At 41.0% G+C, this 144179-nt stretch overlaps 1 long non-coding RNA gene across 1 annotated transcript; it reads left to right on the top strand.

The window, feature by feature from the left end:
- Positions 1-64208: 64208 nt before the first annotated feature.
- On the top strand, positions 64209-129746 carry LOC139183065 (uncharacterized). The gene is made up of 3 exons (XR_011566531.1): positions 64209-75538; positions 99296-99506; positions 128756-129746. It is a non-coding gene; the product is annotated as an uncharacterized lncRNA (long non-coding RNA).
- The last annotated feature ends 14433 nt before the right edge of the window (positions 129747-144179 follow it).

The following is a 144179-nucleotide window of genomic DNA, read 5'->3' as shown; positions in this document are numbered from 1 at the left end:
AGAAGCATTTCTTCCTATAGGAGCGTTTCTTCTTAGCAGGTTGGGAGCGTTGTATCTGCACAGAGTTCCAATGTGACCCTGGCTTGGTGGCTGTGAACTGCATTTGGAAGCACCAGTCACCCCAATCCACTGCCATACAAGCTTCCAGCAGAGCAGCCCCACGTGATAGATCTTTTCTTTTTGTGAAAAAGTCAGAGAGCAAGAAGTAAATCAAAGCTTCGAGCCTTGCCTGCTAGGCTGTCCCTGCGTACGGAGCTCAAAGGTGATGCTGCTCGCTCTCACCCCCTCACTAACAAAAGACTCCCTAATCCTGATTCCCTTACACAAAAAACGTGTAAAACCAGCCTGGGGACTGGAAATAAAATGAATACTGCAGGAGCAGCTGGCACATTAATACCCCCCAAAACACTAGCTGGCACCTCACCCTGAAACCCAATCATTCTGTCTCGGTAGGGACTGGGGAGGGGTTTAGTTTTGCTATAATACAATGAAGTATATTTTTAACAAATAAACACAATTTTGGCAGAGTAAAGACTCTGATGCTGGGAAAGATTGAGGGCAGGAGGAAAAGGGGATGACAGAGGATGAGATGGCTGGATGGCATCACTGACTCGATGGACGTGAGTTTGAGTGAACTCCAGGAGTTGGTGATGGACAGGGAGGCCTGGCGTGCTGCGCTTCATGGGGTCGCAAAGAGTCGGACACGACTGAGCGACTGGACTGAACTGAACTGAGGCATCATTAGCTGGTAGATGCTTTATACGTTTGCTGTAACTCTCTGTACTCCTTCCATCCTCAGTACCACTCCGCCTCCACACACACCCAGAAGAAATAGCTGAGGAAAGAAGTAATTGCCCACAAATGTGGTAAATCAGAAAAGAATGGCTGTGCCCCAACTTTACAATCAAATATTACTTCCCCTTCTGATGAGCCACTGCCTGAACAACCCTCAGTAATTTTATTTTCATTTCCTGAAGGCTTGAATCTTGCCTTATAGCTAGCAAGTTTTGTATTTGGTCACCATTTTCTGAGCTCTGTCTCTTGTCAGCTTTGCATTTTCTCAAAGTAAACCCAGCCCAAACTTCTGGGAAATCTAAGTACCGCGTCTTCAAGGTGGGTTGGATAAAGAGTTGTGTTTAGAGAGCTATGTAGTTTTCTTTGCATTAGCGTCAATGTCTGCTGATTCTTTGGGCCAGAGGATGAACAAGGTTGAGGAACACAGCTTTTGCTCGTTCCTCAGCCACATCCCATGCTGGGAATTCACAGCTGCTGTGTGGTGGCTTGGGGGAGATTTATTGGGAAAGAGTAAGTTTTAGTTAATTCCAACTGCTCAGCAGAGTCACATGTGGCTCTCACCCAAGAGTCCAGACCCTCTCTTTAAGGGAGGGATAACCGTGAGGGAAAAGTGAGAGGAAAATGCCGAAAGCAGGCAAAAAGAGTGATGGAAGAGAAATAACATTCACTTGGGATTCAGGCTGCAAACAGGGAAAATTGTAGAGAAAGAAACCCTTCTCTTTTTCTGAATGCTGCTCCCAGCTCCCCATGGCTCCAAGCCTCTTGTAATTGAGGTCTGAATTGGAGAGCTTCCTAAGGCTGCTGAGTGTGATCACACTTAATTTCAAGTAGCAAAGTCCATTTCAACCCATATTCTCACACTGACAGGGTGAATCTGAATAATAGCTGTATTGAGGCTGGTTTTTGAATGACTTGCGTGGCCAATATGAATGTTACTTTTTTAGAAGAGAATGTGTTTAATAGTTCAGAAACATCGTTTTGCTGACTCCAGAATCATCTCAGGAATTCCGTCCAGTACAGCTCTTTGAAGCGCTAGTTCAAAACAATGATTGTCTCCCAGTGCTCCCTCCAAGGTCTAGCTCAAATCTGTCTCTACTGGGATGTTTCACCCTGGCCCAGCCTGTCCATGTCTGTCTTCTTTTCAGTTCCCCGATACCTTCTCAGAGGCTAACTTGATTATCTTTATCGTCCTAGCATCTGACCAATCCTTCTCTGCGTTTTGTTGGTTCTGTCTCCTCTTTCAGATCTCTGCACTGGAGCAATTTCCCAAGGCTTGGTTTCTGGCTATGTTACCGGATGCTCATGCCCAATGAAGCCTGACTCTCCAGGGGCCCAGGATGGCAGAGAAGTTCCAGGTTTCATGTCAAGACAGAGACAGAACAGCTTCTAGAGGAAAACAAGAGGCCATCTCCTCTCAGACTTACGTACAAGCTTCTCAGTGGACTTGTCAGATCTAATTGCCTAAATTTGTGTCCCATGCACATTCCTAACAACAATAATGGCCACTATTGGCTTCAGCTAATGGGGATCCACCTTCTGGATATGGGTACAAGTTAATGAAGCTTACAGCTGAGAGGATGTGGGATGATAAGGGAACCGATTAGAATTCAGTTAGGAAGGTCAAGGTGGGGAATAGTGGTTGGGAACCCACTGTGTCAACTACACTGCTTTTCTTCATTGTTCTTGGAGACTCACAGACTCAAGATTTTTCCAGGCAAGAATACTGGAGTAGGGAGCCATTCCCTTCTCAGGGAACCTGTACTCATAAGTATATTGATCAAGGCATTAGTTATCTATTGTTGCATAACAACTTGCCTCAAAAAACTTAATGGCTGAAAATAATATATATCTCACAATTCTGTGGGCCAATAAACTGGGTGTGGCTTAGCTGGTGATTTTGGCTCGAGATTTTTTTAGTGAGGTTTCCCTCCAATTGGTGGCTGGGACTGAAGTTTCATCTGAAGTCTCAGCTGGGATGAAGGATCTATTTGCAGGCTCACTCGTGGGTGTTGGCAGATCTGAGTCCCATGCCACATGTGCCTCTGCACATGAGAGAGTACACCCAAGAGGAAAGCCACGCTTTTAAATACCCTAATTCCAGAAGTGACATTCTGTCATTCCCAATTCATTAGAAGTGAACCAGTAAGCCCATACTCAAAAAGAGGAGATAATATTGATACAAGGGCACGAATAGCAGTGGGCAGGATTCACTGGTGGCCATCTTTGAGCATACCTACCATAGTCGAAGGGGTCTCGCTGGTGGCTTAGTGGTAAAGAACCCACCTGCCAATGCAGGAGATGCAGGTTTGATCCCTGGGTCGGGAAGATCCTCTGAAGAAAGAAATGGCAACTTACTCCAGTATTCTTGCCTGGGAAATCCTACGAACAGAGGACCGGCAGGCTACAGTCCACGGGGACACGACTTAGTGGCTAAACAACAACCTTAGTCAAGGACTCCTGGTAGACAGGAAGTTAGCTCAAATTGTTTTAAGAAAATAGGAAATTTGTGGGAAGAAAATAGAAATATCCTATAAAAACTGAAAAAAGAGGTACAGAAACAAAGGGTCTCAGGAACTGCATATAGTACATCAACCATCCCTTCCCTAACATTTTCTTTACATTAGTTCTAGAACATGGCAGCCTGCTCATTTTTTCTTCTACTCCTCGAGATGGTCATTCTCAGGTTTCTTTACTAATTTTTCACTTTTCCTGATTTTTAAATGTTGAAGTGCCTCAGGGATTAGGTTTCAAACCACTTCTCTGCTCTGTCTAAACCAGTGGTCTCCAAACATTTTGGCATCAGGGATTGAATTCATGGAAGACAATTTTTCCATGGACCAGAGGTGGAGTGGAGGGATAGTTTGGGGATGATTCAAGAGCATTAAATTTACTGTGTACTTTATTTCTAATCTAATGCTGCTACTGATCTGACAGGGGGTAATTGTCTGTGGCCCAGAGGTTGTGGACCCCTGATTTAAAGCCACTCCTTTGGAAATGTCATGTAACCTCATGTTTTAAATGGCATTTTTACATTAAATAATCTCTTCATTATTAAGATAATGCTAGGTGCTATAACAAATTCAGGCTAATGCAGCCTGGTAGACATCTATTCCTAATGGACAGAAAGTCCAGAGTGGGTGTTCTTTATCAGTTGACAGCTCTCCTCAGGGTGGTGATTTAGGTTCCTTCTTTTTTTTTTTTTAATATATTAAAAAAATTTTTTATTTTTATTTTTTTTAGGCTCCTTCTACTGTGTGGCTCTGCTGTCTTTAACTTACAGCTTTTAAAGTTGTCATATTTGTTAGTAACAGGCTAGAAAAAAGAAGAAAGAGTATGAAGGCTCTGGCACAATAGATTCTCATGGACCAGGCCTGGAATTGTATCTATCATTTATATTTGTATGCATGGCTAGAATTGTCATCTGGTTAGATTAGGTTAAATTGCAGAGGTGGCTGCAAAGGTGAATCCAGATCTGAACCCAGGAAGAAAAACAGATAGGTTTGCAGATGAGTCTGTAACCACGCTCATAAGTTTTTATCTTTTTGCCTGTGGCCACAAACTTTCTTTTAACTCCTACTCAACTTATGTACGTGTCGAATTGCCATCAGCCTGGGTAACATCCTACACACTCTATGACTAGAAAGGAAAAATAATTTATCTTTTGGACTTTCAGTTTCAAAACCTTGGGGGAAGACTCTTCCTGGCCCTGGTGGGTTGCCTGACTACAGTTTCCTATGGCCAGGGAAATGGGCTGTACCGATTGATCTTGCCCTCTCTGTGGCTAAGACCGAAACCAAATGAATTGGAGGGGTCACTGGAAGCATTTCTTTGAGCCATGCAGATGCCACAATTTGTGCCTTCCTTACAAAGTAACTGGTGATAGCAAGCTGGTAGAAGTTGAGGTACATATTGCTAAAGCACAGACTTTAATTCATTAAGTTCATTGGTCTTGTGTGACATCATGTAGCAAACAAGTGTGTGTGCTAAGTTGCTTCAGTCACGTCCAGCTCTTTGCGACCCTATGCACTATAGCCTGCCAGCTTCCTCTGCCCATGGGGTTTTCCCAGCAAGGATACTGGAGTGGGTTGCTGTGCCCTGTAACATTAATTAAATTAATAATTAACTAATTAACTCAGTGTTCATTAAGGCCCTGCTGTATACAAGACCCTGTTTGAGATGCATAGAGTACTCTTAGTGGTGTGGAATAGAGTAGGCACTCAGAAACTACACCTGAATCAGTCATGTTCTTGTGACTTGGAGATTCTTTTCCTCCAGGCAGGAAACTGTCCTGTTTGACTTCTCCTGCGCACCAGGACTCAGTCTGATCAGTGCTGTCACTGGAATCTTTGAGGGGTTTCTATTGGTGGTTCTTAGATTCTACTCCTGGGAGGAGCCACAAAACCTAAGATTTCTGTCAGTGTGGCAGTTGAAAGGTCATGTGTTTCCTGATTCTTTATCAATGAAGATTGCTGAGGAGAATCTTATTTCAAGCCTATTTCCTCCAAGAGTGATGAATAAGCTGCACTTATTTATAAATGTTTGAAGCAGTATCTCCTGTGTCTCAATTTTGCCACCTTCTCCGGCAAAAGGTGATTTGGGATGTGCTGGTAGGTTAGGGCTCTATATCGCAGGCAAGCTGATTGCAAATTGACCCTCCCCCTCGCCCCACTAAGAAGCATTTCAGCTGCAGGACTGAACTGATCAGATGAAGCGCGTTCTCCTTTCCAATGATGCCTTAAACGTGGCTGTCACAGTGGGGTCTCCAGACCAACAGGATCAGCAGCATCACCTGTAGACTTATTAGAAATGCAGATTCTTGGGTCCTGCCTCATGCTTGCTGCATCAGAAGCTCTGGGATTGAGGTTCAGCAGATTGTTTCAACAAGTCTCTCTGTTCCTTCATCCCCTCACCAGATGACAAAATGTCAGCGAAAGTTTTAGAACCACTGACTTCAGGTTCTGTTCTACAGAAGAGATTTTTCTGATAATGGACAAAATTCCACAGAAGTGATTTTTTTTTTAATCTCTTCTTGGCTCTACATTTCTGATGACATTTTCTCTGAAAATTGCAGTAGTGGTAGACCAGTCAGTGTCCTATATTAAGTACTGACTCTTCCTATATGACAATGAAGAAATACATTTGGGTATTGGGTGTGGATGGTTTACATTTTGCTTGGCTTATTCAGCCTGGTATATATAATATATATCTAAACCAAAGCCAAAAACAACAGTACCCTTTCTGAATAAAGGGAAATGAGAACATTATAATCTGGGATCCTCTGATGACCACTTAAATTTTCCAAATTACATTTGACTATGCATAGATATTCATATAGAGAAAAAAAGAAAAGGATATCACCTCAGATCATTGGAAGCTGCTAACATCATGGGGAATGATGGGAAATGCATTCCTTCCAGGACGGCTGCTTTAAAACTGATGAGGAATCTGGATTGTCCACTGTTTTTCAATGCCTTTGTTTCCACAAAACTATTGTTCCCAGCAGAGTTCCCCAAGTGATAGGACTCTAGCACTTGTTCTATTTATGACTGTTTTATAACCAGGAACAGAAAGCTGGCTTGTTGGCCTCTTGTAACGGAGCTAAAGAACTTTAAAAAGTGTCAGGTGCAAAGTTTTAAATTCAGTACTCAAGTCCTGGTTAATAAGCCATGGTGTCTCAATGATTGCCTTCAGACCATTTCCTATCTCTGCTGCTGCTGCTGCTAAGTCGCTTCAGTCGTGTCCAACACTGTGCGACCCCATAGACGGCGGCCCACCAGGCTCCCCCGTCCCTGGGATTCTCCAGGCAAGAACACTGGAGTGGTTGCCATGTCCTTCTCCAGTGCATGAAACTGAAAAGTGAAAGTGAAGTCGCCCAGTTGTGTCCGACTCTTTGTGACCCCATGGACTGCCACCTACCAGGCTCCTCCATCCATGGGATTTTCCAGGCAAGAGTACTGGAGTGGAGTGCCATTGCCTTCTCGTCTCCTATCTCTAGCAGCAAATATTAGTGGTGGGACTGATCCAGTGGGTTGCTGAATTACAATGTAGGTTGAATCGATAACTTCATCAAATCTCTCAGGTGAATGTCATCAATAAAATTTATTGAGATAGTCTACATTTTTGGTACTAAGTTTTCAAACTATGATGTGTATTTCACATCCCCATCACAGCTCAGTTCAGGTAAGCCACGTTCAAATGCTCAGGAGCCATGCGTGGCTAATGACTGCCACATTGGACAGCTCACGTATGGGCTGTTGGGCTGAGCAGGCCAGTTAGCATTCTAGCAGTGAGACGATTTGATTGGAGTAAGGAGAGCACAAAGACCTCCTTACTCGAGTAAGTGAATGAGTAGGAGACACATTCCAAGGGTTCCTACTCTTCCTTTCCACCAGCTCTACTTTAATCTGCTCCTAAGGGTTCTTCTTAGGGATGGTTTTGGTCAGTTCCCCCTGCAGAATATTACGAACCTCTGTCCATAGTTCTTCAGGCACTCTGTTTACCAGATTTAATCCCTTGAATCTATTCGTCACCTCCACTGTATAATCACAGGGGATTTGATTTAGGTCGTACCTTGACAGGCCTAGTGGTTTTTCCTGCTTTACTTTAAGCCTTGTTATGGCACCCCAGGCTAAGATAATAAGGAAAGAAATACTCTACTAATGCCTACCTCAGCTGTAGTTGTGAAAGATAATGGACAAAGAAGAACTGGAGTAACTGGTGTTGGGGTCCCAAAGGACAATGGACAAGGGAAACTCTCCCAGGGATTAGAACTAAGGGCTGTCAACTGGGTCAGCAGTCAACCTCCCCTGGCCATACTCCTGTCATGTGTGTGCTGTTCTGCCCCTTGGAATTTGCTTGTTGCTGCTGCTGCTGCTAAGTCGCTTCAGTCGTGTTGCTGGGGGACTGTAATTTCCTTTTTGTTCTTCCCCCAGAATTCTTGACTGCAGTTTCCCTGTTGCCTTCACTAACATTTTCTATTTGGTTTAATGGGGGTAATAACTTGTCTTTTAGTCTTGTAGCAGCCACATGTGAACCCAACAGACAGGAAAGCACACAGAGACTCTAGGCTTTGAGCACGATGTAGCAAACAGATGAACCTTGTTCCATGCATGAGAATGGACACATAGACGTGTTTAGGTGGCCACTTCCCAATAGCCTTTCCTCTGTTCTTAGTAGTGGAACCCTGGGCCATGGCCAAGTTCAATTGTATAAGATAGGAATAAACCCTGTAGAAAGTAATGTGTTTGATAGTTATTCACATACTCTTGAGATCATACTTAATTCATTTTTCTTTTCAGTGAAGTGATAGCTGTGAAATTGTTCAAGGGAAAACTATGGTAGTTGTAGAATGGACTTTTTAATTAATCAGCTGTCACAAAATGTAGTGGAAAATTCAGTGAGATTTCTAAGTGTCCAGTAGCATCTGACCAGTCGATTGTCACATCTGTAAATGCTGTTTGTAATGAGGATTTTTCAATTGTGAGAGCTTGTCCCCACTACATCTCCCAGATGGAATCTAGGTATAAGTTGGTTTACTCTGGTTATCAGAGTTCCAAAATGAGTCTGTTTTAGTGTTGAGATTGGAACACAATAATTTTTTTTTTATTCTGTCTTGGACCCTCAAATCATACACACTGACATAGTTAGGGGGCTTAATGACTTTTCTTATCCCCATGATAGTCATGTAATATTGGCATAATTCAGTAGAAAATATATCACTTTGTCACTCTTTAATCCCCCAAACAAAGGGATATTGAAACAGAATGGAGTGTCTTAAAGATGATATTCTCTTGCTCTTATTGCAAGAATCCACTAATAATCTCAGTTTAGCAGGCTGTTGTCATAAAAGTGGAGTGTGAAAACATCCACATAGATAGTTTGCTTTCCATTTTCTTAATTTTAAACATTAGATTTTCAACACATGGACTAAAAAGCCAACTTCAGCATAAAAGTAGAATTTCTCTTGTTTCTTACATAGCTACCCATTTAAGAAGGACTTTTTTTTCCCAAGGAATTCATGCACTGAGTATAGGGCTCAGTCTTACATACATACTTTCCCACATGTGATCCTGAATAGGCTGCTGAAGGATAAGATGATAAGATGAACAAAAGCGAGACCAGAGCTTGCTTTTCTTTCTTTATTTCTTTTTTTAAAAAAGGAACAAAAGGTTTATTGTGCAGGCCTCCAAATGACAAAATAGCTTACTAAAAATGCAAGTTTGAAGCTAGTTGATGTTTCATTGCTGTTTAAAAGCTCTTTCCAAGCTTTGATTAACACATTGATAATTGAAAACTATCTGGACACGTTATATGTTCTAGATACTAATCTGAGGCTTTCAGGAGTCCCTACACCTTCAGACTAGCTAAACTGCCTTAAATCCTTTCTGGAGGGAGGAAGGGTAGAAATAAACCCAATGGTTGAATTAAATAAATACAGTTAGTTGTTCCACATTTGTTGAGACAGCTTTCAATCCAGAGAGTATTTGTTCCAGTTATCTAATCAGCCTCATTAAAAGCTGCAGCTGCCCAGAGCAGCTTTATGAGAGCGATATACCCTGAAATAATCCAAATTAATGATTTCTTAGGGCAGTGTTAAAGAGCTTCCAGACAGTTGTACAATGTCATGAGCCAACAGGATTAACTTCATCTTGCCATTGCCCTTTTTTATGTGAAAAGATGGAAGTTGTTTTTTCCGGAGAGATGTTTACCATAAGATGGTTTGCTTACATTTATTTTCATATGAACATAAACATCTCCCAACTGCAGAATTATAAACAGATACCAAAAAAAGGAAGGCTCCACTAATCATTGGCTATTGTGATTGGCAATGGGTTTTCTGGGACTTGTACCATTTTAGTGACTATGGAGGCTTGAATTTGCCTACTTTGAGTACATGGCTAAACTAGGGATGTACGACTGTCCTGAACCCTTAATTGAGTATGGTGTATCTCCAGGTAGTTTGCTTACAATGAGTTTCTCAGGCTTGTAACTACTAGGCTCAAGTCTCATATGCATGAGACCTGTTGTGTTCCATGAGTGTCTGTGTTAATCGCTCAGCCGTGTCCGACTCTTGTGACTCCATGGACTGTAGCCCACCAGGCTCCTCTATCCATGAGATTCTCTAGGCAAGAATACTGGAGTGGGTTGCCGTGCCCTTCTCCAGGGGATCTTCCCAACCCAAGGACTGAAACCTGGTCTCCTGCAGTGCAGGCAGATTCCTTACCTTCTGAACCACCAGGGAAGCCTGTTGCATGAGTAGATGTAACCAGACTCTGACTTGTCCTTTTTCCTACCCTACTTAAAAAAAAAAAAATCTTCTTTGGGCTGCTGCTTTTAGTTTGTTCCCTTGCCTTAGAATTTATATGAAGCAGCATCCTAGAATATAATTTTAAATTTCAAAGAAGGACTTGGATTTGAAAGGACTTTTTTATTTCCTCCACATTTGGTCTGAGTGGTGATTGTATTAAATCAGGCTTTTATGGAAATGCTATCATTAAAAACACACACACACACACACACAAAAAAAAAACTTCTCATAGTCTCTAGGGACAGGACTTGGAAATCCGACACAGGCCTTTCTGATTAGGGGTATGAGAACTCCCACTTGTTAGCAGTGGTTTTGTTTTGTTTTTGATTTATAATAACTCCCAGCTAATGGTCCTGTTTTTAGAACTATTTAAAGAAGTTCTAAACTAAAATTTTAAAGGAACTAGATGAAAAACATTAACAAAAAACATTAACACAACAAATAGATTTGTGTCTCCACCCCAGCAGTGCACAATCTGTCAATGCTGTCTCCTTATTTTTCTACCCTTTTCTTCGATTTGACTTGCTGCCTCCTTTTCCCCTTCCCTCTTCACCCCTCAGGGGGCCCGGCCATTTCTCTGGGCTCTAGAGTCTTGACTCTGCTTCCTTTCATTCTTTCTCCCATGATCCTCCAGGCCCTCAGTTCTGTTCTGTCCTCCCACTAATTTTTCCTGAATTTTCCATTGCCTGATCCTCCTCTGGGCTGCTCCGCCATCCTCTTCATTCCCCTTTGGCCTGAGGCCTCTTTTCCTTGCCTTCCTGTTCATTCTGCTGTTAGTCAGAAGCCACCTCTTAACCTTGGAGGGAATTTTGTTTTGATTTTTTTTCCCTGAAATTAGTTCAAATTTAGGCAGATCTATTTCGGGAACTTTCAGAGCAGGAATTTCCTAGCAAAGCAAACACCAGAGCATAAGATGCTGTGTTTCAGAAGGAATTGTTTTGGGTTAAGTGCGATAATTAAACATGCCCTTTCCCACCAGGAGCTATGAAAACTAAACAGTTGACAGGAGGTGGATGGGAGATTAAATAGTCACTATTCCTAATAAAGCTGGACTAGTGACCCTGACTTGCTGCTGCTGCTAAGTTGCTTCAGTTGTGTCCGACTCTGTGCGACCCCATAGATGGCAGCCCACAAGGCTCCCCAGTCCCTGGGATTCTCCAGGCAAGAACACTGGAGTGGGTTGCCATTTCCTTCTCCAATGCATGAAAGTGAAAAGTGAAAGTGAAGTCTCTCAGTCGTGTCCGACTCTTAGCGACCTCATGGACTGCAGCCTACCAGGCTCCTCCGTCCATGGGATTTTCCAGGCAAGAGTACTGGAGTGGGGTGCCATTGCCTTCTCCAGACCCTGCCTTAACCTGTGGTCAAAACCAAGCTTCTACTTTAAATTGTCTCTTCTGGTCACTGGCAGAGCAGCCAGCCAACCAAATGTTGCGACCTTTCTCCAGGCGTCTCTCAGTATGAGGAGGCACAAATGAGGGTCTGCTGAGAACTCTTGTTTTTCAGGCTTGGCGATGCCCCTCTAAATCTATCCACTCTTGGAACATGAGGAATGCAAGTGCACAGTGAGTGCTCATGCTCAGTTCCCAATTTTATCCATTAGATCAGATCGTGTGTAATAATTAATTTAAATGAATCTGTCCTTTTAGCTAATACAAATTAATAAGATATGTTTTTATACAATTCAGTGTATTTTCCTAAAATTCTGACTGAACACCTGATAACTTTTTGAGTACCAAGGACACAAAAATGAATTGGATGTGGATGACTCTGGCCAACAAGGAGCAGGTGCAGGAAAATTAATTAGACATAACAGTATGCAAAAATATTGTTATCTAGGAGTCCTGTATGAAAAGGCCTCATTGGGGAGGGCCATCTCTGTTTCATAAGTACTTTCATAAATCCTTTAGGCAAAAATAAATAGGTTTTGTAAAGTTGATGGAATTTGAAGTGCCCTTTTTGAGAAAACATAAAATTATTAATTCAAAATCAGATTCCAAAGTGACTATCTAGAATAAGAATAGAAAACAAGAAAAATTACTAAAGCCTTGGAGATACAAGTCCTTGGTTTCTGAGTTCTTTTGAGGCATTTCTCCAGAAATGCTCCATTTGCTATCTAGTTTCTTGCCTGATGTCAGGAACTTGATGGTTCCTGGCAACTTCCAAAACTCATGGGGTATATGGAATTGGGGCCTGAAACTTAACTGTCACTGGCTTCATGGTAAATCTGCTCTGGGGCAGATTTCCAGAGCTTGAGTGTTGGTTGGATCATGACTTCAAATAATGGAGGAATAACTTTGCAAATAAGGGGAGGAGCATGGACGAGCTTTGTACACTGACTGCTCCCCAAACCCCCATCAACCTTCAGGAAAACTGCAAAAATCACATTAGGCCTGCTGTGTTTGTTTCTTCTGAAAATGGGTGAAGAATTACTTCTGCATTTTGATTGGTGTGAGATCAAAAAAGAGTTGAGAAGTGATTGATATAGGTGTTATCTATGTTGCAGTATCTTAAATGCCATGATCTTTTTCTGAACTATGTTAGCTTGTGACATGTAACAGTATATACACCAAACCCTGCAAAAATATACGGTTAGGATATTTGCATTTGTATCCAGTACTGGATTAATTTATGCCACATTATCTCTCAAACTGAAAATATCTAAAATCATTTATATATATATAATAATAATAGTAAGGCTTCAGAAAAAGATATATATATATCCATGTCCATGCTTATGTCCATGCTGTGTATCCAAACAGAATCTGAAGTCACCAAGTCTTGTCCATTGCACTAATGAGATTGCACATTTAAGTCTTGTTCCTCTTTCCCCTATCTTGACCAGAGAGTCAAGATATCTACTTCTGCTTTATTGACTATGCCAAAACCTTTGACTGTGTGGACCACAACACATTTTTATGTGTTGTGGGAAAATTCTTAAAGGGATGAGAATACCAGACCACCTGACCTGCTCTTGAGAAATCTATATGCAGGTCCGGAAGCAATGCTTAGAACTGGATGGAACAACAGACTGGTTCCAAATCGGGAAAGGAGCACGTTAAGGCTGTATGTTGTCACCCTGCTTATTTAACTTCTATGCAGAGAACATCATGAGAAACGCTGGGCTGGAAGAAGCACAAGCTGGAATCAAGATTGCCGGGAGAAATATCAATACCTCAGAAATGCAGAGGACACGACCCTTAAAGCAGAAAGTGAAGATTAACTAAAGAGTATCTTGATAAAAGTGAAAGAGGAGAGTTAAAAAGTTGGCTTAAAACTCAACATTAAGAAAACTAAGATCATGGAATATGGTCCCATCACTTCATTGCAAATAGATGGGGAAACACTGACAGACTTTATTTTTTGGGGCTCCAAAATCACTGCAGATTGTGACTGTAGCCATGAAATTAAAAGACGCTTGCTCCTTGGAAGAAAATTTATGACCAACCTAGACAGCATATTAAAAAGCAGAGACATTACTTTGCCAACAAAAGTCCGTCTAGTCAAAGCTTTGGTTTTTCCAGTAGTATGTATGGATATAAGAGTTGGACTGTAAAGAAAGCTGAGTGCCGAAGAATTGATGCTTTTGAACTGTGGTGTTGGAGAAGACTCTTGAGAGTCCCTTGGACTGCAAGGACATCCAACCAGTCCATCCTAAAGGAAATCAGTCCTGAATATTCACTGAAAGGACTGATGCTGAAGCTGAAACTCCAATACTTTGGCCACCTGATGTGAAGAACTTACTCATTGGAAAAGACTGTGATGCTGGGAAAGATTGAAGGCAGGAGGAGAAGGGGATGACAGAGGATGAGATGGTTGGATGGTGTCACTGACTCAATGGACGTGAGTTTGAGTTAACTCTGGGAGTTGGCAATGGACAGGGAAGCCTGATGTGCTACAGTCCGTGGGGTCGCAAAGAGTTGGACACGACTGAGTGACTGAACTGAACTGAACTGACCAGAGAATGCCCTTTTAAAGAGCCATATTGCCTGCTGAAGTGATGTCATTCATTGCTAAGATGATGAAGGGTGCCTATGCTAGACGGAAATGTATCTCCATCAAGTATGTCTATACCCTAGTGCCTGGAGCCTATGAGGAGATTACCTTACATGGCCAAAGGGACTTTGTAGATGTGATGAAAAGTACAGACCTGGAGATGGAGAGACTATCCTAATTTTGGGGGTGGGTCCTGTTAAGAGAGAGGCAAGAGGCTCAGATTAAAAAGAGTAGGAAATGTGACTCTGGAAACAGAAAGGAGAGAGGTAGAGGTGAGGAAAAGGGAGTTTTGAAGATGCTACATTACTGTATTTGAAGATGAAGAAGAGGGCACCAGGCAAGAAATGTAGACAGCTTCCAAAACCTGAAAAAGCCAGCAAAGCAAATTCTCCCCTAGACCCTCTAGAAGCAGCACAGCTCCAACAAACTTTAATTGTAGCCCAGTGAGATCCAGTTTGGACGTCTGACTTCCAGAACCGTAGAATAATGAACTTGTATTGCTTTTCAGCTACTAGGTTTGTGTTAATTTGTTATGGCAGTAATGGGAAACTGTAACAGTGACAATAATTCATTCTTTGCCATTGTGGTCAAAATGGTCCATTCATCAGCCTTGAGTATTGAAGAAAGCTAACGTTGTAAAAAAAAAAAAGAAAGAAAAAAATTGAATCACTATAACCTTCACTTTTCTCTCCCCTGAGGCTTTTTGCTTTCTGTAACCCAGAATCTCAGGACTCAGTCTAGAACAAAAAGGCCAGTGCTGCAAGAGAGAGGGGACTCAGATCCACCAGAGGTGGCTGTGGGCTTCACAGTATGTCAGTGCTGACCCGTGAGGTTTGGCGCACAAGGGCCTATAGCTGTGATTGTGGCCTTTCTGGGCCAGGGCCTTGGTGATTCAGGTGAGGATGGTCTTGGCCTCTCCAAGGGGCTCAGCTATTAATCTGACACTCTCATACTTATATCAGGAGGTGCCTCCAGCCTTAGCCACTCTGTGTCAGAACCCCCAAGCCCTGACTTGGAGGTGTATAACGAATCCAGACATCTTTTCCCTAAGAAAGAGCCCCTTTTTTGGTTCCTTTTACTGCCAAGAGGCTCACATATCATCCCAATCCCTTAATGATTTGAAAGTCTGTTTAATCTTCAAGAAAATGGTTGGAATTATACTCTCTCTCCTTCTAAGGAGGTAGCTTGGTTCCAGTGCAAAATTCCTCCTCCATTCCCTGTTGACCTACGCTGGGAATATTAGGAAGAGACACAAGAGATGTTTCCACGTTCCCTAGAGCAATAGGTGCTTGTTCCCCTTATCTTACATAATTGTCCAAAAGCCGGAACAGCAAGTTACCAGGAAACCAATTTTCAATATTATAGAAGAAACAATTTGTCTGCTGTGGACTGTCACTGAAAGAACAAAACGTAACGGTTAAAAACAGTAGCATCCTCAGGAAGAGAGACGTAAAGAGAGTGACGCAAAGTTCCCGTCACTTCTGTAACTTGAAGTCTAATCGTTGCCACAGTCCCAAAGAGCTGTCACTATGCATGTGTCGTGGGGGGGTTTCTGCCTCAAGAAATAGTAAACTGGTGGAATCGCCTCACAAATACTCCCGTTTTATGGAAGATGACTGTCAAATGCTGCATTTCAAATGGTCTTTTGGTAATCTGAAACACTTTTAAAACAGTAGTTCATTTACTGTTACCTTCTGCTTTTTAGAAGCATATCAGACTGTCTGGGGTGACTTGATTCCGTTAAACCTTTCCTGTTATTCTTGTTTTTAAGATATTTTAAGTTTGGGCTTTAATGACAAGAGAGCAAATCTATCTTTATATTTTCACTAACATCTATTCTTTGTCGTAAATTTCTATCCCAGGCTTTCATCTAGGCAAAAGTAAATAAACAAAGATACAAATAGAAGCCTTAACAATTTTAAAGAAATTTATTGAAAAAATTGTCTTCTAGGCACCAGGCCAGTTGCCAAAAATAGAAAAATGTATTAAACTTAGTCCCTTTTCTAGAGAAGCTCCCTTTTTAATAATGGAGAAAAGCATGTCACCAGCATAAAGTACAGAACCTCTCAGTTGATATTTGAGTTCATACTTTGTGTAAGCCTCTGTAGTTTCAGAAATAAACATGACAGATACGAAGCCTGCCCACAAGTGGCTTAGAATTTGGTGAAGAGGGCAGCCTTTGAACTAATTTTCACAAGTATAACCAGTGTCTTAGTGGAAAACAAAACACTGTATGAAAATGCTTAACAGGGCCACCACTTCATATTTGAAGGGCAGGACCAATATTAGTTAGGAAAGAGTGGAAACTTTTGGGGGTGGGATGGGTGAAGTGGGCAGAGAGAAGATTTCAACATAGCAGGTACCAAAAAGCCTTGAGGCTAGCAAGAGTATGAAATGTCTTGAAAACTAAAGGCCCTTATCAGTGAAGTGAGTGAAGTCGCTCAGTTGTGTCCAACTCTTTGCGACCCCATGGACTGTAGCCTACCAGGCTCCTCCGTCCATGGGATTTTCCAGGCAAGAGTGCTGGAGTGGATTGCCATTTCCTTCTCCAGGGGATCTTCCCGACCCAGGAATCAAACTTGGGTCTCCCGCATCGCAGGCAGACGCTTTACCGTCTGAGCCACCAGGGAAGCCCCCTTATTAAAGCCTGTTATTAGGACTGGAACAAAGAAGGGCAGTGGAAGAACATTGTGTGGGTTATGTTTTAAAATTAAGCATAGATGAAGTCTACTAAATATATGCCAACATTAAGAACTTTTAAAGAAAACCCAGTAAAACCATTGTACATTGGTTGTTTAGGTACTTGCTCATTCAGTGAACACTTATTTAAATGCTCATTATGTGCCATCTCTCTGATAGGCACCAAGGATAAAAAAGATGAATAGACAGGGTGTCTACATGTACACGAAGTAGTTTGTATCGTGATGGAGGCAGATATAAGACAGGATGAAAACCAGAGATGAGGAAACAGTCCTATGTTCCTTCTGTTTTAAGAAGAGGTACAATTCTCATGCAGCTGTTCTGAGATGTCCGGCTCAAATCATGCCTAAAAGTAAGAGGAGAGTGCTGAATGGCAGTAGAACTCCCATCTGGTTACACATCTGAACCTGGGCAGGTTTTACTATTGCAAGTTCCTGACTTGCTCCCTAGATCTAGTGAATTTCAGTCTGTTGGAGGTGAGACCCAAGAATCCAGAATCTTGAAAAGCACCCCCGTGATTCTGTGTGTGTTCTGCAAGTGGCATCCGGGAACGACTGAGACACAGCGTGACCTGGGAGGTCACAGTAACATTTCCCAACATGTGTGCTGCAGATTGTTCACAGATGATGTTGGACAGAGGATCGAGGTTTGTAATGAGTTGAATTGTGTCCCCTCCCCTCCCCAAAGTCCTAATTCTCAGAGCCTAAGGATGTGACCTTATTTGGAGATGGTTTTATGAGGTTATCAAGTTTAAGTGAAGTCATTTGTGTCAACTGTCATCCAGTATAACTTGTGTCTTACTGAAAGGGGTGCTTGGGCATGGACCGACGTGCAGGGAGAGCAGCATGTGAACATGAAGATGACGTCTGTAAGCCCCAGAGAGAGGTCTGGAACATCTTTCCCTCACAGCCCTCAGAAGAGACCAACTCGGCCCACACCTTTATCTTGGCCTCCTAGTCCCCAGAACTGGGAGACAAAACATTTCTTATGTTTAAACCACCCCTGGGTACTTTCTTACAGCGGCCCTAGCAAACCATTTTCATACCAGTGGTTAAATAAATTTGGGAAATTCTGAGTTAAAAGAGTTGAAAGGGTTTTTCTGCTACAGGGCCCTCAGAAGCTCAGATGCTAATCTCACATGCTAATATGACCCGGGACCCTCTGAGAGGGGGCAGAGTCTGCATCTCATTTCAAATTTGATAACAGAGTGCTTTTCATCCATTGCAGAGGATTTCGAGAGACTGGTATTGTGTGGTTCTGACGCAGGCAATGTTGGGCTCACTTCTCTGGAGGAAGTAGTCATGCTGTGGGTCTTGATACTGGAAGGTCAGCCTCATGGAATTTGGCTTTCTCAGTAAATAAGAGCAGGGTGGGGGTGAAAATTTTTGAATGCATTCCTTCAAATCCATCACATCTCCTGGAAAAAAAATCAGCTCCCAGGGAAGGACTTACTGGAAATGATCAGAAGCCATCTCTCTTGATCCACAAATCCTTTGATTCCTGATATTTTACTTCAGTGATGTTGGAAGCTGCTTGTGGAAGGGAAAATGACAAACAGTGCTATGTTGTCTACCTTTGTGGTTCAGGAAATGCAGGAGAAAAATATGGAAGGGTGATTCTATTAAACCGAGCACACCTCTTCACCTTTGCCTTCCAAGGCCTCCATTATTCCTGCTCTTGTTCCCTCATACCTTGCTAACCTCGTGATCCATCTTTCTTGAAATGGAACATTGGAAGAGAAATGGACACTGGTTATTGTCAAGGGATTAAAAAAATAAGACTGCAAAAATTTAACTTGCATTATTTTAGTTATTAAACACAGAGTGAGGGAAACGTGGACTTGATGAGCCCAGACTTTTAAAAAAATTTTTTAATTGGAGGATAATTGCTTTATAATGTGTTGGTTTCTACTGTACAACAACATGAATCAGTCATAGTTTTATATATATATATGTATATTCCCTCCCTCTTGAGCCTCTCTCCCTCCTCTCATCCCACCCCTCTAGGTCATCACAGGGTGCCAGGCTGAGCTCAGGCTTTTAAAATTTTTTCAAAGTTGAAGTACTTCAATTTATTTCTCTAATGTGTTTTACATTATTTAAGATTTATGCTTTTGAACTGTGGTGTTGGAGAAGACTCTTGAGAGTCCCTTGGACTGCAAGGAGATCCAACCGGTCCATCCTAAAGGAAATTAGTCCTGGGTGTTCATTGGAAGGACTGATACTGAAGCTGAAACTCCAATACTTTGGCCACCTCATGTGAAGAGCTGACTCATTGGAAAAGACCCTGATGCTGGGAAGGATTGAAGGCAGGAGGAGAAGAGGATGACAGAGGATGAGATGGCTGGATGGCATCACTGACTTGATGGACATGAATTTGGGTAAACTCCGGGAGTTGGTGATGGACAGGGAGGCCTGGCGTGCTGCAATTCACAGGGTTGCAAAGAATCAGACATGACTGAGCAACTGAACTGAACTGAACTGAAGACTAGACTTATATATAAGAAAGTTTTAGACTTGATAATTTGCTCTGCAATCATGACAAAGGTATGTGACTATTCCATGAAAAATGGAGATGGTGCGAACTAAACATTTGTTAATCTTTGTTTCATATTTGTAAACCATTATTTATAAACACTGACTTCCCTAGTGGGTCAGTTGGTAAAGAATCCACCTGAAATGCAGAAGACATGGGTTTGATCCCTAAGTCAGGAAGATCCCTGGAGAAGGAAATGCCAACTGACTTCAGTATTCTTGCCTGGGAAATCTCATGGAGAGGGAAGCCTGGTGGGCTATAGTCCATGGGGTCATAAGAGTTGGACACGACCTAGTGACCAAGCCACCACACCATTTATAAACACTACCCATCCATCACAGTCAAATTCAGCTCCCTTTCAACCACCCTCACAGGCTGGTGATCTAACTTATCCAGTGTTTGCTCCAATAGCAACATTTCCCCATAACCAGTGCTCATCAAACAAAAGCAGTGCCCACTTCAAACAAAAGTGCAGTGTCTTTGGCTCTACTTTTAGAGTTTCTGACTTACTAGGGCTGAGTAAGTTGAAAATCTGTATTTTTAACAGGCTTCTCAGGTAAGGCTAATGGCCAGCTCAATTTGACAATTCAAACTACTCCCTGGGCATTTACCATATCCTGCCTCATACTGTTAGGGATCCTTCTTCATTTGGGATTATTTTTTCCTTAACTGAATTAAATTTTTAACATTGAAAGACTGTGTTTTTGATTGCCAGAAAATTGTTTTAATGCTGCTTTTACATTTCTGTAAGTGTGCTTTTTATTCTTTGTTAAAGTGGTTTTCTGTATCCTTTGGAAGTTTTATGTTAACTGAAAATATTCATCTTGGTGTGTGGATTGTTTTTCCCTATCTAAGTCCCCTTGGGGGTGTTCATTATTTTCACTGCCGACCCCTGCTTCTAATCGCTTGGCTTAGCATTTAGGACCTTGAGTTCCAGGAATGGAGGGAGCTACATCAGTCCTGGTTCCTGTTGGCAGATTGTCACAAGGAAGTCACTTTCCCACAAAGCTGCAAGGTGGTTGATCAGCCTCAAGGGCAGAGAGGACTTGAGCCCATCTGTCCAGCTCTATCCAGACTTCTCCAATGTGAAAGAGACCAGCAGGTACCCTCAGACCATCCCTCAAGCGGCCACACTATCTTGTAAGGGTTCACAGATCCCACAGGGCCTCACTCTCTCCAGGAAACTTGGTGCTCTGACATTAGCTCCCAGCTCATCATTGCTGGGATGTGGAAATCAGCTCTGCACCAACTCTCTCCAGGTGGACTCTCACAGATGAGAGGTTTGACATGAATCCTGAAGACCCCATCCATCACCCTGCCCCAAAGCTGCTCTGTTTAATATAGGGAGAAGTTGATTAGAATTGGAATAGAGTGGGGAGACAGGAGAGAGGGGTAGCAGGGTGGGTGCTTGGGCCACCATTTTCCCAGAAGGTTTGAACTTTCCATCTGTGTTATGTCTGATCTCTCCAGCTAAGGGGTTTTGAACATATATTTTGAAAGCAGAGATGATAATAACCTCCACATAAAATTGGCATTGAAATCACAGCTACCACCATTGCTGTCTTTCTGTGCCAGGCACCTGGCTGAGTGGTTTACATGTGTTAATGCCAAATGAGCTGATACAATTGATGCATTTAGCTCATTGCCAGGAACAGGTGGGTGTTCCATACATGCCAGTTGTTCTCCTCTGTTTTGCTCTTAGCTGCTGACCTCATTGAGGGCAGATGCTGCCTTGCACACTTTTAGAGTCCCTGCTCCCCTCTGCACGTTACACCCTACCTTGCAGAGAGACACTCAACTTATTTGTTGGTTGAGTAACTGAACAGATCATATGTTTCCAAATGGCAATTTCCTATTTTCTCAGCATGTGGTCAGTTCCATTCATTTTACATGTTTCTAAAAGCCCTAGCTAAAATTCACTTCTTTTGCAGAACTGCATGTAGTTGCTGTCCTCTGATCAGTTGAGTTCACTTCAGTCGCTCAGTTGTGTCTGACTCTTTGCGACCCCATGGACTGCGGCACACCAGGCCTCCCTGTCCATCACCAACTCCCAGAGTTTACTCAAACTCATGTCGTTGAATTGATGATGCCATCCAACCATCTCATCCTCTGTCATCCCCTTCTCCTCCTGCCCTCAATCTTGCCCAGCATCAGGGTCTTTTCCAATGAGGTGGCTCTTCGCATCAGGTGGCCAAAGTATTGGAGTTTCAGCTTCAACATCAGTCCCTCCAATGAATATTCAGGACTGATTTCCTTTAGGATTGGCAGCTTTGATCTCCTTGCAGTCCAAGAGACTCTCAAGAATCTTCTCTAATACCACAGTGCCAAAGCATCAGTTCTTCAGCACTCAGCTTTCTTTATGTCCAATTCTTGCATCCATACATGACTACTGGAAAAACCATAGCTCTGACTATGTAGCATGTCCTTTGATAGACATATGACATTTTTCTCATAGCATGTCCTCTGATAGAGTCTCACTACACATAGGTATTTATCCCCAGTCTATCTTAATATTCAAGTGATTTATGCATGTGAACTTAGATCCCTTACTAGAATCCATACCTTTTTTACTCCAAATCAAGGACTGTTCTATATCGGAAATTCCTTCTTAGGAAACCCTGCCCCTAAAATCTGAGAGAATTGTCATAGGAAACCAGAATTAGAGAACTTCTGTCTTTATTTATTTGAGAGAAAAAGCTGTCAAATTGGGAACAGATCATGTGGAAGCATGTCCACTGAGGGTGGATGTCCAGGAAGAATATGGTAGAACATCATGGTTAAAGTGTTGTGTTGACCTACCTTGGGCATCCTGCACTCTTGTGAGGACTTTTTTAAATGACTTATTTTCCCATTAATGCGCATGTGCTTTTCTACTTAAGTAAATTAGCATATCCATCTCAATTGACTCAGCTTTTCTTTCTAAATGATTAATCAGTTTTTTAGTATAGGCACCCCGTATTTTAGAAAATCTTTCTTTAACAGGTTATTGTGGTTATTTTCCCCCCTTTTTTGGGGGTATAGTTGCTTTACAGTGTTTGTTATCTTCTACCGTACATCATGCATAAGTCGTATGTATACATATTTTCCTTCCCTCTCTGAGCCTCCCTCCCACTCCTCCGCTGCACCCATCTGGGTCCTCACAGAGCACCGAGCTGAGCTCCCTGTGCTGTGCAGCAGCTTCCCACTGGCTGTCTGTTTCACACAAGGTAGAAGGCAACGGCACCCCACTCCAGTACTCTTGCCTGGAAAATCCCATGGGCGGAGGAGCCTGGTAGGCTGCAGTCCATGGGGTCGCTAAGAGTCGGATACGACTGAGCGACTTCACTTTCACTTTCATGCATTGGAGGAGGAAATGGCAACCCACTCCAATGTTCTTGCCTGGAGAATCCCAGGGCCGGGCGAGCCTGGTGGGCTGCCGTCTATGGGGTTGCACAGAGTCGGATACAGCAGCAGCAGTGTGTGTATATGGTACTCTCTCAGTCCGTCCCCCGCCTCTCCTTCCGCCCATGTACACACAAGTCCATTCTCTTCCTCTGTGCCTGTGTTCCTGCCCTGCAGATAGTTTCATCAGTCCCATCTTTCTAGATTCCATACAGCTTTTTATGAGTTGAAGTCAGGCCCTAATGTCTGACCAACAACTACCCAAGTACCAGTAGCCAGGGTTCTGTTTGGTATAATTGTCTGGTATGGGCTCTGTGTTGTGAAAGGAACTTTTAGGAGAACCAGACTTGAGTCCTCCCTCAAGTGATTAGAAAAAAGCAGAGGTCAGGAGGTAAGAACATGGATATGAACATTTAATCAGGGTTTGAGTCCTGAAATACCACCTGTATACCCTCTGGATCCTTATGAGCTTGACATACAGCAAACTTTTATTTTTTATTTTTTAAATTTTATTTTATTTTTAAACTTTACATAATTGTATTAGTTTTGCCAAATATCAAAATGAATCCGCCACAGGTATACATGTGTTCCCCATCCTGAACCCTCCTCCCTCCTCCCTCCCCATACCATCCCTCTGGGTCGTCCCAGTGCACTAGCCCCAAGCATCCAGTATCGTGCATCGAACCTGGACTGGCAACTCGTTTCTTACATGATGTTTTACATGTTTCAATGTCATTCTCCCAAATCTTCCCACCCTCTCCCTCTCCCACAGAGTCCATAAGACTGAGCTATACATCAGTGTCTCTTTTGCTGTCTCGTACACCGGGTTATTGTTACCATCTTTCTAAATTCCATATATATGCGTTAGTATACTGTATTTATGTTTTTCCTTCTGGCTTACTTCACTCTGTATAATAGGCTCCAGTTTCATCCACCTCATTAGAACTGATTCAAATGTATTCTTTTTAATGGCTGAGTAATACTCCATTGTGTATATGTACCACTGCTTTCTTATCCATTCATCTGCTGATGGACATCTAGGTTGCTTCCATGTCCTGGCTATTATAAACAGTGCTGCGATGAACATTGGGGTACACGTGTCTCTTTCCCTTCTGGTTTCCTCAGTGTATGCCCAGCAGTGGGATTGCTGGATCATAAGGCAGTTCTATTTCCAGTTTTTTAAGGAATCTCCACACTGTTCTCCATAGTGGCTGTACTAGTTTGCATTCCCACCAACAGTGTAAGAGGGTTCCCTTTTCTCCACACCCTCTCCAGCATTTATTGCTTGTAGACTTTTGGATCACAGCCATTCTGACTGGTGTGAAATGGTACCTCATAGTGGTTTTGATTTGCATTTCTCTGATAATGAGTGATGTTGAGCATCTTTTCATGTGTTTGTTAGCCATCTGTATGTCTTCTTTGGAGAAATGTCTATTTAGTTCTTTGGCCCATTTTTTGATTGGGTTGATTATTTTTCTGGAGTTGAGCTGTAGGAGTTGCTTGTATATTTTTGAGATTAGTTGTTTGTCAGTTGCTTCATTTGCTATTATTTTCTCCCATTCTGAAGGCTGTCTTTTCACCTTGCTAATAGTTTCCTTTGATGTGCAGAAGCTTTTAAGGTTAATTAGGTCCCATTTGTTTATTTTTGCTTTTATTTCCAATATTCTGGGAGGTGGGTCATAGAGGATCCTGCTGTGATGTATGTCAGAGAGTGTTTTGCCTATGTTCTCCTCTAGGAGTTTTATAGTTTCTGGTCTTACATTTAGATCTTTAATCCATTTTGAGTTTATTTTTGTGGACATACAGCAAACTTTTAATACGTATTAGCCATTATTACTGATAATGAAATAAGATACTTGGGAAAATTTGCTAAAGTGCATGTTACTGGAACATGAGATCCCAGTTTAATTTATTTTTGAAAATTGCAATGCCCAGCACAGTACCCTATCATAGGTATCGTAAACATTCCCAGAGTATGAAGCTGTCACTGAAAGGTGGCTGCCCCATTGGGAAATACACTTCACATCCATCTCACATCTAGGGGTGACTGTGTGATTTGTTCATTTCAATAATGTGTGAGCAGAAGGTGTTACAAGCAGGGGACCTTCACAAGCATTTTTCTCTTATCTGGGATAAATGTAAAAGACTCTGAGGCTCTAGAAGGTGCAAGAAACACAGGGAGAAGGGATTCTGACTTTGAATCTAAGTCACTCTCATTGCACTAATTCTGTCAATGGCAAACCTTTATGGTATTAAAATTTGCCCATTGAAATGTGAGGGTTTACTTAATATGTCCATTTGCATTGCCTTAACTAATACTACTGTTCAGCATATTTGTTGAAGGAGTAAGTGGGCTGTATAACTAAACCACTCCTAGCACAATGCCCTTTTATACCTAAATATGGGTATGTGATACCCCTGTCCATCTTATTTCATCAATCTGTCTGTGGTCTCAAATAAAAACAGTGATAGTCAATCAGAATTTGAAGTGGGGGCAATGAGACGGAGTAGATTTGAGGCAATATAATGGGTTTTCTTTTTCATTTAAAAAAAATACATTAGCCCCATGCTATAAAAAAGAAAAGGAAGTTGAAGAACCACTGAGTGAGGTGGCAGTGGGGAAACTCTTATAACATACATTGTGGGTGTGTTTCCATCTTAGTAGTCAGCTGATGAATGAAATAGAAAGCATTTGTCTGTATGTTTTCTATTCAATCTGTTGTATATTTTTGTCTTTTTATATAGAAAATATAGTCAACAATTCCCTTACTAAATTGAAAGAGAATTAGAAAAGGCTGCTAATAGCTTTTGTGTTTAGGGGTATAATATCTTCCCAGGAGTTATTTTATGGGTGAAGTGCCTGGAATTGCTTATAAATACTTAGTTATAGATTTTTTTTCTTTCCTTTTCATTCTCTCTCTCTCTCTCTTTTTAACTAAGAGAACTTAAACATGATATTAAAGAAACATTTTATCTTGTGGTAGAAATGTCAGCCACATTTCAATTCACTCTAAAGCGTCCCCTAAAAGGAATGACTTTTACACATAACAATAGTCATGTTTTTATAAGTGGCTGGTAATATCTGCAAATGTGTAAGGCATTCATTTTCCAGGAGCTCTTTTCTCCCTGGTAACACTCCAGGAAATACAGAGTGTTGTTATTTGAATTCTTTCTCATGCTCTGTCTCCCAGATGAATTGAAATTCAACTTCACAGTCAAATGAGTAGCCATTTAAAGCTCAGGTGTGTATTTCCTAAGACTCTCTCAAAGGATAGATAGCTGTGTGTGTCTTTCCTAAAGATAGTGAACTGAATTTTAATTGAAGCTTGCCGCTCCCAAGAGATCATTACACCTCTACTCCAAGGCCATATGAAGCTTCAATATGAGTTAGAACATGGAGTCTGGGTTTGGGCTTAATATTTAAAGGTGCAGTTATAGTAGCTGACACCTGGGTCATTGCATCCAGTCCCCAGCCAAAATTTTACTTGAGTCCCTCAGAAGGTGAACGAACACACACACACACATACATACAAACTTGCATGTCAAAATTCCATAGATTTTCAGATTATGAAAAGCAATTTGTTTCCTCAGGAAATAAGTCTCAAATGAGACTCGTTCCAAACTTTTCTTATCTCAACCTCACCTCAACCTTATCAGATAGATTTTTTAAAAAAATGATATAGTGGTTATATATATATATATATAAACCACTAGTTTAGTTTATATATATAGTAAAATGGGTCAGAACCGGGCCTGGGGGAGCTTCGTGTGGCCCGGCATGGCTGGTAGAGGTACAACCGAAGACCGTCTAAGGCATCAGCGCATCTACGACTAGTCTTCTTCTGATCTAAGAAGTAAATAAGACATCTGAAAGGAAACCCAAAGACATGTGTGGTTAGTTCACCAACACTAAAAAGCACAGCTATATGGCTTCTCTTTTCTTTAGGGATCCATGTAATTTTCTTGATGTCAATCAGACTATGAAGACCAAGGTTGAAAATACTGTGAAAATATGCCAGAGCATGCTAAAGAGTGGAATTCATACTTTAAAACTCTTAAGGGGCAGTGTTATGGTCTTGCCTTATACCATAACAAAGTGGATCTTTGTGTATTATATGTAGTTAAGATTAACTTTTCTCCCCCTGCAAAACTCAAGTGGTATCTTTATTCCAGATTTGAATGTTTTAGAAATCTGGATTTTGTTTCCCCCTTAAGTTTGTAGACATAGAGTTGAATTGGCAATCAGGGTACTGTGATAGAGAGTATGTCTCTTAGTTTTTTCTAAGACGTGGTTTCTTCAGTTATAACATTAGAGGACTGAAGTAAGTGATCTCTAGACTAGTTGGAGTTATAACATTTCATGGTTCTAAATTTTGAATAATTTTTCTCTATTTATACATGTATCTTTAATTTCAGTGTTTTTCTGCCATGAAGTAAAAGACTATTTGGGATACATACTCAGCACTGGAGTCTTAGACAGGCTTCAGTCTGTCCATTTATTTCTACTTAATTATCTTCCTCTGATAATAGACTTCTTGCTTCACCCTCTTTTTATCTCTCACTAGTATCAGCAGCTTTTCAGTTACTAGGCTCAAAATGTTGAAGTCCTGAATTTGTTCACTCTTTGCTGTCCCTAACATTAAATCAATCATACAGTTTTGTGGGGTACACCTCTGTGAAGGGTCAGACTGATTTTACAAAACAGAATAATAGAATTGCAGAATTAGAGGGGACTCCATTTTTTGGTTCAGATTTTATAGAACTGCTTTGAGGATCTGAAGAAATATATGCACCATCTCTCTGGGAGGGGGATGGTGAACATACACACACACACACACACACACACACACACACACATACACACATGCTTTTGAACTGTGGTGTTGAATAAGATTTTTGAGAGTCCCTTGGACTGCAAGGAGATCAAAGCAGTCAATCCTAAAGAAAATCAGTCCTGAATATTCATTGGAAGGACTGATGCTGAAGCTGAAATTCCAATACTTTGGCCACCTGATGCAAAGAACTGACTCGTTGGAAAAGACCCTGATGCTGGGAAAGATTGAAGGCGGGAGGAGAAGGGAACGACAGAGGATGAGATGGCTGGATGGCATCACCGACTTGATGGGCATGAGTTTGACTCAGCTCCGGGAGTTGGTGATGGACAGGGAAGCCTGGAGTGCTGCAGTCCATGGGGTCGCAAAGAGTCAGACATAAGTGAGTGGCTGAACTGAACTGAACTGAACTGATACATACATATAAATTATGCATATAATTTTTAGAGATTCAAGACTTCATGAAGGTCACCTATGGAACTCAAATTAGGAATCCCTCAACTAGGCTAAATTTCTCTGAAAGCAGAATTTCACTCTGAAACAGCCCTAGTGGAAAGGGCTCTCCATCTGCTGAGTACTTCTAGTGATGACAGTGCTCAGTCCTTTTGGAGCTTTCTCTTCCCTTGTGTGTAATGAAACTTTTATTGTTGGAAAATTTTTTAGGATTCAAATCTGCCTGTAGCTTCCAGCTGACCCTTTAGGTCTTAAGTTTTTGAAGACATCTTCCATATCCATCTAGATCTTCTATTTTTCATGTTAAATGTTTACTATCTCTTCAACTATGACTTTTATTGCATGACTTCCAGACTCCTTACCGTCCCAGTCATCTTTCTCTAGACGCTCATTAGTGTTTTCATTTAATTTTGTGTCCTTAAGATAAATGACATTTTTTTCATAGGTGATATGAGTAGCTAATACAAAGTTCTTAAAAATTTTTTTTCCTGAACGGCATCCAGCCTTGACTGAAGTCTTGACTGTGCTATTTGTTAGCCATTTTGACCTACGGCTGATTACTCACTCTCCTCCATTTCTCATCTGTAAAATGCAAATAGTTATACCATCATTATAGGTTTGTTCCCTTAGCACAGAGAGCTTTCCAGTAAATGCCAGATATTATTTTTACTGTTAAATCTATTTAAGATTACTTGGGATATTTTGGAGGTTACATCACATCTGATGATGGACAATAGCAATCTCCAAAATATTTTCAACCAGTATTGTTTGGTTTCTCCTTCCCCAAAACGATATTACTTTTTGAAACTTAAATGCAGAATTTCATAATTAGTATTGCTAAATTTTATCATCTTGTGTTTGGTCCACATGCTGTGTTCTTATGCTGTTACTGAATCCTGATCCAGTCATTCAGATGTGTTACCTGCCCTTCCTGTTTGTGTGATCTCCAATCAGGTATAGGGCCGAGGACCAAGCTCAGCAGCACACATTAGCCACTTCCCCACATGAACTTTAACTGAGTAAAACACTCTCTGTTAGAAGCATCAAGACCAGAGTTTGTCATAATGCCTTGCTGACATATGATATACTATGTATTTGGGATTCCCCTGATCTAACTACCAAAAAAAAAAAGAAAGAAAATGACGTTAGTGTGAAATGAGGTGCCCTGGGTGAACTCACCATGACTCAGTTGTTTGAGTTTTTTTCCAAGTCCCCTGAGTCAGAACTAAACTATATGAAGAAGGCAGAGCATGCACCTTATTTGTACAGAGCCTAACGTATTTTGCAGTACTTCCCTAAATGTATAATAGATTGCTTCTTTGGCTCTCAGAGTGAAGACAGTTTCAAGGGCAAGTGAAGGAAGAAGGCCTGGGTCTTCAATGCATGGTCCAGTTATCTCACAAAAATAGTGTCTCTCAGTTCTTCCAAAGAATGGCCAGGAACCATGATGATGGAGATCATCAGCATCTCTAAGGAGGAGTGTGGCTAGCCAGCTGTGAGTCAGTCTTCTGTCCTCCCCAAGCTCAGAAACAGGAGATGGAGAAATAATAAACCGGGCATTCATACCTTCCAAAAGATCTGCTAAACTGAAACTCTGAGAAATCCTTCAACAATCTTTATGAATGAAATTTTTTGAAAAAGTTCCTTAGATGAATATTCCAAACATCCTTTAGTGCTGGGGGAAAAAAAAAGAGGACCCAATGCTAATACACTTCTTATGAGCTCAGTCTGTTTTGCTCTTGTCTCCAGCTGTTGCATGAGTTAGGGTCATATTTGGAAGGACAGCTTATTTGGCAGGGAAGGTTGTGGAAGGGAGTGTGGAAGAGGAGGGGCATAGAGATGCCAGACAGATGGGCGAGCCAGCAGACGCACATGGACAGACTCAGTGAGCTCCTCTTACTGTTGAAGTGTGGCTGCCTGAAATGGAATCTGCAGATCCTCCCCGGGAGTGCAGGAGAACCACGGCCTCTCTGCGAACCTGACAGTGAACTCTCCTAGAGAGGGCTTTTTCTCAAGGTCCCTGACTCTCAGGGGGGCTTTGCTTTGAATTTAAATTAATTGAGAGCTCTGTTAATATAATTGAATACATCTTTCCATCCCTGCCATCTACAAGGAAAAGGACATTCAAAAACAAATTTCCTCCCATTAAGACCCATCCTGAAGTTTTAAGGTATGATAAGTGTAAGAAACGTGAAGTTTCACTTTCTCCAGAGGAAGATGCAATAGCCAATCAATATATCTCTCTTATCTTAACCTAGGCTTTTACTTCAAGCAAGTAACAAATGTCTAAAAAACATCTGGCTTTCATTTCCTGGGTAAAATTCAGGAATGAATTAAATTCCCCCAATACATAAACTTCTCCCCACAAATTAGCACATGGAATAAGGCAACGATCCTTTCAGGTAAGTATTTAGTATATGAAATAAATGCCCCTCAAAAGAACACATAAATGGCATCCTAGGACAAAGCAAGGAATTAATTTAGCTCTCCCCAAACCCTTACTTTTCAGGAATACATTAAGCTATGGATGAAATTGGCACTCTAAGTTCTATGTGACTCCTTTGAAAAGGTGATTCTTTTATATCCTCTATGCTATTTTAAAAAAATGATATTTACTTCTTCTTTGTAAAATAGATAACTAATGAAAACCTACTGTAGAGCACAGGGAACTCTACTCAATGCTCTGTGATGACCTAAATGGGAAGGAAATCTCAAAAAAGAGGAGTTATATGTACATGTATAGCTGATTCACTTCACTGTATAGTAGAAACGAACACGACATTGTAAAGCAACTATACTCCAAAAAAAAATTTTTTTAATGGTATTTATCAAATTGTGTGGCCTAGGACCACATTTTTATGACTCAAGTTCCTAATCTGAAAAAAAATGCACCTCATTCCTACCTGGCAGACTTGTGAGTATTAAAAATACCATATATCAGCACAGTTCTGGAGGGTGCCCTCAGCAAATGACAGCTTATCATTCTTCTAATAGGAGACTTTGAGAAGCAATGGCCTGGGGCACTGGCCTTGTAATGCCTGTAGTTCTGTTGCAGAGACCTACTGGGGCTCCCTCTTGCCTGTCCTGTCTTATAGTAAGCACTGTTGGTACTTCAGTCATAAATTCCTCTTGAGTTGATCCCATGCTGAACCTCTCATGCTGATGTCCGTTAATTTTAAGAAATACTGTTTATTTGCATTTCAGAGATCATGGAAATCATCTATTCAAAGTGGTTTTCCTCCTGGTGCATCTGGGATTTATAAGGACTTGAGCCGTTCCTGAGCATCATAAGATAGATGGTATGACAGTGAGTGTTTTTAGAGAGATCTTTGACTCAGGAAAGGCTACCAGAGTCCAGGAGATGGTTGGAAGGATGGACCCATAGGAGAATAGGTGTTTGTCTTCCTTGATGGTGAATGCCTTTGCTGATAATGTTTCCCGGGGCTCTGGGGCAGTGAGTCACTACTGACTGAACCCAATTTACTTAAGAGAAAGGAACTGAATTTAACACCCAGATATTTGAGGAAGGCCATCTCATGTTCCTTCACACAGCAGCAACAATAAAACGTGATGATAATACAGAGAGGCAGAATAAGAGACCTAGAAAACGATATTTCTTAACTTGGGTTTTCATTTATAGATGTGAAAAAAAAAAAGATGTAGGATATATTTCAAATTTTATCTTCCTCCTTTGACTCCTGTATCTGCCTCTTTGAGATTATAAAAATCAGAAGATTCTATTGGGGGAATAAATGTTTTGAAGACGTAATCCATTGATCATTTCTTCTGACTTGACATGTTTAACTAGACAAAATCAATACTTTTTAGAGTAGCAATGGCTTTGTTTAAAAAAAAAAAAGCACAAATTGGGTGACATGAAGCATAAGAGGATAAAAGAATCCTGTAGACAAAGTCTTTCTTTATTCCTTATCCTATCTGTGAATATCTTTGACTAAAAATCATATGTGTATGTGTCTACTGGATATATTAAGTTACCAAATTTATGGAGTCAGGGCACAAAAGAATTATTTTTCTTCCAGTGCATTTACTTGCCAACCAAGCTGCCTTAAGTGGCACACATGAAAACAAAGAATTTTAATTTTAAACCAAGCCAAAGAGATTGAAAATATAACTGTTAAACATCAAAAGTCCCATTTTAAAAAGAAGTTGCTTAATTTTAGAGTATTTAGAAAACAGTGCCCTTGCTTAACACACTTATTCAATACATTAGCTCACAGGCTTTATTCCCTGCCATTCAAGGAGTACAGTATTTCAACTGGAGAACTTGAAACAAACACAAACAAAGGCTTTCAAAAATGTTTAATCCCTTCAGAGAAAACATTAAGGGACAATCACTGCTTCATTTTGATTGTCACCTGGATTCAAAACTGTGCAACCAAAGACGGTCTTATATGGACAGATGGCCCTGGCAGTTAAGAGGGATGGGGGGTGGGAAAAGAAATAAATGAATACTCTGTTTTCTGTATAAGCAAATAAAAGGGAAGAGGAAACAAAAGAAATGAGCCAGCCACGGCTGAATCAGAGAATTCCTCTAAACGTACCTTGACTTTCCTATAAGAGATCTACTGCCCCAGCACAGTTGGCAAAAGCTCCTGCCGCTGAACCTAAGAACGCTTGCCTGTCAGAGATTAACGCTGCGTTGTTTGCCCCGTGCACATAGAGGTTGCTGAAACTTGACAACGCTGTGTGCGATAACCAGTAATAGAATGCTGATCGAGTCAAGGGACTTGAATCACACTCCTTTGATTGGAGTGAATTGCACATCGTGGGCAGCGTTTGGTCGAGGGAACGCGGCATGCAAAGACCCCGATTTCCCCAGCGCGCTGTGGGGGGGCGGGGGGGGACTGAGCCTAGGGGGATTTGAATGACGTCGACATTCGTGGTGGGGAAAATGCATTTGAATGTTGGCTGTTGAATGGTGCTGGGCATCAGAGCTTTTGTTTATTTCATCCTCCATGTGAAGCTCGCAGCTGTTTCTTTCAGTAAAAAAAGAGTAGAAGAATGCAGCAACCTACCTCATATTTTCCCCCTCCTCCAAATGTTTGTGGAGCCCAACAGCTGTCTTTGCAAATCCTGCCACTCAGGATTGGAATGGCTGTACATAATCAAGAATGGAGTGGTGAAGCTAAGATTGTTGGCTGGCTCCAGGCGGCAGGTGGGAATGAACTGTTCTCTTAATGGGCTCACATGGCCGGCTCCTGCAGGGATTGACTCAAAAAAGAAAAGAAAAGGAAAAAAAAGCATTTAAAGGAGGCTATGAAGAGTTGAATACATGCATCTTGTATTTCATACTTATAGATCTCAATGGCTGTAAGGCATGAATTCACTGGTTGTTAGAGCTGGAAGGGATTTGAAAGGTCCTCTTGTCTAGGAGTCTTCAAATTATTTTTAGCAGCAAAATTTTTTTCTGCCCAAACACATTTTGGACCTGGAGTGTGGGCTTCCCCAGAGTATCATGTCATAAATGAAAATACCCATATAGAACAAGCAGGAACATTAATGGTGGAAAAGTGGTGAAATATAAGAAACACAGCTCCAATAATAAATGAACCCAGTATTGGAAACACAGTGGGAATGGTGGGGACTGTGGCAAACTGGATAACCAGAGGGAGCAACTGCTATTCCCTGTTAGCGTATTGTCATCTTTGCCAGGTGAGGGTTCATCCATCCATTCATTCAACTAACAACTATTTATTAAATGCTTACTACATACTGGGTACAGTTTTAAGCACACACAAAACAGACAAGATCCCTGCTCTTATAGTGCTTTTGTTCAAGGGAAGGAGACATCAAACAAAAAAGGGAATACATAAAAACATATATGTTTGTACTAAGTAATGATAAATGCCAAGAAGCATGAAGGAGGGTAAGGGATACGGAAGAGGAGGTATTAGAAAGAACTATCCCGGAGGGACTTTTTTTATATGTGTGCTACTTAAAAAAAAATTATTGGAGTATAGTTTATTTAAAATGTTTTTTTCTACAGTACAGCAAAGTGGATCAGCTATACATATACATATACCCACTCTTTTTAGATTATTTCCCCGTATAGTCATTACAGAGTACTGAGTAGAGTTCCCTGCGCTAAACAGTAGTGGGAGGGACTTGTAAAGGAGTGCGTGTTCAGCCGCTTCAATCATGTGTGACTCTTTGCAACCCCGTGGACTGTAGCCCACCAGGCTCCAATGTCCTTGGGATTCTCTAGGCAAGAATACTGGAGTGGGTTGCCGTTTCCTTCTCCATTTAAGGGAGTGCATGATAGCTGAGAATCACATAATGGGAAAGAATGAGCTGTGCACAGATCTGGGGGTAGGGTTGGAGTAAGGGGGGTAAAGTTGGGATGATGAGCATTCTAGGGAGTGAAAAAGAGAGTATGAATATCCTGAGGCAGGCTTTGCTCTTCCCAACCACCCCACTAATGGAGCACAATTTGGAATTCTGTCTCAATTCAATATTTTCTGTTTACCCTAGATAGACCATAGAGGTAAAGATGCTTATCCAAGGTCACACAGGGATGTGCAGGGACTGGAACTCAGGTCTTGCAAATTCTACCCAGTCCACTTGCCTTTTGCTTAAAAATACCTCTTCAGTCAACATTTTCTCCCATGCTCCAAGGGAGGGATAGTCTTAATAAATACTACATGACCAAGGCTGGAATGACTAATGAACAGCAACTCATATAGTAGCAGTTTCCAATTAGAAATTCAAGGAAGACATTTAAATTTTTATAGAGTTCTGTCCCAATTCGCCTAGCCAGATTCTACCTCAGGGTATAATTCTACGTTGTTTACAGCCTTAACATCTTTTCTGTGCTGTTTGTAAATATGATTACAGTTTAAGTCATTTACTCCTACCCAATAGATTAAATCCCACAGCAACAGAGGTGTCTGGAATATAGGAAAAAAATCCAAATTACTGATAAAGAAAACAAAGCATATCAGCTAAGTCTGACCAATTTCAAGAGGCACAGTGATTTTTTAAAAATATGCTCAAATGATCTGGCTATCTCATATTCTTAGTTCATTTTTCACTCTCCTGTTAGGTCAGCCAGGAGATGAAATAACAGTCTTTGATTATCTCTGGGTTCAAAGAACAGAATACAACAGATTGCTTCTGCTCAGTCAACCAAGTTCTTGCTTTCCAGTCACCCTGACATCAGCTTCAGGTTGAGAAAGAATATTACTTATCAGAACAAATAAAACTTAATGCCAGGGGTAAGACCCCTCTTCCTTACCCTTTCCTTATCCACATGTACTATAGCCAGAACCAAGGCTAGACTTTGCCTGTTTTGAAGGAACTTGACTTAGAAACTGACTCCAAGACAAAAATGTATATTCGTCTTCTGGAACAGGGCAAAATATTCCTTGATATTAACAACCTACAACTCCTCTCTTCTCATTTCTTAAATGTGAATAAAATTTGTCTTTCATTCACACTGTAACTTTTTAAAAAACATATAGGGTTAAAGACTTACAGAGAGTATCTTTTTCTGTGTTTAGTTTTTCTCTCTAGACAGGAGATGTGAAAGGTAGAATTATGCCCTACTCATTGAAATCTTTTGTAATGTCTAAAATAGACTTTCCCGAATCTTTCAGATAACACTAAAGGAAATAGCCATCTTCCCAGGTGAAAGGTGTTTGATGATCTACTGCATCCCTCATTTTCTTTAACCTATTAGAAGGTAGTCAGTTGTTAAATATTTGCTATAATTCATTCTTGGGTGTTTATAGACACTTCAGTGGCATATTTCACTTATAAATATCTATAACAATGGCAATGCTAGAGGGGGAAAAACAGACTATGAAATTAAAGGTTTCCCTTTTATTAAAAGTACAGTGAAAATTATCTTGAGGTAAGCACAGACTATGGATTGGACATATCTCAGAAACATGTTTGGTTTTTTGTATCTGTACTTTGGGCTTATTTCAATTTAATTAAGTCTATGAATTATTTTATGAAGAATTTAATTTAGTGGATTTTACAGTGGGGGAGGTAGAGAAATGTGGGTGCAGTTTTTATGATTGCCAGTATTCTCCACAGAGATTGGACTAACCCATAAAATGTTAATAATACAAGTATCATCAAGTATGACAAAATTTGTACTATGAAAATTCTAAAGGCTAAAATTACTAGAGAAGAAAGAATTCATGGAAAATTAAGGTTGGGTTGGATCGGAGATCATGAGTAGAATCTGGATCTGTGGAGAGAAATGAAACAGCAGACAGACAAGCAATGACCAAGACGCCGAGTGGCTCTATAGATGAAGGGTTGTAGAAAGGATACATAATAGATACTAAGAGGGCATTCCATGTTCTGGAGAAGCTTGAATCTCAGGCAGAGTATCTCACCTTGTTTTGAGAGTCACTGGAGAAGTGTTGCTGGAGGCTTTGCGACTACACTGACAGTGATATACAGAAAAAACTGGAGGGAGACAGGATCAAAATTTCAAAATCACTTGGAAACATTACAGCATTCCTGCACAAGTGGCCCCAAAATAGTGGTCACAAAAAGAAAAGAGAGCTCAAGAAAAAGCAATTTGTAGAGTGATGCTTGACTCCAGGATACTTTTATTCACATGTATGATTCGGATACCTCCCTGTGTTGTAGACATAAATACCCAGTACTGCCCTGCCCTCTTAGGGCATAAGCTCTAGGAGACCATAACCAGGATTGAATTTAAGACCTACATGTGGATTTTTAACAAAATGTTATGTCAAATGACTCTTGCAAAGGCTGTGACAGAACCCAGAAAAATAATGAAAGCACATTACAAGTGCTTAGGCTGGCCTTTAGAGAGTTTGGTCAGCGTGTAGGAAAAACACCAAGGAATAAGATGTGCTTGATGATCCTGCATCTTCTTCAGCCTAGGCAATGGATTGAGGGTTGACCTCTGAACCTCCAAGTGCCATTTCAAAATCCCAGTCATCTTTTTGGTATCAAAACTGATAAGGAAAGCTCTGGAGCAGCAAGTCTCCTGATTTGAGTTTTAACTCTGCTACTTTCTTAGTAGTGTGGTCTTGGGAAGTTATTTATATTCTGAGTCTCATTCAACTTCCTCATGTACTGGGTTGGCCAAAATGTTTGTTTGGGTTTTTCCATATGGTGTAATGGAAAAACCCAAATGAACTTTTTGGCCAACCTAATATAAAATGAGACTAATGCCACCTGCCTGGCAAACTCAGAGGATTATCAGGAAGATTGAAGGAGAAATTATATATTGATGCCATTGGGCATAATGATGATGATGAGGGAGTGGAGGAGATTGAAGAGCTCTCTTTGTTAACTCTTTGTCTTGTCCTAATTGTCAAGGTGTGATTTTTTTTTAAAAGGTACATAAGAATCATTCTCATACTAGTGATTTCAAGCCTTGGTCTTAAAAAAAAAATCATTAATCTAAAGAAACAAACTGCTCAAGTTAAATGTTTTTGTTGGGGAATGCCTTTTTTACCTCCAAAGGAAACTTTACATGAACTTCAATATTTAAAACAGAAAACAAAACAAAACAGTGAGTCATTTGTGGTATAAAGGTTTTTTAAAGTAAATTATAATATGTACTTATTATAAAGTCACTTATTGAGAATAATGAAGTTTTTCCAATTAACACAAAATTAGAAATGAGAATTTTATATCCATGTCAACTTCTAACTTTCTACTTTCTTTTCTTTACTTTGGTGGCACAATGGCAAGACAATTCTGATTCACACAGATAAGTAGTTAAAAATGGTCTTTGAATTCACTGCAGAATCTTTAAATAAACAGGAAGAACAGGAAAAGCTTTGCTCTAATATCTGAGCACAAAAAAAGCTAACAGCACAAGTTAAAACATAGAGGAAGAAAATAGATTAAATTTGGTATGCGTTTCTTTTTATGCAAGTGTTTTAAATAGTGAAAAACAACATTGTTTGGGTCAAATATTTGTGGAAACTTTGAGAGAACTCTCTGGAGCCTTAAGTGTCTACAGAATTGTTTTTGTAGCTGGCCACACGCATTGAGCACAGGGTAGTGTTCCAGACACTATTTGTGGCTTATTAATCCTTGCGACCACTGTCTGAGGCATGTGAAGACACTGAGACACACAAAGGTCGGGTCATTTTCCGTAAAGCACACAGTTGATAAACAGCTGAGGCAAGATGGAAGCCCAGGTTGTTTAACTCCATGGTCTTAAGTCCTAGAGGAGAGTGAATTCATGGTCTCACTATACAACTTAGTAGCTAGGTAATTTCAGTTTCGCATCTGAAAGCAAATATAGATCAGCTGTAAAGTTTAGTTATGACACTATCTGAAACCCTTGACATTTAGTAGGTGTTTAATAGATGTTTGTGGGCCTGGAATTTACCCTATGGCTAACTCCCTTTCACAAAGCCATCTATGTGGTGATCATTTCATGCAGGGGTTGGCAAACTACAGCTGCAGGCTAAATCCAGCCCATAACCTGTCCTTGTAAATAAAGTTTTATTATAACACTCCTGCTCGTATCCTTTTATGCGTAGTCCATGTAGTTGTGGCAGAGACCGTGTGACTCACAAAGTCTAAAGTACTATCTGGTCTTTTATAGGGAAAGTTTGTCACACCTAGATCTAATACAATGACTGTATTTTCTGTCAACTCCCCATAACACAGAACCATCTAAGATAGCCATTCAGGTGTGTGTAGCTGAAGATGGCAAGGTTGAGGCCTCGTGAATGAGCTTGCATGAAACCAGAACTGATGAAGTTGTTTTGGGTAAGTATTCTCCTTGCCACCACCCTGACCCTGCTCAGTCTACTGATACATTTTGGTTTGCATTAAGAAACTTTTAGCTTGTCTTGTACATCATAAAACATGGCTATGTTTATTAGGATTTTTTTTTTTTTAATTGGGACTAAGAAACTTGAGCTACTGATGACTCAGAAATGAGTTAATAGTTTAATAATGTTTCCAAAATTGAAGAATGGATTTTTTTTTAAGGAAAAAATGTGGGCTATTCTCTATCATGAATGAAAACCAAACAAAAGAAATAATATTAAATTGTTACTAAGTTAAAGTATTTCATTTGAGTTTAAATTTTATGGAATGTAATGAACGTTTATGAATTTCTGTAACTTAAGGAATAAATAATTTGAGGGGGGTAGGGAAGTGATACAAGTACTACATTCCATGCTACTAAGTGAACAGGTCCTTTTTAGTCAAAAATTTCATCATTATATTTATTAATAATATCACATTGATAGCTTCAAGCCTCATACTCCCTTTTGGTAACATATTTGAAAACTATTAGTGAGTTAATATTGGCAGAATGTTTTCTCATTCCAATGCTTACGTGCCTAGAGAAATGTTTCTGTGGGTGATGACTCCCCTACCTATGGAAATATGTGTGCATTTAGAATATAGGGTATACGATTAAGGTGTAGGAAAAGGCAATGGCACCCCACTCCAGTACTCTTGCCTGGAAAATCCCATGGACGGAGGAGCCTGGTAGGCTGCAGTCCATGGGGTCGCGAAGTGTCGGACACGACTGAGGGACTTCACTTTCACTTTTCACTTTCACTCATTGGAGAAGGAAATGGCAACCCACTCCAGTGTTCTTGCCTGGAGAATCCCAGGGATGGAGGAGCCTGGTGGGCTGCCGTCTATGGGGTTGCACAGAGTCGGACACCACTGAAGCAACTTAGCAGTAGCATTAAGGTGTAAGTGTACAGGCATCAACTAAAAATTTGAGTAGAAATTCCTGTAATTCATTCATTCAGTAAATATATATAGAATACCAATGATGTACAGTACTAACCACTGGCTAGAGATGTTATCTGGCCTAATGGAGTTGAAGAAGACAGATAAGAAGTAACACTTAAAAATATTTTTTTTGCAAATTTTTATAAGCACTATAAGGAAAATAAACAAGGTGAAGTGACAGAGGAAAAAAAATGTTAGAATCCATTTAGAAATGGATTGTGGTGGTTGGGGTGGGGGCAGGAAGAATTCTCTGGATGTGCAAAAGCCTTGAGGCACAATGAATAAGCTTGAGGTGTTCAGTGAACTGAAAAGATGACACCATGGTTGGAGAGAGTGGAAGGAGGTAAGGCTGGAGAATGAACAAAGGGCCTTCTGGGCCATGTCAAAAATGAGGAACAGTTAAGGTTTTATATATGAAAGGTTGAAGGCAGGAGGAAAAGGGGACGACAGAGGATGAGATGGCTGGATGGCATCACCGACTCAATAGACATGAGTTTGGGTGACCTCTGGGAGTTGGTGATGGACAGGGAGGCCTGGCATGCTGCAGTCCATGGGGTTGCAAAGAGTCAGACACGACTGAGCAACTGAACTGAACTGAACTGATATTTAAATGAAAATGTATAGCTTCATTTATTAAATGAGACCAGTTCAAGGAAGCTTGTGTGGATGAATTTTTGATATCTCTTTTGAGTGACACCATTTCTCATCTATTTATCTTTGAAATGTCCAGCTAAGGGAAGAAAGGTAGTGATGGTGTAACATGACACACCCTTTTGTGGATGATTATATAATGCCTCTAGGATAAAAGCATTTAAAGAGAGGAGGAGGTAATTTTACTCTTTTCAGCCTGGAATTTTTAGTAGATAAAGATAAAACATTTCAAGCTGTCTCTAATACAGTGCCATCTCTTCAGAGAATCACATTACTCTCCTTTCTCTCTTTTACAAAAGACTCATGTCTTAATTTATCACATGAAATAAAACATTTACGTAAACCCTGAAAATTGCATCCCTGAGAAACCACAAAAATCAAGAGAAAGTAATTAAGGCAGGATTAATCAAATATATGGTATATTTTTAACTTTCTAAAAAGCCACATGGTTTGGCAATTTATGAGGCTACAATAGTGAACTTGATAGGGAATTACAACTTCTGAGATATTCATGTTTAGCAGCTGGTAATTTATGACAGTATCATTTAGTACATAGAAGAATATGATCTCAGTAGGTATTCCTGACCACATTAAAATTTAGGGGATTCTTGATAAACTGATAAAATAATGATGATGATAATTATTAGAATTAAAGCCAGTTCTTTTCAGCAGCTGAACAGAAAAGAGAGGTCAAGATTAATGATCCTTTAGAGCCAAGAAAGAAACTTAGCGCCTTCTGTGTTGTGGGTTACTCTGCTTTGTAGGGCTTGGCTGTGAAACACTAGATGTAGGATGTATCCCCTTAATATCACTAACCATCAAATAGGATCAATACAGAAATGCGAAAGGTAGAGTTTCAAGTTCTATAGTTTCCACCTGCAATTTCACTGCTAAGTGAAAAGCCTGGGTTGATTACTTCAAAGATTAAATTGCTATTACTGTTAAACTGGTATGGGGAGCAGATTATATTTCCTTTGTAAGTGTGCTCTGCTTGGAGAACCTATGGAATATATTGGAAAGAGCTGAGTTGAAAGTCATAAGACTAACTCTTGCTCACAGTAGACTAAATATGACCTTGGCCAAGTCACTTAATCTCTATTTGTCTGATTCCTCATCAGTAAAATGAAAACCAGAAAATATTGTTTCTTTTGTCCACTTCACTAGATTTTTGAGGTTAAAACAAAACACCTGGTTATCTGTGAGGCAAAATACTTCTACATTGATCGCTATATTTTGTTATACAGCAGAGATCAGGGGATTGCTGTGTGGTCACTATACTGTGGTTAGTGTTTATGCCATGTCATACTGAGTCACCCACCCACATTTTTGGAATCCAAAGGACAGCTGTACCTTAGGAGATATTACATTGTAGGAGAGGCATTGTGGATGTATTTGGGTTGGTCAAAAAGTTTGTTCAGGTTTTTCTGTGACATCTTATGGAAAAACCCGAGCAAAGTTTTTGGCTAATCCAATACTCTGTCTTTTCGGAGCAACTCTAGCACACTTCCTTTTGCTTATGATTCTATGGTGTGATTAGAAGAAGAGAATTCTTAGAAAGCGAACAAGGCAGCCAGGTGGGTCTCTACCAGTTGAAACTTTCATCAACCCCATTATACACTCTCACTGCTGGTTACAAAAACTGTAAATAGAGCAAGCTGCCTAGTGGGTGTCTTTTCTCACGTCTCACTCAACATGACTGCAACTGAATTTGTTTATCTTTCTTCTGAATTTGTTTATCTTCCTTCTCATAATGAATAATAACATTATCATCTCTTTCATTGCCAAACCCAGAAACCTGAGATTTGTTCTAGGTTTTTCTTCTGTTCAACCCCCACATCTACACCCAATATCAATCCTGTAGATGCAGTTTCCTTAATTCATTGTACGGTCATACATTCCATTCCATTTGTGTTGTCTCTGACTTGGTTCTGGTTCTTATGTTTTCACAGCAGAGTTACTCCAGCACAGTAACTTCCTAACTGGGCTCCTCTGTCCAGAACCAGCTCTTATAAGTCATCCTCTTCAGTGATGACTAAGTTCCTAACTTAGAGAGTTGACCGAATTACTCTCTTGCTAAGAATTTGTTAATGCTCGCCAGAACTCAAGTTACAGGTTCTTAGCATGTATGGCCTTTACTCTAGCTCCTCTCTCAATCAAGCCTGATTATCACATTCCTCTCAGTGTATCCTTTACTCTGTCCACATCATGCTTCTCCATGCTTCTGTACTTTCTCACATGATGCTAACACAGTCTAGAAAATTCTCTTCCCCATTATAATACCTACTGTTTTTCAAGCTTCAGCTCTACTGCCATCTCTTTCCAGAAGCTGCCTTGGTGTCTGTTCATTTAACTGCTCCTTCTCTGGGCTCTGCCACTGCCTTATTTATACTGGTCTGTATTCACTAGTCCTCAGCAGTCCTCATCTTAAGGTTTTCCTGAATATCCCTGGACACTAACAGTGACTGGCTCATGACCTGGTATTCAATGCACTTCTTTTAAATGGAGAAGTCAGCACAATCTATATTTGGCAGTCACACCAGAGTGAAGATGAAAGCTCTACACTGACTAGGTTGAAAGAAAGAAGGGAAATCAAACTGTAAAGACATTACCTGTGAAGACTGAAAGGGAATAAACGGAGCAAGAGAGAGAAGCAAGGAGATGAACAGTGGCTTAGAATGAATCTTAACGGTACTGTAGCCAGGGCTGACATGTCATTAAGTTACAGCCTCATCCTTAAAGTTACAAGATTGCAACAGGCATCATTGTATTTTGCAGTATTTGAGAGACAAGGAATAGACAGTGCAAAGGCAAGTCGTATGTTTGAATAACACGTGAAAGGCCCATTTGGCTGGGGCAGAGTGAGGGAGGGTACTGTGGGCTGAACTGTATCCCCTCAGATTTCATGTTGAAAGCTTCACCTGTGGTACGTGAGAACATGACTGTGTTAGGAGACAGCTAAGTCAAAACGAGGACATTAGAGTGGGCCCCAAGGCTATCTGACCGATGTCCTTGTTAAAACAGGAAAGACCATGGGAGGACAGAATGAGGAGGTGGCCGTTTTTAAGCCAAGGAGACAGACCTCAGAAGAAACCAGACCTGCTGAAACTTTGGTCTTAGACTGTGAGAAAATAAATTTCTGTTGTTTAAGTCACCCATTCTGTGGTTCTTGCCTGCAGAATCCCAGGGACGGCGGAGCCTGGTGGGCTGCCGTCTATGGGGTCGCACAGGGTTGGACACGACTGAAGCGACTTAGCAGCAGCAGCAAACTAGTACCAAAAGGAAGGGTAATAGAAAAAGTCAGCAAAAGTTTGGAGTTTGGGCAGAGGCAAAGGGGGAGAAAGTTGTGGGGCTTTACAAGTCGTTGTAAAGGCTTACGATTTTATTTTAGTAAAATGGGAAGACACTGGAGGATTTGGAGCAGGTGAATATTATGATCTGACTTTTGCTTTTGTGGAGATTGGGAATTGATAATCAGAGTAATACTGATCAGATAGTTAACATTGTCAGTTGTGTAGAGGAGAAGAGGGGAAACAGTCAACAGGGAGAGAGCATGGGAAATGTTTCCTCCCTTCCATTAAACAACTGAAAAAACTAAAGATCCAAGGAGGATCCCAAAGTGACTTGCCCAAGTTGACAGAATAATTTAATAGTGGTCCTGGGAATAAGAATCAGGCATCCAGTTCTCTTTACTACTTGTGCTGGAAGGGAGATGCATTTGGCTTCTCCTGTAAGGAACACTTAAGTTGGGTTGCCTAGTATTTGGGGGAGGCTGGGTGTATCCTTGTGAGCAGCTATTGACACTTGAGTGAATTATAGTGGCCATGGCGTATGCTGTAATGCTTTCGGCTACCTGTCCATGTCTCTATGACGCAAGAACACGTAGTGTAAGAGACTGGCAGGAACAAGTGGAAATCATTCAGAGGCTCTAGTCACAGACTGAGTTTCCACAGATGTCCTTCATGGTAGATCATTTCATTGACAGAAAATTTTCAGCGATGATAATAGCAATGGCTGATCTCTAAACTGTCCTCCAACATGCCAGGAGCCTTACATGCTAGGAATGGGAGCTTTTGGTTCTAGGTTGATAAAGAATTTGTATGTGTGTCTGTGTTTATACATATACACATATATATTGTGTATACATCAATTATATATTGTATACACATAAATACAATATACTCATATGTTTGTATGTATGTGAAATGCATATGTATATATGCATATTATGTTGTATTATATACTGTATATACTAACAACACAAGAGAAGACTCTACACATGGACATCACCAGATGGTGAACACCGAAATCAGATTGATTATATTCTTTGCAGCCAAAGATGGAGAAGCTCTATACAGTCAGCAAAAACAAGACCAGGAGTTGACTGTGGCTCAGATCATGAACTCCTTATTGCCAAATTCAGACTTAAATTGAAGAAAGTAGGGAAAACCACTAGACCATTCAGGTATGACCTAAATCAAATCCCTTATGATTATACAGTGGAAGTGAGAAATAGATTTAAGGGACTAGATCTGATAGATAGAGTGCCTGATGAACTATGGAATCAGGTTCGTGATGTTGTACAGGAGACAGGGATCAAGACCATCCTCATGGAAAAGAAATGCAAAAAAGCAAAATGGCTGTCTGGGGAGGCCTTACAAATAGCTGTGAAAAGAAGAGAAGTGAAAAGCACAGGAGAAAAGGAAAGATATAAGCATCAGAATCCAGAGTTCCAAAGAATAGCAAGGAGAGATAAGAAAGCCTTCCTCAGTGATCAATGCAAAGAAATAGAGGAAAACGACAGAATGGGAAAGACTAGAGATCTCTTCAAGAAAATTAGAGATACCAAGGGAACTTTTCATGCAAAGATGGGCTCGATAAAGGACAGAAATGGTATGGACCTAACAGAAGCAGAAGATATTAAGGAGAGTTGGCAAGAATACACAGAAGAACTGTACAAAAAAGATCTTCACGACCCAGATAATCATGATGGTGTGATCACTGACCTAGAGCCAGACATCCTGGAATGTGAAGTCAAGTGGGCCTTAGAAAGCATCACTACAAACAAAGCTAGTGGAGGTGATGGAATTCCAGTTGAGCTACTCCAAATCCTGAAAGAGGATGCTGTGAAAGTGCTGCACTCAATATGCCAGCAAATTTGGAATACTCAGTAGAGGCCACAGGACTGGAAAAGTTCAGTTTTTATTCCAATCCCAAAGAAAGGCAATGCCAAAGAATGCTCAAACTAATGCACAATTGCACTCATCTCACACGCTAGTAAAGTAATCCTCAAAATTCTCCAAGCCAGGCTTCAGCAATACGTGAACCATGAACTTCCAGTTGTTCAAGCTGGTTTTAGAAAAGGCAGAGGAACCAGACATCAAATTGCCAACATCTGCTGGACCATCAAAAAAGCAAGAGAGTTCCAGAAAAACATCTATTTTTGCTTTATTGACTATGCCAAAGCCTTTGACTGTGTGGATCACAATAAACTGTGGAAAATTCTGAAAGAGACTAAAATACCAGGCCACCAGACCTGCCTCTTGAGAAATTAGTATGCAGGTCAGGAAGCAACAGTTAGAACTGGACATGGAACAAGAGACTGGTTCCAAATAGGAAAGGGAGTACATTAAGGCTGTATATTGTCACCCTGCTTATTTAACTTCTATGCAGAGTACATCATGAGAAACCCTGGGCTGGAAGAAGCACAAGCTGGAATCAAGATTGCCGGGAGAAATATCAAGAACCTCAGATATGCACATGACATCACCCTTATGGCAGAAAGTGAAGAGGGACTAAAAAGCCTCTTGATGAAGGTGGAAGAGGATAGTGAAAAGGTTGGCTTAAAGCTCAACATTAAAAAACAAAGATCATGGCATCTGGTCCCATCACTTCATAGCAAATAAATGGGGAAACAGTGGAAACAGTGTCAGACTTTATTTTTTTGGACTCCAAAATCACTGCCGATGGTGACTGCAGCCATGAAATTAAAAGATGCTTACTCCTTGGAAGGAAAGTTATGACCAACCTAGATAGTATATTGAAAAGCAGAGACATTATTTTGCCAACAAAGTTCCGTCTAGTCAAGGCTATGGTTTTTGCAGTGGTCATGTATGGATGTGAGAGTTGGACTGTGAAGAAAGCTGAGTGCCGAAGAATTGATGTTTTTGAACTGTGGTGTAGGAGAAGACTCTTGAGAGTCCCTTGGACTTCAAGGAGATCCAACCAGTGTATCCTAAAGGAGATCAGTCCTGGGTGTTCATTGGAAGGACTGATGCTGAAGCTGAAACTCCAATACTTTGACCATCTCATGCGAAGAGTTGACTCATTGGAAAAGACTCTGATGCTGGGAGGGATTGGAGGCAAGAGGAGAAGGGGATGACAGAGGATGAGATGGCTGGATGGCTCACTGATTCGATGGACATGAATCTGAGTGAACTCCAGGAGTTGGTGATGGACAGGGGAGCCTGGGGTGCTGCAATTCATGGGGTCACAAAGAGTCAGACAGGACTGAGTGACTGAACTGAACTGAACTGATATACTGTATCATATATGTGTATTATATAATAGAAATATCAAATTTGAAGATAAAATATTCTTAATAGTATAGTGAAGTCGCTCAGTCATGTCCCACTCTTTGTGACCCCATGGACTGTAGCCTATCAGGCTCCTCCATCCATGGGATTTTCCAGGCAAGAGTGCTGGAGTGGATTGCCATTTCCTTCTCCAGGGGATCTTCCCGACCCAGGAATCGAACCCAGGTCTCCTGTATTTCAGGCAGACGTTTTATCATCTGAGACACCAGGGAATAGTATAAAAAAGCTCAATTAAATCTGCAGGATGTTGCATAGAGATCTAGGTTTAAATCACAATTCTGGCTCTCACCTCACTAGATGGACTTGGGAAAGTTATCGAACCTTCAGTTCAGTTCAGTTCACTTCAGTCACTCAGTCGTGTCCGACTCTCTGCGACCCCATGAATCGCAGCACGCCAGGCCTCCCTGTCCATCAACAACTCCCGGAGTTCACTCAGACTCACGTCCATCGAGTCAGTGATGCCATCCAGCCATCTCATCCTCTGTCGTCCCCTTCTCCTCCTGCCCCCAATCCCTCCCAGCATCAGAGTCTTCTCCAATGAGTCAACTCTTCGCATGAGGTGGCCAAAGTACTGGAGTTTCAGCTTTAGCGTCATTCCTTCCAAAGAAATCCCAGGGCTGATCTCCTTCAGAATGGACTGGTTGGATCTCCTTGCAGTCCAAGGGACTCTCAAGAGTCATCTCCTACACCACAGTTCAAAAACATCAATTCTTTGGCACTCAGCCTTCTTCACGGTCCAACTCTCACATCCATACATGACCACTGGAAAACCATAGCCTTGACTAGACGGACATTTGTTGGCAAAGTAATGTCTCTGCTTTTGAATATGCTATCTAGGTTGGTCATAACTTTCCTTCCAAGGAGTAAGTGTCTTTTAATTTCATGGCTGCACTCACCATCGGCAGTGATTTTGGAGTCCAAAAAAATCAAGTCTGACACTGTTTCCACTGTTTCTCCATTTATTTGCCATGAAGTGATGGGACCAGATGCCATGATCTTCGTTTTCTGAATGTTGAACTTTAAGCCAACTTTTTCACTCTCTGCTTTCACTTTCATCAAGAGGCTCTTTAGTTATTCTTCACTTTCTGCCATAAGGGTGGTGTCATCTGCATATCTGAGGTTCTTGATATTTCTCCCGGCAACCTTGATTCCAGCTTGTGTTTCTTCCAGTCCAGCATTTCTCATGATGTACTCTGCATATAAGTTAAATAAGCAGGGTGACAATATACAGCCTTGACGTACTCCTTTTCCTATTTGGAACCAGTCTGTTGTTCCATGTCCAGTTCTAACTGTTGCTTCCTGAACTGCATATAGGTTTCTCAAGAGGCAGGTCAGGTGGCCTGGTATTTTAGTCTCTTTCAGAATTTTCCACAGTTTGTTGTGATCCACAGAGTCAAAGGCTTTGACATAGTCAATAAAGCAGAAATAGATGTTTTTTGGAACTCTCCTGGTTTTTAAATGGTCCAGCGGATGTTGGAAATTTGATCTCTGGTTCCTCTGCCTTTTCTAAAACCAGCTTGAACATCTGGAAGTTCATGGTTCACATATTGCTGAAGCCTGGCTTGGAGAATTTTGAGCATTACTTTACTAGCATGTGAGATGAGTACAGTTGTGTGGTAGTTTGAGCATTCTTTGGCATTGCCTTTCTTAGGGATTGGAATGAAAACTGACCTTTTCCAGTCCTGTGGCCACTGCTGAGTTTTCCAAATTTGCTGGCATATTGAGTGCAGCACTTTCACAGCATCATCAAGGCTCAATTTCCTCATCTGAAAAGCATAATAATGATTACTAAGTTTAGAAAAGATACTTGGACTTAAAGCACTTAAGACAATTCCTGGGTCATAGTATGTGCTGAACTAGGGTAGCTTTTATTATTATTTTTCATTCTGCAAGTTCAGATGGTAAAGAATCCACCTGGAATGCAGGAGATATGGGTTCAATCCCTGGGTCAGAAAGATCCCCTGGAGAAGGAAATGGCAACCCACTCCAGTATTCTTACCTGGGAAATCCCATGGACAGAGAGGCCTGGTGGGCTATGGTCCATGGGGCTCCAAAGAGTTAGTGGTAACTTAGTGATTAAATAACAACAACAACAAACTTTGGGTTATATTCCTCTTCTTTTTCTAGTTTCCTAAGTTGGAAGCTAAGATCGCTGATTTATCTTGCTTTTTTTCCTAATGGAAACATTTCATGCTATAAACTTCTATATAAGCACTGTTTTTGTTGCATTCCACAGATTTTGGTATATTGTGTTTTTATTTTCATTTAGATCAAGACATTTAAAAATATCTTTTGTGATTTCCTTTTTGATGCATGAGTTAATTTCAAAATATTTGAAGAGTTTTTTTAGGTATATTTCTGTTATCAAATTCTGGTTTAATTATCTTATGATCAGAGAACATACTTTATGATCAGAGAACATAATATCAATCCCCTTCAATTTACTGAGAGTTATTTCATAGCTCAAAATAATATCTGCTTTATTTTATTAAATGCATCTGGGTATCTTATTTCACCTGCAAGGAGAACAGAACCTTGGATTTTGCCCTATTTCAAGGGAAGGTCTCTGTGAGTGTGTGTGTATGTATGTGCAGATATACATGTGAACGTGCCTGTATGTACATGTGTGTTAGACTGAGGAAGAAGAAAGTTAAGTGCCCCAAACTATCCAGGAGTATTCACCAACATATAACTAAAAGTTCTGTGGAAATGCCTCACAGGAAGTCCTAACAAATTCAGATTGATATCAGATCTTTTCTGAGTGAACAGAGGAGGAAACGTGGGGGTGTGATGTCTGATACATAGGAAGGCGTCAGGCCCAAGAAACAGAGAAGTGGACAGTTCTGTGACTTTATCAAAGTTTCCATCCTAACTAAAACTGACCAAAGATAGAAAAGGAATCTGAAGCGTTGGTGTCATACTCGACTGTGAATGTATGTTTATTCCCTTTTACAAAAATGTGTCTCTTCTTTTTGCATATACACGTATAGTTTCTTTTTCAAATTCTTTCCCCATTTTATATTGTTACATAATATTGAGCAAAGTTCCCTGTGCTATACAGTAGGTCCTTGGTGGCTATCTGTTTAAAATATAGCAGTGTGCACATATCAATCTCAAACTCCCTAACTATCCCTTTCCCTTTCCCACATCTTTCCCTGCTGGTAACCATTAAGTTCATTCTCTAAGTCTGTGAGTCTGTTTCTGTTCTGTAAATAAGTTCATTTGTATCATTTTTTTAAACGATTCTGCATATAAGAGATATCATGATATTTCTTTCTCTGTAAAAAAAAGATCTCTTTTACAAGGCAGTTTCGTTCTCAGGTGATTTGTATATTTGTGTTAATGAATAGCTTTTCAGTGGCAGAATTCTGGAAATGGCATAGGGCATGTCTCTTTTAAGAGAATTCTACAGAAGAAGGTACTCAGCTAAGCAATCTGTTAGAATATCATGTCTTTTAGGGAAGGGATGATGTCTAATGTATTTAGTTAATCCCCAACTTCCATGCCTGCATATAGTAGGCATTCAGGAAATACTTATTGAATGAAAACCTGAAGTTTGAAGAATAAGAACATTTAATGAACAAATGAATATGAAACTGCTTTATCTTAAACCCCATTTTATAGATTTCACAGTGTGTATTAAACTATTAGAGACTCTTAGAGTACTTACAGCAAGAAAAATCCATTTATTTTTTTGAGAAAACTAGTTTTCTGCCAATATCTTTGACCATGGAACTCTTCATAGGATCTACCTATTACCATTTGCAGAAATTCTTTCGTAACTCAATATGTAGCAAAGCCGATGACAAAGATGAGAATTTGAGCAGATGGTTGGGACATCACATCTCACCCTTGCTAAACTGATTCCATGCCACAAAGACCTTTTCAGTATTCAAGTTAAACTGGCTTCTTGTATGAGCTGGACTTGGTTGGTCACACACAGAAAGCAATTTTAATTTTGCTTCTGCCCCTTTGAAGCTGGTGTTTTGACTGTTCACTCTGAACCCCTAGATTCCACTAACCAGTACAACTCTGGGTAGCTGTCCATCAGAGCTTCTGACTACCAACAGGTAGCAAGTGATGGTAAAATGTCTAGTGTAGAAGAAAGTCCAATCCAGGTACACGGTAGCTCTGCTTTCTCTCACAGCTATTATCATCAGGCTGGAGATCCAGGCAGAGGAGGAGGGCAGCTGGGTCCCCTCTCTTTCCCCTCTCGCTGTTTTCTCCCCCTTTTCTATCTGTGCTTTCTGACCATCCAGCAATAGGGGAGGCAGGGGGAAAGCAAGGCTCAGGTGGAAAGGGGGAATGAGCTTGACCGGTAGTCTGCCATTGTGATCCTCTATGTACAGTGGAGTCCCAGCTGACTTTTCCCTCAGGGGGCACTTTGGTGAGTTTTTGTGAATATATCTCCTTTTGCCTGTGTTCCAGGGCATGTTTCAGGAACTGTTCTGCTGACTCTAGTTATGCCTTCTCAGGCCACTGATTATTTCTTCATTCTCTTGGCTTCTAGTGGTACATCCTTTCTAATGAGGTCATGTTAGCCATCCAGGCAATCTCTTCCAAAGTGACCCACTCTTCTTTTTCTTGAGTAGATCCTTAGTTGCCCCACCAAATGCTGGAAATGCTGCTTATTCCCCATGTAGCTGAGTCCTGAATACCAGAAAAGGCTAATTCAGGCCACAGTCTCCTGTATTTTTAAGTGTGAGTCAGGCATCAGTCCCTATGACTCTTAAAGACTGGAAGACATGTAGCAAGCTCTGAGTGGCTCCACTGATATGCCTCTCTTTTGGTTTGTGTTAAAGAAGAAGCACGTCTCTCTGGAGTGGAGGGTGAGGATGGGAACACTTGCTGAACTGATAACATCCCCCAAAGAAATCCTTATGCCAACTTCTTTAAAGTCACTCTCTACAGGCTGGAAGTTGCCAGTGTGATTACCTGGGTAGAACCACTTCCATAACCTCTTATGGGGTCCCTGAAGCTACCATCTAGTTACAGAATGTGGGCTTTTTGGCATAAACTATATTGGGCCTGTTCTGAGACTTCTAGAAAAGAGGAACTTCCCATTGCACATGACTTAATGTACTTAATCCACACTAGTACCTTTTATGAGAGATATAGCAAGAGAAACCAAAGCTGAAATAAAAACTAGCCAGAGATCTAACCACTGACAATTAATCATGTTTTTTTTATAATGCATAAAACCTACAAAAAAAGGAAGAAAAAAATGGAAAATACTAGTTTTATGTACCAATTATTACCTTCATATGGTGAGTTTTATAGGTATTAGGATACGATAGAGACTGAATTTCACTTGTGAAAGACTCAGTTTTCTCTATCCCCTAGTTCATGGCCATCAGACAACAAATTAATTTCCCCTATAAATACTTATCTATGCTTAGGCTTACTCTTGTCTTTTGGTTTTTGTGGTGTTTGACCTTTATAACAATACAGTAGCCTTGTTTTCCCAGAGATGATCTGTTGTCAGCACTGGTTCTTAATGAGCTCAAAGACATTAAGGCCACCAGCAGTGAAGCTAGATTTAGGAGTCCCAGCTAAAAACAGAGAAAGAAGTTCATAGTGAATGTCAACTCTGACCGATGTCCAGGAATTAACTGTGCATTTTATCAAGTTAAAACTCACACACGTTTCTGAAATTCTTCCACCTTTTTTTTTAATAACACCCTAACACTGCTGCTGCTGCTGCTGCTGCTGCTGCTAAGTCGCTTCAGTCGTGTCCAACTCTGTGCGACCCCATAGACAGCAGCCCACCAGGCTCCGCCGCTCCTGGGATTCTCCAGGCAAGAACACTGGAGTGGGTTGCCATTTCCTTCTCCACTGCATGAAAGTGAAAAGTGAAAGTGAAGTTGCTCAGTTGTGTCCAACTCTTAGCGACCCCATGGACTGCAGCCTACCAGGCTCCTCTATCCATGGGATTTTCCAGGCAAGAGTACTAGAGTGGGGTGCCATTGCCTTCTCCAACACTATAACACAATGTCTCTCAATTGGAATTGCACACTAGAATCACCTGGTAGTAATTGAAAATTCTAGTACTCAGACTGCAGCCCTCCGTAATTAAATCAGAAGCTTCATGTGGGGGCCCAGATATCAGTGTTTTTAAAATTTCTTGGTATTCTCATGTGCATCCAAGTCTGAACAACACTGCTAATACCTTTTGCCTGTTGGGTAGCTTCTATCCATTCATAGCAGAGCACGTAATTAAAATTCTTATGAAACTCTATTCCACCTTTATGTAGAAGAGATGGGGAGTGTATAGCTTAGCCTGTGGTAAGTTCAGTTTGTCTGTTCAATTCCTCTTTAAATGTTGATTAGACTCCATCATTTAAAATCAAGTTCTATCCTACAGCTCAACTCCAGAAAAATAAATGACCCAATCAAAAAATGGGCCAAAGAACTAAATAGACATTTCTCCAAAGAAGACATACAGATGGCTAACAAACACATGAAAAGATGCTCAACATCACTCATTATCAGAGAAATGCAAATCAAAACCACTATGAGGTACCATTTCACACCAGTCAGAATGGCTGCGATCCAAAAGTCTACAAGCAATAAATGCTGGAGAGGGTGTGGAGAAAAGGGAACTCTCTTACACTGTTGGTGGGAATGCAAACTTGTACAGCCACTATGGAGAACAGTGTGGAGATTCCTTAAAAAACTGGAAATAGAACTGCCTTATGATCCAGCAATCCCACTGCTGGGCATACACACTAAGGAAACCAGAAGGGAAAGAGACACGTGTACCCCAATGTTCATTGCAGCACTGTTTATAATAGCCAGGACATGGAAGCAACCTAGATGCCCATCAGCAGATGAATGGATAAGAAAGCAGTGGTACATATACACAATGGAGTATTACTCAGCCATTAAAAAGAATACATTTGAATCAGTTCTAATGAGGTGGATGAAACTGGAGCCTATTATACAGAGCGAAGTAAGCCAGAAAGAAAAACACCAATACAGTATACTAACGCATATATATGGAATTTAGAAAGATGATAACAATAACCCTGTGTACGAGACAGCAAAAGAGACACTGATGTATAGCTCAGTCTTATGGACTCTGTGGGAGAGGGAGAGGGTGGGGAGATTTGGGAGAATGGCATTGAAACATGTATAATATCATGTATGAAACGAGTCGCCAGTCCAGGTTCGATGCACGATACTGGATGCTTTGGGGCTGGTGCACTGGGACGACCCGGAGGGAGGGTATGGGGAGGGAGGGGGGAGGAGGGTCCAGGATGGGGAACACAGGTATACCTGTGGCGGATTCATTTCGATATTTGGCAATACTAATACAATATTGTAAAGTTTAAAAATAAAATAAAATTAAAAAAAAAAGAAAAGCTCAAAAAAAAACATAAATAAATAAAATCAAGTTCTAATGACAAAATTTTTAATTGTTTAGTTTCCCTTGAAAACACAGTTATTCAAGCCACAGTGGCCTGCTTCTCCCCATGACAAGCAGCTGGCGCTGGGCTGCAGCAGATGGCTTTAGAGGGGGCTGGTACTTCCCCCTTTGCCCACAAGCCTCACTCACTGGCATCTCCTGCCTGGCCCCTATAGGCCCTATAGGTAGAGTTCTGGACGCCTGCCATTGTCCAAGTTTGGAGAAGTCTTTCAAATCTTAGCCCCTTCTGTGTTAAAACACAGGCAACTCCAACTTACTCCAAAGAGCCCTCTTTGATCTAAATGGCTCAAACAGTCCCTTAACCCCTGGATTGTTTAAAAGGTTATGTGTTTTCTCTATTCCATTCTCTGCCAGCTCATTTTGTACCCACCCTCCCCCGGCCCCAAGAGAGAATTTGTTCTGTTCTTTTGCTTTAAAAAGGAAAACAAAGTGTGACTACACATCTATTCTCCAAAGGCCATAGCTTCTCAAGGCTGAGAGCCAGATGCTTGATTTGTTTTCCATCCAGAGCTGTACATACAGAGAAAGTCGGCAGCACAAGGCCATTCTGCTTTTGACCTTCCTAGGGCTGAATGCACGGCTGGTCAACAGGGGAGCTGAAAATAGAACCCAGGACTTTCAAATCATTGTTCTGCTCACTGGGCTGTGCTTCCTCCCATAAGTGCTTGGTTAAACAATGTCCTGTTTTGCAAAAGTAGAAATCCTAATATACGTATGAGAAGTTGGACGCAGAACTACAGGCCTCACCATCAGGAGAGATGGCCCTGTAACATAAAGGAGAGTGAATTCATTTCTAGCCCTGAAGCATAGAGGTTGGGAACACTCAACAATGTGTGTTGAGTCATCATCTGTGTAACGTGTGATGTTTTGAACAAGAAGCTTTCACTGGGTGCCAGGCTATATTTGTCTGACAACCCACAGAAAGGAAATTTAGAATATCAGAAAGGTTGCCACGAAAATGACAGGATCTGTGTATAGAGATGGTCGGGGACCTGGAATCTGGGAGTGGCTTTTCAAGATAAGGTGGCAAGTGTTGTGGGGAGGGACCAGAGGTTGCTAATGCTGTGGTTCTCAGCTCAGGGTATGTGTGTGGCCCACAGAATGCGGAGAAAGCAGTTCTGAACAATAGAAGGATTAAGAGTAGCTGACACTTGCCCAAGCTCCAAGGAAGAGCTTGGAACTGTCTCTGTTGTGTGCAGAGAGCTTACCTCTCTTAGGGAGACTGCACTGGTTTTCAGTGAGCTCTCTGAGGGCTTCCCACATCATGTTAGTGGTGAAGAATCCCCCTGCCAGTGCAGGAGATATAAGAGACGTGGCTTTAGTCTTTGGGTCAGGAAGATCCCCTGGAGAAGGGAATGCAACCCACTTTGGTATTCTTGCCTGGAAAATCCCGGGGACAGAGGAACCTGAAGGGCTACAGTTCATAGGGTTGCAAAGAACCAGGCATGACTGAGCACGCACTACTCCTGAGAGGGCAGGAACCACCTGGTTCTCAGTGCCGTTGCCCCCATGCCTGGCACACGTAGGGAGGTGAAAGCAGAGCTCAGAACCACTTTCTGAGTTTGAGTCCCAGCTCTACAGCCTCCCATCCTCGAGACTTTGGACAAGTGTTTTATCTCTGTATTTCAATTTTCTCATTTGCAAAACAGACATAGTAGTAATGGTTCTCACCTCAAATGGTCATTGTGAAAATTGAGTTACTACCTGTGAGGTTCTTAGAATGCTGTGTGTGTGTGTGTGTGTATGGGTACATGCGCACACATGCACATTAAGTCGCTTCAGGCGTGTCTGACTCTTTTTGACCCTATGGAGTGTAGCCCACCAGGCTCCTCTGTCCACTGGAGGCAGAATACTGGAGTGAATACTGGAGTGGGTTTCCATGCCTTCCTCCAGGGGATTTTCCCTACCCATGAATGTAACCTGGGTCTCCTGCATTGCAGGTGGATTCTTTACCACTGGGGAAGCCCTCTTAGAATGGTGTGTGTGTGTGTTAGTTGCTCAGTCATGTCCAAGTCTTTGTGACCCCGTGGACTGTAGCCTGCCAGGCTCCTCTGCCCATGGAATTCTCCAGGCAAGAATACTGGAGTGGGTTGCCACCTTACACTTTGATACACAATAAACATTCACTAAGAGAAGAGGAACTAAAAAGCCTCTTGATGAAAGAGAAAAAGGAGAGTGAAAAAGTTGGCTTAAAGCTCAACATTCAGAAAACTAAGATCATGGCATCTGGTCCCATCATTTCATGGGAAATAAATGGGGAAACAGCGGAAACAGTGTCAGACTTTATTTTTTGGGGCTCCAAAATCACTGCAGATGGTGATTGCAGCCATGAAATTAAAAGACACTTACTCCTTGGAAGGAAAGTTATGACCAACCTAGATAGCATATTCAAAAGCAGAGACATTACTTTGCCAACACAGGTCCATCTAGTCAAGGCTATGGTTTTTCCGGTGGTCATGTATGGATGTGAGAGTTGGACTGTGAAGAAAGCTGAGTGCGAAAGAATTGATGCTTTTGAACTGTGGTGTTGGAGAAGACTCTTGAGAGTCCCTTGGACTGCAAGAAGATCCAACCAGTGCATCCTAAAGGAGATCAGTCCTGGGTGTTCATTGGAAGGACTGATGCTGAAGCTGAAACTCTAATACTTTGGCCACCCCATGCGAAGAGTTGACTCATTGGAAAAGACTCTGATGCTGGGAGGGATTGGGGGCAGGAGGAGAAGGGGATGACAGAGGATGAGATGGCTGGATGGCATCACCGACTTGATGGACATGAGTTTGAGTGAACTCTGGGAGATGGTGATGGACAGGGAGGCCTGGCGTGCTGTGGTTCATGGGGTCGCAATGAGTCGGACATGACTGAGCAAGTGAACTGAAGTGTTAGTTATTAGAGACCATCAATACATTAGTAATGAAGGATAAATAGTCTAGCAAATGATATAGAAGAGTTAGAGCAGGCCAAATGTTTTCATGGAGTACCTTATTTAATTTTAAAAACAAGTGCACAAAACACTACTCCGATTGCTCCATGTTACAGATGAAGCACAGGGGGGTTAAATCAGTTACTCAAGGTCACACAGCTGGTGACAGGAGAAGGATTTGAAACACTGTGACTAATACCACATCTTTCACCACTCTTCTGCCAATTAAGTATTTCCTAGGAGAAATACTGAGGTAATAGCTGCTTCATGATGGTCTTTTGAGGCTTAAATATAACTTATTGACACTTTAAAAGTTGTAAAAATATGTACACATATGTAAGATGATGGTGATGACTAATAAACACGCAAGAAATCTGCACTTAGTAGCCTCACTTAGCATATCAAAGGGTGTTAAAAATAATAATTGGCTTTAGGAACCAAAAAACAAGTAAAACCAGTCATTTTGACACACAAAAATGCCATTTTATATGTGGGTGTCACCTACTCAAGATAACAGCCATTGAATAAATTAACAGTTCTTATTGAGAACTGAAGTGCCATGATCCTTTCCTTGGTTTTTTTTGCTAAAATATACTTAGTTATGATACACTTTACTTATGTACATGCTTTATCTCTGAATAGTTTCCCCAGCCATAAATATGAGGAGAAATGATGACATTTTTTTCATTGCAGGAATTATTTGGAGTGTTGTGGTATCATGGAAAGCAAACCAAACTTGAGGATGGGAGATGAGGTTTCTGGCTCCGGCTTCATTATCATATAATTCCCTCTAGAACCCGAAGCAAATCTCTTAGCTTTCCTAGGCCTCAGATTTCTCTGTTGGAAAACAGAACTTTGGATGCCACTGATTCTAAAATTCCTAGTACCTTTAGAAATCTTTGATTTCTCTCCTGGAAATTTTTAGGATAGAGCATACCTTTTCCTGGGCTTCCCTAGTAGCTCAGACAGTGAAGAATTTGCCTGCAATGCAGAAGACCCAGATTCAGCCCCTGGGTTGAGAAGATTCCCTGGAGAAGTGAATGGCTCCCCACTCCAATATTCTTGCCTGGAGAATCCCATGGACAGAGGAGCCTGGCAGGCTACAGTCCATGGGTTCACAGAGAGTCAGACACGAGTGAACAACGAACGCTTCACTTCAGCTTTTTCTATCCCCACCCCCATATGTATATTCCAGTATGTTTGAAATCAGGTTATTTCGCAAATAAAGCATACATTACATTTAATCTTTACCTTCTCCTTCTTCTTCCCCTAAAATATTAGCATTAAATCGATAGTGTATCTTAGAATTAAGGCCAAGAAGTAAATCTAAACATAAATGAACAACATAACATCCACCACCATAAACAATAGCTGAAGCTGTTCCAGAGGCTTGGTTGATGTGTGAATGGACTTGTGTCCAAAAATTAGAGAGAAAGAGCACTTAACACATCCCTACTGCTTCGTCTCTTCAGAGTTCAGGCCCTGTTCCAAGGAATGAATTATATTTTCTCTGCAGCAGCTAAGATCCGGGGGTATCCTTTGCCTGTGTCAGCAGCACCCTATCACAGACAAATACCTGTAAAAACTAAAATGTCTCAGTACATTGACAATAAAATGTCATCTCTATGTCCCTGTGACTGATCTGTACAAAGTCATTTCTTTGAAGTCAGCTGAGAATACCAGGGGCCCTTCTTTCCTCCACATGGAAGTGGGAGAACAGCTGCTCTTTGTTTCAGGAAAGGACAGGGCGAAGGTTAGTTCATGGGTAGAGTTTCCTGTTTGTAATGTCTGAATCCAAGGGAGGTGCCAAGAATTTTGAAGGTTTTATTCAAGGGAAGATAGTTTCTTGTTGGGATAGAATTGCAATGAAAGTACAATTTCCTCCCCAGTTGATGCCTTGGATCTTCAGAAGTACTTAAGATTAATCATATAGTTGTCTTGCTAATGGCCATTTGATGGTTGTCCTTTGTCTACCAGAGAATGTCCAAACCCTTTAGCCCTTTCCAAACTCTACCAAGAGTGGCTCAGATCATGAACTCCTTATTGCCAAATTCAGACTTAAATTGAAGAAAGTAGGGAAAACCACTAGACCATTCAGGTATGACCTAATCAAATCTCTTATGATTATACAGTGGAAGTGAGAAATAGATTTAAGGGCCTAGATCTGATAGATAGAGTGCCTGATGAACTATGGAATCAGGTTCGTGATGTTCTACAGGAGACAGGGATCAAGACCATCCCCATGGAAAAGAAATGCAAAAAAGCAAAATGGCTGTCTGGGGAGGCCTTACAAATAGCTGTGAAAACAAGAGAAGTGAAAAGCACTGGAGAAAAGGAAAGATATAAGCATCTGAATGCAGAGTTCCAAAGAATAGCAAGAAGAGATAAGAAAGCCTTCTTCAGCGATCACGGCAAAGAAATAGAGGAAAACGACAGAATGGGAAAGACTAGAGATCTCTTCAAGAAAATTTGAGATACCAAGGGAACATTTCATGTAAAGATGGGCTCGATAAAGGACAGAAATGGTATGGACCTAACAGAAGCAGAAGATATTAAGAAGAGATGGCAAGAATACACAGAAGAACTGTACAAAAAAGATCTTCACGACCCAGATAATCACGATGGTGTGATCACTGACCTAGAGCCAGACATCCTGGAATGTGAAGTCAGGTGGGCCTTAGGAAGCATCACTACAAACAAAGCTAGTGGAGGTGATGGCATTCCAGTTGAGCTATTCCAAATTCTGAAAGATGATGCTGTGAAAGTGCTGCACTCAATATGCCAGCAAATTTGGAAAACTCAGCAGTGGCCACAGGACTGGAAAAGGTCAGTTTTCATTCCAATCCCAAAGAAAGGCAATGCCAAAGAATGCTCAAACTAATGCACAATTGCACTCATCTCACACGCTAGTAAAGTAATGCTCAAAATTCTCCAAGCCAAGCTTCAGCAATATGTGAACTGTGAACTTCCTGATGTTCAAGCTGGTTTTAGAAAAGGCAGAGGAACCAGAGATCAAATTGCCAACATCTGCTGGATCATTGAAAAAGCAAGAGAGTTCCAGAAGAACATCTATTTCTGCTTTATTGACTATGCCAAAGCCTTTGACTGTGTGGATCACAATAAACTGTGGAAAATTCTGAAAGAGATGGGAATACCAGACCACCTGATCTGCCTCTTGAGAAATTAGTATGCAGGTCAGGAAGCAACAGTTAGAACTGGACATGGAAAAACAGACTGGTTCCAAATAGGAAAAGGAGTACGTCAAGGCTGTATATTGTCACCCTGCTTATTTAACTTCTATGCAGAGTACATCATGAGAAACGCTGGATTGGAAGAAGCACAAGCTGGAATCAAGATTGCCGGGAGAAATATCAAGAACCTCAGATATGCAGATGACACCACCCTTATGGCAGAAAGTGAAGAGGAACTCAAAAGCCTCTTGATAAAAGTGAAAGTGGAGAGTGAGAAAGTTGGCTTAAAGCTCAACATTCAGAAAATGAAGATCATGGAATCCGGTCCCATCACTTCGTGGGAAATAGATGGGGAAACAGTGGAAACAGTGTCAGATTTTATTTTGGGGGGCTCCAAAATCACTGCCGATGGTGACTGCAGCCATGAAATTAAAAGACGCTTACTCCTTGGAAGGAAAGTTATGACCAACCTAGATAGCATATTCAAAAGCAGAGACATTACTTTGCCAACAAAGGTCTGTCTAGTCAAGGCTATGGTTTTTCCAGTGGTCATGTATGGATGTGAGAGTTGGACCGTGAAGAAAGCTGAGTGCCGAAGAATTGATGCTTTTGAACTGTGGTGTTGGAGAAGACTCTTGAGAGTCCCTTGGACTGCAAGGACATCCAACCAATCCATTCTGAAGGAGATCAGCCGTGGGGTTTCTTTGGAAGGACTGATGCTAAAGCTGAAAGTCCAGTACTTTGGCCACGTCATGCAAAGAGTTGACTCATTGGAAAAGACTCTGATGCTGGGAGGGACTGGGGGCAGGAGGAGAAGGGGATGACAGAGGATGAGATGGCTGGATGGCATCACTGACTCGATGGACGTGAGTCTCAGTGAACTCTGGGAGTTGGTGATGGACAGGGAGGCCTGGTGTGCTGCGATTCATGGGGTCGCAGAGAGTCGGACACGACTGAGCGACTGAACTGAACTGAACTGAATTGAACTCTTCTTGCTCCCCTGTGCTTGGAATGGCTTGTCTACAACTTCACCTGGACAACTCACCTGTTAAGATTCAGCACAGGTGTGGTGTGAATACACCTTAGTAGCCCTTTGGTAATTATCAGTTAGTATTCAAGCCTCTTCTTTGTGGTCTCAAAGCATCCCATGGTTTCCTCTGTAGAGTGTTCTCCAACCTGCTGCAGAATGGAATCACCTGGAAATTTATCAAAACACAACAATACCCAGACCCTACTGAGGGACTTTTATTCCACTGGTCTAGGTTGGAGTCAAACTGAAACCAGGCAATTCTAATGTGCAGCCAGTCTGGAGAACCACTGATTTATTGTAGACCTTATGACATATTATATTAGAAGCTTTGTGTTTATCTTCTCCCAGATTAAGTTTCTTGAGGACTGGAATTATTTTATGTAAATAGGCATGTCTTCTGATATTTAAAAACACCAAGTACTAGGAGGTGCCCAATAAGTCATTTGTGAAGAATTAATGAATAATTAGTATATACATATGCCAACCTCCCTTTCACTTATGTTTAGAAGCTCATTTATGTGCAGTGCAGTTGCTCAGTGTAAGAAACTGTGGAAAATAGAATTGATATGGATCCCAGGTGTTTGGGGACAAAAGATACATTCTAAGAGAGGTGTCTGAAGAAACACAATAAGGGCCAAGAGAAAACCTGGAAAATTTTGAATTAATTAATAGCAGGTGCTAAAAGACAAAACCAGCCATGCAATCTGACCTGAATAGAATTTGGGAAGAGAGACTAACGCAAGAGATTCTGGGCTGGAAATCAGAAGGGACCAACAAACTTAAAAAGTAAGAGACTGAGAAGCAATTTTAAATTCTCCCTACACAGGATAGAAATACGAGACACATGGACTCTATCCAGAAGAGACTTAGCTTTCCCTCAAGTCCCAGGGTCCAGAGGCTCTAAGGCAAGGTACTCTAGTAGCTTGAAGGAGAAGCTGCACAGCAAGATGCTGAGCATCCCTGGACACTGCTGTACTCTAACCACGCGATGAATCTGTGTTTTGTGCCTCCTAGTATGTGCTCAGTGCTTTATATATTTTCCCACATAATATGCAGGATTAGGCTTATGAAGGAGCCTTTATCTTAACAAATTTTATAGATGAGGACACTGACGTTTAGGAGAACTAAGTCCCAAGCCACCTGTACTACAATGGGTAAATGTCACCTCTTACATGGCCAGTGAGCCCTCCTGATCAGATGATTCTCTGTGGAGGGGAGTTACTGGAGAATATGGAAGGATGGACAAGAGCTCCAGAGTCTCAACCCAAGAAGGGAGGTTTCTCCTTCAAGTCCTGCCAGTGGACCAGGAGACAGCAGGTGAAGGAACCTTTGGTGGGTGATTGGTGTGAGTGTTTTTATTTTAAAGAAACGCCTATTTGTGTGGGCCCAGCACCATGAAGTGGCCTTGGACAGTGAGAACACAATGCTGTCCACTTCTGGACTTGTAGTGAATGTATTTGTGAAAGCATGTGCCCTTTTTCAGAAGAGGGAAGATGAATGAGAACACTTAGAATCTTTCAGTGATTCTACAAGATGGAAGAGTGTTTGGGTATAAAGTTTGGACTGTTTTTATTTTAAAGAATGATTCATTACTTTCATAACATGGGGTTTTGGTTTTACTTTCTATAATACGCCATAAAAATTTTAGTCTTGTAATATTTGGTTTTGCATTTTAAGCGGAATTCCCTCTCCCACAATCTCCCTCTTGACTATTGACAGTCTGTGTTTTAGGAAGCGTCTTCTCTCTCATCTTAATAAACTTTTAGGTTCCAAAACAAAGTCTGATCTTAACGATTAGTTTAACCAATCAGTTTAGTCTGTCTACATAATGGTGCAATGAAGATGCTTGCAGATATTGATTCCCTAAAGTCAACTTCCCTTACCAGTCAGCTGTGATGACTAGTTCGTCTGGATTAGTTCCTGCAGTTCCAGCCTTTGTGCCAAGCACGTTGCAGCTGCTGGCCTTCCCCCCAGCCCTGTACACAATTCCCGTCTGTGGAAAGTATAATCACCTGCTGGAAGAGATACTTGCTTGTCCACACGCCAGGAGGAGGCTGGAGTTGGGACATTTCTTTGGCTTGCTGGGAAATAACCTGGACTTTAAACTTAGCTGAACCTAGGTTCAAATCCTGACCTTGCTGTTTGTAAGCACTTCCAGGGCTAAGGGAATCTCAACAAATGTTGCTTTCCTCCCTTGTCTGCCTTTGAGAAACACTGCAACCTTCTTTCCAGTGGATCATTTCTGTGATCCAACCACATGGACATTCTGTCCAGCACATCCACACCAAGAGCACGTGGTTATGGATTGTGCTCTCTGTTGCCTTTGGTTCTTTCTCACAAAGCCTGCATTTCAGAAACAGCTCGTGAACAGTCTGTATTTCAGTGATTTTTTTTATCTCACCTTTCTCTAGATATGGATGTTCTATGACTCCTGGCTTCCTGACACGTGAAAAAATACATTCCTTCTCTCTCAGTCTGTGTCTCCTGAGAACAAGTTCAGACGAGCCTTTTCTAAATAATAAAAGAGAAGATGGCCGCCACATGTTTTTATAACTGACCTTATTTCAAAATTCGGTTGGGTAACTCTTACCTCACTTTCCAGAGAGAGACAGTGTGTGTCGTGAGAATGTGTGTGTGTGTGTGTGTGTGTGTGTGTGTGTTAGTCACTCAGTCATGTCCGACTCTTTGCAATCCCATGGACTGTAGCCTGCCAGCTTCCTCTGTCCATGGGATTCTCCAGACAAGAATACAAGAGTGGGTTGCCATTTCCTTCTCTAGGGGATCTTCCTGACCCAGGGATTGAACCCAGGCCTTCTGCATTGCAGGAAGATTCTTTACCATCTGAGCCACCAGGGAAGCTGAGAATCTCTCTGCTGCTGCTGCTAAGTTGCTTCAGTCGTATTTGACTCTGTGCGACCCCATAGATGGCAGCCCACCAGGCTCCTCCGTCCCTGGGATTCTCCAGGCAAGAAAACTGGAGTGGGTTGCCATTTCCTTCTCCAACTCTCTAGAGGTAATCAAAACAAATGGCTGTGCCTGACCTTGGCATGTTCCCTGGCCCTCTGTGGTCCTGCGTTTGCTCCTCTTTGTGAAAGGCAGACAGTGTTATGTGACATCTAAGGTCCCTTCCTCCTCTAAACCTTCCAGCCTCTAACCCCAGGCTACTGCTTGCTGATTTATAAGACAATATATTGACTTGCCTGAAGATATTAAATGGCAAATATTTTAAAAAGTGGGTCCTTCTCCACTTTTTTATGTCTAGGTTATAAAATTATGATAATGATTACTTTTTCATTACTCACCTAATCCCATAAAACACCTCTCACTATATAAATGCACATAGGCTTTTTTCAACAACAATTACTCATTTTGTTGAAGGGAATCAGGTCCTTGCTAAAGGCCAGTAAGAAAGCACCAGCTTTCTGCTAGTAGACTCTACATTTTCTCTGGGCAAAAGGTTTACTGTGGCTGAGACCAATACAGCGTCACCCAGTGGCCCTCTCCTAAGGCAGATTACCGACTATTCATTAGTTGCTCCAAAGCTGGTAACGTGTGCCATGAGGTTGAGGAGAATAGAAGGAACATTTACCAGAAAGAAAAATTTAGATGTAATAGGTTCTTCCTCCTGGGTCTCTCTCTATTTCTTACTGTTAAACTGAAACCTTTTACATTGAAATCTTGTTTTCCTTTTTTATACTCATGACCATGTTTCAAAGCAAGTCTTATACCTCTTTTACAGCTGAGACTATGGAGGCTCAGAGATGTTAATGAATATCCCAAGCTCACCCAGGAATTCCTAAATGTGTCTAAAATGGATTTAAAAAATTGGAATGTTTAGGATATGGAGAAACCCTGAAATGATCACATCACTAAGGCAGGCCTGCCATAATGTTGTTTTCCACATTTGTAAAGTTTCAAGGAGGTACCCTGTGAACTGGAAGCAAATACTGAGGTATTTCACACCCCTATATCAAGAGGGTTTTTTGTGTTTTTTTTTTTATAGCTTATTTTAAATTTTATTTTATTTTTAAACTTTACAATATTGTACTGGTTTTGCCAAATATCGAAATGAATCCGCCACAGGTATACATGTGTTCCCCATCCTGAACCCTCCTCCCTCCTCCCTCCTCCCTCCCCATACCATCCCTCTGGGTCGTCCCAGTGCACCAGCCCCAAGCATCCAGTATCGTGCATCGAACCTGGACTGATTTGGGAGAATGGCATAGAGACATGTATACTATCATGTATGAAATGAGTTGCCAGTCAAGAGGGTTTTGAATCCTTTTCCCCAGTAGATTTACAGAAGTCAGGCATTATTTGAGATGTAATAGTAATGGATGCCATTGATTGAACTCATTATGCTCCCAGCTCTGTGCTAACCACTTGATAAGCATCATCTCATTTACACAGACATTGTTCCATAAGATGGTTACCACTGTCTTATGCAGACATGGGCACTGAGACTTATAAGGAAGTGTCACTTACCCAAGTATCATGGATTGAAAGATTGGGAATCCAGGTAATATCTGAATCTAAAGCAAATTGCTCCTATTGATTATTCTATAATGCCTTGGCACTGCAGGGCAGAATGGGACAAGGGAACCCCGTTTTCTCTCCCCATTGGAGCTGCACTTCCATATGGTAACTTGAAAGCCTGCATAAATCACTATTGTGACTAACGTCCACACCTAGCAATAGCAATTATGACAACCAGCCCTGTAAGTTCTCACCCTACTTTCATTCATTAAAAGTAGAAATTAAAGGGGAGGAAGGCAGATGGGAAAACCCCTGTCCCAAATGGTCGTTTGAGCAATAGAACAATCTCTGTAGTTATTTAAAGGGAAAAAAACCTGATTATTTATCAGAAATAGAACTATGAAAAGTCCACCTCCAGAAGCACCTCCATTGCAGCATTTCCCAGAAAGATCATTTATTGTTTACTTTAATAGTTTCAAAAATATTAAGGCATAACAAGATCTGCCAAACTAGATTGACTAGAAGATAAAAGATTCCCAAGAATGGAATGTTTTCAGTTGATTACAGCATAGTCAAGCCAAAGCTAGCAAGTCATCATTAAGGAAGAGCATGTAAATTCTGACCTTGGATTTTGCAGTAACGACATTTACACAATCATAGCTTAATCCAAGTTTGTCACAGGATGCTAGACTTTTCATATCATGGCTTTCACTCCTCAGCTGAAATCTGATTATGACAGCAGGCCTTTTCCTGGGAATTGAATAAGATTAAAATATATAGTGACCTGATATTTGTGGATTAAAGAAATGAGGTCAGAGATAGGAATTGGATCCGGGTTGGTAAACAACTGTGGCCACTTGTGTTGCAACTGTGCAGGAGGAAAGGCAGCCAGTGCACTCCCTGGAGTCCTGTAGACTGGACGGGCTTCCAGGCATCTGCAAAGCTTTTCTCCTCTGATCTCCAGCACTCACACGACTTTCTCAAAATGGCAGAAACAAGAACGTCTTTGTTTGTATCCAGTTTAGAAACATCATCATCGCGAACTTCTAACTTAGGTTTGATGTCTATCAGCGTATTAGAAGGTAACGGGAAAAGAAATTCGTTTCTTTCTCAAATATTTATTGGGTGCCTACAAATACACTGGGCATTGTGGAGCGTGTGGTATATAGATGCAGGAGCCGGACAAAGCCCCTGAAAAACAAGCAGCACTGCAAAATGGTTCATGTTCAGTACCAAGGGAGGCCTGGGCCAGAGTGTAAACACAGGAAACAGCCACTGCGGGCAGACGGCTGATGCTCTCCAAGAATTACAGACCAGATACACTCAGAGAAGTGTACAGTCAGAGAAAACTTCCTTGAAGTTGAAATGTGCCAGACAGTATTGTTTTTCTGAAATGGTCTATTTATTAAGTTATGATTTAGATACAGACTTCTTGAAAGAAAGAAATTCATCCACCTGATCGCACAACAGTAGCGCTGTGAAAGGACTTAAAAGAAACATTAGTGCAAAGATATTTTCTGGTTTTAATTCACTTCTTATCCAAGACACATACAGCATCGGTGTCATTTCTAGTAGAAGAAAACATCCACTTAGCGCTTCTACACAGAACAGGAAAGCGAGGCTCAGAGGCACCACATCTGGTGTTCCAGGTCTATACTGCCTCCTTAGTCTTGTTATGACTCAACTTGGCTACTCCTGTACAAAAGGTATGGGATTCTCAAAGAAAAGGTAAATAAATGTTAATTATAAGAGTAAAAGAACTGAATCCCTGATTGACTGCTATCCAGGACAAAAATAAACAAGGCAGAAAAAATAATATGCCCTGTAACTTTCTGAAAGGCATCAGGAATTTAGAGCAAGCTTTCTATTTGCATTTGCAGGACAGGGCATGAAAATATTGATTACTGTAAAGCAGGGAGTTGCCTGCCTGCCTTCAATAAAACACATTCTGCAAGTCTGATATTCTTGGAACAGAGCGTTACCCCTTGGAATTTCCCTAACTCTGAAAAGAGAGAGTGGGTTTCGACTGTTTCTGTTCTAAATAGCATATTCTTGTTGTTGTTGTTCAGTGGCTCAGTTGTGTCTGACTCTTTGAGACCCGATGGACTGCAGCACGCCAGGCTTCCCTGTCCTTCACCATCTCCTGGGGTTTGCACAAACTCACGTTCTTTGAGTTGGTAATCCCATCCAACCATCTCATCCTCTGTTATCCCCTTCTCCTCCTGCCTTCAATCTTTCCCAGCATCACGATCTTTTCCAATGAGTTGGTTCTTTGCATTAGATGGCCGAAGTATTGGAGCTTCAGTTTCAGCATTCCTTCCAAAGAATATTCAGGGTTGATTTCCTTTAGGATTCACTGGTTTGATCTCCCTGCAGTCTAAGGCACTCTCAAGAGTGTTCTCCAACACCAGAGTTGGAAAGCATCAATTCTTCAGCATTCAGCCTTCTTTATTGCCCAAGTCTCATATCCATGCATGACTACTGGAAAAACCATACCTTTGACTATACACACATTTATTGGCAAAGTATTGTCTCTGCTTTTTAATATGCTGTCTAGGTTGGTCATAGCTTTTCTTCCAAGGAGCAAGTGTCTTAATTTCATGGCTGCAGTCACCATCTACAGTGATTTTGGAGCCCAAGAAAATAAAGTCTGTCATGGTTTCCATTGTTTCCCCATCTATTTGCCATGAAGTGATGGGACCAGATGCCATGATCTTAGTTGTTTGAATGTTGAGTTTTAAGCCAGCTTTTTTCACTCTCTTCTTTCACTTTCATCAAGAGGCTCTTTGGTTCCTCTTCAATTTCTGCCATTAGGGTGGTGTCATCTGCATATCTGAGGTTCTTGATATTTCTCCTGGCAATCTTGATTCCAGCTTGAGCTTCATTCATTCCAGCATTTTGCAAGATGTACTCTGCATATAAATTAAATAAGCAGGGTGACAATATAGAGCCTTGATGTACTCCTTTCCCAATTTTGAGCCAATCCATTGTTCCATGGCTGGTTCTAACTGTTGCTTCTTGCCCTTCAAGAAACATATTAAAGACACATTCTAACTTCCTTAAAAGGATGGATCTATGTGTGTTAAGAATTTGATGTCTTCATTTCCTCTGGATCCCAATTTTTTCTCCAAATGCACACCCTCACATGGTTTATATCATCACCTTCTTTGAAAAGACTACCATCTGTCTCTCTTGACCATCCACACAGGTCAGCTGCTTCATACATAATATGTTTCTAACATCATTGGTAGAAACTAGTTGCATCATTAGAAGTTTAGATCGCCTTTCCTGCTAAAATTAATCATCCTTCAAGCATATCTGAAGTAGTGTTAATATATATGTCTATGAATATTTTTTATCAGAAGGAGAAATCAAGAAGGGGAGTCCATGTCCCAACCTGCTCCTTGAATCTGGAAGGTCTTTGTGACTGCCTTGATGATAGAATGCCAAGGAGGAGATCTGGGTAACTTCTAGATCTGAGTTGGAGAAGTCCTTTGGCTCTGCCAGTGTCTCCTGGGACAGTCACTGTGGGAGATTTTGCCCCATGTAAGTTCATCTCTCCTGTGTCCACCACGTGGAAAGATCATGTGGAGATAAAGTGGCACCTTAGAGGCCTCCCAGCCTAGATGCCAGATGTGAGTGATGAAGCTTTGGTAATAACTCCTGTCCCAGGCACCATGACAGCCTCATAAGATCCTAAGTGTGAACCATCCCTCCAAGCCCAGTCAAATCCAGGATTTGTGATCAAAATAAGTGGTATTATTGTTTGAAGCCACTGTTTGAAATGTTTTGTACATGATAGTAGATAATTAGAACAGATTGTGAGAACTGGAAGTTGGGTGCTAGTGTAATGAAACCTAGAACAGGACACTGACTCTGGGACAGAGTGGTGGGAGAAGTTAGGAGGGGTTTTGAGGGACTTGAGTAAAAGCCTGATGGCGCTTGAGGAGAATAGTAGAAAAATTAGCAAAATTGTCACTTGCAGTGACGTGAAAAATGCAAAAGATAACTAATGAGCTGGTAGATTTGGCTAATAAGAATTCCAGCTAGAATGTTGAGACTGCCCAATAGCTTCTTTTAGTCACATAAGTATGAGAGAGATGAGTTTAAAAAAGGAACTGTTTCATTTTCAAGAAAACTTAAAGAAAATACATAAAAGATCCAGTACTTGCTACGTTCAAATATAAAATTATTTCTCATTCCCCATTTCTTCATAGAGAAGAAGATTTTCAGATTAAAAAATGGTATCAGGCCAAAGATCAAATCCCAAAGCCAAAGAACCTTTGTTAGTAGCTTAGAAAGATTTAGGGTAATGGCTCATAGACCCTCTGAAACAAAGTTCCTCTAAGGATCTTGAGGGCATGCCCGGCATACTCTCTTAGTTAAACAATGAGGCTTCTAAAAATCTTAAAGAAATGGTCCCATCACAGCTTTACAGAAACCCCCAAGGTAGAGAAGGACTTAAAGAGATTTCTAGGGAGGTTTTTGTCTAGTGGAGTAAATGACAATAAGAATGATAAGAAATCCACAAACAGCTTTTTTTTTTTTTTTTGGTTTGTTTTTTATTGAAATATGATTGATGTGTAACATTATTTTTATTTCAGATGTATAACATGATTCAATATTTGCATATATTGTGAAATGATCACTTCCATAAGTCTAGTTAAGGTTTATCACCACAATAATTATAATTTTCAAAAAGTACAATGATAAGTTTGTGTTGATTAACATTTTGCCAGCATGGACTAAAAGGGACAGAAGCAGTTTGAAGCAGAAGGAAGTCTTTAGATTTCAGATTTCCATGGGCAGGAGACAAGCTGATAAAACTATTCAGCTTCAGATACAGGGCACATTTTACATAAAAGGAAAGATAATTTAAAAGGTGGAACCCAGAACTTAAAGGGACACCCTAGAACTTCCAGATGTTCAAGCTGGATTTAGAAAAGGCTGAAGAACCAAAGATCAAATTGCTAACGTCTGTTGGGTCAACGAAAAAGCAAGAGAGTTCCAGAAAAATATCTATTTCTGCTTTATCGACAACACCAAAACTTTTGATTGTGTGGATCACAACACATTGTGGAAAATTCTTAAAGAGATGGGAATACCACCTGACCTGCCTCTTGAGAAATCTGTATGCAAGTCAGGAAGCAATAGTTAGAACTGGACATGGAACAACAGACTGGTTCCAAATAGGAAAAGGAGTATGTCAAGGCTGTATATTGTCACCCTGTTTATTTAACTTATATGCAGGGTACATCATGAGAAACACTGGGCTGGCAGAAGCACAAGCTGGAATCAAGATTGCTGGGAGAAATATCAATAACCTCAGATATGCAGATGACACCACCCTTATGGCAGAAAGTGAAGAAGAACTAAAGAGCCTCTTGATGAAAGTGAAAGAGGAGAGTAAAAAAGTTGGTTTAAAGCTCAACATTCAGAAAACTAAGATCATGGCATCTGGTCCCATCACTTCATGGCAAATAGATGGATAAACAGTGAAACAGTGTCAGACTTTATTTTTTTGAGCTCCAAAATCACTGCAGATGATGACTGCAGCCATGAAATTAAAAGATGCTTACTCCTTGGAAGGAAAGTTAGGACCAACCTAGACAGCATATTAAAAAGCAGAGACATTACTTTGTCAACAAAGGTCCGTCTAGTCAAAGCTATGGTTTTTCCAATAGTCATGTGTGGATGTGAGAGTTGGTCTATAAAGAAAGCTGAGCACAGAAGAATTGATGCTTTTGAACTGTGGTGTTAGAGAAGATTCTAAGAATCTCTTGGACTGCAAGGAGATCCAACCAGTCCATCCTAAAAGAAATCAGTCCTGAATATTCATTGGAAGGACTGATGCTGAAGCTGAAACTGAAACTCCAATACTTTGGCCACCTGATGCAAAGAACTGACTCATTTGAAAAGACCTTTATGCTGGGAAAGATTGAAGGCTGGAGGAGAAGGGGAAGACAGAGGATGAGATGGTTGGATGGCATCACTGACTCAGTGGACCTGAGTGTGAGTAAACTCTGGGAGTTAGTGTTGGACCGGGAAGCCTGGCGTGCTGTAGTCTGTGGGGTCTCAAAGAGTCAGGCACAACTGAGAGACTGAACTGAACTGAACTGAACTGAAAAGCAGTGGGAAAATCCTTCCTAGGAAGTAGGACTGAGACCTGAGGAAGAAACAGGCTGTGATTTCCTGGCTAGACTTCAAAATTGCAGTGAACCAGTGACTGTTATATACTCTCATGGGCTTCCCTGGTGGCTCAGAGGTTAAAGCGTCTGCCTGCAATGTGGGAGACCAGGGTTCAGTCTCTGGGTTGGGAAGATCCCCTGGAGAAGGAAATGGCAACCCACTCCAGTACTCTTGCCTGGAGAATCCCATGGACAGAGGAGCCTGGTAGGCTACAGTCCACCGGGTCGCAAAGAGTCGGGACACAACTGAGTGACTTCACTTTCACTTTCACTTTCCCCCTATTTTCAGCAAGAATGTCTATAGTGATTTTTCCAGTGTATAGCACACCATTGTATGTTGCCTATATAGGTCTTTGTTCACAGATCTTAGGACTGAGAGGAACAATACACAAGAAACTTAACCTAAGGGGCTTCATTTGTACCTAGATCTGATGGTACAGATGGTACAGATCTAGATTTAGATGAAAAGATTCTGAACCTAGACCCTAAGCCTGATGACATATTGAGGTGTCCTGGAAAGGGTGAATTTATGCTTTTTTTTTTTTTGCATGTGGAAGAAATAGAAATCATTTGTGGCCAGTAGATATACTTTTGAATTTTAAAACATATTCACAATTTTTTGACAGTCTTCTTGTCAAGAGATGGAGTCTAGAGGGTGGAATAAATTGAGAGTAGCATTGACAGATATATACTACCATGTGTTAAATAGATGGCTAGTGGGAAGCTGCTCTATGGCACAGGGAGCTCATTCTTTGTGCTCGTGATGACCTAGAGGTGTGCAATGGGAGTGGGTTGGAGGGAAGCTCAAGAGGGAGGGGATATATGGATATGTATAGCTGATTCACATCATCATACAGCAGAAACTAACACAACATTGGAAAGCAATGATATAGCAATTAAAAAAAAATAAATGGAAAAATATATAAATGTGGAAAAAAGAGAGATGGAGTCTAGTTCCTATCCCCTTGCATATGGACTGGACTCACTAACTCATTTCTAAAAAATAGAGTGGGATGGAACTGGTGCTATGTTAATTCCAAGCCTAAGTCTTTAAAGATGATACAGCTTCTTCCTGATTCCCTCTTGGAACATTCATGCTTGCAACCACCTCCTCCCTGAAACCTATAAGAAAGCCCAGGCCAAAGGGAGAGTCCAGGAAATGAGCCAAAGCCCCAAGCTCCCAGCCCCAGCTGAACTCTCAACTTCTCGGCCATAAGAGGGAGCCACTTTGGACAGAGATTCTCCAGTTCTCCATCAAGCCAGTGCCACGTGGAGCAGAGACAAGTCTTCCCAGACAAAGTGAAAGTCGCTCAGTTGTGTCCAACCCTTTGTGACCCCATGGATTATACAGTCCATTGAATTCTCTAGGCCAGAATACTGGAGTGAGTAGCCTTTCCCTTCTCCTGGGGAATCTTCCCAACCCAGAGATCTAACCCAGGTCTCCTGCATTGCAAGTGGATTCTTTACCAGCTGAGCCGCAAGGGTAGCCCAAACAAACAGCATTCCCAGACAAATGCTGTCCAAATTGCAGATTTGCTTGTAAAATAAATGACTGTCGTTTCTTTGAGCCATTAAATGTAGAATAGAAATTCTAATCCTATATCAATAGAAACAGGAACAATTTCTCTTATCAGTACATAGACAGTTGATTAGCGGTGCTGACCCTCAGTGTCATTGACAATTCACATACAACTTTACAGTCGGTAAAGCCTCAGATTCAACCAACCACAGATTGTGCAGTATTATGGTATTTGTTATTGAAAAAAAAAATCTGCCTGCAAGTGGACATGCACAATTAAATCCTGTGTTGTTCAAGGAGTATATCTCTGATATACACAGTTTATTAAGGAGTAAATATTGGCGAGGCCCTATTTTATATGCATTACATATGTTAACTCATTTCGTTCTAATAACAACTCTATGAGGAAAATATTTTAATATCCCCATTTAATAGATAAGAAACAGTAGAATAAGTCATGAAGAAGTTGACCAAGTAAGTTGATTGAGGTCATACAGCCAGAGGGCCCAAGCCATTGACCTAGCTGATCCAGAGTCCAGAACCATTATGCTTCTCTGAATCTTATAATAGCATTGTTTACTTCAATTTTTCCACTTACCATTAACATAAGGGAGCCTCTTCTCCATAACTCTGGCCTTTACCTTTAGTTGAGGGAACTTTTTGCTAAAAGCAAAGCACAGTTTAAATTTTGTCCCTAAATGCCAGTTTTGCAGAGATCAGCCAGCTGTGGCCCATGGGCCAGATCTTGTCCACTACTGCTTTTGTAAATAAACATTTTTTTTTTTAACACAGCCGTGCTTATTCATTCATGTTTTGTCATGGTTGCTTCTGTACTACATTGCAAAGTTGAGTGGTTGTGACAGTGGCTATGGCCCACAAAGCCTAAAATTTTACTTTACAGAAAAGGTTTCCTGACTGCTGACTTAGATCACTGAAGTTCCCTTTCTCAATGAATTCATAATGTGTCATAAACAGAATGCATGAGAATTTTAGACAGACTGGTCTGGACTAAAACCCACTTCTATTTTCTATGTGTGACCTTTGGAGAATCTCTTCTCTGAATTTTAGTTTTACAAAAATTGAAGAGGATAGTAAGACCCTTGTCTTAATTGATAAGTCATAAGACACTGAGATATAAAATATTATTACTATGTTAAAAGTTTTACCAATCTTTTATGAGTAGAGCCAAATTTAGGGGATCATGTAATTAGAGGTAAAAGAGAAAAAGTGCTTAATATTTTTTTTTCATCTTTATTCATGTTATTCATAACTGTTAGGGCACACAAAGAAAAGAGTGGCAACAACTTCTGTTAGGTGTAAGACATAGGGGGGAATCAATGGTTTGTGAAAGTCCAGGTTATGAATTTCCTTCTATGGTCCAGATTTTTTAAGAAAAATCCTGCAGGAAGAGGCGACTTCACAGGAAGCAGTTTTCCAACACCAATTACTGATTGATTAAATATCAAAGGGTATTTGTCAATCAGACAAAGGGTTGACAAGGGGTTTGCTTATTGAGCTAAAAATATCATATTTTCCCCACTATAACTGGATATTTTTCTTTGAGAATATGAGTAAATTTAGAATCCTAAGGACAGAGGGGGTTGGGATTTTAATAAATGATCTGGGTGGCCGGATGAACTGTTTCTGTCCCGAGAGATGATGGTCACAATCTGATTTCCTGGAGAACAATGAGAACCAGATTCTAGCAGAGTGATGTCAGGGGCATCCATTTTCTTTTGTTGCCTCAAGACTGTTCTCTGTCCTCAGTGTGTGAGCTGTGGAGTCGGAGCTTATCTTAGCTCCCAAGTGACGCAGGTCAGCTTTATAGGTTTTGATGGCATATCTGTTTAGATGGGGGTGACATTGGAGTGTGGGAGAGGCTCTGCTCTGTGTGAGGAGCTGGGGACTGTCACACACGAGGGGTATGAGAGGAGCAGAGACACTTCAGGGGGCCTGATGAGGGAGGTTGAGTGGGAACCAGATGAACATTGCTTTCAATCTGCTGTGAGGATTCTGGTTTTCTTCACTCGAATTCCCACCCCTTCCCTTTTCACTTATCACACACATAAAGGGCAGTGAAATGCCAACCTGGCCCAACTGAAAATTTGGAGATATGAAGCTGTAAAAGAAGATAACGATTAGACACTTGTGGAGTTGACTAGTGACCCTTGATAGCACGCTTTATGTTCCTGGTTAACCTTTTAACTACAAAAACAGTTCTCATTTAATAGACATAGTCTCCTTGAAAGAAATAAAGGAAGGAAGGAAGAGGGGAGAATGAGGGAGGGAAGGAGAAAGGGAAGGAGGGAGAAAGAGAGGAAGGAAGAAAGAGAAAGAAAAAAACAGACATACTTTTGTCTCAAACTGTCACATTTTTAGTATTGTACCATTCCAATGTATTAGTTCATTGAAGAAATCATAGAACCTAAAGGTAGAAAATTACATAGGGGTTAGTTTGTCCAAATTTGGACACCTGCAGAACTCTGCTGAATAACTACCATGGTAGGTGCATTAAATCTTTCTGTGGTGTTTTCTGAACCTGGTCTGTCCCAGGTATTTTTTTTTTTCTTTTAAATTTGTTTTTTATTGACGGATAATTGCTTTACAGAATTTCGTTGCTTTCTTCCAAACCTCAACATGAATCAGCCATAGGTATACATATATCCCCTCCCTTTTGAACCTCCCTCCCATCTCCCTCCCCATTCCACCCCTCTAGGTTGATACAGAGCCCCTGTTTGAGTTTTCTGAGCCATATAGCAAATTCCTGTTGACTAGAAAAAGCAAGAGAATTCCAGAAAAACATCTATTCCTGCTTTATTGACTATGTCAAAGCGTTTGACTGTGTGGATCACAATAAACTGTGGAAAATTCTGAAAGAGATGGGAATACCAGACCATCTGACCTGCCTCTTGAGAAACCTGTATGCAGGTCAGGAAGCAACAGTTAGAACTGGATATGGAACAACAGACTGGTTCCAAATAGGGAAAGGAGTACGTCAAGGTTGTATATTGTCACCCTGCTTATTTAACTTATATGCGGAGTACATCGTGAGAAATGCGGGGCTGGATGAAGCACAAGCTGGGATCAAGATTGCTGGGAGAAATATCAATCACCTCATATATGTAGGTGACACCACCCTTATGGCAGAAAGTGAAGAATAACTAAAGAGCCTCTTGATGAAAGTGAAAGAGAGTGAAAAAGTTGGCTTGAAGCTCAACATTCAGAAAACTAAGATCATGGCACCTGGTCCCATCACTTCATGGGAAATAGATGGGGAAACAGTGGAAACAGTGGCTGATTTTATTTTTCTGGGCTCCAAAATCATTGCAGATGGTGATTGCAGCCATGAAATTAAAAGATGCTTACTCCTTGGAAGAAAAGTTATGACCAACCTAGACAGCATATTAAAAAGCAGAGACATTACTTTGTCAACAAAGGTCCATCTAGTCAAGGCTATGGTTTTTCCAGTGGTCATGTATGGATGTGAGAGTTGGACTATAAAGAAAGCTAAGTGCCAAAGAATTGATGCTTTTGAACTGTGGTGTTGGAGAAGACTCTTGAGAGTCCCTTGGACTGCAAGGAGATCCAACAAGTCCGTCCTAAAGGAGATCAGTCCTGAGTGTTCATTGGAAGGACTGATGTTGAAGCTGAAACTCCAATAATTTGGCCACCTGATGCAAAGAACTGACTCATTTGAAAAGACCCTGATGCTGGGAAAGATTAAAGGCAGGAGAAGAAGGGGAAGACAGAGGATGAGATGGTTGGATGGCATCACTGACTCAATGGACATGAGTTTGGTTAAACTCTGGGAGTTGGTGATGGACAGGGAGGCGTGCTGTGGTCCATGGGGTTGCAAAGAGTCGGACATAACTTAGCAACTGAACTGAACTGAACTGAATTGTTTATGTTTGACTGAACTGTATGTTTATTCTTACATACAGAGACCATTCTCTGTATGTTTATTCTTTAATTCTTTTAGGTCTTTGTTAATTGATTCTTGTATTTTCTCCATTTGTTTTCAAGATTTTTGATCATCTTTACTATCATTATTCTGAATTATTTTTTCAGGGTGTTTGCCTATTTCTTCTTCATTTATTTGGACTTCTGTGTTTCTAGTTTGTTTCTTCATTTGTGTAATATTTCTCTGCCTTTTCCTTTTTTTTTTTAATTTATAGTGTATGAGGTTTCAAATTCCCAGGCTCCAAGGTTGAATTCTTTCTTCCTTTTGGTTTCTGCCCTCATAAGGTTGGTCCAGTGGTTTGTGTTAGCTTCATATAGGGTGAGATTTGTGCTGAGTTTTTGTTTGTTTGTTTTTCCTCTGATGGGCAAGGCTGTGTGAGGTGGTAATTCTATCTGCTGGTGACTGGTTTGTATTTTTGTTTTGTTTGTTTTTTAGATGAGGCATCCTGCACAGGGTGTTACTGGGGGTTGGGTGATGCCCGGTCCTGTATTCAAGTGGTTTCCTTTGTGTGAGTTCTCACTATTTGAGACTCCCTAGGGTTAGTTCTCTAGTAGTTTAATGTCTTGGAGTCAGTGCTCCGACTCCAAAGGCTCAGGGCTTGATCTCTGGTCAGGAAAAAGGATTCTACAAGTGGTTTGTTATGGCACTAGGTGAGATTAAAACAAATATCCAAAAATGAGAAACCAAAGATGAACCCCAGACAAATGGCAGTTACAAAATCAGGCAAATAATAATTATAATAATGGAATATACATATATACCTAGGAGCAAAGTTAAAACAGTTCAACAAAAATAAAGTACAATAGATTGACCTGGTGAACAAAGGAAATAAAAAATCATATTTACCAGTTATGCACAAAACTAACTAAAGCACAAACTGAAAAACAAAGCTAAAGCAAGGTGCTAAGTGGGGAATAAAGCAATGAAAACAAAACTAACAAATATGTTGAGAGGAAAGGAAAGAGTAAAGAAAGAAAGAATAGATATGCTAGTTAAATAGAGGTAGACAAAGAAGATTTATATACATTAAAAATTAACTGCAAAGGGAAAAGAACAATAGGAAAAGCAAGCAAAGGAATAAATGTATAAAAAATAATAATAGGTTTAAAAAATTAAAATTAAAAAAAAGAGAGAAAAGGAAAAAGGAAAACTTCCCAGAACTGGAAAAACCCAACATAGAGGCAGAGGTTTGTAACAATAAAAAATGTGACTAAGAAAAAAAAAGAGAGAGAAAAAAAAAAAACTTAAGTAGATTTCATAGTTTTCAATAAAATCAACAACTACAACAGAGGAGGAAAAAGAAGGAAAAAAAGAAAAAAAAAATCCAAAGAATCTACAGAACAAGTCAAAACATAAGAATAATAAATGGTTCTCTTGAGTCACTGCTGTCTGAATCCTTTCCCTAGCTGGGAGTCACAGTCCACCTCACCTCCCTAGGATACCCTCTGACACTGTGCTGATCTCTAGATCTGTTGTGGGGGCAGCTCAGATTCTAATCTGGTTCTAGCCTGTATTCTTGCCTCCAGTGTTCACAGCTGTCAGAACTAGTGCGTTTTCTTCTGTGGCAGCTCTCAGTGACCTTTTATATATTCCATAGGCACAGAGTCTGCCTAGTTGATCGTGTGCATGTAATCTGCAGCTTGTACAGCTTGTGGGAGGGTTTTGGGTCTTCTTCCTTAGTCACACTGCCCCTGGGTTTCAATTGTGGTTTTATTTCCACCTATGCATGTGGGTTGTCCACTGGGGTTTGCTCTTGAGGCTGCCCTGGAGGGCTTGGGTTGGCCCCCATGAGGGCCAGGTGTGGAGGTGGTGCAGCTGCTTGCGTCGCAGGGGTTCTGGCAGCACCAGGTACTCAGGGGAGTTGGCGGCTAGGGCAGCAGGAAATACAGTGCTTTAGAAGGGTGTGGCTACCAGTATTGGCCAATACGCTCCAGGATTCTTGCCTGGAGAACCCCCCTCCCTGACAGAGAAGCCTGGCAGGCCACAGTCTACATGGTTGCAAAGAGTTGGACACTACTGAAGCGACCCTGCACGCATAGACACGAGACCTTTTTTCGAGTGTAGCAGCTCTCCCCCAGTGAGAGTTGAGTGTGCGCAGCTGCTTGGCTTGCAGGAACCCTGGCAGCACCAAGTGTGCAGGGACACGGACTGCCTCCACCACAGGAGTTATGGCGGTGTCTTTTTTCGAGCCTCTTGTATCTGGTGATCAGAAAGCCTCTTTGGCCAGTCTTTCTCCATAGCTCCGCCTGTTCAGGCACATAGAGCGGCCCCCCTGGCTGGGGACCTACTTTGTAGTTTGGCACATCCAGTCACTTAAGGGAGCCCCAGGAGTGGGGTCCTACTCTGTAGTTCAGTGTGTCAGGCATTTGATGGGACAGCCTCTCTATTGTTCAGCTGCCAATGCTGGCATGTGGGATGAGAGAGGCTATGGTGATGTGTGACTCAGCTGTATCGCCTTGCTTCCGTAGGTGCCTGGCTTTCCTCCACAGGCACTTCCCACCACGATCTCCTCCCTCACACCCCGCTGGATCCATCTCTCTGCAGTCAACAACAGCCCTCGCCCTGGGATTGCTCCACAATCTCTAAACTCCAGCTCCCAGCCTATGCACCTTCCAGGGGATTTATGTCCCTGTCCAGGGTGTGTATGGCTGCGGCAAGGACTGTCTGATTTTCATTCCATTTAGCTGCCACAGACCATCTGTTTCACTCTCAGCCTTAAATGTTTCTCCTCTAACTCAGACAGTTGCCCCAGTGTGGGGATTGGACCCATGCTTCAGTTCCCCCACCCGCTGAGGGCAGATCCAGTCCAACTAACACTCCTGTTTTTCCCCCTAGTTCCTTCATCCTACTGAGTTTTGTGTGGGCCTATATGTTCTTTTCTGCTGATCAAGTACTCCTGTCTGTGCTCAGCTGGTGTTCTGCACACACTTCTGTGTTTGAAGGTGTATTCTTGATGTATCTGTGGAGAGAGATGTACTCCACGTCCACCTATTCCTCCGCCATCTTGTTCTCTCTCCTGTCCCAGGTATTGATCTTGGTAAAGGCCTGAGCAAAAGAGACAAACATTCTTGCCTTCATGGAGTCAGATTGCATTGCAGGACCTGTGCTTGATCATTTCCAGTAACCAAGAGCTGTCAGTTTAGAAGGGAATAAACCAATTCTTGAGATTTTTATTTATTAACAAACTCTTATGAAACTGAGTTTCAAGAACTTTACAGACATTAACTCATCTAGTGCTCTTTTTAAAAAACATTTGCTTTAATTAATTTATTTTTTAATTGAAGGATAATTGCTTTACATAATTTAGTTGTTTTCTGTCAAACATCAGTATGAATCAGCCATAGGTGGACATATGTCCTCTACACTCTGGAACCTCCCTCCCATCTCCCCCACATCCCACCCCTCTAGGTTGATACAGAGCCCCTGTTTGAGTCCCTGAGACATACAGCAAACTCCCATTGGCTATCTATTTTCCACATGGTAATGTAAGTTTCCACATTACTCTCTCCATACATCTCACCCTCTCCTCCCCTCTCCCCGTGTCCATAAGTCTTTCTCTATGTCTGTTTCTCCATTGCTGCCTTGAAAATAAATTCACCAGTACCATCTTTCTAGATTCCATATATATTCATTAGTGAAAGTTAGTGAAAGTTAAGTTGCTCAATTTTGTCCGACTCTTTGCAACCCCGTAGACTGTAGCCCACCAGGCTCCTCCATCCATGGGATTCTCCAGGCAAGAATACTGGAGTGGGTTGCCATTACCTTCTCCAGGGGATCTTCCCAACCCAGGGATTGAACCCAGGTCTCCTGCATTAGAGGCAGATGTTTTAACCTCTGAGCCACCATTTATCTTTCTCTTTCTGACTTACTTCACTCTGTATAATAGGCTCTAGGGTCATCCACCTCATTGGAACTGACTCAAATTCATTCCTTTTTATGGCTATTAACTCATCTAATGCTCTTAATAATGCAGATGCTATCACCATCATCCCTGTTCTACAGATGAGCAAATTGAGGCACAAAGAGTTTAAGGAATGTCCCAGGGATTTGAGCCCAGCCATCTAGGTTTGTAGTTTGGGTTCATATACTAGGCTACACTGCCAATATTTGGATAGTTTATGTTTAAAACTTGGTCCTCTTTTTCCTGATGTTGCTATCTCTTACCCTAAAATGTTTAGCCCATTTGTATCTTAATGTTTAGCCCTTGGGATGTTCTACTGTATATGCTCATCTACTGGATACAACCAAAGACAATGCCCGACTCTCTTGCATTATATGAGTATACAGGATGAGACAGACAGCCCACAAGAGGTGGGCCCCACTATCCCACCACTCTCCTTGCTCACATGAAGGGAAACTGCCTGCACATTTTGTTGTTGTTCAGTTGCTAAGTCATGTCTGACTCTTTGCAACCCTGTGGACTGCAGCACGCCAGGCTTCCCTGTCCTCCACTCTCTCCAAGAGTTTGCTCAAATTCATGCCCATTGAGTTGGTGATACCACCCAACCATCTCATCCTCTGTCACCCCCTTCTCCTGCGCTCAATCTTTCCCAGCATTAGGGTCTTTTCCAATGAGGTGGCTCTTCGCATCAGGTGGCCAAAGTATTGGAGCTTTAACTTCAGCATCAGTCTTTCTAATGAGTCTTCAAGGTTGATTTCCTTTGGAATCGACTGGTTTGATCTCCTTGCAGTCCAAGTGACTCTCAAGAGTCTTCTCCAACATCACAATTTGAAAGCATCAGTTCTTCAGCACTCAGCCTTCTTTATGGTCCAACTCTCACAACCATACATGACTACTGGAAAAACCATAGCTTTGACTATAAGGACCTTGGTCAGCAAAGTGATGTCTCTGCTTTTTAATACATTTTAATATGTTGTCTGGGTTTGTCATTGCTTTTCTTCCAAGGAGTAATAGTCTTAATTTCATGGCTGCAGTCACTGTTCAAAGTAATTTTGGACTTCAAGAACATAACATATGCCACTGTTTCCACTTTTTCCCCTTCTATTTGCCATGAAGTGATGGGACAAGATGCCATGGTCTTAGTTTTTGAATGTTCAGTTTTAAGCCAGCCTTTTCACTATCCTCTTTCACCTTCATCAGTTAAGAGACTCTTTACTTTCTCTTCACTTTCTGCCATTAGGGTGGTGTCATCTGCGTATCTGAGGTTATTGATATTTCTCCTGACAATCTTGATTCCAGCTTGACCTTCATCCAGCCCAGCATTTAGCATGATTTACTCTGCATATAAGTTAAATAAGTAGGGTGACAATATACAGCCTTGGCATACTCCTTTCCCAATTTTGAACCAGTTTTTTGTTCCATGTACAGTTCTAACTGTTGCTTCTTGACCTGCATATGTTTCTTAGGAGGCAGGTAAGGTGGTCTGAAAGAGATTCCCATCTCTTTCAGAATTTTCTAGTTTGTTGTGATCCACACAGTCAAAGGATTTAGCATAGTCAATGAAGCAGAAGTAGATGTTTTTCTGGAATTCCTTTGCTTTTTCTATGATCCAACAGCTTTTGGCAATTTGATCACTGGTTCCTCTGCCTTTTCTAAATCTAGATTGTACATCTGGAAGTTTTTGGTTCACATACTGTTGAAGCCTGCACACAGTAGGTGGCAATAAGTAATAACTCTTGCTAATAATTCATAAGTTTCTGGCTCACTGATGCCTGAAATTTCCCAGTTTAGTTTCCTTCTTCTAGCACGAGACTATTCTGTAGGAGAAGAAGCCAATTAGACTTTATTGGATATGTTTTCAAAATTTTCTCTGAAAGCAGGTTTTAATAATGGGAGAGGACCCCATTTGGTTGATAGGAGAGAGACTGTCATCACCAAGAATTGAAAAATGAGAGGATGAGGAAGTTGGAAACGTGGAAAAATTCATGTGGGGTCTTCTTAAAGACTGCCTTCCACCAGAGCCCAAGCAATTAACCAGTCCTTAACCAGAACATAAAACAGGTCTATCAAAATAAGGTTTGTTGCCTTGGGTCTTGAAAAAAACAAAACTATGCTGTTCCATCATGGAATAGGAAATAAGGAGCTAGACAGAAGTTTGAATAGGGCTACAATACTTTGGAAATTTTTCTGAGTTAACTCATCTGTTGATTTAATCCTTTGTTTGAAAGAAATAAAAAAATGTCAGATGCATTCTCCTTTTAAGTGGAATTGTCTCAAAATACCTTCTAACATCAAAGCCCCATGATTTCTGGATTATCACTCATGACTCTTCTTCCTGTCATTGATAAGATTAATGCAGTCAACTAGTTTACTGGTCTCAGAGATCTCTGCCAATGAGGCTCAGCCAAGATGACATCCTTTCTCCTACCCAGTCTTCCTACCTGCAAATTTGGGCTATAGAAAATAAAATTCCTCTTCCATTCCTTTTTCTGCTCTGTCATTCCAAACAAGAGGCTCTTTTGTTCACGTAAATCCTGCGTTAAAGTTTGTCTTCTTTTGCAGATACTTCCAGGATGCTGTTCTGAACACAACTTGCTCCCCTGTCTATTGCTCCCCATTTCAGTCCTAGCTGTATAACCACTACTTATCTAGTAAACCAGTGGACTCAGTGAATATTTCCATTTAGAGTGCTGGTCACAGCTGTTGTTCTTTTTCTTTCTTCTTCTTTTTCTGGCTTCACCATGTGGCATGCAGGATTTTAGTTTCCTGGCCAGGGATTGAACCCAGGCCCCCTGCATTGGGAGCACATGGAAGATTTTAGTTTCCTGATTAGGGATTGAACCCAGGCCTTCTGCATTAGGAGCATGGAATCTTAACCACTGGACCATCAAGGAAGTCCCCATAACTGTTTTAAAACCAAAATAATTATCATAGCCAATGCGTAGGTATCTAGAAAGCAAAACCAACAGCTACTTAATGTGGACATTTCCCCAGATTATTTCTATGAATTTGTGAAAGACAGTACCCTTTAAAAATGTTTCACATTACATGATCCTTAATTTTTATTCAACAAAACCTTGAAAGATTCATACACATCTGCAAGAAGGGTTTTTGAAATTAATAAATTTTGGATTCCTTGACACCCATCCGTGAAACATTACTTTTTCTAAGTAAAGAGTAGTCGGCAAAAATAATCTGAGACGTTTCCCATAATCTCTCAAAGAATCTGGCTCAGAATCTGAATCATGGGACCAAATACATATACTGACAAGTCAGGTGGGTTCCTATTTCATCCAGATGAGTTTGTTTTTCTTTTTCCTGGATGGATATTTTTAAAGTGCCTGCTGGTTATTAGTCAGGGAAGAAGGGTGTTATAGGCCATTAACTTTAAAAAAAAAAAAGACATTTCTTCTCTTGAATTTTTCCCGAATGCTTTGGATGGATTTCTGTGGCTTTGGATGGATTATTGGTTGTGTGTATCCTTACGTGATAATCTCCTTTTAGTAGCTTCATTTACATTAGCTATGACTCTGGGGAGCCATAGTGACAGGCCACTGAATTACTCGAGAGAAATTGCTCTTGGAAGTAATCATTGTGAATGAATTTTTATCACTTGGTCTCATCATTTCATGCTGTTTTGTCTTTGTTTTTTGCCCCTGACAAAAGTGAAGCACAAAGAGTCCTTTGTTATTATCTCATTTTCCTTGGAAAACTTAATCTTATTAAGATAGCAGTCGATTTACACAAACACCTGAAGAGTATCACATATACACACACTCACCCCTGCAGAGTTTGTTTTTTTTTTTTTTCCTAATTTTATTTTATTTTTAAACTTTACATAATTGTATTAGTTTTGCCAAATATCAAAATGAATCCGCCACAGGTATACATGTGTTCCCCATCCTGAACCCTCCTCCCTCCTCCCTCCCCATACCATCCCTCCTGCAGAGTTTTTGAAATGAGTTTCATCTTCTTGTGGTGAGCACTGTTTTATTTTACTTTACTCTACCATATCTCATGTAAATTTGGTTTTCCTATAACCTAATCGGTACAATTTTATGTTTTAGGCACAAGGGCTTGTTTTAAGCAGGAGAATTGGACTTATTTCAACAAAAAAAATGTTGAAATGTTAAACTCTTGGGAAGAAAACCTAGAATATAGAAGAAATAATATTCAAAAAGTATTTAACAAGCACTTAATGTCAGGTGCTATTTTAAAAGATTCTTAAAGGGGATTTTTGTTACTGTTTATTTATTAGTTTTACATACTTTCATTTGCCCCCATGAATTTGATGCTACAACTTTTGTTATTTTCCTTATTTTTCAGGTGAGTAAACAGGATTTCAGCAGATAAATAACTTGCCTAAACTCACACAGTTATCAAACAGTGGATCCAGGGTTACAACCCAAAATCTGATTTCTCAATCTTTCTACTACATTCCCTTATATGGTATCTGCTAAGGAACACTAAAGTGAGTGGAAAAAATAGAAATTAAAATTCTAGTCAGTTACTACTTATGTGAGATTGCAAAGCTACAGATTATGACTGACCTAGTTGCTGAACTGTTGAAAAGGTTTCTCCCAAAATGTAATATGCCATTTAATCAAAATGAAACTAAGTTCCTACATGGTACCTAAAAACTAGAAGTTCTGGATTTTTTTGTTTTTTTGTCTTTTAAAATATCTAAAGAATGGGCCAACAATGAGTAACCATTGGGGAAAACAGACACCAACAGCTGTTTTCTTCACCAAAATACATTTGTGTTCAGAGTCACATCCAGCTGTACCAAGTCAGAGTTTTGTATGTTAAGAAACTGCTAGAAATTTCGACCAGACCCAATTTTTTAAAATAGAAACTTAAAGTAATAGAAAGTGATTACAAATGTTACTGTTTTTCATTGTTGAGTTTAGTTAGTACTGTTTCCGGATGTCTGCTCTGCATTTACTCCTTTCTGCAGACGGCCGTTGACACCTGCTCTGTGACCGATTCGGCCGAGGCCCCAGGAAGACAGTGGTAAACAGAACAACTGGCTTTCAGAGGTTCTGCTCTGCTGAGGGAAGCGCTAATTGATAAACTAAAAAGAATAAGCATGTAATATAACATCAGGAAGTGGTAAATTTAGTGAAGAAAAAAAAAAAAAAAAAAACTGGGCAAAGCAATAGAGACAGGGTAAATAGTGAAGCCTTCTCAGATACAGTGACATTTGAAGGCCTTCTCTGCGGGCTTCCCTGGTGACTCAGATGGTAAAGAATCTGCCTGCAATGCAGGAGACTCTAGTTTGATCCCTAGGTCAGGAAGATCCCCTGGAGAAGGGAATGCCTACCCACTTCAGTATTCTTGCCTGGAGAATTCCATGGACAGAGGAGCCTGGCGGGCTACAGTCCATGGGATTGCAAGAGTTGGACAAGACCAAGCGACTAACACTTGCACTTTCTGAGAAGGTCACAGAATCTATACAAAAGGGTAATGGTTCACTTAACAAGGTGAGGCATGGGAGAGGCCTTTCTGCATGTTTTTAAGATTTGAATGTAAATGCATTGGGTTTTTAACTCTGCCACTACCAGCCTCTCCCCTCAAATAGTCTTTTTAAAGCTCCATTCAGAGTGTAAGTTAATAGTTGCTTTGCAAAGAGCTGGCCCTTTAGGTTTTATTAATGTTTGGTTGTTTTATTTCCCACATGTGGAAAAAGAAACATGGTTTAACCAAATATTTGTGAATTCTTTTTCATCTTACAAATATTGTTAAAATTCCAGTGTGCTTTGATGCAACATTTGATATTTTCATTTCCCCAAGCATTTGCTAATCATCCATTTTGAGAGGAGACAAGGTTTTTCTTCATGGTTTTCAGGAATGGGGTGCTTTGACAAATGTCTTGCTATTCAATACAAATAAACTTAGTTTGGCTTCAGATTTAATGATAAAATGTTCTCTGGCCTGTGTTTATAAACACATACCTTAAAAGCTAGTCATTTGTAAAAACGAGTAAGGGTCCCAAACTTCATCTTCCACCTGGGTCTCCTTTCTTGAGCCCTCATTGAGTCAGCTGTTCTTGGTTCCTTGGGATTTCTGACCCTGCATTTGGTTCTCTCCAGTCTAACCACATTGGGAGAGCTCATAAAGCAGCAGTGTATTATGTCATGGATTCCACAGAGCTGCTGCAGCCTTCTTTCCCAACAAAAGTGGTTACAGCAGCTCTGAGGTCCTCTGTAGCTCTGTTTTTCAAAGATTCTCCTGTGTGTCATAGAGGGGCAGCACTTAACGATGGAAGGATACAGAGCTGGGACCTGGGCATCCAGAGGTTGAAGGAAAAGTAGGTTTGAGGGTTAAGGAGTTACAGCCCCAGTAAATGGATTACCCCAATGGAATCATAATGGAAATCAGGTGCTCCATACATCTGAGTGGCCTGTACAAGGAAATCTTGCTTCTGTTTAGTATCTATTTCCTTTCTCTCAGATTGAGTGGGACCTCCCAGGGTGACCAGATAGCCAGAACTGGTCAGTTCAGAGCATTTGAGACCCCTGCCTCAGGATGGGTACCTCCTAACCCAGGTCTGTGCTGTGAAACACACTCCCGGGCCTTCGGTTGGACCGTGGGGAGAGAGAAGTTGTCCTTTTGGGAATACTAAGCTGGTATTGTATGGATCTGGGGCTACCAGAGGCTGTTTTGCCACCTCACTGGGGACAGCCTGTCTGAAAAAGAATCCAGTAGAATGAAAAGCATGCAAGAGGTTGGGGATGCCGGATCACGTTCTATCACATCATCTGGTCTTGGATCTAGCTAGTTCTTTTTCTTTCTTTAAACATTTCTTTATTTACTTCTTTATTTTAGCTGCACTAGGTCTTAGTTGTAGCATGCAAGATCTTTAGTTGCAGCATGAAACTCTTAGTTGCATTGTGTGGGATATAATTCTGTGACCAGGGATTCAACCAGAGCTGCCTGCATTGGGAACATGGAGTCTTAGCCACTGGACCACCAGGGAAGTCCCTGGATCCAACTAGTTCTAAAGCCAGTTTTACTCATGGACTTCTTGGTTCTCTGAGCTCATAAATTTTTGCAATTTGATCTGGGTTTATGTCACTTACAGCTAAAGGACTCCTAATCAGATACTAACGAAGGGAAGACCAAAGACTGGTAGGCAAGCAATCTGTCAAAGCAGGATGAAACAAAAAGGTCTAGGTGACCAGTGGCTTGGGATTCACATGACTGCGTGTTTTGAAATGATCATAACCAGGCAACAAAAATGCCTAAATAATCCTGATCCTAGGGTAGGGGCTACTTACACTCTGGCCTATATTTTTGCATGATGACTCTGAGGTTACAGAAATCTAGGATTCAGCTGGAGCTGGAGAGAGAATCTACAGAGGTAGACGTGATCTAGTCCTGGCTGGGGCCAGACAAGGACAGTTGGGATTATTAGGTGATTCTTCCTATTCCTTTGCTTGATTTCAGGACAAGCCTGGAGTTTCTGTTATTTACTACCTGTGACCATCAGTAAAGTATTTCATGCTTTTTGAGCTTATTTTCCTCTTTGAAATGGAAGAAAGTTCTATTATTACTCGACCCTTGAAGTAGTTCTAGTGTTATCCAAAGTGGGACATTTCATCATGATGAAGGCTTGTTGTTCAGTTGCTAAGTCGTGTCTGGCTCTCTGCGACCCCACGGACTGCAGCACGCCAGACTTCCCTGTCCTTCACAATCTCCTAGAGTTTTCTTAAACTCATGTCCATTGAGTCAAAAAGATGAAGAGCTAGCCAGCCTCAATTAGGGCTGTTCCAGGCAGATCAGGACCTATGGGACCCCCTTTCTGAGTCATTTCTCCTGGTTCTTTTCCAGCTGGGTTTTTCACACCTATCTTCTCCCTTCAATCTTTTTTTTTTTTTTTTTTCCAGAAAAAGCATTCTAGGTGATTTCTCTTTTTTGCTGTGTATACAGCAGGCTACATCATGATGCTACTATGAGTCAGGTCCTGTTTTATATTCACTTTGTCTCATTGCATCTTCCCAGCATTGCTGTGAGGTAAGAATAATTTAGACTTGAGAAACAATCCTAGAGAAGTTGAATACATGCCCTCTGCACTGCCAGGCAGTGGTGGACCTGCCCTACAGAGCAGGCAATCAGAAGCCAGAGCCTTTGCTCTGCTCACAGTGCCTGGTTGCCTCTTTGTCATTCAGATGTGCAGATGAGAACAGTCAGCCTCATTTTCCTCTGTAGCATTTTAAAGCCTGGGGGTTCAATAAAAAGGAATGAAATCTTGCTATTGGCGCAACATGAATGGACCTAGACTGTATTATGCTAAGTGAAATACGATAGACAGAGAAAGGTAAATGCTGTATGATTTCACTTACATGGGGAATCTAAAAAAGGCAAAGCAAACGAACAAACATAACTAGACAGAAACAGAGTCATAGATAAAGAGAACAAACAGGTGGTTGCCAGAGGGGAGGGAGTGTGTGGAGGAGAGAAATAGGTGAGGGAGGTTAAGAAGTATGAACATCCACTTGCCAAGAGTATGAAATTTACAATGTGGGCAACATAGTCAATAATTATGTAATATCTTAGTATGGGGATGGATGCTAACTAGACTTATCATGGTGATCATTTGGAAATGCATAGAAGTACCAAATCACTATGTCATGTAACAGGGACTAACATAGTGATGTAGGTCAATTATACTTCAAATATAAACAAGCAAATAAAAGCATAGGAAAGTAGATTAGATTTCTGGGTGCCAGCGGTGGGAGGTGGGGGAAGAGAGAATTGAATGAAGGTGGTCAAAATATACAAACTTCCAGTTATAAGTAAGCATGGTGAATATAATCAGCACTTCTGTGTGTTATATATGAAAGTTGTTAGGGAGTAAATCTTAAGAGTGCTCATCACAGGAAAGCATTTCCCCCTCTTTCTTTAGTTTTGTATCTGTATGAGATGGTGAATGTTCACTAAACTTATTGTGCGATCATTTCATGATGTATGTAAGTGAAATTACTATGCTATACACCTTAAACTTATACAGTTCTTAGTGGTTAGTCACTAGGCTGTGTCCAACTCTTTTGCAACCCCATTGGCTATAGCCCACCAGGTTCCTCTGTCCATGGGGTTTCCTAGGCAAGAATACGGGAGTCAGTTACCATATCCTTCTCCAGGAGATCTTCCTGACCCAAGGATCGAATCCATGTCTGCACCAGGGAAGCCCCAAACTTATACAGTGCTATATGTCCATTATATCTCTATAAAACTGGAAGAAAAAATGTCTGAGAGCTCATAATTTTCAAAGATAGAGGTAATATTTTTTAAAATCAGAGGTCTCCCTCAAAGTGTTTCCACTGTGGCTGCTGAAGGCTGGTGCTTTTAAGAAAAAAAAGGAGGCTCCTCTCGAAGTGTTGCTGGAACCTGGTTCTCTGGGCTCCAAGTGGTGATCTTTCCCTAGGTCTGCTGTGGCCCAAGCTCTGCCGTCTGTCACAGAGCCTTCTAGGAGGGTGACAATGCGAGAGAGTTTCTAGTTCCATCTTAACTGTTCCTGGAGGCAATGATGTGCTTGTGTGTTTGACAATGAAACATTTTCTACACCCTCTTCCTCTATTCCCCGAATTTATTTTCAGTAATAATCCTATAATAATCAGTGAAAATTATTCTTTTTCTGATTCTTTAGTTTTTAAGTTCAGTTCAGTTGTTCAGTCATGGCCAACTCTTTGTGACCCCATGGACTGCAGCATGTCTGGGTTTCCTGTCCATCACCAACTCCCTGAGCTTGCTCAAACCCATGTCCATTGAGTCGGTGATACCATCCAACCACCTCATCCTCTGTCATCACATTCTCCTCCTGCCTTCAATCTTGCCCAGCATCAGGGTCTTTTCCAATGAGTCAGTCCTTGGCAACAGGTCGCCAAAGTTTATTGGACTTTCAGCTTTAGCATCAGTCCTTCCAATAAATATTCCGGACTGATTTCTTTCAGGATTGACTGGTTTGATCTCTTTGCAGTCCAAGGGACTCTCAAGAGTCATCTCCAACACCACAGTTCAAAAGCATCAATTCTTTGGCGCTCAGCTTTCTTTATGATCCAACTCTCACATCCATACATGACTACTGGAAAAACCATAGCCTTGACTAGATGGACCTTTGTCAGCAAAGTAATGTCTCTGCTTTTTAATATGCTGTTTATGTTGGTAATAACTTTTCTTCCAAGGAGTAAGCATCTTTTAATTGCATGGCTGCAGTCACCATCTTCAGTGACTTTGGAGCCCAAAAAAATTAAGTCTCTCACTGTTTCCCCATCTATTTGCCATGAAGTGATGGGACCAGATGTCATGATCTTCATTTTCTGAATGTTGAATTTTAAGCCAGCTTTTTCACTCTCCTCTTTCACTTTCATCAAGAGGCTTTTTAGTTCCTCTTCACTTTCTGCCGTAAGGGTGGTGTCATCTGCAAGTCTGAGGTTTTGATATTTCTCCCAGAAATGTTTAGTTGTAAAACAAATGTAAAGTAAATCTTTAGTTGTAAAACAAATGTCAATTCTATAAAGAAAGGAAATTATACTTTTAATGATACTGTGGAAGCTTGGAAAAATATTTCAGGTATTAAAAATTTATGGTTAAAAACCAAAAATATTACATCTTGCACTTAATTCTGCTTCACTGTTTGAAATTTTATATACAAATTAAAATTTCAAGCCATCCCACCAAATGACACATTTAATGCAATTCCAAGGTCTCTGTCTTTACAGTTACTGTATTATTTTTTCTGATTTTGAATCTGTGCTTTGAAATCAGGAATACATGGTACCAAAGTACCACACAGACGAGGGCCATAATTTGCTCCTGAGTCTGTGTAAGTTGAAGGCTGACTGTATGCCTGGATGTTTTCCACAATCATTTTTATGTCAGAGTCAATTAAATGATAAATAATGAAACTATGCTAATTTGAAGCTTCAGTTCAGTTCAGTCACTCAGTCTGACTCTTTGCGATCCCATGAATCGCAGCACACCAGGCCTCCCTGTCCATCACCAACTCCTGGAGTTCACCGAAATTCTTGTCCATTGAGTCGGTGATGCCATCCAGCCATCTCATCCTCTGTTGTCCCCTTCTCCTCCTGCCCCCAATCCCTCCCAGCATCAGAGTCTTTTCCAATGAGTCAACTCTTTGCATGAGGTGGCCAAAGTATTGGAGTTTCAGCTTCAGCATCAGTCCTTCCAAAGAACACCCAGGACTGATCTCCTTTAGGATGCACTGGTTGGATCTCCTTGCAGTCCAGGGGACTCTCAAGAGTCTTCTCCAACACCACAGTTCAAAAGCATCAATTTTTCGGCACTCAGCTTTCTTCACAGTCCAACTCTCACATCCATACATGACCACTGGAAAAACCATAGCCTTGACTAGAAGGACCTTTGTTGGCAAAGTAATGTCTCTGCTTTTGAATATGCTGTCTAGGTTGGTCATAACTTTGCTTCCAAGGAGTAAGTGTCTTTTAATTTCATGGCTGCAATAACCATCTGCAGTAATTTTGGAGCCCCCAAAAATAAAGTCAGCCACTGTTTCCCCATCTATTTGCCATGAAGTGATGGGGCTAGATGCCATGATCTTATTATCTGAATGTTGAGCTTTAAGCCAACTTTTTCACTCTCCTATTTCACTTTCATCAAGAGACTGTTTAGTTATTCTTCACTTTCTGCCATAAGGGTGGTGTCATCTCATATCTGAAGTTATTGATATTTCTCCCAGCAATCTTGATTCCAGCTTGTGCTTCATCCAGCCCAGTGTTTCTCATGATGTAATCTGCATGTAAGTTAAATAGGCACGGTGATAATATACAGCCTTGACATACTCCTTTTCCTATTTGGAACCAGTCTGTTGTTCCAAGTCCAGTTCTAACTGTTGCTTCCTGACCTGCATACAGATTTCTCAGGAGGCAGGTCAGGTGGCCTGATATTCCCATCTCTTTCAAGATTTTCCACAGTTTATTGTGATCCACACAGTCAAAGGCTCTGGCATAGTCAATAAAACAGAAATAGATGTTTTTCTGGAATTGTCTTGCTTTTTCAATGATCCAACGTATGTTGGCAATTTGATCTCTGGTTCCTCTGCCTTTGCTAAAACCAGCTTGAACATCTGGAAGTTCACAGTTCACGTATTGCTGAAGCCTAGCTTGGAGAATTTTGAGCATTACTTTACTAGCATGTAAGATGAGTACAATTGTGCGGTAGTTTGAGCATTTTTTGACATTGCCTTTCTTTGGGATCAGAATGAAAACTGACCTTTTCCAGTTCTGTGGCCACTGCTGTGTTTTCCAGATTTGCTGGCATATTGAGTGCAGCACTTTCACAGCATCATCTTTCAGGATTTGAAATAGCTCAACTGGAATTCCATCACCTCTACTAGCTTTGTTCATAGTGATGCTTTCTAGGGCCCAGTTGACTTCACATTCCAGGATGTCTGGGTTTAGATGAGTGATCACACCATTGTGATTATCTGGGTCGTCAAGATGTTTTTTGTACAGTTCTTCTGTGTATTCTTGCCACCTCTTCTTAATATCTTCTGCTTCTGTTAGGTCCATACCATTTCTGTCCTTTATCGAGCCCATCTTTGCATGAAATATTCCCTTGGTATCTCTAATTTTCTTGAAGAAGTCTCTAGTCTTTTTCATTCTATTGTTTTCCTCTGTTTCTTTGCCCTGGTCACTGAGGAAGGCTTTCTTATCTCTCCTTGCTATTCTTTGGAACTCTGCATTCAGATGCTTATATCTTTCCTTTTCTCCTTTGCTTTTGGCATATTTAATCCTGCTCATTCCAATTTTGTCCATTAAATGTCATCTGTAATAAAGCAATGGGTACTGGAAAATTTTTTTGCAACTTCTATGAGATCTTCCGAGTGCTTTGTTATAAAGTACAGTTGTTGAACCCCTGACATGCATAGGCTAATGGCCTGGGATTCTCTCAAATGATAACCACACCCCCATCAGGAGGACAATTATCCCCATTCACATGCCTCCCCTTCTTTACATACATTTAATCACAACCCTGAATTTTGAACTATAGTCAATATACAGACTAACTGATTAGTGACTCCTTATTTCTTTATGTAATTGGCAGTGAAGACTTGTTGATGGTCTGTGTACTTGATTTTATAGTGACCCAAAGGTTTTAATCAGTACTCAAACTCGATTTCGTTCACCCCAGCTCAGCCTGAACTTGAACTTCAGTTAAAAGTGATGAGGCAGTAGCAACATGGATCAACTTGGAGAGTATTATGCTAAATGAAATAAGTCAGACAGAGAAATATAAATATTGCATTGGCCAAAAATTTTGTTTGGATTTTTCCTTAAGATGTTATAGAAAAGCCTGAACAAACTTTTTTGGCCAACCCAATACTGTATGATTATCACTTATACATGGAATCTAAAAAATATAACAAACTAGTTAATACAACATAAAGGAAACAGACTCAGCGTTGTAAAGAATAAACTAGTGGTTATCACTGGGGGAGGGGAAGCATAGGGTTAGGGGCAGGGGAGGCCCAAACTCTTGGGTGCAAGACAGGCTCAGGGATATATTGTACAACATGAGGAATGGAGCCAATATTTTGTAGTAACTATAAAGGGAAAGTAACCTTGAAAAGTTATATCAAGTTTTTAAAAAAAATTTTAAACTTAGAAGGAAAAACAAAGTGATGATTCTGTGAGTTCTTGGATCTTGTTCCTGGGAACTAGGCAATGAGAGAGGTAGTAACATTTCCTTTTGATGGAATTCTCTTCTTAGTGTCCTTGCTAAAAAGTTTGCCTTCCAAGCAATGCGATTTCAGGGTAAAAGCAAAGAACTACCTATGTGTACATTGTTATTGTTCAGTCACTAAGTTGTGTCCAGCTCTTTGCAACCCCTGAACTGCACCACGCCAGGTTCATTTGTCCTTCACTATCTCCCAGAGTTTGCTCAAACTCAGGTCCATTGAGTCAACGATGCCATCTCATCCTCTGTCACCCTCTTCTCCTCCTGCCTTCAATCTTTCCAAGCTTTAGGGTCTTTTCCAATGAGTCAGTCCTTGGCATCAGGTGGCCAAAGTATTGGAGTTTCAGCTTCAGTATCAATCCTTCCAATGAACATACAGGGTTGATTTCCTTTAGGATTGACTGGATTGATCTCCTTGCTTTCCAAGGGACTCTCAAGAATCTTCTCCAGCATCACAGTTCTAAAGCATCAATCCTTTGGCACTCAACCTTCTTTAGGGTCCAACTCTCACATCCATACATGACTACTGGAAAAACCATAGCTTTGACTATCTGGATCTTTGTTGGCAAAGTGATGTCTCTGCTTTTTAATATGTTGTCTAGGCTTGTCATAGCTTTTCTTCCAAGGAGCAAGCGTCTGTCTACATGACAGCAGGCAAAGGAAATGTTCAGACAGAGAGGATGCTTTCTGGCCGTGTTTCCAGGGTGACGGCCGCACAGGAGGAAAAGTGAAATGTGCAGGCGAGAGTAGGAGAAAGCTGTGTTGTGTGGGAAAGCAGCCATCATAACAACAGCAACACTGATTTGGAAACTAGAACCACTGCACACAGCGTACAGATAAAGCCAATGAAGCCTGAGAACGAAAACCACCCAACAAGAGAAAGCGCAGCTACAGCAGATGTTTCACATGACAACTCAGAACCAGATGACTGACCCCGGCAGCAGAACAGGAGCAACATGAGAAATGGCCGAGACCTGCACATTTTGACTCCTGGACTTGAGTTCAGACCTGTGTCAGAAGAATTAGTGACCAAAGGAAACTATCTTTGGTTTAATTATATAAGTAAGAATATAACTACTTTTATAGTTAGCCACATATGTTTAAGATCTTAATTTGTCTTTAGTTAAATCATAATATATTAGATTCAATCCTTTGAAATTGCAAACATGCACTTTTTTTTTTAACTTAGAAAAACTATAGTTTTGCATGGTTCAAGCTCATAGATCTGAAGATATTCTTTTTTTTTTTTTTAATTGGAGGACAATTGCTTTACAATGCTGTGGTGGTCTCTGCCATAGAGCAATGTGAATCAGTCATAATTACATATATACCCCATCCCTCTTGTGCCTCCCCTACCCCATTCTACCCTTCGAGGTCATCACAGAGCACCAGGCTGGGCTCCCGGTGTTACACAGCAGCTTCCATCTAGTTATGTATTTTACACACGATAGTATATATATGTCAAGGCTACTTTTCCAATTTGTCTTACCCTCTCCTTCCCATGTTATGTCTACCAGACCATTCTCTATGACTGTGTCTCCATTTCTTCTCTATAAAGAGGTTCACCAGTACTATTTTCTAGATCCCATATGTATGCACTAATGTGTGATATTTGATTTTCTGACTTACTTCACTCTGTATAACAGGCTTTAGGCTCATCCACCTCACTAAAACTGACTCAAATTTGTTCCTTTATGTGGCTGAGTAATATTCCATTATGTACTACAAGTTGTTTATCCATTTATCTGTCCATGGATATATAGGTTGCTTCCAGTCCTGGCTATTGTAAATGGTGCTATAATGAACATTTGGGTGCATGTGTCTTTCTGGATTGTCATTTTTTTTCAGGCTATATGCCCAATAGTGGGATTGCTAGATCATATGGTAATTTTATCCCTAGTTTGTTAAGGAATCTCCATAATGTTCTCTATGGTGGCTGTACCAGTGCAGACATTTTGGTTTTCTTTTGAAGTCCATGTTGGAGACCCAAGGAGAACTTTAGCCTTTACTAAGGTTCCTCCCTTCTCCTGGAGTTTGTAATTTATGAATTTGATGCCATCTGGGGAAGTGACAAACCCATGGTGTCCACCCTGCCTCTGCCCTGGAGGTGAAATGAAGTTGGGGAGAAAGAAAAGTTCCAGCATTGGATAAGCTGAAGGAGGTGGTTGTAGCTTCTGTACATGTTTATTTCTTTTTATTGCTTTGTTTTTTATTTCTAACTCATTTGACTTGGGGTTCCAGATTTGTTTTTCTCTTTGTAAACTAGATTTTGAAATTATTATCTGGCCCATCTGTTTGCTTCTCTTAAATGAAACATAAATTGGCTCGTTTTAAATTTCAGGTACTTTAGATTTGATTCTACTATTCATCTCCTTTCGGCCTTGGCAATAAATTTTTTGCTGCCAAGAAGAGAGAAGCTTTGCTGTTTTGAATCTTTTTCTTTAAAAGAATGTGCATTTGGGTATTAAAAAGAATTCTCAGTTTTTAATAGTCTGATTTCTTTCTTCTGATCTTATGTCTACTTTCTTTATTCTCATTCTTTCCTATGACTCCACATTTATGCTACCTTTTATTTCTTTTCATATTCTCTACTTCCACAAGGAACTCAAGATGAGATACTATCTGTTCCTGTCTCAAAATTTAAAAGAAAAAGTGTGGGATCAGGCTGATTCCTGTGGGTCTCTGGCATAAATGATCATGGTACATTAGATAATGACCCTTCGTTGGCCAATCAATAATTATTGAGTCTCTAGTTTGTGCGGAATCCTGTACACACAATAGTGTGGGTAATAATAGGAACACATTTCATGGGAGACATTGAAATATTTATGGACATGGGCTTCCTCGCTACAATTGCTTTCGAGATCCACTTATAATGGACTCATATTTGGAATGGAAGGAAGCTTGAGACTCTCCGAAAGGTATGATGCAGTGCCTTTTAAATGAATCTAACCATTACGAAGCTTGGCATTATGTGTGTATCCATCACGGTGTACCACTGGTGGTGCCATGCTGTGTAAGGCATGCAGGTTACCAGGCAGACAGCTGTTCTGAGGGTGGGGAAGGTTCTGCCTTACAGAATATTCTCTCCTCGCCACACCTCTGTCATACTACTAAGATGTCTTCTTCTCGAGGATTATCTTAAAGGTACATTCTTCTACATAGTATTTTATTACCTAGAAGAGGTGCTTCTCAGCTCACCACACATTAAACGGAGCAAGTGGTCTGCTTCACATGGCAGGAAACAAGGCCATGAGCCACCAGGAGCAAGGATGATTTGACTTTTTTATTTAGTATATAGGTTTATTTTGGAACCATGCACATGCTTTACATAGTTTAACAAATGAAAGAGAAGTAAGACTTTGACCTCATAGAAATCGCTTGGGAAAGAGCTTAAAGAAAGGTCACCTTGCACTGCTCTTGGGAAGGAAAAAAAATGTCAGGACCTTCAACAAACAAGAGTAGTGAGAAGGAGGAACAGATGCCAAAAAAGGGAACTGAAGCAACACCGCCGAAGCATCCACTCTTGTTGCAATTTAGCTTTGGGCCAACCTGAGCAGCAAAGTTGTGTGAACAGTGCAGTAACTTGCTGGAGTGCGTGGGGAAGCTTTGATCGGCCATCTAGTTGGGGAGACGCACATGCAGACACCAGCTCATCCAGGTTTGCCTAGGACTTTCCTGGTTTTAACACCGAGAGACCCATATCCCCAGGACCCCTCAGTCCCCATGTGCCCCTACCTCATACCCCATATACTGAGAATACCACCATCTTTCTCACAAATGATTTTGCCAGGAAATCTGCATGAAAGTCATCGTTATATGAGCTATGTGAAATAATATGATCCAAATTCAAATCTTTTGTTTTTTTCCTGAGGTTTGGGACCGTCCTTGCAGGTTATACTGTCTTTTTTTTTGGAGAGCATTAGCCTTTCCTTCTGGTAGAATGTTACCTCACCTCCTCACTCCCCATAATTGTTTTCCTCTTTAATTTTAGAAATGGATTCATTCTAGGAATATCACCTCTTAAAGATATTGTTTGCCGCTATGTGAGCAGATTCTCAGAGGGCTCTAACTGGGATTGTGAAGCTGAGATATTCCAGAGGTGTCATTCTCACTAGAATCCAACAGTGGCCACCTATTTCCACTTGGAGATGAGTGTGAAGTGTGCTGTGACTTCAGGGACATCAGGTCCTTGGTCCCAGGAGGTAAGCAGTTAGTGATTTTCTCCCAAGAAGCATAGACTGTTTCAAGAAACACAGCATTTATAAAATATGTGCTTGCCTTTGTCCTGACAAGTCCTTGTTTAAGTTATCGTTTACAGAAAGACATTAAATCCCGGTTATAATCTTATATGTTTACATGAATCTGTAGCATTATCATAAAATCATTTATACATTTCATAACTGGAGAAAATTTAGAAAATTAAGAAAATTTAGAAAATTTAAGCCAGATTAAATAATTCACTAAAAGATCATCTGGGTGAAATCTAATACATTCTACTACTTGAAAATATGTATAATAAAATTCCATCCCACGCAAATTGTTTGCTACAAGATAGTCAAGTACTAATGTCCTTAACAGGAAAGACAATGGAAACATTCATAAATTAGGATTTTGCTCATAAAGTCAACTTTCATTAATTCGATTAACAGTGGAAAGAAAATGCATTGTTTTGTTTTAAGCTGAATTATAGTTAAAAGTTGACAAAAAGTGGTACAAAACTCAGTCAGTTAAAAATGCATCCCATATTTAGAAACACAATTACTATTGAATAGAGATCATCCCAAAGTAGAAAATTAATATGTCACTAAGTTTAGCAACATTAGACATTACATAAACTCTTGGTGAGGGGAACATGTGTGAAGTGGGGTGACTAGCTGTAAGGTTTTGATCTGTCAGAATAATCTACTACTGTTGGTGTTTCTCAGCTGAGCACTTTTTTATTCAAATATTTGAATAGTAAGAATCCTAATAACTACAAGCATATTGATTTCTGTGTGAAACATGTAAAGTTTACTGGGTTTGCTGGTTTTTACTTACATATAAAATCTCGTTTAAATCACCTAACAATCATATGAGGTAGGTACAGCTATAACTCCTTCACATTTACGTCTTGAAGGATAGGTGGTACCTACAAGGGTACCTACTGTGTAGCGCACACCTTCTGAATTAGTGTCTCTGAAAGTAAGCTCAGGAATCCTCATTAACAAGGTCCCAGATAATCCGGATGCCCTCAGAATACAATGTGTGTGTGTGTGTGTGTGTGTGTGTGTGTTTTGATAGATCAGTCATGCCCATCTCTTTGCAACCTCATGGACTGTAGCCCACCAGGCTCCTCTGTCCATGGAATTCTCCAGGCAAGAATACTGGAGTGGGTAGCCATTCCCTTCTCCAGAGCATCTTCCTGACTCAAGGATCGAACCCAGGTCTTCTGCATTTCAGGTAGATTCTTTACTGTCTGAGTCACCAGGGAAGCCCTAGCAATTAAAGGTGTGTTATAACCATTGTTGTTGTTGTTTTTCAGTCACTCAGTCATATCCGACTCTTGTGACCCCATGAACTGCAGCATATCGGGCTTCCCTGTCCTTCACTATCTCCTGGAGCTTGCTCAAACATCTACTGAGTCAGTGATGCCATCCAACCATCTCATCCTGTCATCCTCTTCTCCTGGCCTTCAGTCTTTCCCATCATCAGGGTATTTTCCAGCGAGTCGGCTCTTATTATTACTCTCTAGTGACTTCCCAGAATTAGGCAGTACCTTGCTCTCATTTTCAGCCAGAGCAGATACACTCATTTCTCAAATTAGTCTATGGTGTAGAAGAGTTCTGAACATGAGAAGAAACTTTTCTTAATAGAACTCATACAAAATTTGGACGTAGGAAGTATGAGAGAGAGGGAGAGTTCATTTTTGATTCTTGATCTCCTCCTACAAATGCCATTCCTGGTAAAGTTTATGAAGAAGTTGACACTGAATTGTTTGAATATCTTTGTAAGAATATCATCTAGGAGGTTTATTTAAAGACAAGAAACACATGGAGCTAAAGAGAGCTCAAGAGCAGACTCAGTGGAGAGACTGGTTAATGTAAGGTCAGAGAGTTTGGGCAAAAAAGCATGTTCCTTTATGTGGCTTGGAGAAGTGGAACAAGTGTTTTGAAACCAGGGTTTTGAGAAATATTTCATAGTGGGGAATAGCTTTCTTTTTTAAAAAACTGAAGTAAATATTTACTGGCCTTTCCCCACCACCCCCACAAACACATATTTACTGTCATATAAACCTGAACTTCCAAACTTGAATTTCTGGATTCACCAACAAGGGTGCAAGTGCATTTTGCTCAACATGGTCTTTTAGGAATTGCCACCTCTCGTTTTATTGCCTTCTGTAGTGCAAAATCCGTGGCTTACCTGCCTGCCTCTCTCCTTCCTCATTCCTCCTGCCAACCTGTTTTTCCTCATTTCTTCTTGCCCCTGTTCTTTCTCCCCTCTTTCCCCCAACCCTCACATTTTTTTGTTTGGTTCTTCTCTCTGAATCTCACCCTTTCTCCAGTCACATGGCAGCCCCTCATCTCATCTTGCCAGCCCACTCTAGCCTGTAGTGATGTCTCCTTTTCCTGATTCGTCATATTACTAAATGTCTGCACCAAAGACTTTGGTGCATGGTTATTCTAACACACAGTGTTGTCCAGTTGTATTTCATGTATAAATCCAGTTCCCTCAACTAGATCCTAAATATTTGAGGCCCAGAAAGAGAACATACATTAATTTTACATTTTCAACAAGAGTACCTAACCAATGTTCAGGAAATATACAGTATTTTGAATCACATGAAATTTTTTACCACCTTCAAAGTCAAATGTGTCTCTTTCCTTGTTCTTATCCCGCCATGCTAATTTTAACTTGTAACTCCTTTGACAGGCTGAGGGAGGAAAAAGGAGTTAATAATCACAATCAAGTTATTCATTTGTGGAAAGCAAAGTGTTAAAGAATATTGCTATTTATTTATTTATTAAAGAATATTTATTCTTCTATCAAGGAATAAAAAAATAACTAATAAATTTAATTTAGACTGAAAATTTGTTCTCAGTTCACACAAGGAAAGTGAAGACAGTTATATTTCAAATAATGTTTAAAAGTTGAATGACAATAGACAGCAGTCAGCAGATAGATCCCAGATACTACCTAGAGAAGCTACAGATTGGCAAGATAAGTTTCAGCTCAATGAAGTAGCCATGTGAAATGAAGAAAGAACTTCAATCTATAAAAAAGCCTTTCCTACTAAATTTGACCATTGATTACATTTGATATGAAGGCTTTTTATATAATTATTAGATGTTGCATACTGAGATTAGCCATATTGTGGAACATGTCTGTTTGATTTTCCCCTTTATAGTCAAATAATGCTTTTTAATAACAATAAAACATTACTAAAGGAGAGTAGAGCCCCAGAGGAGAGTAGACAGTGATAACAGCCAAAGGACAAGAAGTTAGCAGGCTTCCAGTGAACTTACTGAGTGAGTGTAAGATTTTTAGAAATCACATATTCAATAAACACTGGAAATATATGAGATCAAATTAATTCATGATTCATTTCCCAGTGTTATGAGATGAGCACAAGCTGGGGTGCAAAAGAACTTCAGTTCAAGACCCATTTATCTGCTTTCTGGCTGTAAGACCTTGGTCCCAATACTTAATGTATTTGAATATTAATTTCCTCATCTGCAAAACATGTAAAAGTATTTCAGTGGGTTTTTGAAAGTTACCTTAGAAAAGTCTGTAAGTACTTGGTGAGAAAAAAAAAATTGCAGGTGCTTTTTGAATGATGTCATCCATACCTCAATTTCTCCATATTGCATGGGATCAGACTGACAAAGGATGCTATAAAACAGAGATAATCAAAATTTACAGTGTGCGACTCAAAGATCAAGAGAGATGACTTAAGGATTGAGAACTGATCTATGAATTGAATCTGAAAAATTGTGCTTCTCTGTGTGTCTGTCATCAAGGAAACTAACATTCACTATTTACTGTGTGAAAAATGGCCACGATTAACATGGAGGTCTACAACACAGAGCCACAATGAGGCAGGCTGGGGGCCACTGATAGCCCAGAGTGCTCAAGTGCAGGAAGCCTGATGGGAAGCACAGTGGGCAGCTACCCACAGTGGGCAGCAGTGGCACAGAAGCCCCCAAACCAGCGGTAGCATGGCACATGCAGCTCTGAAGCCAGGATTGTCCTAGACAGTCCTGTGGACTGACCCCTAGCCACAGTTCACATCTTTAGCATTTACTGCATGCACTGGCTTCCCTGATGGCTCAGATGGTAAAGAATCTGCCTGCTAATGCAGGAGACACAAGAGAGGAGAGTTCAATCTCTGGGTTGGAAAGATCCCCTGGGGAAAGAAATGGCAACCGACTCCAGTATTCTTGCCTGGAAAACCCCATTAACGGAGGAGCCTGGCGGGCTACAGTCCATGGGGTTGCGAAGAGTCGGACACGACTGAGCGACTGACACTTTCACTTTCACTATTGCATGCAGGCATTGTGCTTTACATCTCTTTCCTCACTTAATCTGCTAAAGAACCCCATGAGGTAGGTATGCCTGGTATCTTCAACTTACTGATGAGTAAATTGAGGCACAGAGAGGTTATGAAGCTGGTGCTAAGGTACGCGCCTAGGAAATCAGCAGTAAGAGTTGAGCCCAGGCCCAGTGACAGGCTGCTCTCTTAAATCCTTCTGAAAGGAAAAAACCTTTGGTACCTTTACATGAACACCAAGGGAGGTGCCTCCAGGATCTGGGACGGGGTGATGGATGTATGAAGGGAAGGGCTGTTTGCTCAGGTGGCCCTGTGTGATTCTGTCAGTCCAGTGTGCTGCCTACTCAGCAGAGAATCTGCTTCCAGACGGACGCTGGGGGAGAACGTCTGGCGATAAGAAGGGTTGTACGTGCTGTGTGTCCCAGCCACTGGGTGGGTTGTCTATTTCCAGGGCCTGGGGGCAGCTCTCCTTGACTTGACCCAGATAAGTGCCAGACATGGGAGCACAGTTGTGAGATCAACTGGTCTGCTTCTTGTGTGGAATTTTCCTGCTCAAAAAAAAAAAAGGAAGGTGCAGGAAAACAACAGCTTCCTATGACCTCATTCTGCTTAAAATTCCTGGATATGTCTCCGTTTCCCTTCTGGTTCCAGACTTTTTCTTACTTACTTTTATACTAAGTTCAGCTTCTCATAAAAGGAAACAAATATCAGCTTTATAAAGAAGTGGCATTAATTTTTTTTTCCAGAATATTTTGAACTATAGAGCCCAGTTATCTTATTTAATTGACCCCTGATTAAATTTTTTCCCCTGATGGTCAACCTTTTAAGACAAGGTGGTTCATATACTTTCTGCATTAGATTCAGAGGACATATTCACTAAATTCAGCCATTGATTTATCAAAGCTATTTACTGAGTGTATACTATGTGACAGGTGTTATGTTAGATTTTGATTGGTGGTCCTCTCCCCACACCTTCTGAATTAATATCTCTGGAGGAAATTCTAGGAATCCTCTTTTTTTTTTTAACTTCATTTTTTTATTGAAGGATAACTGCTTGACAGAGTTTTGTTGTTTTCTGTCAAACCTCAGCATGACTCAGCCATAGGTGTACACATATCCCCTCCCTTTTGAACCTCCCTCCCATCACCCTCCCTACCCCACCCCTCTAGGTTGATACAGAGGCCCTGTTTGACTTCAGGAATCCTCATTTTTTAACAAGTTTCCAGAGAAATGTTATGCCCTCAGTGCTTTGAAAACCACTGTCCTTTATTATAAACTCTTCAAATATAAAGCTTGGGGTTTTATGTAACTTTGTTTCTAGCCTCTCACAGATTGCCTGGCAGGATAGTGTTGATGTGTGAAAGTGAAGTGAAGTCACTCAGTCGGGTCCGACTCTTGGTGACCCCATGGACTACAGCCCACCAGGCCCTCCATCCATGGGATTTTCCAGGCAAGAGTACTGGAGTGGGGTGCCATTGCCTTCTCTGTTAACAGCAGCTAGGCATATTATATTTACTTGGAGCTGGTATACTTGGTGACAGCCTTAGTGCCCTCGGACACGGCGTGCTTGGCCAGCTCCCCAGGTAGCAGCAAGTGCACGGCCGTATGGATCTCCCTGGATGTGATAGTTGAGCGCTTGTTGTAATGCGCCAGGCGCCACGCCTCGCCAGCGATGCGCTTGAAAATGTCGTTGACGAAGGAGTTCATGATTCCCATGGCCTTGGACGAGATGCTGGTGTCCGGATGGACTTGCTTCAGCACCTTGTACACATACACGGAGTAGCTCTCCTTGCAGTTGCGCTTGCGCTTCTTGCCATCCTTATTCTGGGCCTTGGTCACAGCTTTTTTAGAGCCCTTTCTAGGGGCAGGAGCAGACTTGGCCAGTTCAGGCATGTCTATAATGACAACACCCAACAACACAGAAAGATCTTGAAAAGTGTTGATGTGTGGTTGGTTACAATTCAGGGAAGAAACAAATTTCCAAACTCACTGCTTAGAGTGATAAAGGAAGATCAAACCTATCATTTCCTAAAAAAAAAAAAAAAATTATTTAGCTGGACTGGGTCTTAGTTGCAGCACTCCAGATCTTTAGTTATGGCATGTGGGATAGTTAGTTGCAGCGCACAGGGTATTTTTAGTTGTGGCATTCAAACTCTTAGTTGCAGCATATGGGATCTAGTTCCCTGACCAGGGATCGAACCTGGGCCCCTTGCGTTGGGAGCAGAGTCTTAGCCACTGGACTACCAGGCAAGTCCCTGTCATTTATTCCTGTTCATGTGTTTATACTTTTTAATTTGCTGGTCCTGGACCTAATTTAGAGAAGGAAATGGCAACCGACTCCAGTACTCTTGCCTGGAAAATCTCAGAGAGAGAGGAGCCTGATGGGCTACAGTCCAAGGGGTCACAGAGTTGTACACAACTGGAGAACGTAGATATTCTAACACCTGTAAATCAAAATCTGCTTCTTTCAGAGTTTTGATTTTTATTTTGTCCAGGAGGGTATTGATCATCAGATTGTGATTTTCTTTATTGGGGGATTCTCAAAATCCACTTTGCTTTATTACTCACAAATTAAAGAGTGTCAAACTTGAGCAGACTTTAAAGGAGAAGAATGCCAACCTCTCATCAAGTACTTAAATTCTCCCGACAGTACTGTCTTTGTATTAGTCAGAATAGGGTTACCGCTTTAACAAATAACCTTAAAATTTCACTGGCTTCATCACAATGAAGTTTATTTCTCACTCACAACTTATTCCAAGGCAGATAGCAGGAGGAGGCAGTGTCCTTCAGGGACCCAGGCTCCTTCTAACTTGTGGCTCTGTTCTCACTTAGATAACCAGGGTCTTCCCTGCTTTAGCCAGCAATGGTGTAAGGGGGTGAGGATCACACAGTGATTGAAAGGGCAGCCCAGTATGATGGGTACCACATCCACTCACGTTTCATGAGCCAGAACTCATCCACTGGCCCATGCCTGACTGCAGAGGGTACTGGCACATGCAGTCAGAGTAGATGATCAGATGCCCCCAGTCTTAGCTGCCAGGTAATTACATGGCCTCCCTAGTGACAGAGAACTCACTACTTTTTCAGTAAGATAACATATTCTTTAAACATCCCAGTTAGAGTTCTTTCACTGAATTAACATATATTTTGCTGCATTGGCAAGATTGCATAGTACTTAAGAGTGTGGCCTCTAAACCCAGACGGCTTCAATTTGTATCCAAACTGATCAACTTTGGCTACTCATTTCTTGGAATCTATTCCTCATAAATTAACCCATGTTTTTTTGCCTGGGTTTGTGCCTGATAAGTAACAAATTCTCAGTATATATGAGTTGTTAATGCTTGGTATATTGGCCCTTGTTCCACCTCTGTGCTCAAAAAATAGGCATCTTTGTCCTTGGATATTTAAATGTATCTCTGCCCCCTATTCTGAGTATCTTTCAGAATCTTCAGCTGCTCCTTATATGACCTTATTTAACATTCCTTCTTCATGCTGGTCACTCTTCTCAGGTTGTGGTCCGGTGTATCTATGGCCCTTTGAAGGGAATAGCCCTCTTACAAGAATATAAGATTCTAGTATGCTCTGATCAAGGGAAAGAGCAGCAAAACTATAACCTCCTTGTTTTTAGCTGCTATACATCTATGTATGTAGCCTAAGATCATGTTACTTTTTCTAGCTACCACATCACCCAATTGATACCTATTGATCTTATTTTCTACATGATAATTACATTTATAAATTATATTTATAAAGTATTTATAAATTTATATTTATATATGTAATTATAATTACATTTATAAAATTTTAAAAATGTATATAAATGTAATTGTTGAGCCAAGTCTCTTTTGTTGTTGTAGACTTCTTTGGATTCAAGAGAAGATTCTTATATTGCTAGCTATACATTTCTGGCATATTCTATTTGATCTTCTATTTTCAATGTTTTCAATCTGAAAGGAGGAGTCACTGCACCCTTAGGGCTCTTCTGTTTCTTAACAGTGGTTAATACAGGTTAAATCAATATCCAAGGGGAGTGACTAAGACTCACCTGTTAGTGTGAATTTCTTTTGGGCCAACACTTGCAAGTTCGCGCCCAGTCATGTCTTTGCAACCCACCAGGGTCCTCTGTCCATGGAATTTTACAGGCAAGAATAGTGGAGTGGGCTGCCATTTCCCTCTCCAGGGGATCTTCCCAACCCAGGGATTGAACTCTCCTCTCTTGCATCTCCTGCATTGGCAGGCAGACTCTTTACCACTGAGCCACTTGGGAAGCCCTTTTGGCCCAGAGTACTCGAGAAAAGACCACTAATGCCAAGGATATTTATTAAGCTGGTGTTTGGGATTTTTTCCCCCTCTATTTTTGAAAAGCTGAAGAAAAAAAAAAAAAAAAAAAGAAACCGCAGCTCATTTTCTTGACATGTAACTTAAATCACTGTCTTAACCCAAATTTCTTTAGCCTTTTCTTCTTTATGGGCAGGAGTTTCTGTGTGTGTTGCCACATCATGTGTGTTTAGGGAAGGATAAGAAGGAAGCAAAAGATGACATGGGATAAGCAGGCAGATACTGCAGATGCTACTTTGGGCAAGCTGCACCCAGCAGGCTCCTTGGTGGCCCTGATGACTTCTTGGAAACCTATGATTCTAAGACTCTGTATCATAAATAAGTGGAGTCCAGCTCCAGAAGATTCAGTGTACCAACCTGGAAAATGGGAACATTCTGATTTTTTTAAATCCTACTAAGTACTCTCTCAAGAATGATCTACTTTCTTTTTAAAAATTCCTCTGTGATCACTCTTCTACAGTCACTCTCTTCATTCTTGTGAAAACTTGAACTTGGAGCTTAATCTATCAAGCTTTCTGGTCTTCTTTACTAAAGTCAGTCTTTGGTAATGATTTATTTGAGACTGGTACACTGACCTTTTCTGTAACAATAGCAGAGAAAATAATAGTAATACAATAGCTAATACTGATTGAGCATATACTCTGTATGAGGGACGTGCTATGTGGTAGGTATTATATTATTAGCCACATGTCATAGAAGAGGAAATTGATAGATAGAAAATATAATTTGTCCAGGGTTACATAGCAGGAGAGCCAGTTAAATAGACTTTGCATCTGTAGAATGCAAATTACCACTCACAAATGAACAAAGGCCCCGCCACTCACCTCCAGATGGCTCAGCTGCCAGCCTGCCACAGTCAAGTCTCAGACCACATAACATGCCCTTTTGTGGACACTCTTCACTAACTTACTTGACTTTGATATATCATGCTTCAAAGTAGAACCTATTAACCCAGTGGTTGATAAGAAGCTAAAATGGTACTTTGGTATAATTTCTAAATTATCAACATCGAGTCCTGGACAACACTTGAATCAGGGGCACTTCAAGGAACACAGGGAGAGATTTTATAGCATATTAATGTGATGACTTAAAAAAAAAATTCCTTACAGAACTGAGGCTACTAATCCCTTGCATTCCCCTGAGCTGAGGGTGGGGAATCCCCAAGAAACAGAACGATCCAATCACCTTCTCCTGTAGCCCACATGCACAGCTGACTTCTGAGAAATGAATTTAATTTTTAGAGGTTTCATGATCAGCTGCTGGACAACATCCGGCACCAACCTAACTGCTAATCTCAGATCTCATAGCAACACAGATTGTCTGGAACCCAGAATAGTTCTGCCTAGAGCTCTTTTCACTTCTTATCACTTGAGCAAGAGCATGTGTAAGAAAGGTGTCTGTTAGCCGACAGCTGCTGATTCTCAGAGAAATGAATGGGCATGTGGCTGCTTCCATTTAATCAGTCACCATCTATCTCAGCAGTATGAATGCTTCTATTTTATACCAGACACATCCCTGACCGCATATTTCTTTTTATCCGAGAGTCCACTGGACTTTTTCAAATCCACTCACACGTGATACTTTCATAGGGCTTGATATTGAATGAAATCCCCTTTAATCCCAATCCTTCTTCACTTTATTTTGTTTCTTAACATTTTCCTTTTGTAGAAACACTAGGAAGTCTGACTTTGCTACAGGATCTTTAACCTGCCTGGAGCTTTGATATCTTCTGATTACAGCTCCTCCTTTTTTCATCCTTTGGCCTCAATTAGAGACTTCGCCACCATAAAATGGATTTTTTTCTGAATAAGGGCATAGTGCCCACTGTGATAAAGTTGCTTTCATGCATGATGGCTATGGGACTGGCAGCCTAAGAACACTTCACTTGATAGTAGGTACCATTTAGTTTTGACTAGAATTCTTATCTAAACAAAACTCTCTGGGCTTACTCAAGGACAATTTACGTCAGCAAGAGAAGTCAATAAAGAAATACAAACGGAGAATATTGTGGGAGTTTGTTGCAAAGGTGTATTGTTTTATGATGAAAAACCAATAAAGATTTTTTAATTGCATATTTCTAGATCACCTAAATAATTAGCTCCTACACTAAGTTTAATATAAGGAGACAACATGAAAAAAATTGTCATTTTCCCTTAATTTCTGCCCCTCCCCTCTAGTTACATGCAGACTCCATGTTCTTTGCCGTCCTTTTCTGTCCACCTGAAACTATTACAACCTTGTTAATTGGCCACACAATACAATATAATCATTTAATAAAATACAACAAAAAGTATTTAATTAAAAAACCAAGTAAATGCTGCTGCTGCTGCTAAGTCACTTCAGTCGTGTCCGACTCTGTGAGACCCCATAGATGGCAGCCCACCAGGCTCCCCCGTCCCTGGGATTCTCCAGGCAAGAACACTGGAGTGGGTTGCCATTTCCTTCTCAAATAAAGGCAAATAAAGAATACAAAATTTCTACAAGAGAAAGCAGTTGGATAGTTTTATTTGTTCTCTACAATTCCCATATGTTCTTGCTTTAAGGTAAAACCAAGGATACTTTGTTGTTTGTGCCATAGGAGCCAAAGACTCAGAGTTGAATTTAAATTAAACAAAAAGAGATCATCAAGCTCCAAACAAATCCTGGTATGTAAGGGTATGTTTATAAAGATCAAGAAGAACTGCTATATTGCAGAAATACCAAGGGTTTGGTAGAATACAGTTCAATCCTTAGGCAGTCATTAATCATTTATGATGAATAAGCCATTTTTTCAGTATAATGGCTATTATACTCTATAATCTATAGAATAATTATTATTCTAAAGAATAATCTATCCTGCCTTTAAAGCACATTTAAAGGAGAAGAGAAAAGGAGAAGAACGCAGGAAGAGAAGACAGTGGTGATGACACCACCTTCTTAAAGAATCAAAAAGTGGACCTGTTCATCCTCTCCCCAACCCAGACACCCAATCCCTGGTGATGTCCCAGGGATATGATATTTGATATTCACTAGGGTAGAGGAACAGAGGCTAGCAGGACCCTCCTAAATGCCTGCCTTGGCAATATTACCAGGTACCATCCCTCCTTGAGGTTTTAGAAGGGAAGTAATGTTTACCGGGCTCTTTGGCACTTTATGTGCCTTAGCTATATGGTTTTGTTTAATTCTCAGACAAGCTTGTGAAGGAACAATGTTTTCCCATTTGTATAGATTTAGTGAAAGAGGTTGAAAAACTTGCCCCAGATCACATAGCTAACAAGCCAGGAGCTGGCATCCAAATCTGCATTGAGAATGCTATGCCTGGGCTTGTCCCGTCGTCTCATATGCGCTTCATCTCTGCTCTACCAAGAAATTGATCTAGCACCTCCTTTCCAACCTGGTGGCCCTGGCTCTCTGGCATAGCTTGCCCTCAACAGTGTTTCCTGCACTGCTCCGTATCCCTATACCTCACTGGCAAGACCCTGCCCAAGCATATGCGCTCTGCTTTGGCCAATGATTCTCCCAATGTGGCTATGCATTTGTGTTTGTCACCACTTAAGACAGACCCTCCCTGAGACATGAACACTGACAGCACAGTGGATACACTGACAGTCACCACAAGGTCAGACAACTCTCAGTGGAAATGAAAATGCTGGGGAAAATGTGGGAAACGGATAAAGGCAGATGTTGTGTGATTTAATAATATACACAATGTTAATAAAATAATATTTTTAATAAATATTACTAATAAGTTTTAATAAAATATATCTCCTTTCTTTACTTCTAACCACATCAGAAAACGCTGTCATGCATGTTGCTATTTTGAGCTGTGAGTTTCTTTCTTTTTTTTTTTTTTTTATGAAGGAAGGACTTTTTCAGGGTATGCCAGGGCACTTTGACTGAGATAGAAGAAATCCTCCCCCAAGATTGTTGAATTTGACATAATATTTTTCAAAGGGAGAATGTCAGGGGAAAGATATACCATCATAATCCATACTAAGGAGAGGGGAACATGAGTTGAATGCAAGAGGACTTTAAATTTATCAAATGCTCACTCTGTGCCTTGGTTTCACATGCAGCCAACTTTATTTTCTTTGTTCCTCTCAGCAATTCTGGGAGATATAAATATTCTACGTACAGTACCACCACTGCCACCGCCAAGACTCAAGCAGCAACACTTGGTCCAGGCTCCAACAGCTGTTGAATGGTAGAGCTGGGGTTTGAACCCCTGTCTCCCTGGGGTAATAGCGCTACACTGTGCAATTTCTTAATAAGCGGGGCTCTATTTAAGGTCTGGAGAATAAAAGGGTGACAAAACATACACCCTGTGCTCAAGAGGCTTACAATTCAGTAAGGAGACAAACAGATGTAAAAGATCAATAACTATATATACTTGCCAAAAATATGGCTAAGGAGAACCACAGGAAAGGTATAGGACCTCAATGGAGACATTGATTATGGAGACCCTGAGTGGTGAAAGAGCCCTGGTGAAGGACAGAGATTTGAATGACATTTAGAGGGAAAACGGAGAACTTGGAAATGGAGAAGAAGCCAGCAGTTGTCTAAAAATGGGGATCATCCTGAGCTAAGAATGTGCATGTTGGATTCAGGAAATAAGTGGAAAGTGGTGGTGGTTATCATTGTTGTTTCCAGAAGTGAACATAGAGGAAGAGCTGAGAAATGACTCTTTGGAAGGTGCCTTAGGCCTTTTCTCCTCAAAGTGTGGCACCAATGTCATCTCCATCATTCAGGAACATGTTTGAGATTCAGAATCTCAGGCCCTGGGCCAGGTCCATGGAGCCAGAATCTGCATTTTCAGAGGATTCCACATGTGATCCAGGGGCACAGTAAAGCCTAAGAAGGACCACCTTAGAAAAGTGGATCTGCTCCTCTTATTTTCCTTCCCATAAATCCCAAAACAAGAATGAAAAGAAGACAGGAAAGTTCTCTTTTCTGCCTTTCTGCCCCCTTCTTTTCTTTCTCTTTCTGTAGAAGCCCAGGTGGCTATTGGTGAACTCAGGGACTTGAATGGTGCTTCCTTTCTGCTGCTTTGCCTAAAATTCAACATCCTCTTTCTGCAACTTCTGTGCGTCACTCTCCTCTTCCTTTTCACTAGCATTCACTGATCTGTGAATGTCACACTGAAGAATGTGGAGAAGATGTATTTTGTACACAAATGTCCACAAAATGGAGCAACTCAATTGTCTTTCCGGGAGGCAATCCTGAAAAACTGGCCTATCGGTGAAGCTGGTTGATCTCCACACAATAGAACCTCCTGTGTGAACATTGCCCATTTTAAACAGTGGAGTTTAAAAGGTCAGTCTTCCCTTAGTGAGACTGTTTTGGAAACAGAGCACCTCAAGAAGACGGAGGCAGCTTCAAGTTGTGAGCCCTGCCTTGTGATTCACCCAATTTGTTTAATTCAGACTCTTTATTCCTGTTAATTTTATTGATCTTCTCGCTTGGGACCACCGCTACCATTTTGGGAAGAGATCAGATTTAGGAGAAACTTGAGAAAAGGAACACTGTACGTAAACGGGGGGCACTTCTAGTTTCTGAGCTGACACATAAAGAACTTGGAAGTCTTCACTTCTATCCACACAACAGGAACAAAACTGAACAAACAGGAAACCAAGAACTCTTCTTAGATCTTTCAGATAATTGAAGTCACAGGACAAACCACTGTCCCCCAAACTGGACAGACAGATAGATATGGAGAATTACAGCTTACCAGGAGCAGAAGCTTTTCAGAATCAATACCAGAGAAGGACAACCTCAATTATAATTGACAACTTACCAGAAGCTGTGTGTAGAGAAGTCTGAGAATTAAAAGCTCGTAGGAGAAGGCAATGGCACCCCACTCCAGTACTCTTGCCTGGAAAATCCCATGGATGGAGGAGCCTGGTGGGCTGCAGTCCCTGGGGTCTCAAAGAGTCGGACACGACTGAGTGACTTCACTTTCACTTTTCACTTTCATGCATTGGAGAAGGAAATGGCAACCCATTCCCGTGTTCTTGCCTGGAGAATCCCAGGGACAGGGGAGCCTGGTGAGCTGCTGTCTATGGGGTCGCATAGAGTTGGACACGACTGAAGCAACTTAGCAGCAGCAGCAGCAGCAGCAGGAGGGCCACAGTTCTATGAGCTTCACCTCCAGGAGCTCCATCAGGTTCCCGCTGTGAAGATGAAGGTGGTGGGAGGTTGGGGCGGCGGTCATTCTCTCCTGTTTCCTGCAGGGGGAGGACAACAGTGGCTACTTACTACACCTTAAAGTACCCCCAGAGCCCTCCAATCTCCTTAACAAGACCTGCCCTCAAGGAAAACTACTTTATCAGAGCCTGATCCACTGGAGTTTCACCAAAGGACTTGGAGGAGGGAATTGTCCAACTCAGTCAGTGAAAAACAGACCTAAGCATAGGACGTTAGAGTGCTTCCCCACCCCACATCTTACCAACCTGTCTACAGTGCTCCTGAATAATAACAAGAGAGTATAGCTGAAAGAGCTGGATGGGAGGGGAGCTTGGGGGGGAACGGACACATGTAATATGCATGGCTGAGTCCCTCTGCTGTTCACTTGAAAACTATCCCAACATTATTAATTGGCTATATGCCAATACAAAATAAAAAGATTTTTTTTAAAAAAAGAACTGCAAGCCTCAGACTCTAATTAAGGTCTCTGCGGGAAAACTCAAAGACAACCTGGGTGACTAAAATGACATGAGAAGAAATTTTAGCCTCTGACACCACATAGCATGAACATAGTCTAACTTAATATAATAGCTAAATAATAACTTAACAGCCAAATAAATATGAAACATCACACCAAATACTTATTTACAATCAACTGGGGGAAATTTGTAATGTAGGTATGCACTTAACCAGATGTAGTCTCTGCTCATGTAGCAGAGTGTTCTAGATTTTCTGCTTAGAGAGGAAACAAAGGACAGAGAGAAGCAGTCATATGAATTTGGGATTTAGACAGAAGAGAGAATCACCTTCCTGCCTACAGACTCTACCTTCTTTGAACTTGACAGCTGTCATCTAGCCACAGGCAATTATTTACCTGCAGTTCTTGCCATCAGTGAAATAACTTCAGCTGATATTTTACAGATTACAGAATCCAGGGGGTTTATTTGTTGCAAGTCATCAAGATTTCTATGAAAGTTTTGTAGTTGATTATAATAATGAGTTAGGTAATTAATGCTAAATATTTATAGGGATAACTTTATCTTGACAAACCTTATGTGTTCAAGTGTTTTTCCAGCCCATTTGTCAGACCTGCTTGCCAATGTGTGGGTGTCATGGGAAAAAAACAGATTCCTGAGAACTAAGGACATCTAGCTTCTAGTTCTGATTTTTCCAGGCATTTGTTGTATAATCAAGGGGAAGTTGCATGTCCTTTCTGGGGCTCAGTTTTCCTAGCTGTAATATAGGATAATAGTAGGTAGACTATTTCAGCCCCAAAGACAGAATCCAGTAAAGTCCTAAGATGTCATTTCAATGCACAGTTATTCATGTCTGTAAGCTTGTAAGTATGTATGTATACAATATGGTGGCAGTAAAAAAGAATTATGAAGATTAAACCTAATTCAGATGCAACTTAAAAGCATGTCCTCAGAAAATATGGATATTTTTGTAGAAATCACGAGTTTCTCTAAGTTTCATTTTATTTTTCTAATTTCTGCACCTTCTCCCCATGCAACTCTCTGTTCCATCTCTTTTTAAACCTCTCTTCAGAGCTCTACGTATGTTTTGAAGGTATGGTGGAGAAATAGAGTTTTGAGATTTGCAAACATCTTTGAGGCATGCCAGTCAGCTTAAATTTGGCTGTATGTGGATTTTCTCTAACAGGAAACCAAATAAACCACTCTTGACATGACAAACAAACAGTCATCCTGAGAGCAATATTTTTAGGAGCTAAGTGTAAATGAATAAAAAAAAATTGATGGTGATTTGTTTTCCCTGAAACATAAAAGGAAGCTAAAAAATAAACATCTCATCCCAAATGCAATTTGGATCTTATTGAATTGAAAACAATTGTGCAAAGTATTGAGGCCATTTGAGGATCACATCAGGCAGCTGGATCCCACATCCGCCTAAAAATCTTACCTCTTATATGTAGCACACAATTACGGGTTCGCTGAGCAAGAATAAGTCATTCCAGTGATCCAGGAGAGGACAAAATTGGAAAAACACAGCATTAGTCACCTCTCCCCAGGGATGCTCATGAAGACAGACCTGTGAAGGGAAGACACCAGGCTTGGGATTGGTCCTGGCTGTTCGTGTGTTAATGGGAGGTGGTAGTTGAGGCCAGGACTGAGAGCCCATCGATGGGCGAGGATCTGGAACTTGCGGTGAGTTCCATGCAAAATTGACTGGTGATGAAAATGAAGGAAACGGATCAATGCCAGGACTATTCATGTCTTCAGAATAATGTAAGCTGACATACAAGTTCAAACAAGGCTGTGAGCAATGAATCAAGCATTAAAGGAATCAGTTTACCCATGGGTTTTTGTCCACTACACCCGCTTTTCGGAAGTCAGGAGAGCACAGATGTTAATTAAGAAAGAGATCTGGAGTCAGATAGTAAACTCCTAAGTGCCTGCCTCAGTGTCCTTGTCCATAAAAGAGTGACTGTGATAATGATAGAGCCCAACCCACTGGGTTGTTGTAAACACAGTAAGAAAAGAATTTGAGCAAAACAAAGCACCTGGACTTGTGTCCTATCCATAGTGGTTATTGTTACACAGTCCTCTTTATCTGTTCTGTCCCAACACTTCCCAGCTGCCCTTCTTCCCTCTTCACAACCTCGTCTGACCTTAGGATTCCTTCTAATAGCCTGTGCTCTAAGCGTATCCCGACTAAGGCCCCTTTATCGTGTGTGGTTGCTAAGTTGCTCAGTCGTGTCTGACTCTTTGCAACCCTATGGACTATTGCCCACCAAGCTCCTCCGTCCATGGGATTCTCAAGGCAAGAATCCTGGAGTGGGTTGCCATGCCCTTCTCCAGGGGCTCTTCCCCACCCAGGGGTGGACCCTGCATCTCTTATGTCTCCTGCATTGGCAGTCAAGTTCTTTACCAGTAGCACCACCTGGGGCGTCCAAGGCCCCTTCAGACCTTCCTCCAACTCAACTTTACAAGGTTTTGTCGGACCAGCATTTTTCAACTCCAGTGTGCATAAGGGGCTTCTTGGGGAATCCAGATAAAGTGCAGATCCTCAGTCAATAGGACCAGCATTTTTCAACTCCAGTGTGCATATGGGGCTTCTTGGGGAATCCAGATAAAGTGCAGATCCTTATTCAATAGATCTGAGTATATCCTTGGGACATTCTGCCTTTCGAACAGGCTTCAATGCTTTGGGTCTCTGGGCCACAGTTTCAGTTGCAAGTCACTAGGTATCCAAATTAACCAGCATGTTCTTTTTCTGATCCACTTGAATGATTGAGTTCTTCAGTCAGATACTAGGTTACTGTCTGTAATCTACAAGTAATCTGATCCTCTTTCAGTCGTGGAATCCAGTTGCCAGATAGATTCCTCACATGGCTTCGTTTCTCTGTATGCCAAATTTAAAATTAACCACGTTAATTTAAACTAAGGTATTTGTGAGAAATGACACCTTAATGTGTAGACCAGCCAGCAAGTAATTTCGCATCTAAGGAAGCTTGGTCTAAGGCTCAAATATGAGACTAGTAATTTTAGGAAGATATATGTAAGGGCAAAGCTACTCTGTTAGCCATCCTGAAATTACTAGACAGGTATTTACAACATCAAGCCATCCCATAGTGGTTGGGAAAAATAAATGGTGAACACAGACAAATATTTTTTTCCTGTAAATATTTCCACACAGTTCAGTTTAGTTCAGTTAGTTCCATTTAGTTCCGTTTAGTTCAGTTCAGTCACTCAGTCACGTCCAACTCTTTGTGACCCCGTGGACTTCAGCACACCAGGCCTCCCTGTCCATCACCAACTCCCAGAGCTTGCTCAAACTCATGTTCATTGAGTTGGTGATGCCATCCAACATTCAGGACCTTATTTAGAAATAAGGTCTTTGCAGATGTGTTTAGCTGAAATGAGTCCATATTGGATTAAGTGGGCCCTAACATTGGAGTTTTCACAAGTGACACAAGGAGTCCAGGGTGATAAGACACACAGGGAGGACAGCATGTGACAGTGGAGGCAGAGACTGGAGTTCGCTGCCTTAAGCCAAAGAATGCCAATGATTACCAGTGATCACCAGGAGCTGAGGAAGAGGCAGGGAACAGACCCCTCCCCTGAGCCAACCCTCAGACACCTGCATTGTGAACTTCTGGCCTCCTCAGCTGTGAGAGAATGAACTTCCGTCATTTAAGCCATCTTGTCTGTGGTAATTTGTTACATCAGCCGTAGGAAATGAATATACCATCCATGAAGGGAGAAGTTCAGTCCAGGTGCCGGCTGAACCCTTGGTGTTCAATGCTTAAAGGCCGTCTGCCCTTTTGATCTCTGGCAGCTGAGCTGGCAGTGGAGAATTAGGGGATACTGCCAACATGGATGCCCTAGTCCTCTTTAGTAACAGGGGAGAAGGGGAAACTTTTTTCTCTTTGGTTTGAAGAGGAATCCTTTCAAAGAAAAGATAATTGAACACTCATAAGAGAGAGTTCCACCGGGCCCTCAGCTTTCACATCTGGCCAAATTGCCTGACCACAAACCTCTCTGTGTGGTCAAGTCTAAGGGGAGGCAGGTAGCGAAGGAGAGGCAGTGGTAGAGGAGGCACTGAATGAAACCTCCTGGGGATGATACCCCTGGACACAAGCTAAAGGAGGATGATGAACGATGTCCAAGAGGTGAGGGGTGACAGCAGTGAGTGGATGAGATGGAAGCAGTCTAATCCATCAGTGCTATTTTAACCCCCCCCACCCCCACATTTGCAGGCACTTTGGTTTGTGCTTTCTTTAGAAGGAATGATGCTAAAGCTGAAACTCCAGTACTTTGGCCACCTCACGTGAAGAGTTGACTCATTGGAAAGGACTCTGATGCTGGGAGGGATTGGGGGCAAGAGGAGAAGGGGACAACAGAGGATGAGATGGCTGGATGGCATCACTGACTCGATGGACGTGAGTCTGAGTGAACTCCGGGAGTTGGTGATGGACAGGGAGGCCTAGTGTGCTGCGATTCATGGGGTCACAAAGCGTCGGACACGACTGAGCGACTGAACTGAACTGAACTGAACTGGTTTGTGCTTCTTGCCTCTGCCTGGGTACCAAGGCTTGCCTCCTAGGCTTTCACAAACTCAGACAACTTGGAAACTTTTGCTTTGACTAGTGAGGAGCCTGAGATCCACATTTATCTCAAGAAAACATATTCAATTAAGGAAAACAGACTCCTTACCCATGATTATTCTATATTCAGTAACGCTGGTTAAACATAGGCCTCCTGCCAAAAAGAGTCTTCAGTCTGTTTAAACAGAATGAGGAAAAGGCCTCAAATTATTCTTTTCCCATTTCCAGCCCAGTGTACTCTTATCTTCTTTATTCTACTGTGTGGTTTAAGGAAGAACAAGGCATTCAGAAAGGACCTTTTATCTATAGAAATTAAAATGTCCTGTTGAAGTGCTCTAAACACTTTTAATCTGCTAGGGTTGGCTGAAAATGTTATCACCACGTGTTTGAGGGGATTGCCAAAGTGAATATGTGCATCTGAGGAAATTCAAGTCCCATCCTCTGTCTTGAGTGGATCTGGGACTTGAGCAGCAGATTTGGTGTTGAAAGGACTCTCTGAGCTCAAGATCTGCCAGTTACTAAGGAACCTGAGAACATTTCTTCAAAGTCTTTGAGCCTCAGTTTATTATATATAAACCATTGACTACTTAGTTTGCAGAGAAGACTTTATAGCAGATTTATAAGTCATAATAGATCACCTAACCAATAAATCATTCACACTCATCATCTGAGTGCAAAAATGAAAAAAGAACTTCACTTGAGAAGTTTCATCATTTTCATCATTTATGAAACCATCCTCCTTTCTGTTGAAAGTTCTTCTTTCTCTGATTTTTTTTTTAATGTGGCTTGAACTATATTTACAATGGCATCAGCCCACTTCACTTTTTTTTTTTTTTTACCAAATATGGCCTCATTCACAATATACTCTATATCTTTAGTCTGGGTTTAAAGACATATCTCTAGAGTTCTCTGCCCACCTTTTCCTCTAACCATTTAGATAATCAGGAAACATATGAGTATTAGTTCTAGAAGCTTCTGGTGTTGGTGGAGTTTGAACTGCAGTCTCAGCCTTATTTGGTGATTCAAATTCACCTTTCTCAACCATCGTCATGGAGAACAAAAGCAATAAAATATTTTGATTGTTATACACATAAAATGAGATGTTATATTTAAACATCCATTTAAAACTTTTAAAGCTCTCTAGAAATGTATTAAAAATTAAATGCCTTTTTCATTCAGTAAAAACTTTTTGAGCAAGGGAACCTGGCTGAGTTCTCCCATGTCACACTTTTCAGCTGTCTAGGCTTACTTCTAGCCTTTTGGTTGTATGGAAAACTGTATCCTGAGGGTATTAAGGATGTGTATATTTATTCCTATAACAAATATTTTCTGGGCATTTATTAAATAACCAGTACTTCTCTAAGCTTTGTGATAGCACAGAGAGAAAGAAGTAAGTCATAATTTCTGCCCTCATGAAACCTATGTTCTAGCAGTGGAGACCAGTGGTAAGTACACAAACTAATATAATCATTCCAACTAGATTTTGTATGATGAAGAAGATGAAAACAGAAGCTAGCAAGCCAGGAAAGAAAACCTTTATATGGTCCATCTGAGATGGCATCTCTGAAGAGGGATGTTTAAGCTGAGACCAAATGACAAGAGATAGACCTGTGTGAGTGACTTCCAAGGGAAGGATGTTCTTGAAAGAGAGATTTGCCTGAAATAGCAACTGAACAGAGAGATATGCAGCTGCAGTGTGGTGAGCTGTAGAAGGAAGCTCTTGGGGAGGTTAGAGAGGGGCCAAGGGTCAGATCCTACAAGACCCTTCAAGGGCCATGTGTTGGGTTTTATTTCAAAGTCGATAGAAGGCCATTAAAGAACATTAAGCACAAGTGTAATGTAATTTGGTTTATATGTCAGTAAGATCACTCAGAGTTCTGTGAAGAAAATGAGCTGGAGCGGGGACAAGAATGAAACCAGAGAACCAGTTAAGGAATTGTTGCAGTGCTCCAGGCAAAAGGTTCTATTGGCCTGTATTCTTTTTAATGTACAAAGATTTTATTGGAAGGAACTCCTATGAGAGGCAATGGGGAGGAAGCTGAGAAAGGCTGGAGAAGCTGTCAGAGCACCATGGAGCCTGACACTGAGGGATGGTTGGAGGGAAGGCAGTTGGCACCATGCTGGCTTGTACTGACCTGGCTGCAGAAGAAAATGTAGAAAGGCAGATACAACAGACAAGTTTTGGAATTGAGCTGAACAGGACTCATTAAGGGACTAACTGATAGCGGAAGTGGGGATGAAAAAAGGGAAGAATTAGGACTTGTCTATTTAGCACAATGCCTAGCACATAGTAGATGCTCAGTAAGCATATTCAGGATTTGTCTTTCTCCCATAAAAGCAAGATCTCCCAAACTGATAATCAAGGAAAGAACAGAGGATTGTAGAAAATAGATAGATAGGGTGAGTGAGAACCTAGAGGATGAATAAAGGAGGAAAAGACCCAAATTTCCTTTTGGTGAAGCTAGATAATGACTTTACTGTCAGTGGATCAAGGTTAAAATCTTTTTCCATGTGTCTCCCTCCAGACAGCTTTTCAATAAATGTCAAGACATCCTCTCAGGCCAGCAGAGGCAGAATTGAATATTGCATGGTGAATAAGCGACGGGACTGTACAGAGAAAAGACATTTTTAAAGTTACCTTGTGATCTAGGAAATAATTTTTCATCATTTCCTTGGTTGACTTTGAAGAGAGAGCTTAAGAATAAAGAAAAGACTATGAAGCATATAGTCTGAGAATGATGGAACCGAGCGATTCTGTCTTGGTCCATCTATTTGTATATTACAGGGGCATTTGTTAGCACTCCACTTTAGCATAAATATCGCATACATGCATAGCCACGTTTCTTTTGAACAAGACCACTAAAACAAAAAAGCCCTGAAATGGACAACATAATCCTTGCAAAGATTTTTAAATAGGAAGCACAAATATTCCCACACTTCAGACTGGCAAGGTTAGAAAAAAATAGATGAGGGTCACACATATTAAATACTAATGTAAGTGATTGCAAACACCCATGCTTTAATTGGCACCGTGGTTTAATTCAGGACATTTTAGAAATTCTGATAATCTTAGAAAGGAGTTTCAGACATCTATATTTGTCCTCAGTCTTTCTTCCAAGATTCAATTTATGGACCATTTTTTAAAATCCTGCTAGCTCTTCACATTGTGCCTTCTAAATTTCCTCTAAGTGAACTTAAAAATAAAATGTACTTGCCTTCATGCTAATACCATTTGGAGTCTAAAAATGGTATTCAGGACTTTAGTCCTGCTCTTTCGCCTCTGGCTGTGGTTTTTAGTCTCCTGGATGTGACTGACGCATTGGGAAGGGACCGCATCACACACATCTTCGTTCTACTCAGAACAGTGATGCTTAAGGGGTCTGCTTATTCTCTAACTATAGCTCCTTCACTACCCTTTCAGCCAAATGTTATCTGGAATATTGATAGCTTTGAAAAAAGTTATGTTTAAAAAGGGGTGACCCAGCCATTACAGGGATTAAAGGAAATTGTTGTTAGGTCGCTCAGTCATGTGGGACTCTTTTGCAACCCTATATACTGTAGCCCGCCAGGCTCCTCTGTCCATGGGATTTCCAAAGCAAAAATACAGGAGCGGGTTGCCATTTCCTTCTCCAGAGGATCTTGCTGACCCAGGGATCCAACCTGCATCTCCTGCATTGGAAGGCGAATTCTTTACCACTGAGCCACCAGGGAAGCCCAAAAGGAGATAATAAAGGTTGTAAAAGGGAAAGGAAGAATATGTCTAAGCATTGGGAAGTGGCATCAATAAACACTGACTTAGAGGCTGAAAGGTCCTTGGAAGGGTCCTTCACATTAGGTATCTGACTTGTTGTTCTCTTTATGCTGTGGTCAACTCTGAAACTCAGACCTTCTCCAGAGGTGCATTGTGTGCATAGACAGGCACAGTGCATGGCCAGTGTCCTCTGTGTGATATATCGAAGGCCACCCACGTTGACTTGTAGCAAGATTTCTAAAAATGCACTGGGTAGTCTGACCTCACTTTGCAACTACCTTTTTTTCCCCAGCCTGGAGTGATAGGAATGAAGGTTTTAGAAAATGTGTGTAATTGATGAGTAGTCCATAGCAGATATTTCTTCTTCTTTTTTTCTTGGAGTATAATCGCTTTACAATGTTGTGTTACTTTCTGCTGTACAACAATGTGAATCAGCTATAAATACACACACATCCCCTCCCTCTTGGACCTTCCTCCTACCCCCTCATCCCAACCCTCTAGGTCATCACAGAGCACCGAGCTAAGTGCCCTGTGTTGGCAGCTATCTATTTTCTATAGCTAGCTATCTATAGCTAGCTATCCTGCTAGCTATCTATTTTCCTATGGTGGTAGTGTATACATGTCAATACTAATGTCTCAGATTGTCCCACCCTCCTTTCCCTCCCTGTGTCCGCATGCCCATTCTCTATGTCTGTGACTCGGTTTCTGCCCTATCTTTTCTGACCCCTACTCCCTCCTTAGGTGGCATAAGATGGCCACATCCTTTGGATCATTTGGTACCTGGGCTTACTCCCCTACCCTACTACACACAATGCTTTATTGTATTTATTCATATACGGGGCTGTCTCTTTCCCCCACTAGTCTCCTTAGCAGAAGGGACTGAGCTTTATTTGTACTTTCATCCCTAAATGCAAGATATAGATGTCTCAGCCAGGTGAAAGGATCAGGAAGCATTCTCCACTTCCTGTATGAAAGCCTGTAAAATCCTGCTCCCATGGGACCTTGTAAAGTAGGAATTCACATAGTAGAAAGAGACAAACACATTAATTCTTCCCTGTTCCAAATCATCACTAGTGTGGAAGTTTTAACAGAACAACACGTACCACAAAATTTTTATCTATCCCTTGTCCTAATGATGAAGCAAAAAGGAGAAATATAGGGGGTCCTGGCTCCTCCAGGCTGAATTTGGGGGAGCCTGCTTCTGGCCTGAGAGAATCGGTGTTGAAATTTCACAGGGTCAGCCCGCCTCACAGCCCTGCGGAAGTGTAGGCTTGCTTCTTTATTGTTATCGTCAGCCAACACCTTATCTTAGCAGAGATGGGGATGTTCTGCAGCTACAGAGGAGCCAGTGGCTTTCATTTATCTTAAATGAACTTTCCTGAGTTCAGCCAACACTTCTGATGAATTTTAAGCCACAAACTCAGAAACCCAGAAGTCAGTGCCACCATTTCCAAAGGACAACCTTAGTCAATTTAACTCATTACCCTTGACTATGCAATCCCTGAAAATGCAGCATTTAAACCTTCACTTCAGAATAGTTTATTGAATGACAAGGGCTGCTAAGGTAATCATCTGATTTAATCAGCACTACAGTCTCTGGTCAGGAGCAAAGTGACCCTTTTAAAAGAGAAATTTCTGGTGTCACTGGAGGTGATGCCCAGTACATGTTTGGTGAGGGAATGAATGAAGCAGTGAATGACATCTCAGTTCAGTTTTCACTCTTTCACTCAGCACTCTGCATAATCACCTCTCCTGCCAGCAGGTGCTCATGTGTACTAGCATCACTGTCTGATTTTAGTTCTAGAAGACAGTAAATGTAAAGAAGAAACTTGGCTGCTGGTATCACAAAAGATGCATCCTATGAACCTAGAGCTTATTATAGAGAGCAAGTCAAAAAGAGAAAAACACATGTTGTACATTAATGCATGTGCATGGAATCTAGAAAGATGGTGCTGATGAACCTATTTGCAGGGTAGTGATGGGGACTCATAGAGAAGAGACTTATGGACGTGACAGGGGTGGGGGAAGGAGAGGGTGGGATCTACAAAGAGAGTAAGTAGCATGGAAACATATATACTACCATATGTAAAATAGATAGCCAGTGGGAATTTGCTCCATGATTCAGGCAACTCAAACGGGGGCCCTGTGACAACCTAGAAAGGTGGGAGGGAGGTTCAAGAGGGAAGGGACATAAGCGTACCTATGGCTGATGCATGTTGGTGTACGGCAGAAACCAACACAACACTGTACAGCAATTAGCCTTCAATTAAAAATAAATACATTAAGAAAACAGTGCATCCTAAAGAGTTTAGGTGACTCTCAGAAGGGGACTTTTTGGAATTACCATTTTTTAGTCAACAGAAGAGTTGGAGAAATTTTCCAGCCCTTCAAAAAATTAAGGGTTGATAGGTTTATAGTCTTTGTCCCTTGGGAATATCAAAGTATTATACACATGAATAAAGTTGCAACACCAAATAATTTTTTAAAAATACTGAATATCTTTCTCCATTATTTCAGAATATGACATTAGGAGAAAACTCTGAATGATTCCTCAACAGGTCACTTTACTCATGGTACCATCTGTATCTTTTGTCACTTGGGTCATTAAGTCCTCTTCCCTTCCTTCTTCCCTTCCTTCCTCTCTTATTCTTCCTTTCTTTCTCTCCCTCTCATTTCCTTTTTATTAGTCACCAGGTTTAGATGTATTCATAAACATTATATAGTCCTCACAGCAATGAAATATAAGTATTAGTGTAAAAACTGAGTCTCAGAGACATTAAGTAACTTGTCCTGGGCTGCACAGTACAGCCAGAATTCAAAACCAGGACTGAAAGGCTCCAAGGTCCATGACCAGTCCATGTTATCAGTTTGTTTCTGATATTGTTCTTGAACTGACTGTTGAAAAACAGTAATGTGTTTTGCGGTTTATTAAAAGCTAATGAAAAAGAAGAAAAAAGTTGCAAAATATAAGATAAATCAGGAACATAGCATATTTTTATAGCCCTAAGCCAAAGACAGAGAAAAGCAGAATTAAACAAAAATTAAATGCTATTTCCTTCACGATTTTTCTTAATATATTGTAAAACTTGATCATGTGCCCTTAAAAGCCATAATACAATTATCTGGATGCAATCGTTTGACAATGAAATGCAATTCTTTGAGTCTATTTTGATATTCAAAGACAGCCACAATGGCCTCTAGGGACAGAAAATAAAAATACAGATAGAGACACGTGAAAGGACGTCATTTACAGGGAAGTCTCAAATATTTTACTGCCCTCATTTTTTTGGTGGTTGTTGTTGTTGTTTAGTCACTAAGTCATGCCCAACTCTTTGCTACCCTATGGACTATAGCCCCCAGGCTCCTTTGTCCATGGGATTTCCCATGCAAAAATACTGGAATGGGTTGCCATTCCCTTCTCCAGGGGATCTTCCCAACCCAGGGATAAAGCCTGTGTCCCCTGTGTTGGCTGCCAGGTTCTTTTCCACTGAGCCCCTAGGGAAGCCCTCTTCTACCACTCACCATGGTTATTTTTTCCAGAGTGCCATGCCCGTGTTCCTTCCATCTCAGAATCTGCACCTTTTCATCATGTTTCCTTTGCCCATCCCCACCCTCCATTCCTGTCCTCCCCTATCTTCTCACCTCTGTCACCCCTTCTTATTTATCCTCCATGTCTCAGCTTACCCTTTCCTTAAAGAGGCCCCCCCACAGCACCAGCTGAGTGTGTCTCCCCATCCCACCAGCTGAGCACTCGCTAGTTCTGGACACTGTTCTAAATATTTCCCATGTGCTGCCCTTTATTCCTCACAACAACCTTCAGAGGGAGGTACTATTATAGCCCCATGGCATAGCTGGGGAAACTGAGGCACAGAGCAATCAAACAACTGGCCCCCTGTCTCCGGGCTGGTGTGAGGAAGGACAAAACTGGAGCTTCCTTGTTGTAATCCAGAGCCCATCATTCTCGCAACCATTCGGCTGCACTTCCTCTCTTAGGAAACCCTGCCTGCTCACTCCTAGCATCCATGAAGAACTGATCCTCACAATTGTTTGTGAAATTGTTTGTCTTTTTTCAATCTTTTCCACTATAATCTTTACGGAAGCAAAGTCTGATTATAGATCATAGTCCCTACATCTAGCATTTGTGCCTGGAGTATAGGAGATAGCTAATAAATATTTGAAGAGTAAATAAATAAATAGATGATCAAATGGAGGGACAGATGGATGGGCAGATGAATGACTTGGTTGGCTTATGTCTTTAAAAAACGGTGCCAGTGAATCTTGGATTTTAAGCTTTATCCCTGTCCCTGGGGTAGTAATATCATCATCTTACATGAAGAGCAGGGTGTTTTGGGCAGACTGGGTCTTGGTTCATCTTGATTTTCTTTTTCAATGGGAAACACTGATGTAGAATGTAGAATGTCCTACATCCAGCTAAACTTTTAAGAGGTCAACAATAAAATTGGGATGAGATAGAGAAGAAATCAGATAAAATGGTATAGTATTTTTTAGCTGAAAGAGACCATAAAGATCACCAGATTCAGTTTCTTTGTGTTACAGGAGCTGCTGTAGTAATGATTCTTAGGTACTTAGGCCAGATTGCTTCAACCTCATCTTCACCGGTTTTCAGCATAGATGGCAGAATTCAGAATTGTTCTGCCAGTGCTGTGCTGTCTGGCGTGCTCAGATGCTGTCAGATAAAGATAAGACATGGGCATTTTAGACAAGCCATATGACTCTGATATGACCCTTTCATCCAGCTATGGAACACACAGTGACTGATAATGACTTCAGAAACATCACCTGCTTACCAGGTGTCTGAACTCAAACATAAATCAACAATCTGAAGGGATAAAGCAATTATTTCACTGAAGTGTGAGGTTTGAACACAGGTTTCTACAGGAAAAGGATTTTACAAAGGTATTTCATTTGAAAATAGTATAGCAATTTTTGTTAAGATCAAAGGCTGATATCAAAGGAAAGACCTCTCTGAATATTTTCATTATTCGGGTGTCTGACCTGCATAGAAATACAACTGCAAATCCAAGTTTGCCTAGAAAAAAACTGCACAGAGAGCAGTATTCGATGGCGGAAAATTGTCCTCTTTCTAGCTGTGACCTTGGGAAACCACTTGATCTGAGTCTCAGTGTTCTCATCTGCAAATTGGAGTTAGTTCATCAACAATTACCTCTATGGTGTTTTCTTTGGGTGAAGTTTACAAAAGATGGCGAGTGCTACCATTTCTCAAGTGCATACCATGTTTTGGGAACTTTACCTACATAACCTTACTCTGTCCACAACAAAACCCTGTTATCGAGACATCGGAATTGCAGCTTGGAGAGTTATCAACGCAGTGAGTGGAAAAGCCAGGATTCAAACCCAAGTTCGTTGACCCCAAATCATTGCTTCTTCCACTCAGCTTGATATCCAGGCTCTTGTAAGAGAAAGGGCTTTGAAAGCTGTGAAGGGCTAGGTATGTGATTACTATTGTGTTTGTAGGTGGCCTTAACTGGATTTATGCTCCCTCCTAAATCCATTTTTTTCTCCTTATTCTCCCATTTTTATCTCAAAGGGAAATCCTTACGGAAAGTTTCTTTACCCTCTGCAGCTCCCCGGAGGAGACCTGGAATGGAGCTTGCAATAGCTTTGCCTGCCTGCCTGTCCTGTGGCTCTGCCCAGCTTCTTCTGTCTTTCCCAGAGGAGAAGAATAGTTGTGAGTGCTTCTTCACACTCCACAGGCTGGGACAGCAAGCCACGCCCTCCTTCTCTTTCTCTCTTTCCAAGGGTCAGAGCATCTTCAGGCAAGAGCCCCTCATTTCCTAGCAAAATCCTACACTTTGGGGAACACTTATTTTCTTGAAGATAATCTACCATTAAAGGTCTTGAATGTTTAAAGTATTGATTATTTTAATGTTTTCCAGCTTTATTGAGGTGTAATTGACAAAATTGTATATATTTAAAGTGTACAATAGGATGATTTGATACAAGTATACATTGTGAAATGATTGTCACAATCAAGTTAATTAACATATCCATCACCTCATATACTTTTTTTTCTTTTTTTATTTCTGGTGAGAATGCTTAAAATCTACTCTCTTAGCAAGTTTCAAGTATACACTATAGTATTATTAACTATGATCACCATATTGCACTTTAGATACTCAGAACATAGTCATCTTATAACTATAAATTTGTATCCTGTGACCAATATCTTCCCATCCCCACCCCCCAATGCCAACCCCTAGCAACCATCATTCTACTATACTATGTTTCTGTGAGTTTGACTTTTTTAAAAATTTCACATATAAGTGATAATGATACAATATTTGTCTTCCTCTATATGCCTTATTTCACTTAGCATAATATGCTTTAGTTTTATCCATGGTGTTGCAAATGACAGGATTTCCCTCCTTTTTGTGGTTGAATAATATTCCCTTATGGGATTCCTATTTTACCCTTCCTCAACTGTGCTCCCAGATAGGCTTTTTTTTTCCTCAAATAGAGACAGTCTTTACTTGGATTCTTCAATTAAACAGACGTGAATTTTGATTCTAGCTTTCCAATTACTAGCTGTGGCAGTATTTAGGCAAGTTGCTTAAATATCCCCTATTCTCTGATTTCTCACGTGTGAGGTAGGAATGATGAGATTACCTACTTCATACAGTATTGTGAGAGTGAAATGAAGTACAGTGGGTAAAGTGATTGACAGTGCCTGGCACAGAGCTGTGTTCAATACACATTTGCTGTGTGTGTGTGTGTGTGTGTGTGTGTTCAGTCACTCAGTCATGTCTGACTCTTTGCAACTCCATGGACTATAGCCCACCAGGCTTCTTTGTCCATGGAATTTTCCAGGCAAGAATATTGGAATGGGTTGCCATTTTCTACTCCAGGGGATCTTCCTGACCCAGGGATCAAGCTCATGTCTCTTGCATCTCTTGCACTGGCAGGCAAATTCTTTACCACTAGTGACATTTGCTATAATTACTAGCTATTGTTCAGTGCTGATAAAAAGGCAGGGATTATATTATCCCTCATATTTTACCCTGGAAGACCAATAAATATCTAGAACAACATCACTCAGTGCTCCCAGTAAATTGATCCCTTTTCCTGTTTGACTTGTACTCTCACACTCCTAGTAATGTCTATAGTCTGTTATGCCCAACTGGACTTGTATCTATTTCCTCTCATTCTTTTCTTCTTCCTATCACTGATACCTAGGACTGCCTCACCCATGGAACATGCTCAGTAATTCAAATTCCACCAAGAATGAGTTACAAAAGACTGTCCAAATTCTTTGCAACTCAGTAAATCAGTGCCTCACTTTGTACCATGTCTTTGAAACTACCCCCATTGGCTCCTTTGGACTGGTAAGTACACACTTGAAGTAGACACCAGAATAGAGGTCTGGCCTTGGGCTGAGTAGGTCCATAGTCTGTTGTGCTGGGCACAACATGTGAGCTGGCAGCAACCACATGAACTGAAGTGGAAAGAACGAGAGTGTAGGAGCCAGCCTGGAGTGTTTCCTAGCAGTTCTACCAGCTTTGAGACTTCGGCAAACTTTAGAACACTCACTGAGCCTTGCCTTCCTCAGCTGAGAAGTGGAAATGATAACTATATTTTTAGTTAATCTGAGTTAAGAAATGATATCAAGTATGTGACATGTTAGTGGGAGTGCAATAAATGGTAACTACTGCTCTCCTCGACTTAAGAGAGGAGGTAAGAATTCCTGGCAAGGCAAAGATCAATTTGCAAATTCAGTCACAAAGCAACTTAGCCAGAGTTATCAACACCCTGGAAGCAGAAAACAAGAGAAAGCTTGTGTTGAAAGTTGACCAGAGGGTGGAGAGGTACAGGGGCGGTGATGCAGGGCGGGGATTCAGGATGGGGTGGGGAACACATGTATACCTGTGGCTGATTCATGTTGATGTACAGCAAAAACCATCATGCTATTGTAATTATTCTCTATTAAAATTAATTAATTAATTAGAAAAATAAGTCTAAGACTGACCCAAGATTGCAAAGATTAAAAAAAAAAGAAAATTGATCAGGTTTCAGACCAAGGATCAGACAAAATTATTTAATTAAAAAAAAATAAATCTATGAATGACCCAAGATTGCAACAACAATAACAACAAAAAGAAAGCTGACCAGGTGACCAGGTTTCAGAGCAAGGGTCAGACTTCTGCCATAAAATAAACCCAAATCCCCAGCTCAACATGGGTACCCAAATCAGGTTAACCAAGGCATTTTGTTGTACATCAATCTTAGGATAAATGCTACCATTTAAACTCTAGCCTTACTACCTAAAGTGCAGTCCAGGGACCTGCAGCTTCAACATCACCTGGAAGCTACTCTTAGAAATGCAGGTCCTCAGGCCTTACCTCAGACCTCTAAGTCAGAATCTGAAGTGCATGATGATCCCTTAGTGATTCACATGGAATGTTCCATGAGTCGCACAGATCAACCCCAGTGCAGACTCGGGGGAGGGGGAGTATGCAAGGGTGTGAATGCCCTTGAGGAAGGTGGGGAGGTGGGACTAGTGAAAGGCCACCTTCAGGTCTGGGTCCCACATGTGTGCACCTTATGAAGCACTTAAACAGTGCCCTGCACGTCCCAGCATTTTGGCCAATATCATGACCATTATTTGGTGCTTCAAGCATCTGGGGAAAAGTTTATTTATATCTGTTGAGCATCAGGATGTCTCAGTGAAATCAGTTTTAGTTGAGAGGAGAGAAGAGGACAGGGAGAAGAAATATACCCTTCAATAAACCAAAAGAGGGTAAAAGGACTCAGCCTGCCAAGAACAGAACGAGGCAGTGAAAGCTCTGGCCAAAGGGGAGAATTTGACAAATGGTGGAAGGAAATAGAGTTAAGGGGTGCCACGCTGGCAGATAGGGGTATTTGAGCACGCTTACTGACTGTAACGACCCACCCTGTCTTGGTTCTCCTCTTCCTTCTCAGACTGAAATGTTTTGAACAGCTCTGCGGGCTCATTCTTCCTGCATCCTGGAATGACCTTCCCTACTTCCAAGACTGACAACACTCCCGCCTCTTGGCAGTGTCTCTCTCTCTGCTCTCACAGTGCACCCTTTGTACCTGTGACCTGACTCTTATTTTGTTCTGTTTGATTTGATTGCCAGTTGTTTACCTCCATCTCTAACATTAAATTTGAACTTCCTGAGCCCAAGGACTGTGTCGTATCTAGTTTGAGACTTTCCGAAGTGCCTGACGAGTAGTAGATCCTCTATATATGTTGGTGGGAATGACATGTGACTGCGATTCAAGTTCTGTGTTCTTTCATCTAAAATGTACAAAGCCTCATGGTCTTCTTATTAACCACCAAATTAGTCAACCTCCAACAGAAAATAATGATTCCCTCTCCTCACACACACATTCCCTTTTTGGAGCCTGTGACTGTGCAGAATTAAATCGGGCAGTATTTATGACTTTAGCTATGATGGTGACAATTGATGTTGAAATTAAAAAGAAAACTGTAAAGTATTCTTTTTTATAACTTTTTAAAAAACTTTTTATTTTGTATTGGAGTAGAGCCAATTAAGAATATTTTGATAGCTTAAGGTGGACTGCAAAGGGACTCAGCCATACATATATACATGTGTTTATTCTCCTCTAAACTCCTCTCCTGTCCAGGCTATCAGATAACATTGAGCAGAGTTCCATGTGCTATAGTAAGTCCTTGTTGGTTATCCATTTTAAATATAGCAGTATAGTTTTCTGTGTAAAAGTCTTCCTTCATAGGATTTATTCCTGTGTGTTTGATGATTTTTCTTGGTATTGTGTCATTTTTAATATTCATTTTCTAATTATTCTTATATGGAAATATGATTTATGCATATTAACCTTGAAAAAAAAAGAAATTAAAAAGGACACAGAGGGACAGATTACCTCTAGACAAAGAGGAAGACTGGTTTAAAAACAGACTATTTCAGACAGCTGTGGGCCAGTCAGGAACTGAAGCAAATGTTTCATTGAGTTTTGCTTATAGTTGCCAATTCTTGTACTTTTTCCCCTTTATGTATCTAAAGCCATGTGCTTATAATATTCCTTAAGCACCCTTTTCATCATTACTTGCTTTTACTTTTCTTTACCTGCTCCTGGTAATTCCCTAATTAAAAATCCATCATAATACCCAACTTTCTTTTTGTGAATTGAAGGAAGTTTTTATTTACAGTAGATGGAATTCTATTATACCTTTGCCATTTTGGCTACATGGTATCCTTTTCTTCTCCTAGGACCCTGAGTCCCAAGTACTTTGTAAGGTCTGTTCATGGACAGGCACCCTGGGGCATAGCTTCAAGGGCTTTCCAGGTTGGGAGAAAAAAAAATCACAATGATCTCACTCTTGGAAGCGCAAGTAGGCCAAGTGTCCCAGGACAGACCCTGTCAACAACACAGAGTTCAGTACATGTGACCTTAATCTGCCCCATCGTTGAAGTCCTTGTCCTGAGACTCAAACTCAAACCTTGTGACTAGGTTGAAAGTACGGAGCTGTGAGCCCCACCCGTGGGTGGACTCCAGAATTAATTAGTCCTGGTTGCCAGTCCTGCCATCTGCGGATGCCTTTCCCCATAACGTGCAGGGAATTTACAGGCATCAGTCAACATGAGTAAGGGCTGAGTATTAGGATGGGACTTTGTGTTTCTCTTTTCCTATCTAGTCCTTTAGTTGGGTCCAGCGTGAGAGGCAATGCGAAATACTTAATAGAAAGAAACACCAATCTAGAGTCAAGCTAATCTAGTCTTCCTCTCACTTCCATTTCTTATTATTGTTTGGTCTTGGGCATATTATAATCTCTTTTCTTACTTGGAAAATGGGAATAATAATGCTTGCATTATTATTCATTACAATAATTAAATGACCAGAGGGATGTGCAGATGGTATTATTTTTGTTTCTGTCTTCCCTTAGACTGGAGTTCTGTCCTTCCAATCCAGGGGGTCCAATGAGGGTAGCACCCCAGATCCTATCCTCTGGTGCAGTGTCCACCCGCCAGCTCCCTCCATTGATAACTTGACTTCCACTTGAGTGCACTTCCATAACTCCTTGGAAGTAACAGCGGCCCAAATAAACACAAGGTCATTGTGTCCTCTGGACTTGTTATTCTGGATTGGTGGTTGCTTTCCTTGGGGCACAGTTTGGCTGTTGATTCAGTTTTCCCTCTCTTAGCCTTAGCTGGTTCAGGACCCTCCCATCCCTCTGCTCAAGGCCAGTAAGACACAGGCAAGCAGAGTAGAATAGTGAGTGTTCAAGTTTACAGGCGTTGAGGTTGCACAGCTTGAGCTTAATTCCCATTGCCACTACTTCCTTACTGTGAGACTTTAGGCAAGCCTCTCAACTCCTCTAAAGCCTCAGTCCTTCCATCTTTAAAGAGAGCTTCAGAGTATTATGTAACTCTAAGACGGTGGGGAGAGTCACTTGAAAAAATACGTATGAAGCTCTTAGCAAAGTTGTTGTTGTTCAGTCACTAAGTCGTGTCCAACTCTTTGTGACCCCATGGAGGACAGCATGCCAGGCTTCCCTGTCCTTCACTGTCTCCTGGAGTTTCCTCAGACTCGTGTGCATTGTGTCAGTGATTAGCATAATGAGTGCTCAATTAGTACTGGCTACTATTTTATGCTTTGTGGCTGAGCCCAGCTGTGCGCTGATAATAGGCACTAATCATGAAGCAGTATTTCTGTCCTGAATACTGCTTACCTGTCAGTATTGGAATCAGGCCACTACTGTCGTCTGTCAAGTTAGGCAGTTTCAATTTTGTGTGATGTATTTTGGGTAAAGGGATGAGTGATTCACTGGCTACATGTACACTGGAACATGGTTTTCATTTGCTTTACCTCCTCTAGTCACAACTGACCTCAGAGTTTGGGTTTGAGGTAAGGAAAGAGTAATCAGTCAAGATTCTTACTTTATCTCCGTTAGTATGTTTATTTCGTTGTTGTTCAGTTGCTAAGCTGTGTCCAACTCTTTGCGGCCCCAGGAACTACAGCATGCCGGGCTTCCCTGTCCTTCGCTATCTCTCAGAGTTGGCTCAAACTCATGTCCATTGACTCAGTGATGTCATCCAACCATCTCATCCTCTGTTGCCCTCTTTTCCTATTGCCCTCAATCTTTCCCAGCATCAGGGTCTTTTCCAATGAGTCAGCTCTTCGCATCAGGTGGCTAAAGTACTGGAGCTTCAGCTTCAGCATCAGTCCTTCCAATAAATATTCAGGTTCATGAGGCTAAAGGAAAAATTTGAATCTAGAAGAAAAGTGATCTGTAAGCAGTCTATTGTGATAATCTCAGTGAGAATCTCTCAAGGCCTCAGCTAAGCAGAAGGATATGAGAGTAAACGTCCCCATGAATTCTGGGCTTTAGAGCACCCTGCATGTCAAACTACATTGATGAAAGAATACCTGGGAGCCTCTGTGACTTGGAATCCTGCACTCAGGGCCAGCAACCACATGACGGAAACCCAAGACACCATTCTTTTGCTAACACCATTGGAGCCCTAGGAAAATACTTCTCCAAGTCAACAGACTTGGAGAAGTATTCCTCAGAAGAAACAACAGTTGCATCCATATGCCATAAAGGTTTGTGGATTGTGCTGCTGCTCAAGTGGAAGTCAGAAACTGTTTAGAAAGACAGGGAGCACATTTGGCTGGCAGGAGCACCCAGATTAAAAAAAAATAAAAATCAATTGTTTAACTTGTCAAATTCTTCCTCTATGAAGCAGGTGTGAATCAAGATATTGGTTCCTTACATTGGCAGCTAAATGTAGAATTGTGTTTGTTTTATAAAAGCATTAAATAATCTATGTAACTTTTTGAAGAAAATAAATCAGAAATTTTATGTAATAATTTTGATTTATATTTTGATACTTCATAGTTATAACTTGTGTTTGTCATTTAATTTTAATAATTTTATGTTTGAGAGAAAAAATGACTTTTGAAAGCACATGAAAAATACTTTTTTACATTTTAGGTTTGCTTTATTCTGTATTTTTTATTAAAATATATTCAAATTTGTCATGCTTTGGACATAATTACACTTTCATTTGTATTGCCTTAGATCACTATTATTAATGGAATGAAACTCTATGAGAATTTTGAGAAGAATAATATAAATAATGATGTTGCTGAAAGGAAGGCAAAAGCATGAATTTTGCGAAATAAATATGCAATAATTTTTTATTATGTATGCTTAAATTATGTATGCTAACAGAATCAGAAGATATTAAGAAGAGGTGGCAAGAATACACAGAAGAACTATACAAAAAAGATCCTCATGACCCAGATAACCATGATGGTGTGAACAATCACATAGAGCCAGACATCCTGGAATGCGAAGTCAAGTGGGCCTTAGAAAGCATCACTACAAACAAAGCTGGTGGAGGTGATTGAATTCCAGTTGAGAAATTTCAAATTCTAAAAGCTAATGCTGTGAAAGAGCTGCACACAATATGTCAGCAAATCTGGAAAACACAGCAGTGGCCACAGGACTGGAAAAGGTCAGTTTTCATTCCAATCCCAAAGAAAGGCAATGCCAAAGAATGCTCAAACTACCACACAATTGCACTCATCTCACATGCTAGTAATGCTCAAAATTCTCCAAGCCAGGCTTCAGCAATACGTGAACCATGAACTTCCAGATGTTCAAACTGGTTTTAGAAAAGGCAGAGGAACCAGAGATCAAATTGCCAACATCCATTGGATCATCGAAAAAGCAAGAGAGTTCCAGAAAAACGTCTACTTTTGCTTTATTGACTATGCCAAAGCCTTTGACTGTGTGGATCACAACAAACTGTGGAAAATTCTTAAAGAGATAAAAATACCAACCACCTGACCTGCCTCCTGAGAAATCTGTATGCCGATCAAGAAGCAACAGTTAGAGCTGGACTTGGAACAACATACTGGTTTCAAATCAGGAAAAGAATATGTCAAGGCTGTATATTATCACCCTGCTTATTTAACCTATATACAGAGTACATCATGAGAAACATTGGGCTGGATGAAGCACAAGCTGGAATCAAGATTGCCGGGAAAAACATCAGTAACCTCAGATGTAGAGATGACACCACCCTTATGGCAGAAAGCGAAGAAGAACTAAAGAGTCTTGATGAAAGATGAAAAGTTGGCTTAAAACTCAACATTCAAAAACTAAGATCATGGCATCTGGTCCCATCACTTCATGGCAAATAGATGGGAAAACAATGGAAACAATGACAGAGTTTATTTGGAGGGGCTCCAGAATCACTGCAGATGCTGATTGCAGCCATGAAATTAAAAGATGCTTGCTTCTTGGAAGAAAAGCTATGACTAACATAAAGCATATTAAAAAGCAGAGACATTATTTGCCAACAAAGGTCCATCTAGTCAAGGCTATGGTTTTTCCAGTAGTCATGTATAAATGTTAGAGTTGGACTATAAAGAAAGCTGAGCACTGAAGAATTGATGCTTTTGAATTGTGGTGCTGGAGAAGACTCTTGAGAGTCCCTTGGACAGCAAAGAGATCCATCCAGTCCATCCTGAAGGAAATCAGTCCTGAATATTCATTGGAAGGACTGATGCTGAAGCTGAAACTCCAATATTTGGCCATGTGATGCGAAGAACTGACTCATTGGAAAAGACCCTGATGCTGGGAAAGATTGAAGGTGGGAGGAGAATGGGATGACAGAGGATGAGATGGTTGGATGGCATCACCAACTCGATGGACATGAGTTTGAGCAAGTTCCAGGAGTTGGTGATGGACAGGGAAGCCTGGGTGCTGCAGTCCATGGAGTCACAAAGAGTGGACACACTGAGTGACTGAACTTAACTGATGCTTTTATTTGGGCTTTCCAGGTGGTGCTTTGCTCTTTGCTGGAGCAGCCGTGAAGAGATACCCCACGTCCAGGTTAAGAGAAACCCAACTAAGATGGTAGGTGTTGCAAGAGGGCATCAGAGAGCAGACACACCAAAATCATAATCACAGAAAACTTAGTCAATCTAATCACATGGACCACCTTGTCTAGCTCAATGAAACTAAGCCATGCCATATGGGGCCACCCAAGACGGGCAGGTCATGGTGGAGAGGTCTGACAGAATGTGGTCCACTGGAGAAGGGAATGGCAAACCACTTCAGTATTCTTGCCTTGAGAACCCCATGAACAATATGAAAAGGCAAAATGATAGGATACTGAAAGATGAATTCCCCAGGTCGGTAGGTGCCCAATATGCTACTGGAGATCATTGGAGAAATAACTCCAGAAAGACTGAAGGGATGGAGCCAAAGCAAAAACAATACCCAGTTGTGGATGTGACTGGTGATAGAAGCAAAATCCAATGCTGTAAAGAGCAATATTGCATAGGAACTTGGAATGTTAGGTCCATGAATCAAGGCAAATTGGAAGTGGTCAAACAAGAGATGGCAAGAGTGAACGTCAACGTTCTAGGAATCAGAGAACTAAAATGGACTGGAATGGGTGAATTTAACTCAGATGACCATCAAATCTACTACTGAGGGCGGAAATCCCTTAAAAGAAATGGAGTAGCCATCATGGTCAACAAAAGAGTCTGAAATGCAGTACTTGGATGCAATCTCAAAAATGACAGGATGATCTCTGTTCATTTCCAAGGCAAACCATTCAATATCACATTAATCCAAGTCTATGCCCCAACCAGTAACACTGAAGAAGCTGAAGTTGAACGGTTCTATGAAGCCCTACAAGACCTTTTAGAACTAACACCCAAAAAAGATATCCTTTTCATTATAGTGGACTGGAATGCAAAAGTAGGAAGTCAAGAAACACCTTGGGTAACAGGCAAATTTAGCCTTCGAATACGGAATGAAGCAGGGCAAAGGCTAATAGAGTTTTGCCAAGAGAACACACTGGTCATAGCAAACACCCTCTTCCAACAACACAAGAGAAGACTCTACACATGGACATTACCAGATGGTCAACACCGAAATCAGATTGATTATATTCTTTGCAGCCAAAGATGGAGAAGCTCTATACAGTTAACAAAAACAAGACTGGGAGCTGACTGTGGCTCAGATCATGAACTCCTTATTGCCAAATTCAGACTTAAATTGAAGAAAGTAGGGAAAACCACTAGTCCATTCAGGTATGATCTAAATCAAATCCCTTATGATTATACAGTCGAAGTGAGAAATAGATTTAAGGGACTAGATCTGATAGATAGAGTGCCTGATGAACTATGGACGGAGGTTCATGACATTGTACAGGAGACAGGGATCAAGACCATCCCCATGGAAAAGAAATGCAAAAAGGCAAAATGGCTGTCTGGGGAGGCCTTACAAATAGCTGTGAAAAGAAGAGAAGCGAAAAACAAAGGAGAAAAGGAAAGATATAAGCATCTGAATGTGGAGTTGCAAAGAATAGCAAGAAGAGATAAGAAAGCCTTCTTCAGCAATCAATGCAAAGAAATAGAGGAAAACAACAGAATGGGAAAGACTAGAGATCTCTTCAAGAAAATCAGAGATACCAAGGGAATCTTTCATGCAAAGATGGGCTTGATAAAGGACAGAAATGGTATGGACCTAACAGAAGCAGAAGATATTAAGAAGAGATGGCAAGAATACACAGAAGAACTGTACAAAAAAGATCTTCACGACCAAGATAATCACGATGGTGTGATCACTGACCTAGAGCCAGACATCCTGGAATGTGAAGTCAAGTGGGCCTTAGAAAGCATCACTACAAACAAAGCTAGTGGAGGTGATGGCATTCCAGTTGAGCTATTTCAAATCCTGAAAGATGATGCTGTGAAAGTGCTGCACTCCATATGCCAGCAAATTTGGAAAACTCAGCAGTGGCCACAGGACTGGAAAAGGTCAGTTTTAATTCCAGTCCCAAAGAAAGGCAATGCCAAAGAATGCTCAAACTACTGCACAATTACACTCATCTTACACGCTAGTAAAGTAATACTCAAAATTCTCCAAGCCAGGCTTCAGCAATATGTGAACCGTGAACTTCCAGATGTTAAAGCTCGTTTTAGAGAAGGCAGAGGAACCAGAGATCAAATTGCCAACATCTGCTGGATCATCGAAAAAGCAAGAGAGTTCCAGAAAAACATCTACTTTTGCTTTATTGACTATGCCAAAGCCTTTGACTGTGTGGATCACAATAAACTATGGAAAATTCTGAATGAGATGGGAATACCAGACCACCTGACCTGCCTCTTGAGAAACCTATATGCAGGTCAGGAAGCAACAGTTAGAACTAGACATGGAACAACAGACTGGTTCCAAATAGGAAAAGGAGTATGTCAAGGCTGCATATTATCACCCTGCTTATTTAACTTATATGCAGAGTACATCATGAGAAACGCTGGGCTGGATGAAGCACAAGCTGGAATCAAGATTGCCGGGAGAAATATCAATAACCTCAGATATGCAGATGACACCACCCTTATGGCAGAAAGTGAAGAGGAACTAAAAAGCCTCTTGATGAAGGTGAAAGAGGAGAGTGAAAAAGTTGGCTTAAAGCTCAACATTCAGAAAACAGATCATGGCATCTGGTCCCCTCACTTCATGGGAAATAGATAGGGAAACAGTGGAAACAGTGTCAGACTTTATTTTTGGGGGCTCCAAAATCACTGCAGATGGTGATTGCAGCCATGAAATTAAAAGATGCTTACTCCTTGGAAGGAAAGTTATGACTAACCTAGATAGCATATTCAAAAAGCAGAGACATTTCTTTGCCAACAAAGGTCTGTCTAGTCAAGGCTATGGTTTTTCTGGTGGTCATGTATTGATATGAGAGTTGGACTGTGAAGAAAGCTGAGTGCGAAAGAATCGATGCTTTTGAACTGTGGTGTTGGAGAAGACTCTTGAGAGTCCCTTGGACTGCAATGAGATCCAACCAGTCCATTCTGAAGGAGATCAGCCCTGGGATTTCTTTGGAAGGAATGATGCTAAAGCTGAAACTCCAATACTTTGCCCGTCTCATGCAAAGAGTTGACTCATTGGAAAGACTCTGAATCCGGGAGGGATTGGGGGCAGGAGGAGAAGGGGACGACAGAGGATGAGATGGCTGGATGGCATCACTGACTCAATGGACATGAGTTTGAGTGAACTCTGGGAGTTGGTGATGGACAGGGAGGCCTGGCGTGCTGTGATTCATGGAGTCGCAAAGAGTCGGACACGACTGAGGACTGAACTGAACTGAACTGAGGTGGTGCTAGTGGTAAAGAAACTGCGTACCAGGGCAGGAGATGAAAAAGACCTGGTTTGACCCCTGGGTTGGGAAGATCCCCTGGAGAGAAGGGCATGGCAACCCACTCCAGTATACTTGCCTTCAGAATTCCATGGACAGAGGAGCCTGCCAGGCTATAGTCCAGAGGATTCCAAAGAGTGGGACATCATTGAAGCGACTTAGCCTGCACACACACATGGTTTTATTTAATTACTCACCTTAAGTTTGGCAGCCCATCAACTGACTGTTTAGACATGTAAATATTTTAAATTAAATTCAGTCATCCTTGATAATTTTTAGACTTTATATAAGCTATAAAAACCATAGCTTATATAGTTTTAACAAATGTGTCATTAGAAAGATAGACTCTTATTAAGAGAGGTGATAGAATCAAGAAGATAGTATCAAGTAGTCTGTACGCTTGAGTTGTACTTTTACTCCATTCGTACTCCTGAAGTGAGAGCAAGGTTGGGATCTGGTGGTTTATACATCTTCTCATCCAAGATTGTTAAGCCTGAAACAGAAAAATGAAGGCAGTGATGCCAATTTGAAAACCAACCAACTAGCCAAAGACAGAACAGAGAACAACAAAAAGCAGTCACTGAATCTGTTTCCGCCTGCCCTCATAATGTACTTTAGATCCTAAACACAGACACTCTGAACTCCAAGTGCATTGCCCATAAATTTTAGGCAAATTTGCCCTTTATTATTATTATTTTATTTTTTTACAAAAAAAGGTAGGCACAATCTACAGAATGTTTCATTCCTGATTTGCTCATGTTTGACTGCTTGCTAACAGTGGAATTCAGTTGTAATGCACTTAATTCAGAAAGCCAGTATCCAGGTATTTTGACATTCTTAGAATAAGGATGCAGTCATAGATAATGATTAAAGGTGACCAGGGACACAGAGCTCCAGTTAAGACAGATTGACCAGACAAATTTTCTGGTTTAAAATTTTCAGAGATTAAAGGGCAAATTTCTCATCTTGTGTCCCTCACTCAGTCAACATTTTTCAAATAAAGAGGAAAATGAAAAAGTTGGCTTAAAACTGAGCATTCAGAGTAGTAAGCTCATGGAAGCCAGTTCCATCACTTCATGGCAAATAGATGGGGAAAAAGTGGAAACAGTGACAGATTTTATTTTCCTGGGCTCCAAAATCACTGTGGACAGTAACTGCAGCCATGAAATTAAAAGATGCTTGTTCTCTGGAAGAAAGGCTATGACAGACCTGGAGAGCATATTAAAAAGCAGAAACGTCACTTTGTCAACAAAGATGCATATAGACAAAGCTATGTTTTTTCCAGTAGTCATGTATGGATGTGAGAGCTGAACCCTAAAGAAGGCTGAGTGCCAAAAAATTGATGCTTTTGAACTGTGGTGCTGGAGAATACTCTTGAGAGTCCCTTGGACAGCAAGGAAATTAAAACAGTCAATCCTAAAAGAAATCAATCCTGAATATTCATTGGAAGGACTGATGCTGAAGCTGAAGGTCCAATACTTTGGGCACCCGATGCAAAGAGCTGACTCACTGGAAAAGACCCTGATGCTGGGAAGATTGAGGACAGAAGGAGAAGCGGGGGAAGAGGATAAGATGGTTGGATGGCATCACCAATTCAATGAACATGAGTTTGAGCACACTCTGGGAGATGGTGAGGGACAGGGAAGCCTGGCATGCTGCAGTCCATGGGATCACAATGATTCAGACATGACTTAGTGACCGAACAACAACTTGGATACTACTCAGATGTCAAATGGCATTACCTTCTGTACCACCAAGGACAGCACTGCCTTTCCAGAACAATTAGGTGGTCATCAAGGTAGAAGCGGAGAAGGCAATGGCACCCCACTCCAGTACTCTTGCCTGGAAAATCCCACGGATGGAGAAGCCTGGTAAGCTGCAGTCCACGGGGTCGCTAAGAGTCAGACATGACTGAGTGATTTCACTTTCACTTTTCACTTTCATGCATTGGAGAAGGAAATGACAACCCACTCCAGTGTTCTTGCCTGGAGAATCCCAGGGACGGGGGAGCCTGGTGGGCTGCCGTCAATGGGGTCACACAGAGTCGGACACGACTGAAGTGACTTAGCAGCAGCAGCAGCAGCAAGGTAGAAGACACCTAAAATGTACAACAAGCAAGACCCACCCCCCACCCCCCCAACACACACAGATATATGCATAGTTACAAATGAAAAATACCATATCATCAGTTCAGGGTTCTGAGTTCAGAAAGATCTATGCCAACACACTTTGTAATTTTAATGTTCTACAGGGCAGTGGATAGAGAGCAAATTTATTCTTCCTGAAAGTAGGTGTTTAAGAAATTAGCAAGGATTAGGAAAGCCTTTTGTAAATATCTCTTTGGACTTATTTTACAAGGTTCTGTGAAACAATGAAATCAGTGTTCTGCATCAGAGTCTGATCTCCTTGAGTTTAACATTTTACTATCTGGTTCCACTGCTTTGTAGTTGAGTGTGTGTTCAGTCTGTGGTCTATGTAGAAGGCACAGGGACGAATGGGTTCCTCCCATAGTCCTCACTGCCACATTCTATATTTGTAATCAGACAATCAATATGTCTAACTTGTGCCAACTTCCCTGAAGGAGAGTGAGTGATCATGTTAGAGATTCGTGATACTAAAGAAATAATGTGAAGAAGCCGTGTGAATGGGACTCATTGTTTGCCTGTATTTTAAATGGTCTCATTTTTCGTAACATTTTATGGAGAGCCCTTAAAAGGCCTATACTGATAGAGATACTCATTAAATGTCAATTTTAAAAGAGATGTTGTTGATGTAGTGTAATATAATCTGCTTTTGCATAAGGCTTTTCATCCCAGT

This window comes from Bos indicus, chromosome 5 (assembly GCF_029378745.1).
Source record: "Bos indicus isolate NIAB-ARS_2022 breed Sahiwal x Tharparkar chromosome 5, NIAB-ARS_B.indTharparkar_mat_pri_1.0, whole genome shotgun sequence".
Taxonomy (NCBI): Eukaryota; Metazoa; Chordata; class Mammalia; order Artiodactyla; family Bovidae; genus Bos; species Bos indicus.
This window is presented reverse-complemented; position numbering and strand designations above follow the sequence as displayed.